The 139,377-nt window shown below is 38.7% G+C and overlaps 15 protein-coding genes across 21 annotated transcripts in view; 7 read left to right on the forward strand and 8 right to left on the reverse strand.

Annotated features, from left to right (window-relative positions):
- Positions 1 to 9,529: 9,529 nt before the first annotated feature.
- Positions 9,530 to 18,814, reverse strand: slc7a9 (solute carrier family 7 member 9). The gene is made up of 13 exons (XM_041037267.1): positions 18,695 to 18,814; positions 17,517 to 17,649; positions 16,054 to 16,201; positions 14,350 to 14,592; positions 13,525 to 13,650; positions 13,313 to 13,412; positions 12,128 to 12,172; positions 11,744 to 11,867; positions 11,376 to 11,479; positions 11,026 to 11,122; positions 10,704 to 10,853; positions 10,035 to 10,209; positions 9,530 to 9,867 (listed from the first exon to the last, which is right to left on the reverse strand). Exons 2-13 carry the CDS (start codon positions 17,631 to 17,633, stop codon positions 9,806 to 9,808), a joined length of 1,491 nt encoding a protein of 496 aa, XP_040893201.1. The 5' UTR covers positions 17,634 to 17,649; positions 18,695 to 18,814; the 3' UTR covers positions 9,530 to 9,805.
- Positions 18,815 to 21,090: 2,276 nt separating this feature from the next.
- Positions 21,091 to 23,005, forward strand: nudt19 (nudix (nucleoside diphosphate linked moiety X)-type motif 19). The gene is made up of 3 exons (XM_041033848.1): positions 21,091 to 21,978; positions 22,297 to 22,504; positions 22,644 to 23,005. The coding sequence occupies exons 1-3, from the start codon at positions 21,187 to 21,189 to the stop codon at positions 22,850 to 22,852; spliced, it is 1,209 nt and encodes a 402-aa protein (XP_040889782.1). The 5' UTR covers positions 21,091 to 21,186; the 3' UTR covers positions 22,853 to 23,005.
- Positions 23,006 to 29,003: 5,998 nt separating this feature from the next.
- Positions 29,004 to 29,744, reverse strand: LOC121184045 (regulator of G-protein signaling 9-binding protein). The gene has a single exon (XM_041041410.1). The coding sequence runs from the start codon at positions 29,742 to 29,744 to the stop codon at positions 29,004 to 29,006; it is 741 nt and encodes a 246-aa protein (XP_040897344.1).
- Positions 29,745 to 39,270: 9,526 nt separating this feature from the next.
- zdhhc7 (zinc finger DHHC-type palmitoyltransferase 7) lies at positions 39,271 to 51,547 on the forward strand. Its single transcript, XM_041041906.1, has 8 exons — positions 39,271 to 39,406; positions 40,697 to 40,795; positions 46,170 to 46,520; positions 47,920 to 48,044; positions 48,238 to 48,334; positions 49,118 to 49,199; positions 49,952 to 50,082; positions 50,406 to 51,547. The coding sequence occupies exons 3-8, from the start codon at positions 46,176 to 46,178 to the stop codon at positions 50,586 to 50,588; spliced, it is 963 nt and encodes a 320-aa protein (XP_040897840.1). The 5' UTR covers positions 39,271 to 39,406; positions 40,697 to 40,795; positions 46,170 to 46,175; the 3' UTR covers positions 50,589 to 51,547.
- Positions 51,548 to 54,625: 3,078 nt separating this feature from the next.
- LOC121180226 (telomeric repeat-binding factor 2-like) lies at positions 54,626 to 60,521 on the forward strand. Its single transcript, XM_041035487.1, has 13 exons — positions 54,626 to 54,782; positions 55,891 to 55,986; positions 56,292 to 56,419; positions 56,597 to 56,683; positions 56,766 to 56,906; positions 57,148 to 57,269; positions 57,634 to 58,173; positions 58,748 to 58,864; positions 59,052 to 59,174; positions 59,259 to 59,402; positions 59,733 to 59,815; positions 59,901 to 59,944; positions 60,165 to 60,521. The coding sequence occupies exons 1-13, from the start codon at positions 54,632 to 54,634 to the stop codon at positions 60,321 to 60,323; spliced, it is 1,935 nt and encodes a 644-aa protein (XP_040891421.1). The 5' UTR covers positions 54,626 to 54,631; the 3' UTR covers positions 60,324 to 60,521.
- A 1,031-nt stretch (positions 60,522 to 61,552) lies between these two features.
- LOC121178957 (telomeric repeat-binding factor 2-like) lies at positions 61,553 to 67,160 on the forward strand. Of its 2 annotated transcripts, none has more exons than XM_041033475.1 (10): positions 61,553 to 61,703; positions 62,372 to 62,467; positions 62,866 to 62,996; positions 63,248 to 63,334; positions 63,417 to 63,557; positions 63,659 to 63,783; positions 64,493 to 65,005; positions 66,251 to 66,330; positions 66,417 to 66,460; positions 66,795 to 67,160. In XM_041033475.1, exons 1-10 carry the CDS (start codon positions 61,553 to 61,555, stop codon positions 66,951 to 66,953), a joined length of 1,527 nt encoding a protein of 508 aa, XP_040889409.1. In that variant the 3' UTR covers positions 66,954 to 67,160. The 2 variants fall into 2 exon arrangements, with proteins under 2 accessions (XP_040889409.1, XP_040889418.1); XM_041033484.1 differs by having other exon boundaries at positions 61,560 to 61,707.
- Positions 67,148 to 69,546, reverse strand: nip7 (NIP7 nucleolar pre-rRNA processing protein). Its single transcript, XM_041033495.1, has 5 exons — positions 69,373 to 69,546; positions 69,171 to 69,257; positions 68,934 to 69,072; positions 67,763 to 67,903; positions 67,148 to 67,521 (listed from the first exon to the last, which is right to left on the reverse strand). Exons 1-5 carry the CDS (start codon positions 69,426 to 69,428, stop codon positions 67,402 to 67,404), a joined length of 543 nt encoding a protein of 180 aa, XP_040889429.1. The 5' UTR covers positions 69,429 to 69,546; the 3' UTR covers positions 67,148 to 67,401.
- cdc42se2 (CDC42 small effector 2) lies at positions 69,538 to 76,042 on the forward strand. 2 transcript variants are annotated; one of them, XM_041033508.1, is made up of 6 exons: positions 69,548 to 69,631; positions 70,911 to 70,986; positions 71,389 to 71,632; positions 72,272 to 72,373; positions 72,470 to 72,548; positions 73,719 to 76,042. In XM_041033508.1, the coding sequence occupies exons 3-5, from the start codon at positions 71,579 to 71,581 to the stop codon at positions 72,542 to 72,544; spliced, it is 231 nt and encodes a 76-aa protein (XP_040889442.1). In that variant the 5' UTR covers positions 69,548 to 69,631; positions 70,911 to 70,986; positions 71,389 to 71,578; the 3' UTR covers positions 72,545 to 72,548; positions 73,719 to 76,042. The 2 variants fall into 2 exon arrangements, with proteins under 2 accessions (XP_040889452.1, XP_040889442.1); XM_041033518.1 differs by lacking the exon at positions 70,911 to 70,986 and having other exon boundaries at positions 69,538 to 69,631.
- Positions 76,043 to 76,600: 558 nt separating this feature from the next.
- On the reverse strand, positions 76,601 to 83,503 carry LOC121181373 (interferon regulatory factor 2-like). Its single transcript, XM_041037313.1, has 7 exons — positions 83,348 to 83,503; positions 83,085 to 83,184; positions 80,008 to 80,187; positions 79,731 to 79,889; positions 79,581 to 79,633; positions 79,379 to 79,469; positions 76,601 to 77,744 (listed from the first exon to the last, which is right to left on the reverse strand). Exons 1-7 carry the CDS (start codon positions 83,435 to 83,437, stop codon positions 77,626 to 77,628), a joined length of 792 nt encoding a protein of 263 aa, XP_040893247.1. The 5' UTR covers positions 83,438 to 83,503; the 3' UTR covers positions 76,601 to 77,625.
- A 1,372-nt stretch (positions 83,504 to 84,875) lies between these two features.
- Positions 84,876 to 90,208, reverse strand: LOC121180554. The gene is made up of 10 exons (XM_041036065.1): positions 90,054 to 90,208; positions 89,893 to 89,963; positions 89,668 to 89,794; positions 89,262 to 89,410; positions 88,965 to 89,107; positions 88,703 to 88,865; positions 87,653 to 87,746; positions 87,433 to 87,511; positions 86,898 to 86,971; positions 84,876 to 86,796 (listed from the first exon to the last, which is right to left on the reverse strand). The coding sequence occupies exons 1-10, from the start codon at positions 90,065 to 90,067 to the stop codon at positions 85,788 to 85,790; spliced, it is 1,923 nt and encodes a 640-aa protein (XP_040891999.1). The 5' UTR covers positions 90,068 to 90,208; the 3' UTR covers positions 84,876 to 85,787.
- Positions 90,209 to 91,331: 1,123 nt separating this feature from the next.
- On the reverse strand, positions 91,332 to 95,739 carry LOC121180560. Its single transcript, XM_041036078.1, has 11 exons — positions 95,662 to 95,739; positions 95,492 to 95,565; positions 95,275 to 95,395; positions 95,005 to 95,153; positions 94,708 to 94,850; positions 94,434 to 94,608; positions 93,816 to 93,909; positions 93,618 to 93,696; positions 93,365 to 93,438; positions 92,829 to 93,183; positions 91,332 to 92,710 (listed from the first exon to the last, which is right to left on the reverse strand). Exons 1-11 carry the CDS (start codon positions 95,694 to 95,696, stop codon positions 92,645 to 92,647), a joined length of 1,365 nt encoding a protein of 454 aa, XP_040892012.1. The 5' UTR covers positions 95,697 to 95,739; the 3' UTR covers positions 91,332 to 92,644.
- Positions 95,740 to 96,723: 984 nt separating this feature from the next.
- Positions 96,724 to 99,600, forward strand: si:zfos-1056e6.1 (uncharacterized protein LOC107988029 homolog). Its single transcript, XM_041040703.1, has 9 exons — positions 96,724 to 96,850; positions 97,359 to 97,426; positions 97,552 to 97,599; positions 97,709 to 97,773; positions 97,894 to 97,931; positions 98,031 to 98,110; positions 98,657 to 98,719; positions 98,936 to 98,986; positions 99,267 to 99,600. Exons 1-9 carry the CDS (start codon positions 96,775 to 96,777, stop codon positions 99,318 to 99,320), a joined length of 543 nt encoding a protein of 180 aa, XP_040896637.1. The 5' UTR covers positions 96,724 to 96,774; the 3' UTR covers positions 99,321 to 99,600.
- Positions 99,601 to 100,008: 408 nt separating this feature from the next.
- On the forward strand, positions 100,009 to 105,423 carry ddias (DNA damage-induced apoptosis suppressor). Its single transcript, XM_041044813.1, has 5 exons — positions 100,009 to 100,385; positions 100,770 to 100,931; positions 101,513 to 101,621; positions 101,916 to 102,226; positions 102,624 to 105,423. The coding sequence occupies exons 1-5, from the start codon at positions 100,264 to 100,266 to the stop codon at positions 104,452 to 104,454; spliced, it is 2,535 nt and encodes an 844-aa protein (XP_040900747.1). The 5' UTR covers positions 100,009 to 100,263; the 3' UTR covers positions 104,455 to 105,423.
- A 9,959-nt stretch (positions 105,424 to 115,382) lies between these two features.
- Positions 115,383 to 118,863, reverse strand: si:ch1073-291c23.2 (uncharacterized protein LOC799862 homolog). Of its 2 annotated transcripts, XM_041044372.1 has the most exons (7): positions 118,722 to 118,863; positions 117,653 to 117,775; positions 117,366 to 117,482; positions 117,020 to 117,076; positions 116,604 to 116,768; positions 115,776 to 115,889; positions 115,383 to 115,598 (listed from the first exon to the last, which is right to left on the reverse strand). In XM_041044372.1, exons 2-7 carry the CDS (start codon positions 117,773 to 117,775, stop codon positions 115,551 to 115,553), a joined length of 624 nt encoding a protein of 207 aa, XP_040900306.1. In that variant the 5' UTR covers positions 118,722 to 118,863; the 3' UTR covers positions 115,383 to 115,550. The 2 variants fall into 2 exon arrangements, with proteins under 2 accessions (XP_040900306.1, XP_040900315.1); XM_041044381.1 differs by lacking the exon at positions 118,722 to 118,863 and having other exon boundaries at positions 117,653 to 117,794.
- A 20,067-nt stretch (positions 118,864 to 138,930) lies between these two features.
- lpin1a (lipin 1a) overlaps positions 138,931 to 139,377 on the reverse strand; it is an 18,438-nt gene continuing 17,991 nt past the window's right edge. For all 4 annotated transcript variants that reach the window (XM_041034760.1, XM_041034750.1, XM_041034740.1 and 1 more), the window contains one exon: positions 138,931 to 139,377. This exon is cut by the window's right edge and continues 1,633 nt beyond it. The gene's annotated coding sequence lies outside the window, so the exon portion shown is untranslated.

The following is a 139,377-nucleotide window of genomic DNA, read 5'->3' on the forward strand; positions in this document are numbered from 1 at the left end:
CATGACCTGAAGTTTAAAAGACTACTGAACCAGTTTTTATTCTCTTTGGCTTTAGGATGAAAGTGTCAGTCAGTAGGTCAGACTGTCCTCCAGTCTGTTTGTCCAACACTTTACAACACTCCACCATATAATAACCTTACAACTCTTGGATGACTTTGAAATGTGGCTATTGATCCACTGATCTAAATGGGATGAAGTCCAGCCAGTACAGGTGACTGCTGACATTTCATCCAGCACCAACACCACCAGATCAAGATTTCCACTTGTTCAACACACTTCATGACAGGATATAGCTAAAAGTAATGATCAAATTCTTCTCAGCATCAGTTGCGCTTTGAGATCAATGCTACCAGCTGGCTAACATGTAAAATGTTACATTCTCAATATCAATACTCAGCAACCAATAGGCCTTTCTCATTTTGACTCATCAAGCAGAGGAATAACCAATACAACCACTTCTGGCTGTGTTCAGTTCAGGTACATAGTTCCAGGGCATTACACATGCTGGCTCATTGACACAGCTTACTAGCACAACTCAATATAACAGAGGCATTAAAATTCCTGCTGTTAGTTGTTATCATGCATGTTAACTACAGGCCTTTTGATCTGCACGCTTATGTTAGCACATTATCAACAGTCCAACAGCTTGTGATATTATGTTTTTTTTTTTTTTTTTTATAGATCATTGGAAGAAAGAGGCTTGTTTTATTATTTTGTGCACTCTTTACAATCAGTCAATATCTCCCACCCACCTCTGAAGTATTTATTACAATTTACTTCACTTTTGAAGTGAAAATGTGAACTGGTTCTATCTCTATCAAACATTGCCTCTTGCATGCATATCTGTCCCAAAACTGAACATGCCAACAAGGTGTGTGTTGGAGGAAGAAACAAGGACTCTTTTGTCTTGTGTATCTCTACATAAATTATATCATTAACAGCATACAATCTTGCTGATTTTGAATTGTAGCAGTTTAGGTATTAATCAAAAAAGCTGATAAAAGTCAACACATTTTGGCTGCTATAAAGCTAACCCAACCCCAAGGAAAAAGTTATCTTGTGAGATGAATCACAATCCAAACTTTACTCCACTGAACTGGCCAGCAGTTTGTTTAGAAACCCAAGATTTAGTATTTTGCTGATATCACAAATGATCACAGCCTTAGATGTCTGGTCTGCAGCTTGGGAATCGGGTTGTTTCATGTTCCCACAAATATTGACAGCGCTGTCTACGACAACAGAAATAGCATCAATGAATTCTGTTTTTCACCTCAAAATGACTTTCAGAAGAATTCAGCACTTTACTTCAGAGCCAGGAGGTTTGGATTCCCCTCAGCAAGAACTGCCAAGAAGTAGCTTTTCTCTGCAGGGAAGGACAAGTGGGCCCTGGGTGGAATGAAGATAGATAGCTGATAGTTCATTAGCTAGTTAGGAACAGGGAGGGCTATACCACAGAGGATTGCAGAAGCTCTTTTTTCAGTGTTGCTAAGAGCCCAGGTTCCAGTGCAGGACCAAACAATGCTAGCAAAGCCTTAGTTGATATTTGCTACTCAGACTCAATCAAAGCAAACTTTTAGTCTTTTCTTTGTTGACATTCTGCCGCCTTAAGACATTTCTATTTCCAATGGGATATATTGTTTCAAATAAACAAATAACAATGGTAATTCAGTGTAGCAAACACAGCCATGGCAAGCCCCATTTTTGGCCCCGCAGTGGAAAAGTGGTTGTTGCTTCTCTCCCCACAGCCTGAGTCCAGCCTCGGGCTTGGTCGTCCTCTAGAGATTTGCTGAACACCACTTCAAAGACAGACCCCCTCTCCTTATATACCGTATAACCCCCCCCCCCCCCCCCCCCCGCAATAAACACAAGAACTTAAGGAATTAATTAGACACTGGATCAAACATGGGTTAGTAAATTCAGCTCACTGAAGATACCAGGAATAGTGTAATCACATGTTGAGCTCTATATCCTCTTGTCATGTGGGTTATCTTTGAAATGTACGTAGAAGCCTGTATTTCATATCAGATCCGGCATGACAGCTTACACTGGCTGTATCTTGACCCCTCTCTTAGTCACTGAGGGATATGGGGATAGCGATATTTTGCAGGCTTTGCTCCTCACATCGGGGGACAGCACCACAGCCCTGTAAAGAAATGCAAAGATCATTTTCCTTGATACAGCAATGCTCCTTGAAGGCTCGTTCTTTAAAGAGAGTTCCTGCCACGAGGGCAGTTCCCAAATTCATTTTCCCATGGCTCACGTCAAAGAAGCAGAGGTTCTGACAATCTGTGAAACGTCACATAATCGTGTTTATGTTATAGGTGAAAAGGTGGAGTAGTTTTATAGTACCTTCCATTTATGTTTGGGGTGATTCACTATGGTCTAATCAATATCCAAGATGTTACCTCTCCATCCTGCAGTCTCACAGCCCTTGCGTTGCCAGCATAATCACAGCCTGTACAGCACATGCTGATTACCAGGGATGGAGAGACTACTGGAGAATAGTACTCAAGTAAAAGTAATGTTACATGAAATAATTTTTACTGAAGTAGCAGTAAAATTACTGGTGTAAAAATGTACTCAGATAAAAGTACAAATTAAATCACTCAAAATGTACTCTAAGTAAACCCTGCTGCACAATATTTAAAAATATTTTTAAAAGGGAGTCGGGGTAAAAAGATTTTATATGGTGATAATAATAATATGTGGTGACACTGTTAAATTAAAGAACATCTCTAGGCTACTAGGCGTATATGCAAGCATATATGCATCTGTATATCAGCGCATATACTCCGTTCCCAAATGTGAACCTCACTGAAAGCAACCAATAAATTCCTGTCAGGTACTTTACAGCGTGTGCATACAACTGATAATTACAAATGTACACTCAGTTGGCAGTTTATTAGGTACACTGAGCTAAAACCAATGCACTATAATCCAACAGACCTGCAATAAATCCCCCTTTATGAAGGTCATAATGCTCAGTTTTTATTAAAATTGTTTGTGAGAGGTGTTGATTCAACTCTATGATAACTCTGGAGGATGTAGTGTGTGGTGCTGTTGAGCTGTATTGCACTATACACAATGATGTTATGTTACTTAGCCTACATTCACTGATTCAAATGAGGGGGGGGGGGGGGGGGGGTAATAGAAACACCTGAATACCATGGCAGGTGTCCACAGACTTTATGCAGCAAAGCCAAGCTGCATAAATCTGCTCTAAATCCAGCTTCTCTGCTTGTCATGTCTCAGTCCACTCAGCCCCTCTGTCTCCCTGCCTCCTCCAAGTTTTCAAACACTGACCTGAATGAGCTCTGCAGGCACAACAAAGATTATCAAAAAGAACAGAAAGGTGGTGCACACCTCACTGATGGTAAAAATGAAGGTAGAAGTCACAGCTGAAGCATCCATCCTCAACTTTTTAGCATCTAGCATTTAGTCAGACCCAACATGCACCTGTTGGTCATGCGACATGGCACCTGTGTTTGATTTGGGGCACTTGCAGTGGTCGCCAGGTGATACATTAAATCAGTGATTAATTAAGGTAGATGCAACCTTTTTTATCTATGCCAAGGTAATGCTAATCTTAACCACAGCTACATAATGACACCATCCTTCATTTTATTGCATAGTTAGACCCGGCCCAGGTGCGAACAACCCCCTCGCAACCCCCTGACCCATTCATTGGTCAACGAATGTAAACATGTGGAACACATATGTAGACCATGAGCTGAGATCAGCTCCTCTCTGAACACAGAGCTCTGCCCTCCAGCGGCCACAGACCATGATGCTGCAGACTCAGCAGCAGCTTCTCAGCTGCATGTGCAGGTTCTTCATCTTGTGACTTTTGCTTTTCCTCTGTAAGGATTTCAACTTTAAATGCAGCAAAGTAAAATCCTAGCGCTTAAAAAATGCTCAAGTAAGAATGAAATCACTGAAGACCGACTTTGTTATTCTAACTTAAGCTTCCACCCCTACCACTGACTACCCAGCTATACTTGCACACTCCCTGTGTTGATAAAGAGAGTTGATTCATGGCTGCTAACATGAGAGGCAGGCCCTCTACAACATGCTATAAATGGATTGTATGTGAAATCTATGTGAACACATTTGTCCATAAATGAGATTCTCTTATCTTTTAATGCCATTCCCAGATAGGTAGGCTGGCTGTTATTGACTGGAGAGGACAAGCAACATGTCATAGCTTGTAGATTTGCTACAAGCTGTCGGCAGGGGGGTACAAAGCAGGATTAATTTAGTGAACTAAGTGTGAAAACTACATTATTGACTTGAATAGATTGGCTATTTGGACAGGATATCTAATGGTGACTGATGACCAGGTTTTAGGGATATTTACTGATGTAATAACATAACAATCCTGCCAACTGGAAAAAAATGGAGAGGAAGACAGCTGATGTAGTCGGACTTATTCCATTATTCCAAGTTCAGCCTCTTGTATCATTCTCTTTACTGCATTTTTGCTATATGCTTGGCAATGTAGTGTAATGTATTGCATTTTTGTGTATTGAGTGAAATTATACTAAATGTTTTTTTTTTCATCAATGTGGCATGCCACACAAATACTCAGACAGATGACAGATGAGGAAACCTATCTTTGACAAGGAGCTGAGAGATCATGACTTGGCTGTGAAGCAGCAGTGTCTGTAGGCAATGTTTAGAATTACACACAGGCAGGATAAACATCAGAGAGGACCCTGCCAGGCAGCCAGTAAAAGCAGTTTGCACTCCTTCGTATGAGGCAAAATGCCCCCCCCCCACACATTAATTATTCCCTCTCAAACCACAAACAATGTCTTTCTTTACCTTTCTCTGCCTATGTACCTCTTTCTCTCTCCTTCTTTCACTCTTTTGCTCTTTCACATACACACAAATGCCAAGACACACCCCCACTGAGTGCAGAGTGTGTAGTGAAGCCACCCGTGCATCAGGCAGGGGAAGCCAGCATAACCAGCCTCCCTACCATCTCACTATCTGATGATCAAAGAGCCGCTAAACAGCCAGAAACTACAGCGGGTGCAGGAGTGGAGCATGCACAGCAACACAATTAGCAAGCAGCACTTTTTTATATGCTGAATTCCTCCCTTGATCCCTGACATTTTTCACACATATACAGAATCCTGCACATATACACATGCAAATGTGGTCAGTACAAATGAAGACAAACACGTAGATACATCCGCTTGTATTTAGCATTTTGTAAACACACACACTCACATACAGTATATGTAAAATAAGATTAGCTGTGCTTTCACCTGTGAGTGACTATGCGATGGCATCAGCCACTGATCTCTAAGTTGCTCAATTAAAGTTGGTGAAGAGCCTTAACAGGGCGAAGCAAAGGGAGGAGGAGAAAGATCAAAGGAAATACAGAGAAAACCCTGGCAGGACAAAGAGAGAGATAGAGAGGAAGAGTGTGTGTGAGAGGGTGTAGAGAGAGAGAGAGGATATGAGTGAGAGAAAGGCAGGGAAGAGGCTGACAAGGGGAATGCACTGAGAGAGATGGAGTGAGCAGAAAGAGAGACAGCGTGCGGCACGGCAAGAGAAACAGAGGGGATGGCAGCGTAAACAAAAAAGTCACCCAGATATTCAGGTTAATTAATTGTTTCTACATCACTAAGTAATGTAGGAGTCATCGCAGAAGTCATTTAATTGTTAAAGCCCCTTAAGCTGGCAGAGAAAACAGAGGTCGCCTCATGTCATTAACAATTTATCAGCAGCAGTATCCACCGCCTTGGGCTCAGCTCATCCACACCTGGAACTGGTTGAAACATGAATCAACCCAAAGAAATGCACATTTTTAAGATTAGTGAGCATGTTTGTCTTGCGTGTGAGACACAAAGGCAGCTCAAGATGTGAAATGGTTTGGATTTGAGTATAGTATACGACATTATCATAATAGAAATGTTGTAAAGCAGCAGTAAAGCTAAAGTAGATTAGAAAAACACCACCTCACCAAGGTTTAATCATTGTCTCAGTTCCAGTCTTGTGCAGTAAGACTATGTAAGTTTTGCAACATGGTAGAAAACATTCATCTTCTCCCAAACAAAAAATTTCATTCATAAACAATGAAATGCACCCTTGCTCAATTCAGTACACTTCTACAGCCATGACTTGGTCTGGTACGACCATTAGCTTACGCTGGCTAAATTTAGCCAGTGCAAGAAAACTTTAGATACGGCTGTGTAAGAGAAAGGCTGTCAAACAAACTTATTAATGAGATATTTGAGAGAACTGTCATTTGAATAAAAATTCAAAATGAAGAGCATTTTTTTTCATAATGTTTTTTTCACACTAAAGGTCTTGCCAAGACATTTCTGGGATCAGTGCCAGGTGGGGGTGATGCCTCAAATCTGGGGGACATGTCTGAGAAAAATGGATGTGGCTCCTCTACTGTAAAAGGATCACAGTGTGTGTGTGTGTGTGTGTGAAATGGCTGTGGCTCACTGCACCGCCACTGCTTATTCAAGTGTGCCCTCCAATGGAGGAAAACAGGTCATGTTGACAAAACAGACTCCTCTGCTGGATGTTAAAGTGATACTTGGCTCTTTTTCCCACCTGTATTTGGACTCTCCAAAAAATGTTATTTTTCACTCAGACTTAACTCTGCCCGCAGGTGCCAAAATCAGTGAACTGAGTGAATTTTCTAGAGCCACTTTACAGTTAGACTCTTGAAATCACAGGCACTTGTAACCATTGAGTGCAAAATAATATCAGGAAAAAATACACAGTGGCGCAAACAGTGCATAAGTCAAGTCAAATATCATGGATATAAACCTTGAGCAAGCCCTGGAAAAATTCAAATTGAAATCAGCAACCAAATACTTTACGCTCCCTGAAGTCTTGAAGCACTATTTCTGATAATCCAAAAACAATCAGAACAATCAAAGACTTCATTTGTAGCACATGTTCATTAGTGACACATTATAATACAGTTTTTGGAAAGGTCGCTGAATGATTGCGAGGTTCCAATCCAAGTGCTAATTCAGTAACTGATTGGAAAAGCGCAGTATAATGTGACGAAAATGATATGCAGATGAGTTCTCATCAGAGCTGTCTATCCATTAATGAGATGATATTTGAGTGTACTCTGTGTGTGTGTGTGTGTGTGTGTGTAGGCAAGGCTGCATGTATATGTACAGAATGTGTGTATGTTAGAGTGCAGCTTCACAGTCATCAGAAGATTTAGCATATTAATGTTTCAATCAATCTGGCACTGCACTACTGCAAAGTCTGATTAAGACATGCCCACAGTAAGGAATTAACAAACGGAAGCAACTGCATTTACAGCTTACGTGACCAATTCCTTAGCAAAGTTTAGAAATGAAGATATGCAGCTATGAGTTGAAGTTCAAGATAACAGCTTAATGCACAATGGTTTTTTTTTTTTAATGTTTTCCTTCCAGAAAGATCTGGGTGTGATTCTCTTCTGGGTGTGATTCTGTCCTTCCTCCCTTCAGGTGGTTCTGACCCCCAGGTTTGGAACCACTAGATTAAACTACCTAACTGCATCTACTGACAAACTGGCTCCAACTTGACCAACTGGCTCCAACTTGACCAACTATGAAGGTAAAAAGCATCTTAAACATTGTTGCATCAGTATTAGCAATCTATGTCCTGAATGATAATATATCAGCTGCTGGAGACATTTTACTGCAGAACTTTTACTTTTAATACTCAGAGTACATTTTGCTGTCAGCACTTCTACACTTTTTAAATGCAGGACTTGTAATGAAGTATTTTTTCTGTTGGACAGGTGACAAATGTCAAAGCAGTAAAACACAATTTGTATGCAGCTGATCTATTTAGCAGGCTTATATTCATGGCATTGAATTGAGCAGTGTACTGCCCACCACCCCATCAGCTGTAGGATAAATGATGCCTCATATTGTCAAGCACACTGAGTTATTCATGAAAATACATGCTTATATCCAACTGAACCACCACTCAAATCTCCCAGGGATCTAAGGGGGTGTGGGTGTAGTTCACTGAATATGAATAATTAAATTTCACCATTACAAATAAGTTGACTCATTCTGTGATGCCATCGAATCCCTGAACTCTACTGACACTGAATGGCGACACTGTCTTGCATCATCTCAAAAGCACCGACACTACATAAAGACAGAACTAAATTCTGAGTGGTTTTTTACTTTTTCTGCCCAGTACCCAAATGGAAAATGTTGTTTCTTTCATCCTGGGACCCAATGCCCATTAAAGTGTGATGAAACAGAATGTAACTGCTCATCTCTACTCAGTGCAAAATTTCAGAAACTCAAAAAAATTTTTAGGAGGAGAAGATATGATAGAAAAATCCTGAGCATTTGTGTTGTGTTACAGCAATGTGCAGTGAATCACAATCCCATCTTTGAGCCCATCAGTGCCGGGAGAGTCCTGCATTTTTGTCAACATTTGTTCAGTCTTCTTGTGGGACCTGTTGAGTTGATTCTGCAGGACAACAGCTTTCTTTACCACAAACACCACGCACATTTAAACAGAGCCAAACACGACAGGCTACACAACCGACATGCTGCTTCTTCAGACAGTTCCAGCGTAATTTGGCAGAAGTTAGTAAGCAGCTTCTCTGCAAATGTCCTCTCATTCAGTGCAGCCAATGCAAATTTGCTGGCACCTGCTGGAGAAAATCTTCACTTTTACACCAGGGGATCACACATAGGAAATCCTAGTTTGACTGTAGTTGGAAGCCTTAAGTGCCACTAGAGGGCAACAAAGACCAACCAACTATAAACTAGAGTAATGAACCAAAAATTCATCCAGAGGCTCTGTAAGCTCATTGTCCCTTTGCACGTTTGATATTTCTCACTAGTATGCATGCTGCCTGATTCACTATCACTTACCTAAAGTACCACCTATATATCTCATGATCACATGTCCAACATAGGACAGTATTTTTATGAGTTATACCCCATAAGAGATATTATTAACACTGTTTCTCAAAAAGATAAATTAGCAGTGAGACCAGGAGGACACAGTGGAAGTATTTGCTGGAATCACAAATTGTTTAATTCCCATGTCCACTTTATGCTCAACAAGATTAACACCTTTAATAAAAACCAGGTAACACAATGCAGCACTCTTCCAGTATATACCAGTGTGAAAGACAGGAGTGAGAGTGTTATTAAATAATGTGCAAACCTCATTAAAGAAAATAAACATGTTTCCACATTCTGTTGCATGACCTGCTGATCTTTCATGTCATTTCCTTAATGCATTTATAATGTGTACCATTTCCCTTTGATCAAGTGGAGATTCATGCATATCTAAATCCTCTAGCAGCTCTACATTAAGTGATCTTTGGCACAGTAAAAACTCTATTGCACATTGACTACATGAGGAAATGGTTAACATGATTGCTTAAGTGCTGGTTATATACATCATAAAAAAGTTGTGTATCTAAAAATAAAATTCTATCAAACATCATTTAGTCGTAGCCTAACTGTCACCACAGAAAAGTTTTTGTAAGCGATTTACTTCTTCATGTGGAGACAGACATTATGAGATTATGGTCAGTCTGACAGCAGACGTATTCCTGTGGGACACACTCTAGAAACGCAAATCCTCATTTTTTTCAGCCCTGAACCCAAATGACACATGATTTCATCTTACCTCGATACACGGTACATGCACTTTTACTTTTATCATGCAGCTATTAAACTGAATTGAGCTCTGATTTTTGACTCTGACCCTACTCCAGGTACCAAAACTAGGCCTGATGTGTTTCATGATCAGCAACAGAAGTTGTCCTGGTTGTCAGTTCCATCCGTTCTCATTCAGTTTTCTCAGGAGGAACCACTTCCATCAACAGCTGGACATGCATAGTAATGGGCCCTATGGAGGTCAAAGGTTATATCAGCACTGTTCAAGTGGGTTCACCATGAGGTCAGCACAACATCTTTTATTTCACATTATTTTCCATTTTATTTTCTATTGACGGTCAAGAGCCAATAACAATATTTCAATAACTTCAATTCTGAAAAAATGAAAAGTAAACTTACTCATGAGTTTACGTGCCCACTTGACCTTCCGGTGGACGAAAGGGTAGTAGAAGAGAAGTCCACTGAAGATGAAGATTGTACAGTAGAGGTACTCCAGCTCTGGCTTATCAATGATGGGGGCCAGGACTAAGTAGCAGGACACCACCACCATCAGGCCTGCTATGACAATCGGCACCTTCAAGTAATCACAGAGTTACACAGGATCAAGTGTTTACTTTTTACTTGTACTTCTGCCCTGTGATATAGAATACCAATTAAATTCCTCATGGTAATAGAAAGTATGCAAGATTATTGTCTGATAGTTGTAAGGTCATTTGGAGGAATATCATTATCATGTATTGTGGTTACGCCTAACAGTGATGATCAGGTTGCATTTGTCCAGCCGACAAGGCCAGTATTGTCTAGATTCATCATTTTAGTAAATGATATATTCACTGTTTCTTTACCAGTCAGTGATTGATGCTTATCGAGCAGCAATGAGTCAAAACTATTTCAGAAACAGCACCAGATGCTCTGTGATTTTTGTTAATGTGTGCACATTTAAAGAAGACATTTTCAAGTTAACGAATTCAGTAACTAGAACAAATATTGTCGTTGGGATAGAACAACACAAAAGAGGAATGTCCTCCAAGAACAGCAAAAAACTGTGCCTCCATCAGAAAGCCTCACCTTCACTGGTCTATGAAGCTCCTTCCTTGTGAAACGCATGACTATGAGAGCCAGTGCTGTCAGGCCATAAAACGCCCACTGGGCAAAGCTGAAGTAGTTAATGAGGGTGTTTATGTCTGCTGGGATAGTGTAGAGAATAGCCAAAATACCCTAAAACATAAAATATTAAGGTAAACCAAAAATCTGAACTGCTTTAAAGAGCAACAAACCTTACACAACGCAGTGAATGACCATGCAAAATTTTTAACTTTAAAAGAGTCAGATGGCAAAACCAAACTGAAAAATATACACTAATTATACTTCTTAAATATGCAGGACTCACGTTGAATAGGAGAGCAGGAGATGGAGTGTAGCGCTTTAAACTAATATAAGATAAGAATTTCACCATGTGACCCTCTCTGCCAGCTACATAGGCCAATCTGTGGGAAGAGAAAAATGGAAATTGAGTTTTGTGACACTGAGTATTCTTGTTGTACTGCACTTTCTTGTTTTTTTTTTGTTTTTTTTGTCTCTCCTGTCTGTCAAGTTTTTCCACTTCTAACACATTAATATTCTCACCTTCACTTTTCTTTCTCATGCACACAAATATACACACCATATGGCTTTACACACACAAAAATGTGTTCATTAGCATCTGTGTTTTATTTATAACATGCCAGTTCTCTCTTTTACCTGCCAGCGGTGAAGCAGCTTCCATTGGCAGAACCAAATGTGGAGAAGACAACAAAGAGAGGAACAACCCAAGACAGAGGGTAAAAGACTCTGTCTCCAAAAGTCTAAGGAGACACAAACAAATACTTCAGAAAAGACAAAGGGAGCAGAGTAAATGAACACTGATCAGTTTAGGCTACAATTCTGTGGAATAAATGACACATTTACACATGTGTGAAACAATGATTGTCTCATGTCAGGACAGTGCTCATTAATTTCTATTAATATTTAATTTAATACTACACTGACAAGTCAATATGAACTAATTTTAAAAGTCATCCGAGGCTCTTCACTTCCTTACAGCTATGGCAGCCTCCCATGCTCCTTACCACAGCAACAGCTGGAGACAACAGCAGTTCAGTGGGGGTCATAACAGTGAAGTAAGCAACATTGACCAACACATAGCACACAGAGACCAAGGGGATCCCAATGAGGATGGCCAGTGGCAAGTTCCTGAGAGTGAGTGACAAAAAAAAAAAATCCATTGATGAGCGAAATATGTTGTATATTGTGCAGATTTTAATGGGATATATGCTGTGACTGATACAAATTATCAATTCCAAAACTTGCATTTGTTCAATGTTGTGTTCTGACTTTGTATAATTTCATTTTAAAATCTCATATTATAAGTTCAGACTTGAATTGTGGGGCCCCTTAAAAATTACCACTTAAAAACTGCAGCATTTCAACAAGGAGTTGAGTTGAGTTCTTACCTGAATGGGTCCTTCAGTTCCTCTGTGATAAAATTCAGTTGATTCCTGGGAAAACAATGGAGTGAAAAAGTTACTCTGAACTGTAGCATACTGCTATCAAGAGCCAAGCCAAGTGGTGATGATATCATGATCATCTACAAACTGCATCTATTTAATCCCAGGCTTGTATCCCTCTGCAAACTCTAAAGGTTTGATCATCTCCTCTTCAGAGCAGAGAATCAATATTTGCATGTACTTGCTCAATCGCTCAGACAAGTCCAGTTTTAGTTGCGGTGCTGACCCTGTGTAAGGGATCACTGTAATCCAACCTCAGCATCTTCAGTGTTAATGACATGCTATTTTATATGGCCTTACTGGCACACAAAGTGTTATATCCTGGCACTTGCACCCCTGCTACAATCCTAATATGAGATAAAAATGAAAGTGTATCAATCAGGTAAGACCACCTTTTCAGGTCCCCTCAGAGAAAACGACTTTAGGTACAAAGAAATTAACTTCAGTCAGACAACAGGACTCTGCCTCACACTCTTGTGCCAGGAGGAAGATGGAGGAAAGCCAACTAAAAACTCCCAGCTGGTCACAGCCCAGGAGACACAACTATGGCTGGGGAAACCCCAGTGTTACAATGCAGATACAGACATAGACCTCGCTTATAACCCTTTCAGAAGAGAATATAACCCAAGAAGGTGAAAGGCTTCACCTCTCTAAAATAACACAGACATCTTTTACTGTGCAGGGACAGACTGAGTAAAGATAAAGACAAACATCCTTTTAGTGTAGCCAAACATGGGGAGACAGAGACCCATGCATCACCATGTATCTGGCCTTAAAAAACATGGTCTGAGAGATATAGCTCTCCTGGTTACGTTTTTCCGTAACTGCTCTATATGTGGAACATAGCCTATTCTGGAGATAACGACAGAGAAAAGGCAAGAGGCAAGAGAGCAGCTGAAAGATAGCCTCGTGTATTGTATCGTCGTATACCTTGTGGAAAGTAAAGAAGGGTGCCACTGCCACTGCCACATGAAAAAAAGCATTTAACTTGATGTTGAGTAGGGTCACAGTGCTCCTTATATCAAGTCAGTACAGCGGAAAAAGGCACTTCATTGCAGTACTTTATGGAGGAGTGAGGTCAATCCTATACATCCTGTTAAAGGGCAAAATGAAGAGAAGAGTAACAGTTACCATCCGTCATAAGCCCAGAGTCCGTTATAAAATGCAAGTCCGATTGCTCCAACAGACGATGATGTGCCAGTGAATGCATAAGAGAAATTCTCAGTGTGTCCTGGATAGGGACACACAATAACGCATGAATAAATTGTTATTATCAGATATTTAAAAAAAACTTTAAAAGCTGAGTTGTGCATCAAAGACACTGATAGTAAAAGAAAACCCACCTTGAGCCAACAGAACAATGCCAGCTACCACTATGACAAGAATAATGAAGAGTTTGGCTGCAGTGAAGAAGTTCTGCACGTAGCTCGCCAGTTTGACACTCAGACAGTTGACTATGGTGATTAACACTGAGAAGGAAAAAGAAATGTAATAATATGCATCACAACATTCTTACATGTGAAATCAATGGCATCTCTCTTGGAAGAATCATTACCCATTGCACTTCTATTACTTTTAAAATTTATAGTATTTGCATTGTTTATGTGCCTTGACGTGTTGTTTAATGTGCCTTGTTTCATGTTTTTGATTTGATTTGATTTGAATTTGAATAATAATGACTGAAGTGTTTATTATCACATCGCCCATATGGAAAAAACTGTTGAACATACAGTATAAGTTTCACTAGGTTAGCTTTGTCCTAATTTTAGATACATTTTTCTTCACATTTGTGCTTTGCAAAGTAAATTTTGAGTTTGTTTTTTTAGGTAACTCTGAACAATTTGTCAATGGTTTCAGGGGTAAACATTAAAATGATTAACTGGCTTTAAAGCCTTAAATACTGGTTTGCTGTTACTTTTCAGCACAACGTGTTCCTAATGCCATAGTGTCATATTTGACCATACTGTGCTGTAAATAACAATATCTGTTAAGCAGGTCATTCAGAAAGACGGTTTTTGAAGATTAACAGAAGCTTATTGACTTTTTCTTCACTGACACAGACTTCAGTGGCCAGTCTGGTTTTAATACAATCAATAACAGTGCCCGTTTTTGCATGTCCAGTTTAGTGATTTTAACCATTAACTTACAAGGATTAAAGTAAAACTTACATATAGCTGCTGCTGACAGACACTTGGTAACAACAAGAGGAGGAGTGCAGCCAGGGTAGAAAGGAGTGGAGGCGTATTCTGCAAAGCTCAGTGTAATAATGGCGAAGGAGGAGGGCTTCAATACCATGACAGTGGTCCAGGAGTAAAGGTAGGCTAAGAGGGAGCCAAAAGCCTCCATTAAATATGAATACTCTGCCCCTGATTTGGTAATCATGGTGCCAAGCTCAGCATAGCACAGCGCTCCTGTGTGGACACACATACAAACACACACAGAGAGACAGAGAGAAGGGGAGAGATGTAAAACAAGCCAATAGACGGTGTTTTCATCATTATTTTTCTGGTGAGAGGTTAAAAAAGAAAGTTTGGAACTGTCTCCTACCAAGGAACATTTGGTTTAAACAAACTCTCTGCCAAAGTCAAAGCCAGTCATTTTAAAATTTTAAATCCGTGTTAATAACATTATCCCCAAGCATAATAATGCAACCCCAATGACAGACAGTAGACTATAAGACTAAAGGTTACTAATGGTGAGAGTTTATGTGAGTTAGAATTATAACCAGTTTCATGCTTAGTTATTTTTATAAAAAAAGAAAATAAATTTGTTCAGTAGACTTTAGAAACAAAATGCCATAAATGATCCTTTTACAGAGGAGACATTTTCTTATTCTTTAAGATGATACCAGATCCAGTGTTTCCCATGGGATTTTATTGTCTAAGGATGGACAAGTCAGCATGGCAAAGCAACAGTGACCTGAAAACTAAGGGAAAATTCCATCCACCTTACTTGACATCAAGGCTTATAAAGAACTTAGTGCAAGGACAAATCACTGCAGCTCATAATTTTAATTACACAGAACTGTTTAGTGTGTTAACGATTATTACGCCACTGTTTGCCAAACTTGTAAACCGACCCTTTGTGCTGCTGATAAACTTTAACATTTACCGCCTTCAAAAAAAGGACAAAGTCTCATGTATCTAAATTCTGGGAAATTTAACACACTAACCCAGAATGTTTTTTTTTAAACAAAACTCCCAAAGTTCAGCTTTGCTATGTGCAAATCTTGGCATTTTTTCATTTAAAAAAAACTGCCACAACAGCATGACGTAATACATCTGTTGTTGCTACAGAAACACACTGGCTGAACAGTACAACAGACACTGAATTTACAACAGCAATCACACTCCCCCTTGTTAAAGCAATTCATTCTGTTGTTGACAGTTTATTGTGTCTCTTCTCTGCCCATTTTTAGTGACATCATTCTGTCCATAATGGCTCTTCAGTCAAAGTGTTACAAGGATGACTTACATCATGTTTACAAGGACAGAGAGCACTGAAAAGCAACACTAGCTGCTTGGTATGATAGACCTTCCTTCCTAGAGGGAGCAGCTATACGTGTACATGAAAGTAAGTTAGAATGAGGTTATGTTTTTGCTTTAGAATCAGGCAATTTATCCTATAAAAGCAATATTTTACAGAATAATCTCCTCTCTTTGACTGTGTCTTCTATAGTCATGTATTCATGCTGCTCCATGCTACTGGGAAACACCAAGTGCTCAAATTCCTGCAGTCCTACCCGACCTGGGCTTCCTACAGGAAAGGTGTTTGTATATGTTTTGTCCACTATCATTTTACATAGGTGAGGGTAAAAGAACATTAAACCCCTAAAACAACAGCACCACTCTGATGCTGAACGTCGTTCTCACCCAGAGTGGATAAAACACCACATGCAGTCCAGATGAGGAGGCAGGGTCCAACAGCTCCTGAGTACAACAGAACAGACTTGGGGGAAATGAAGATGCCGGAACCGATCATAGTCCCCACAATCAGACAGATGCCGCTCAGCAGACCAACCTGACGGAGCATACATAGAGGAAAAGTAAATATGTTATTTAAATACTCAGATAAAAATAAATAAAAGGCAAACTTAACTTTAGCAACAAGTAGATTGGAAGTTCATGTTGTCTGCTGCTGGATTGTAAGCAGACAATATTGTAAACACTTTAGTCGTAAGCCTTTGATAGGGCCAACAGGGTTGTGCTTTTCCCCCCTTATGGCCAGAAATCACTCAGTGCAGCTTTAAGTTTTTGTTGTTTGTTAGTTTTTCATTAACGTTGCACTGAGGCATAAATTTTATTCGGAGTAAAGTATGATATAGGCTACAGTGTTTTGATGCAGTCCAACACCTGAGGTCCTGTAACAGTTTGTTTTTAATCAATATAAGTAAATACCAATGCAAAAACTTTAAAGACACTACAATCACTACAACTATTTTTTTTAACTCCTCTTTAAATCCACTCTACTCCACCTTCCCAATTACTGATGTTTGGTTTATTTTTTTGTGTTGTAGCTGTGTGGCTGGTTTATGTTGTTCAGCTGATCCAGATCCTAGACTGAAATATCTCAACTACTATTGGATGGATGACTGTGAAAATTTGTAGAGACATTCATGGGCCCAACAGCTTTAATCTTAATGACTCTGGCGATCACTTAACTTTTCCTATATCAACAATAGGTCAACATTTGTCTTTGTCCAATGCTTTGATCTATGACAAAATACTTGCTAAACTAATGATGTCAGCCATGCTTTCTTTTTAGTCCTAATTAGCAAATGTTATCACATTAACATATTAAACTAATAAGGTGAATATGGTGAGCATTATACCTGCTGAGCACTGCAATGTGACCATGGTCACTGAAAGCGTGTTAGCATGGTGGTGTCTGCATTTAGCTCAAAGCACCACTGTGCATAACTATGGCCTCACAAACACAGTAGCAGTAACCATTTTTTTCCATCTCAACTAGCCAGATAAGTCAACATGAGTACTTCTTTGGTAAAGTGAGTTGGACATTGGGTAGTTCTAATTATTAATTGTTCAGAAAAATTGACAGAATAATCCTATTTTATCCACTGAAACAATTTTGGTGCCCCCTAAATTCATTCTAGAGTTTAGGGAGATTAGGGGGCTTGGACAGCACCACTGAGTGGATCACTGAGGAGTTAATAAGAAGAGATGGTTGTAGTGGCACAGACTGGTACTCAGTCCCAGCCCCCATTGCTGAAAAAAGTACAGATGATGGTGGGATCCAACTGTGTGAACATCTAACAAGAGGCGTTCTCAGGAACACTAAAGGAAAAGCAAACATAGACACACACACACACACTCACATCTTTTTGAAGCACAGTGGCCTTCACTGGCTGCTTGTCTGTAGTATGAGAGTCCACACTGTGGCCAGTGGAGCCATTCTGCGACTCCTTCCTCTTCCTAATGCTGTTTTCATCCATTTCTGTCTGCTGGCAGCTAACAACAACAACAACAAAACACACACACACAAATGCATGCACACATTTTATACCAGTTACATTAACTTTTACAAGTTGCACAGTTAAGTTAGCTTATCTAATCTAATCTTTATCTCTATCCAAGGTCATCACACAATGCTCAAGGTATGATAAGGTTTTCAGGGAAACACAGTGCTGTTTCCTCTCATCTAGCTAAACAATGAGGCTCACACAAGCAAAATTACTGAAAGTCCACCCCAAAACAAATTTATTTACATTCACAGTATTAGTACTGTGATCCTACTTCCTCTACAAGGCACTGAAGGAGATCTTCTACCCATATTCTGATTTTGCACAATGTTTCTTAAGGTTTCTAGACGATGACTAATTCACTGTGACACAGTGGTTCTGAGCCACAAGCCTAGCCACACCAAGGGACATCTTACAGCACTAAGTGTCAGTGGAAAGGGCTGACAGGTTTAGCCTTCCAGAGAGACTTTGCCTACTCAAAAGCAGCTAAACTTCTTTATTCTGGTTTAGGGTGGATTTTCCCTTTACTGTAAAAAGGACCACCATAAATTCCAAGAAGTCACGTACCTTGTATGAACCTTTGTTTGTGTGGAGATTTTAAGTCAGATTGCTGCAAATTTCAGTCAGTGCACATACCACAGGGCTATTTTTTGTAACATGTGATATCTCATTTTCTGATTTGATAAGAAAAAAGCCTTTGGCATGTTAGTACTAAAAGATGTATATCAGATAGATAGATAGATAGATAGATAGATAGATAGATAGATAGATAGATAGATAGATAGATAGATAGAATTGTGGGTAAGGCAAACATTGCAAAAGAGAGTAGGAGAGTAGGCTTGTTAATACCTAACAAACATGCCAACATTCTGTCTTGTTCACAGAGTGATTTTAAAAACAGAAAGTCCTGGATGTAATGAACAGCTAACCTGAATTTGACAGTTACAGATAGTTACTTTGTTAATGTGCTATTTGATACATGATAATAATTGAATAAATTAATAAATAAACATTTCAACAAATTTTTCACTTACATATGACTCGGACTAAGACCACCTCAGTGACGCTCCATGAACTTTGAATGGGTTTTTTTGTTGTTGTTTGTTTGTTTTGTTTTGGTTTTTTTTCTAATTTTTTGTCTTTTTTTCTCCAAACCAGGTATGGTGATATGAACTCTAAAGTGATACTGAACCAAGTTAAATGAAAGAAAGCAGCAGGAATGTCTGATGCAAATGAAAACCTGGGGCTCCCTGACATTGAGCACACTCCTCTGGTGGGAGGTTCCCATATCCGATTGGACCTCCTGGACAGCCCTAGATGAAAAGGGAGGTGGGTAAAGACAGGAAAAGAGAGCGAAGCAAAGATAGGTTAGTTTCTAGGCTAATGAAATCCAATGATCAGAGCTCAGGGCAGAGGTGTCCAGTTTACCCATTAGTAAGAGAAGAGGGGATTTGGGACTGTTTTGAACAACAGTCCTTGTGCAATATAAACAATATTTTCTTACTTTATAGATAATGTACAGGTGTAATGGCAGCTTGCAGTAAGAAAACCATGTTATACATTAATGCCACTACAAATTCTGTCATTAGCTTTTGAGACAGATCAGTTCATGTTCAGTTCAGAAACCCAACTAAGATGCTATTTGGGACTCACAAAGTTAAATGTGACTGATCCAATATGAGACATTTCAACATTCCATTAGTTTAGTTTTTTTTTTTTGTTTTTTGTTTTTTTAAACACAGTTTCAATTTTCAAAAGAAAACTCTGAAACACTTCCTCCTCTCTGAGTTTACCTAGCCTGACTTCCTTCACAATGCCTCTTTGATACAGACATATGACACCCCCGTATGTGTGTGCATGCACATTTGTGTGTGGATATGTTTGTGTAGTGCATTCCCCTTCAACTCTGCCCCTTCTTCTCCTCTATTTCCCCTGTTAGAGAAGTTGCATTTTAATCTGTGATGTTATTTTCTGAGCAGAAAGCATTGTCAGCAGATTTTATTACACATCCGTTTCCAACTTATTATTAGTAGTATGATATTTACACTATTTATAATACTGTAAAAGTAAACAAAGGTTCAGTGGGACATCTTCAACATAATAGGACATCCATGAACAGGCAAATGGCAACAAGCTGGTAGTTTCATTTTCTAACCCACTATTAATTTGTAACACTTGCTTCCTCTGGTGACTGCAGTTCCCTGAGGCACTTGCTGAAATAGTAATGTTTTCATGAAGCCTGTGAGAGAACTTGAACAGTTGCCGCAGACACAGTGGGCTGCAGACAGACAGCCTTGCCTGCTCATGGTAATCTGCTAACACAAGAACACATTTTCATATGAACTCAGTAACCCTGAGAACAAGAACTTATGACCAACAACAGAGTGCAAGTTTCAGACACATTCACTGGGGCTTAGGTTCGGACTAAGTGCATTTACAGCAACAAATTCAGTTTTGTAAGACTTAGTGCTTTCAGTGCTGCTTACTCATTTAAGAAGAAACTGTTCCTCCCAAATTAGGAAACTAATCTATGAGAGATTCTGTAAGTGTTTATTTAGTGTATAGTGATATTTCAGTTGTGTAATAAAAATAAATAAATAAAAATAAAGTATGCTTTATTTAACACAGGGACAACTTGCTATCATTGAAATATCAAACAGCCATTAACTCATTAAATCATGAACTTCCAGAAAACACAAAGAAGTACAGTTTCTCAAATTTTAATCAGTTTCATCAACTGATTTAGGAATGTGTATGTGCAAAATAACAAAATACAAATGATTCAAGGGATATTATGTTGAATTTTCCAATATACATCAAGATGGTAAAAAAAGAATAAAAGAAAAAAGGTATCATGTTCACATTGATAGGTACTTTGTTCAAAATATAGACTATACTCTTTGTATTGTTGTAACCCTTGTTAGTGAAAGAACTTTCACACCAAGGCAAAGATGCCTCACAGTAGATTGTAAAACAATTATTATATGTATTTGTTAATAGATGCTTTATTTTTATAATTAAATGTTTTAATCAGGTGCAGTTTATCAAACTTGTGCAATATTACAATGTATAATGTGTAACTACAATAAGATATGTTTTAGAAGTGCATTACAATAAATAAATAACAATAACCAAGTGTTTGCAAGTGTTATTGACCGGTATCTGATGCTACTCTGTTAACTCAATAGTTAGCTGCTGTAATTTTCTGGACTTCCTGATTCTTTTTTTTTCATCTGCAAAAAAAAAACAAACATATTTATTAGATCTTGAGGGAAAAAAATCATAAAATAAGTCAGTTCTATCAGAGACACGGTGAAAGAAAAGGAAGATTAAAAACTGTGTTTTTGGGGGGCACCTGTATGTCTGCAGGTCATCCAGCCTACAGGGGGCGATAGCACCTCGGGTTTGTCCCGGGTTTGTTTGGCGGTCACTTCCGCCACCAGAAATTTAACTTTCAGATGCACTGAGTGAAAATTATTATTATTATTATTGTTATTATTAGTACTGACACTCTCGGATTTTTAGAATGAACACCACTCTGAAGCACTGGAAGGAGGCGGCCACTCTCATTTTAACCGCAGGTCACAGGCTCGGGGCGGACGGTTTATCGTCGAGGACGCCGCTGACAGCCGCCACAGCGTCGCCGCTGGGCAGCAGCTATGGACGGTCACCCCTGCCGCACATGTCCTCCTTTGATTACGACGTTTTGCTGCTTAAACGAAGCAGTAAAAGCGGCTTCATGCCCAACGCGTATGTGTTTCCCGGCGGCATGGTGGACTCCTCGGACTTTTCCAGTGAATGGCTGGACATTTTCAAACCTTTCACGAACTCTCCCAATTTTGGTTTGAGACGTGTCAAGCAAGCCCCGGAGACCAGACCTCCGATATTCGCCACAGACCGACTGAAACTGGGCTCTCCTATCCCGGGGGAGGTCGCCTTCAGGATCTGCGCCGTGAGGGAGACGTTTGAGGAGTCTGGTGTGCTGCTGGTTGTGTCCAAACAGGAAGAGGAGAGTTTGTTGAAAAGCATAGAGGACAGATGTGCCGTTGACCGAGTGCTACATTATAATGCGAACGAGGACGACAGTGGTGAGCTCACCAAGTGGAGGGCTCTGGTCAACCAAAACCCCTCCAACTTCATCAAGATGTGCAGAGAGTTGCAGGTGTTGCCCAACATCTGGGCTTTGCACGAGTGGGGAAACTGGCTGACCCCCGCGGCCCGATACGGTGTGAAGAGGTTTGACACAGCTTTCTTCATCTGCTGCCTGCAGGAGACACCGCACACGCTCCAAGATGAGAAGGAGATAGTGCGGTTTCAGGTGATACGGGAGTCAAGTCAGTCTATTTACTGAAGCGTCAGATGGAGACCTAAGTGTTTTACAGAGATTTGTTTGGAGAAGACATTTAAACACGTAGAGATGAAAATAAATAGGCACAAATTAAAGCAAATAAATAAATAGTAAATAGCTTCCACCTATGTCGGTATATAATTTAATCTATTAAAAATCTGAATACTCTGTTTTCATCGTGGATCGGTTAAACGAAAATTGTTCTGTCTACCAAACTAAAAGGGGAAAAAAACCCACACTTGTACAGTTGTAAAACACTGCTCCTCTCTGTGTGTGTGTGTGTTTCAGTGGTCCACGCCGTCAGAGATCCTGCAGAGCTACCAGGCAAAGGAGTTGTGGATCGCCCCTCCACAGTTCTATGAGCTCAGCCGCATGTGTCGCTTCCCCTCTGTGAATGACCTCCACAACTTCGCCAGCCAGCGAGCCACAGAGGGTTGTGAGCGGTGGCTGCCTGTTGTTGTCTTAAAAGATGAACACCACATATCACTGCTCCCAGGTGCTGATTGTGTGTTTCATCTAATCCACATCAAATGAGATTTTGTGTACGTGATGAATGACTGTGAGGTGGGGTTATTAACTCCATTAGACATTATTTTAATGAGTCTGTCTGGTGTTTCCTCTTCCACTCCTTCCAGGTGACGGACTTTACCCTTCAGGACAGACTCAAGCGGATACAAGCACAGACCATCAGCGGGAAGATGCTCAGGATGATTCTTCACTGCACCGCATGGTGATCACGAATCCATATAATACATCTCTACAAATCACCATCACGCCCAAGTACAACCACCTGCTGCCAGTTGTCAAGCCAGCCTCGTCACATGACTCAACCAGTCAGCTTTGAGTTCATTCTAATAATTATATTATTATACATTTTTATTTACAGCGGCAATCTGAAGTGCACCTTATGATTTCATTTGACTGTGCTCTTTTGTTTTCTCAGGTTTTTTTGGTCAGTTTTGTCATGTCACTGATAAACTTTGATTTGTATTAATGACTTGTTAAGTTTCTGTGCTTCTTTCTTTTTCCCTCCATTGGCTTCCTCACTTGCTTATTTTTATTATTATATTACTTATATTTTTTTGTACACACAATAATAGATGCGTGTGTGTGCAGAATACAGAATAGAACAACATAGTAAATTTATGTTGTTATGCTGTACACCGTGTGCTTCAGGGTCTGTTCAGCTAAGATCTACATACTCTGAACACTTTTTCACTTGAGTAACAGAACAACATGGAAATATATTTTATAGCCCTAGTGATTGTACACGAGAGTATTGAGAATATAAGAAAACAAATTGCCTCCATAGAATATATATCAAATTATTATTCAGTATTATAAATGTATTATTTTAAATGTATAAATATGTTGCAGGTGTTTTCATATTTGTCTCACTACACGGGTACATTTTGGATTGTTTTTTTTATGTGTTTATTTGATATAAGCTGCTGGAAAATTCAGGGTCTCCATTCCCACACCTTTGAGCTGAAGAATGAAAACCCTGAATTCTTAGAATCCTATCAAAGATGTTGACATTGTGTCACAACAGAAACGTGTCAAAATGATCTGCTCAATCACTGTCTTCCAGGATATAATGAAGTCATGGTGTCCTCTGTAAAATTACAGAACATGTGTACACTCCCAAGGATAATCCCAGTAGATTATCCTTATTTTGAAGAGGACATTTTTGAATCTCTCCATTCAGAAGTTGCCTATTTTCAGGCCCAGGGAGATGTGCTTCTAACTAGAGATCAGAATGGAAGAACAGTAACTGAACCTGATATCATTGACCCACAAGTGAGCAACCATGTGTTCGGTCAGTCTCCCCTGTTTACCAATTCAACCATCACTATTAGTACATTCACTGTGAGACAACAGTCCTGAGTATGAGCTGTACTCACCTGAGTATAACCATCGCAGCATCAGGAAGTTTCAATGTGGCAGTAAATGCTCTAAAAGAGCATTAAAAAAGAGCAGAAAATTTCATGATGAGCACCCGATAGAAAATCCTACCTCCTTGTCAATCTCTGCCCCTCCCACACTTGCATACTCATATTTTACACAGGATTTCTGCTCTTAGATTTTGCCCATATATTCATTTCTGGCTTGGTTCACCTAGAATTTTAGTGTAAGCTGCCAGATTTTGTTTGATTAAAGAATTTTAAATATGAAAGTTAAATCTGTCTTTGTTGTGTATTGTGTCAAAGTTGTTGTGAGGGCTCCCAAAATTTCTCCCCCACCCCCACATCTATACTAAAAAGAAAATAACTACATAACCATTTTTATTTTGACCAAATTCAGCTTGTATCCATAGAAACAGGCTGACTACCAAATATATCAAAGGGATTTAGAGACAACACCTGCAGCTAATAGGTGATGTGTGTGTGTGTGTGTGTTATGGTGGTCCCTCTCAACAGGAGTGCATATGTCAGTGGTGGAGGCTCTACAGGGCTTTTACCCTCTCTCCTTTGGGTGTCTTCCTTGCTCACAGCAGCGTCCATGGCAAATTAATGACTCATAAGAAATAATCTCTGTCAAATGGGTTGTACCCTGTGTCTGCCATTTATAAATCAATTTATTATTAAACGCATCAGTTTATTCATTATTAATTTGATCTTTTCACTATAGCTGTCTCAAACTGCTTTAAGGTGATTTGTGCTACATCTTCGTCTGATGGTCTGTGATTTACATGAGAAAACACATAGTGAACGAACAGATCGGGCAAAATTATGGATCTGAAAGGTGCCTGATAAATTTTCAGATCTGATTTCACAAAGCATGCTAGTAACTGATGCAATATCTATGCACCGTCACACTGATCACTGTAGATCAATAGTGCTCATAAGATCTGATTGTTTTTTTCAGTATCTTGGCTTCTGTCTGCTTCCGGTTGGTAGAATGCACTGATAAATCGTCTGTGTTGATCTTAAGTGTTAAACTCTAAATTTCTTGTCACTACAGATGTTATGCTAATTCAAGGGCTGCTGAGATGAGCAAAATTAGCGGGAAGAAGCTGAATCAGAAAAAGGTGTATGGACAGCTATTTAAAATAATAATTCCTTCAGATACAATAGGGCTCTCGCACATTATATGCTCGGGCCCTAAAAAAGACAAATACAGAGTAGAGATTGAATCTTTTGATTCTGGACGTGTCTGCACCATAAAAAAAAACACCATACCCTTAAGTCACTCTGACGTTGTTGAAGCATTTTCTCCTAAAATGATGAGGCACACTTACTTTGACACATTTTATCTGTTAGCATGAGAAAACATACTGAGGTTATGTCCTCTGTCTGCTGTCCACACACCACATCTCCTTCTGCCTCAGAGTGCTGTGTGTGCGCGCGTGTGTGTGTGTGTGGGATGGTGGTGTCAGAAAGCGGGTGAGTTGAAATAACACTGCTCAATCTTCTGTGCTGTTTGCGGTGGAGAGTCCGCTGAGGGTTTCTATGGCAACCCACAGCCTTGGAAACCCACTATCTTCGTCCAGATGAGGTGATGATGCAGCGGTCTGTCTCTGCCAAGTGTGTTGCTCGCCCCTCAGTGAACCAGTCTGCTTAGTTTTTTTTGTTTCCAAGCGACAGAGTGAAGCTAATAAATGACTGTAACACATAAGCTCAAATAAAACGCCTCCAAACAACTGTAGAGAAAAGAAGATTTACTCACCTGTAAAGGGTAAATTTTTATACCTAATGAAGCACATACTCTAAAACTTTAATGCTGTGGCTATTTTGAGAAGCAGCTTGCATAACAGAGATTGCAACAAAATCATTTCAGCATGCCCAGTCTGCATGTTGCATTGAAATAGTATTTTTGCTTGAGCAACCGTGGGGGACAAATTTTAAAAGCGCAGTGTTTCAGGAGGCTTTATCTCATCCACTATTTCTGTCTCCTCCCTTTCTTCCCCATGTTTAATTAATCACCTTGATATTTTTGTATCTTTGGATGACAATGTAAGTCTGTTGTGAATTTCAAGAGGTTCCTGACTCACTGTTAACAGAGTTTAGTGCCTCTGTGAAATGACAACAAGGACAAACAAGATGTCAGAAAGCCTACTGCAAATCGGGTGTGAGAGCGTAGCATGCCACTGATTTTCCTGCATCAAAAGTCCTGCCAAAAAAAATCCTCTCGGCTCTGCAGCCTCAGCGCTTTTAAAAGTCGAGTTATCTTATTACGGTGCTCTATTAATGTTTTTCCACAAGTTTCAAACCACAAGAGGTTGAGAAGAGACAGACAGACAGGAAGGAGAGATAAAGCACAGTGGAAAAACAGAAGAAGGCATTTAAGTAGTCTGCTGAATAAACATTTAATGTCCCAAGTGACTGCTATCTTAATCTGCAATTTGAATATTTTATACTTGCCAGATTTTTTATATATCCAAAAATTTTTATTTTGTTGCAGTGAATCCATTACTCCCACAAGGCATCAGGCCTCTGCTTTCTAGAAGGGTAGCTGTAATTAAATTTGATCCTGTGAGATTTCCACATACTTCCATGGCCGGCAACTAAGACTGAACATTCTTTAAATGCCAGGGGTCTATTTACCGAATAACCTCCTCAAGAATGGGGTTGGTGATCATTAGAGTCAGTTTACAGCTCATTTGATGTGTAGCTATTGAGCTGCAAGCGATTACAACAGACTCTTCATTAGAAGTCACAGTAATTAATAAAGTAATAATTTAAAAAAAAAATGTAATTTGTAAAATGATGATGATGAGTTGCTGATGTGTTCCAGCAACTGTGCTGCAGATCATTAGAGATATGGGTTTACTTCTCCTGAGGTCCCTCTGTTTAGCTGCCCTAACAGAGGAGACACAGAATCCTTACAGACTCTGCATAAGAACATCCCAGCACTGATAATTAAAAAACTACTGACAAAAGTATTGATTTACGGCCTATATCTTTCATATACAACTTGTTGTCAATTAGCCTTTTAAATCAACCCCTATCATATAATAGTTTTATTCATTTAACTGTGGATTAATTATCTCAATTTCATTTTGGAAAACTCAAATACAATCTATTTTGTGACCTGTAAGACTCACAAAGAAATTTGTTTCAAATGAGTAATTTTTATCATTATCATTATTATTATTATCATGTGCATGTGAGCTTTACTGTCCACTTGAAGTCAGTCTAAAACGAAATGTATTTATCTACCCACTGAAAGTGCATCTTGATTTTAGACAAACATTTTCATTAATTTCATTTTCAAGGAAACCGTGATCACCCATTGCACAAGATTTGTTCAGTTAAATACCAAAGGCAGTCTCTCTCATCTCTTCACATTTACATTTATGTGAGCTGTCAGCCAGTCTTTGGTCTTTGAGAGCATCTGATGGGGATTTCTCACTAGAAATTGTTTTTGAGTTGGCCCCCGGACTGATCTGTATTAGTTGTTCTGGACCCCTCTGAGTTAATGCGTGGTAAAGGATAACTACACCTCACCCTTACCCAACAGCCATGTAGGGTAGAGGCTTTGGCTTTGACAGCCAAGAGCCTTCAGTTTACCTATGGACCATTCCAGAAATACCTTCAAAGACTCTTACAACTAAAACCATTAGGGAGTTAAAGAACCTATGTTAGCCTCCCTTCCATTTTAAATCGAACGCTATTTTGACCCTAGGGTGGTTACGTCTAAGATTATAATCCCCTACTTAAAATACCTCTATGCACATCTGATATATATGGCTCTAGCTTTGCAGTCTTTACAAACTGGGCTAAAACCATAAGCTTTAACTCAAAACAAATATTCCAAAGCCTCACACACAATAGAAAAAGCCTTTCAATTCTCGCATGGTGATTATTTGTGTAAAATAAAAACTGCTTCAGCATTGTCCTGTATAGCACCTGCAGAACTATTTCTTCAAACTACAAGCACATTCTCGAGTGTGTTTCAAAATTTTATTATAATAAATATACTTGATTGTATGTACATTATCTGACACAGCAATAGACTGTATGTACAAACCCTCTATTCATATGCTGCAATGTATACATTCAACACTGTTTGCAAGAAAAACCCTGTAAAGGAACATGAACAGGCTTACAGTGAATGGGTGCATGATTAAAAGACTGTGGATGTCTCTTGTAGGTCCCAAGGCCCTCATGTAGCACATATGTGATTAGATGCAATGAAGTAAGATGCAGGCCTACTACAATCTGGCTATAAAGATTTTGTGGTGTATTAAAACTGTGCTAACAGGAGTGTAGAAGAAGTGCAGATCTGTTCACATCCAACCTGTGTGATGTGAAGAGCAAAGGTTAACTGTAACACTGGTTCTATTAGTTTTAACATGACCTCTAATTCTCTGACTTGATGGTGATCCCCCCGGCTCCTTCCAACACATCTGACGTTGCTGGATTGAAATCATAAATTTAAAGCATCAATCAGCAGAACATCGAGGGGAATACTTAACAGTAGGCTACATTTACGCTTGAGCTTTTCCACTAATCCACTTGGATTACGTGTTGTTTGTATCATCCTGATGGCCAGACACTGTCACGTAATTTTATGTCTTTTTTCTTTCCCCACCTCCTCCAAAAAAAAAAACAAACAAACAAAAAAAAACCCCCAAAAAACCCCACCACCCCTTGGCCCCTTAAAATACTTTTTGTTTTGTGAGTGTGTGTGTGTGTGTGTGTGTGTGTGTGTGTGTGTGTGTGTGTGTGTGTGTGTGTGTGTGTGTGTGTGTGCGTGTGCGTGTGTGTGTATCGTCCATTCTCAGTCTCTCCCAGTGACACACACTGGCTATGTTGTTCTAGCCTACATTTTATCTAGTGCAACTCCTCAACTCCACCGAATACATTCACAAACCCGAAAAAGATTAATAACTTGTCCATGATTTTCCAGCCCCTCAAACTCACGAAAACAAAACAAAACAAAAAAAAAAAAAGCTCGTTCTCTCTCATGTGGAGCTGCTGGCTCTTACCCACGGTGACTCTTCCGTGGGGCAGCTTCGCAGGGATGTCCATCAGCCTGGGCGCTGCAGTTCAGGACATGTTGACGACCAAATATCCTAGAACTACAGCGACAGTAACGATGACAAAGAATCCAACCACGGCGCAGATCGACGCAAAACCAGCATCCCTGTTGCCTCCACTTTCTTCTTCTTTCGGCTCCTCTTCGCAGATGGAGATGACACCCACGGAGGAATTTCCCACGCTCATGTTGGACTTGAGTTCCGCTCCTGCCTCCTGCTTCGCCTCGACGGCCCACGGCGCCACCTGCACCTTCATCTCCATTTCCTCCATCATCTGGCTCACCTGGGTGATCTCGGACTGCAGGTCCCTGAGGTCCGCCGTGTCGATGTTGCTGTCCGCCTCGTACTTCATGTTCTGCACGCTCATAGCCCGGGACGCCACGCCGGTGGTGCTCCCGGTCATCCCGGTCTGGATGAGGTGTCTCGTCGGCACCTTGAGGGGGAAATCCTGTCCTATCTCCAGGGACCTTTTCATGTCCACCTCCAGGAGCTCCATACTGCTCGAGAAAAGCACCCATAGGCGCTCGTACTCGGCCCGGTCCTCTTTGCTGATGGTCTTGTCTTTGAGCAGAGAGGTCAGTTTAGTCCTGTTGGCCACAGCCAGCTCCTGGGCCTTTTTGCGGGTCCTCTTCAGCTCCTCCCGCAGGTTCTGCGAGTCCGAGGTGCTTCCCAGGGCGATGACCAAATGCCTGTAGCAGGCGGTCACTTTGTTCAAAGCGTCCAGCATTGTTTTGCACTCCTCTTTCCCCATGACTGGTTAGAAAAAATAACCAGAATCCTCGTTAAAATTATGAAATAATAAACAAAAGAGGCTTGAGGAGAAACGGCGAGCGGTTAGTAACGATGCTTCAGACGTTGTCCTTAGTTCAGTTTCCACGGGAGCACATCCCGAGCCCTACAAATCCCCTCAACGCACTAGTCAGAGCAAATTCCTCTCTATCCATGCTGCTTCCTGTCTGCAAGCAGGCACAGAGAGCGGCTTAGAAATTAATGCGTCCGTAAATGGCTTTAGGCTTCGTTTGCGCTTCAGCACTCGAGATCAAACGGCGCCGGAGCACCTCTCCTGCAGGACGGATGCGAATGGATGTGAAGCAATCCAACCTTCTGCTTTTCTTTTTCTTTTTTTCTTAGGAGATTGCAATTCAGATTCAGCTACAGGTGTCAAAACATCGGCCCAAGTGCTGTCTGTGTGGTGAAAAAGGTGCCTCTCTCTCGCCAGCAGCAGCTTAAAATAACTCCGTAAATGTTGAAAGATGCTGGGCGGCTGGGAAAATGGAGATCTTCATTCAGAGTTAAAAAAGAAGAAGGGAAAAAATGACTCAGAACGTCCAATAACTGAGAGCCAAAGCAGCCATTGTGTTTTTAGTTTAGGGTTACTGTATCTCTATGGGGAGCTGTCCACTTCAGCACCCAATTGATGATGTTTAAATACCAGTAAGCGCCTTCTGTGTGGTCACATGTGCACACAAAACATTCAGCGACAGGCGGAGAGGCAGGCAGGGAAACAAAAGCAACTCCCCATCCCATTGGTTTGTTCGCGCAGTGAACGCGTCTTGTCATTGGCTACTCGGTCCCCAATGTGGGCGGGGTCGCGATGCCTATCAGCGGTGATGTCAAATCACAGAGCCCCTAACCTTTCTACCGCTATCTGCCATTTGTCATCACAATCTCTTCCATGTGTTGACAGCGGAAGCAAGTGAAGCAATGGCCGAAGATCTTAACTAGGCTGATGTGATTTTGAGATTCAGGTCTGCAGAAGCAACTGCTGTCAGTGCTCAGCTGTCAGTGCAGTGTGGGATTTACCCTTTTATTTACTTGATTTTATTTGTAGTGTAGAAAATGGACAATAACAGCAATAACAGTGTAAAACGTTTGTATTTGTGGCTAATCACATATTAATTTCTCTTTAGGCTTTTTAATCTCCGTTTTTTTTTTTTACATAGTTGCACACCTTGCAGCCAATTCAACACACACGTGGCCTGCACACAGTTTACAGCCAGGGAGCAGGGAGGATGCCAGTTGTTGCACACAGTATTGGTTGGATAATGTGTTGTTTACCTAGTTGACTCCTGCTGTGTTGAGAGGTGAGAGGCAGATAGGGCTGTGTGGTGTTTGCCTCGTTTGCTCTTTTTGCATTATTGAAGCTGATGGGGCCTAATGATCCAGCTACTGCAGTGTAAAGCTAATGGACTGAAGTGCAGAGGATGCCTGAGGAACTGGGTGGAGAGGTTCATTGTTTGTTTTTGCCTTAAATGGCATCTGCTCTGACATTCAGTTTTTTTTTATTATTCCATTTATTCCTAGTTTGAAAAAAAAAAAACAGTTTCACTCACTCACTGAAACGTCATGTATATCCCTCAGTTGTGTGCATCATTACCTATGGGTTAACATCTACTGCAACTCCCCATTTCACAAGGTGAGTGTAATCTTACTATATGTGTCTCTGCTCCACTTGTACTGTAAACACCATATATTTGAACTGCAGGCAATGATTACAGTGATGTCTGACTAGTGACAAATATCTGAGTCACATGTTTTGTTAAGATCTTGGCAAATGGATCTTCTTTCCTTTAAAGAGGTTTCCATGGCAACCTCTCACCTCTTGGCAAGCACTCTTCAGTTATTTCTCCACAAGGTATTCAATTACTGATGGTGCAGAAAATTATCAGCAGTCATTTTCATCATCTTTCGTGTTGTAGTTTCACAGCTAAGCTGTTCACAGACAAATTCATGAGAGACAGTTGGATTAATTGCAAGAACATTGTGAATGGTTCGATGTGACCTGAGGGCTTTTAGCTAATTTCTTGTTTGTTTCATAGTGTAGATGATTCTGTTTTGAAATCAGCTGATGTTAATTTTATGGGTCAAGCCAAACTTAAAAGAAAATAAATAAATAAATCAAAAAATAATTGAATCATCAATTTATTTACGATCTTTGCATGTTACGTAGTGTGATGTATTTTGTCATAAAAAATTAAAATGTGGAAAATCAGTCAAAGTGCGTGAGACAAACAAGATCCAAGGCCTGGTGACAAGAAACTTTGGAATTCGTGTCTTTTCAATCTCGACTTTATCACCTTTACGTGGAAGTGCTGACAGTGTAAAGGCAGAATTGCAGGATTACACAATAAAATTGGCTGCGGTGCCTGTCCGCATTCCTATAATAAGACTGCTAATAAGCTGGTCTGTTAGATTCAAGTGTTAGGATGAGGCACACATGCTGTGTACTGATTGCTCTGAGAGTGAACACATCATGGAAAACTCAATGTGATTCCTGTGCAAGAGGCTCTGTGGTTCGCTGTTACACAGTGGAGAAAAACAAGAGAGGGAGGACTTCCAGATGTTATTATTCTAAGAAAATGTCATTAGTTTTTGAGAAAAAAAAAGAGGTGCTGCTAGGTGTTGGTTCGTTATCCAAATTGAGGGTTATATTGGGCTGTTTAAATAAAATTGACTTGACCTGGCTATGTGTAATACAAAATTAGGGTAGAAGTTTGCCCAACCATCAGTGGGCAGGTTAAGTCAGTCATGTGAGAGGTATGGTACGGTAAATTGAATGTGGGAGTCCTTGGATGGCAGACTGTGTTGACATGATATCATGTCAACACATGATATGGGAGGAGATCACATTTTAAAGTGTGGAGCCCCGAGCTCACTGAGCAGAGCTGATTATTAACCTTCAACCCTGTGGACACATATTGTGTCAAAACATTTTTTTTTTCATAAAATGTAACCTAGCTTATAGTTTATGATACCAAACACTGTCCTGGAATAAGAATATAGCTTGGCTGAGGGAAATCATGATACGACCAAGAGCTTGGAATTAAAACAAAAGAGGAGCAAAAACATCCCCAGATTCAAGAAGTTAAGATGAAGAGGAAACTAAAGGAGAGGAAAAATAACTTAGTATGGGGTGGGGTCGACAACTGATGCTATGAAATGATCTACAAAGGCTATAATCCAGATTAACAGGTTCCTAAAGGTCCTGGGATTAGCAATATAATGCCCACTAATGTATCTTTTAATGGAGGTGGTCATCTCTCTCTCAGGCATTTTCATCGTATGGAATCAATGGTTTTAGGCATGAAATAGAACACGCTGGAACTCACTGCATTTCATCAGATAACAGTCCAAAGGCTGAACAGACATAAAGATGTTTTCCCTCAAAGTGCAATAATGCCCCAAGCAAACACATTAGAAAACCCTTGAATAACCACTGCCAGCCCTGTTGATAATCCCAGTGAAAAGCTCCTGCACTGACTCCACTTTCCTCTAACGTTCATGTATGCTTTCAAGATAATACCCACACTAAGTTTTGTGTTGTTGCAATCACCAAGATGTTCTGCTAGTAATAAACGTCTGTATGGAAATATATCGGTTTTACAATATTCAGTAAAAAGACACATAGGATTTCTTTCACCTGTAACACAATCTCCATTGACCACCACTGGAGAAAGAGTACATATTGGACATACTGAGCACAGTGTAGAGGAGAAAATTCCTGTTTGCTCTGATGTTGCATACTGGTGTTGATATCATCACATTGAGCATCATACTGGTTCACAGATAATTTAACAAGACTAGAGTAAATTTGGTTGCTTCACCCTAACAACCCAGACAACAGTGATGTTACTCTGACAAAAATAAATCTGAGCCCAGTGTTCGCTTGATGGATTATTCAGTAGTCAGACCTAACATGCTTGTATTTTGGTGTGTAACACCCAAAAGAAATCATCACAAACTCAAGGGAGACCATACAAACTCTTCTTTGAAAGCACCCGTTCAGCCTGAATGAGGTTCAAGTCCAGGATCTTCTTGCAGTGAGCCAGTCAGCAGTAACCACAAACCACTGATCCACTGTGTGGTCAAAATATCATCTCCTAAAATCACCGCTCAATTTGACGCCTCCAAGTTTGACATCTTACTAAGTGATGCCCACATCAGCTGATAAAGTGTCCAGAATAGAAACAGCAGTCTGTGTGGCCCTAATCTTACATGATCACGAAAAGCTGACTTGATGTCTTGTTGCTAGTGTAGAAAAAATCCCTTAAAAGCCAAAGATTACTTGGCTGGGCCCCAGATTTAGATTTGGAAACGTGTTGCAGCTTATTTTAAGTGGTTTGGGACGGTTAGCAGAGAGACAGGCGGATGAGGGAGCCCAGAGATGGAGGCTGTCTGTGGAAGTACGAGGAAGATTCAGTCAGTTAGAAACAGAGCACTGGGGAGAGGGAGAGAGAGAGAGAGAGAGAGAGAGGGAGAGGGAGAGAGAGGGAGAGAACCAGAGAAAGAGGAAGTCTGTCTTTGTTGAATTATTGATGGACCTCATCCACTATGTGGTCTCTTACACGGCCCAGCATGCAGCAGTGGGGTGAACCGTGAGTCACGCCTCAACTCCACGAAGGCCCAGACTGAAGAGGATCACCACTCAACCTTGACTTCAAACACACACACACACACACACAAAATAATGCTCCTCTCTCGACTCCCTGTGAAAAGGAAAGCTAAGCTTACCTTAAAAGCCCTCATATAAACTCTGTATTGATTGTGGAAAATGTGATGCAGCACTCAGGAAGGGTGATATGTGAGTATCTGTGTGTGTGTGTGTGTATGTGTATTTATGAAAAAAAAGAGAGAGAAAGAAACAACATAGATTTCCTCAGCTAGAAGTGATGATGAATGGGCTGGCTCTAAAGCATGAACTTCTTTTTTTTTTTTTTAAAGCAGAGTAAGTTTCTCTGGTGTGCTGCAGTATATAGTACGCTTTCCATGCTAAACTGAGATGAGCCAGAAGGATCCGTGGCATCTGCTGTGTCAAGGCTTAGCTCTAATCCTGTCACATCGAGGTAAACTCCAGAGAACCCGAGGGACCTCTGGCAAAAGGGAATATGGTTGGGGAATAACATGAGCATAACACCATAACAGGCTAAGACACATACCATATCATTTTGGTTGTTGCTGGATTGAATTAACCTCATAACATTTATCTGATATCAGACTTTCTGTCGCCCACTTGTCTCTCTCCACTTCACAGTCTCTAATAAAGACATGTTAAAATGTATACAGTCTGCCGTCTGCCCAGCTTGTCACTCTGTGTGTGTGTGTGTGTGTGTGTGTGTGTGTGTGTGTGTGTGTGTGTGTGTGTGTGTGTGTGTGTGTGAAGGAGGTACTTGTTTGTCTGCTGGCTCCTCTCACCAAAGCTTTAATGTAATCCATTGTACCTGTCCCTGTCTGCACAAAACAGATCACTGCAGTGAAAGGAGGAAACAATGTGTGGATTAAAAAGATGCACCAGGCTTTCAAAAGACATTCAACTCCACCACACTGTAAGAGCTCTCTGTAGTCAATAAGAGAGATGCATTAGTGACCTTGAACAATACTGAGCTGAGCTGTTATCTGTTACATTTTTGTGATGCTCATTTCTCTCCAGCCAGGTGTTTTGAAGGAGAGATAATGCCGTGGAGGAGCCGGGGGAGGTCTTGGCCCTTGTTTCTTTCACTCTTGCACTTTTAGAGAAGCCAACAGATTTCCCTTCTCAGAAAATCCCCTCTAAAAGGTTTCTACTTTGGATTTGTGTGGGTGAAGGTGGATGTAGCAGAGATAAGCCTGTGCAAGGTTAGAGGCCATTCCATCATGGCCTGGGTCTATGACAGGTCTGCTCTGATTTTCTGTTAGCCCACTATCACTCAGTTATGTTTACGTGTCTGAAGGAGAGTTTGAATGCATACATTTTTCTTTGGATGTTTACAGTGTAGACAGATGGTTGTGTACAGTCACCCCAGTGAGATCAGTTGTGTGGAGAGTGCATTAGTAGAATTAGGCCTTAAAGACATGGGGTCACGTGATGTTTGAACTCAGTGCCACTGACAATTACAACCATACAGATTTATAAATATCATATGCTGCAATGCCTTTATAAATAGAGGGAAGAAGACAATGAATCATCTTCATCCTCAATCTGAAGGTTTTTTGGTTTTTCGACAATCATGATTAGACTGACATATTATTCAAGTCACCTAAAGGATCGCCAAAGCTACTTTAGGAACTGTAAGATATCATAATGTGAAATCTATTCAACAGATTTACCAATGCTAATTTAATGCAATCTTTTTAAGATTAGCTAAATCAAGTTCTGTTATCCCATATAATACAGTACTTACATCCTATGACTGCATATATGAGCATACATGTCACCCAACTATAACTATTCCCATTTCTCTTCTTCTCTCTTTCTTTACCACAGACAGATTGATGCCAGGTAACATAATTTAAATAATAATAATTAAAAAAACCCAAGCAGATTCTCTAGAGATGCTTCTCTCATTATGAATTAATGAAGACTTTTCTGTTTTCTCTCTCCCTCTAAGATATTTCCCTCAAGTCTCAACACCCTGCTCCACACTTTGATGGCTCTCAAAGCAGCTCAGGCCTGGATGTTTGTCTTTGCACAGAATACAGTTTGGCTTTGGAGTGGAAAGATGTGCAAGCAATGAAATCGTGATTTTTAAGGGAATAGTTTGACAGTTTGGGAAATACACTTAATCACTTTTTTTCCTGTGAGTTACTGGAGAAAATTAACAACACTTTCTCATCTCTGTGCAGTAAACAGAAAGCTAACAAAAGTTTGCGTAGCTTAGCATAAAGACAGGAAACAGGGGGATATAGCTTGTCTGGCTCTGTCTGAAGATAACAGATCTGCCTACCACCACCTCTAAAGCTCACTAATTAACATATTCTATCAAGACTTCAGGAAGTCTCAAATCTCATCCAGCCAAGAAATAACTACTCACACAACCCACTGTAAAAACCACTGTGCTGTTTTTACGCTTTCTTTTTTGTACGGGTTAAAAAAACAACCTCCAGTGTCTTAATTGTTCAAATGTAAAGGTGTTCTTAGATGGAGATGTTGCCTTCAGACAGAGTCAGGCTAGCCTTTTCTCCCCATTTCCACTTGTTGTGCTAAGTTTAGCTAATTGGCTGCTAGCTTCACACCTGACAGACAAATATGAGAGCGATGTCTTACCTCCTAACTTTCGTCAAGAAAGCAAATAAACATATTTGCCACAATTTTGAATTGTTGCTTTAGGAAAACACTGGTGATTATTTTCCAGTTTTCCTTCATATTGTTCAATTTTATGACTTTAACTTGACAGCGTCTGCTAACTGCTTGTATTGTCCCTGAACATTATACTGTATATGGTGTTATACCATCTCTGTACGTACGAATAAATAGCTGTTTTTTTCTGTAAGACTATCCTAAATTATTCTGATGAGTGTTAAACCATACACAAAGGTAAATTACATCCTGTAAAGATGAAGTGTTTTGCAGGGGTGTTAATAAGTGAGGCCATGCTAATACACTCTTTAAACACTCATTACATCTTAATCTATCATTCTGATTTATCTGGGAAACTGCCAATAAGTGAGACAGCCCAGCTGTGGCTTTGTTCCCAAGCCAAATGAAAATAAAGCAGGCTCCATCGCCAGACAGGTTTCTGTGCTAACACTGGTCTGAGGTTGTCTTGTCCTGTCATGAACCCTCCTTTTCGCTTTCGTTTTGCTTGTGTTTTTCTTTCTCTCTCAGTCTCCAAATGTATTTTCCTCTCATCCTCTCTGATGTAAGCGAAGCCCCACATCTTCCTTCCTCCTTTCATTCCTCACACACACACACACACACTCACAGACCAACAGGAGCACACACACAAAAACATGCACACTGTCAAGGGGACCAGCTACAGTCGCATCGCATACTCGCTCCAAACCACTCTACTCTCCACTCCACTTTGCTTCACTTCATTTCACTCCAAAAACCCAGCGTGTCAGCAAAGGGTGGTGGAGGGGACTGCGCCAAAATAATAATGCACATGGGAACCCAAGGCCCCCGGCAGCAGATATTATTTGTTACATGAGCACTTAGCATTCATTATTTAAGCGGATACAAGACTCCTGATTACATCAAGAGTTAAAATCAAATAGCCCCCTGTTACTCTCAGATGCTCTTCGCAGTCTCTAATGCCTTTTGGGATTCGTCCAAGTAGGAGATGTTTGGGGGTGATGTATATCAGGTGGGGATGGCCTTTAAGAGGACACAGCAGACAGTTTACATGTTGCCACGGTGGTTGCTCCTTTGGCAGTCAGTCAGATGCTCATCTAGCCATAATGGAGAGAGAGAGAGAAGTAGTTCTGGAAATGGAAAGGGCTTCAGTCCCCTGATTCAGCCTTTAAGCTGCTTTAGAGGATTGCTGGGTATTTTTTCTCTCCCTCCCTCTAAAACAGACAGCTGATATTGGCTCTGAACCAGAACAGGAGAGGGCAGAAGCCCTGAGCTTTCACTGCGCAGCTGCAGACACAGGGCAGGGAAGGGCCAAGCTGCTTTGTCTTGGCTTTATAATCCACTCTTGAGAGAGACACGTGACAGCAGAGACTGCTGCCAGGAAGGTCCTGCTGCTCCCTGCTGGGGACATGCTACTACAAGAGGGCATCTGTCCCCAGGAGACCATAAGAAACCCTGTCCAGGCCAAGCTAAATATTTCAATGAGTCAGACCGTGTGTTTTTCTCCAGCTGTCAATCCAACAAGTACCTGTTGTGACATCGGTGACTGGACCAGAGGTGTAACACACTTGAATGTTTTAGTTTCATAGAGAGCAGGACAGTAACAGTTTTCCGCTTTGTTGAGTTCCTCGTGCATGGATTTGGGTGAAGTTCAAGGCTGTGGTCGCTGTAGCACTGTCAAGAAGAGTTCACTGGGTTTGGGCTTTTGAGAGAGACTGGGTTCAGATAAGGCAAACCAGAGGACTGTAATATATTCATCCACTTTCTATACCTGCTTGTTCCTCTTTAGTTTGAGTCGCTGGAACAGTTCAAGTACAGGGAAGTATTCATACCACCATCATGTGAGAGAAATGAAACTCAAAGAGAGTTCTAATCACTTGTTTTTATACCATGTGGAAATGAATGAGAATGAATGGCTGATTGGAAAGGTGAAAAAAATATATATCCAGAAACCCTAACCTGTAAGACATACATTTGAAAGTTCGAGGGAATAATTTAAGAAGTTACCTTTTATAATTCCAACAAATAGTGTAGACTTGTGCTGAATTTAGACAATAGCACCCGCGAGTGGAGAACTGAGATTAACGCAGTATAATGGGTGTAATTCTCTGACAAACCACACCGTGGCGCTGTTTAACCAACTATTATTCTGTTCGGACATTTGCGAATGGTGCCGGAGAAACCCGAAGAGAAACCCCGGAAGCTCCGTCGTTACGGGTCGCTATCTGTTTGAGTGATGTGTTGCTGCCGCTGCTGCTGCTGCTGCTGCGGGTACGGCTACGTTGAAGCTGGAGTTTGACTCAAACGGGGCATCACAATGTATTAAGAAGACGTCACCAGCAGGAGAAATTGGGAATATTAAGGTATGTAGTTTAGCTGTCACTCGGGATGCTCAGCTTTTCCACTCGTCGCTCGCATACAGTGTTAGCTTGCTAACCCTGCTAGCTTCCGTCAGTGGCTAGTTAGCAAGCGAGATTTACCAGCCAGTCCGGTTGCATGTGAAGTGTCAGGCTAGCAAGCTGCTGTGCCCGGTGTGTGCTCAGCTGCAGTCACGACCTTTACAGTTATCCCTGAAGCTAAGGGGACACCCAGGTCAGTGCTTACAGCTTCCTGTCGGTCAGGCATAGATTCACTAATACGGAGCATCAACACAGATGGCGGATGATAAATGAGAAGGTGGTGATTTGTGGGCTCGTCGATGCGAGGACGCGTCCTAATCTCAGTCACATCTCGCTAACTAATCTGTCGAGGTGCTTCAGTATGTGGTATGTCTGGTTGGATTTAAGGTTGGACAGCCTTTAATACACTTGATCTCTCCTCACTCACAAAACACGTGAAAATATCAGTAACGATTCAGTGTAGTATCCTACCACAGACCATCATGGATGTTGCTGTTGGTATTAGCATCGACCAGTGTGTTTAGTTTGGCTTCAGAAAGGTGGGAGACAGTCACAGTGGTATTTAAGAACAATCTGGAGGTGGTAGATTTTGTTTGTCAGTATATGTCAGTAGTTGCTGCACGTTCGTGTTACTGCTGCTGTTTGGCCGTTTGCACCTCAGCTACACTGAGGTGGTCAAAACAGTGTGGACAGGTCTGAATTACAACCTCAGAGTCAAGTCAGTAGAAAAAAATCTGAGATCACACTACAGACTACTGGCAGAAAATACTTGCAGTGTCACCACATGGCCATGAATAGCGGGCATGATGGGTGTGTTTCCTAGGAGTGAAAAGAGAACACCACACATCCTCATAGAACCAAACAGGAAGCAAGCATTATGCAAAATATAGCAACGTGTAGTAACTGTTGAGTTTATACATTTCCAATTTATTAAATGTACCTGACTTACCTAAAGATCAGTGCAATGTAATACAGCTGCCGTGCTATGCATCCTTAGTTGTTGGTTCAGCTGTAGTTTGTGATCTTTAACTGTATTGCTATTTATTTAGAGATGTTTCTAATATTTTGTCTGCATTCATAAAATGAATGAAAATGGTTTCTGCAGTCAGTAAACAATGTAACTGTCATGAAAACAGAGCTGTAATAGGCGGCTTTGTTTTTAGTTATTTGTACCTAATGAACTGGCAGTTTAGTGTACGCGAGTTAATCTGAAGTAGTCAAGATTTAACACGTTTTTGTGTCTGTTATTTTCAGGGGGCATCTTACATGACAGTCTACATATGTATTTCATCCTCGATGCTGATCCAGGAGGTATACATCACAGCATGCTATTGTGAAGAGGAAACCTATTAGGTAGGTTGCATCTTTTGTTCCAGTGTTTTCAGAGCAAACAGAGAAAGCAGCTAACCTCGTGTCATCTGTTTAACTTTTGTGCAAAAGCTGGAAGAGTGGCATTCCTCCTGGGAGGCTCTGAGTAGTGAGCAGACTTAAAGTCAGCAAACAGAGACCAGTTACTTGATGAGTCATTTGCAACTCATTTGAACATCTTGAAATTTCTCATCTATAATTTTTTTGTTTGAAAACGAACCTGCCACCTTAAATGCTAATGGTTTATTTACGCTTAAAAACACAATGAAAGAATTGAAAAGGCAAAACTGCCATCAGTCACCAGAAATGGAAAACAAGTCTTCAAAGATTTATGAAAGGGGTGTTGAATAACTTGAGTGAGGACATCAATGTCAGTTTTGACAAATAGCCACTTCAGGTGTGGGACAAATGTTTCATTGAGTAAGGACCTTATGGAATTTGATACAGAGGTTTTTATTTGGTATTATTAGGTGGGATCTTTTTACAGAGGAGGACATAAAAATAACACACGACTTATTAAGTTGTGTCAGTATTTCCACCCAAGGGTGGTTTTTATTTTTTGTGCTTATTCTTCATAATGTTCGTATGAAGAATAAGAACCCTCTTCTTTTCAAGAAGAATTAGCCATTAAGCTGTTACTGGCAATTTGGAAATGTGGCAGTGAAACATAAAATCACTCAGTAAATCACAACCCAGTTCTCAGGCTTTCACTTTTGTTTTATCTTATTGCTTTTTTTTTTGACAGTACACGCTAGTACTGGTTGCTATGACTTATGACTTATGTGATGACTCTGTGATCTGAGCCCGATGACGCTGCGGTGACTTCTGGTTTTGTATGTCAGAGAGGAGAAGTAAAGATAAGGAGAGGGACCAGTGGCTCTTGTGTTGTGCCCTCTGAATGGGAAGGGCAGACAGCTGGACAAGCAGCTGGTGTGGCTTTAATGGACCTGCCTTTCATTGACCACAGAGAAATCAATATACCCTAAACTTGCCAAGAGCGATTGTCTGCCCTCTTAAGAACAATGCTATTTTTATTTATTTATTTATTGTTTCAAAAACAGCATGGCATCAGATGTTGGTGGTGTCAAGTAAACAACACTGTGTGTAACTGAATACACTTGTTAAAAGTCCTATTAACACAGGCGCCCTTTGTCAGACACACAAAAAGCTTCTGGAAATAGCTTTGCTCTTTTCAGGTCCCATTTTTCTGGACGTTACCACAATAATTCTTTACATTTTTATTTAGTAGACTTCATTACAGACTGGAGATAGACAGGAGGTAGGGTTTTGTCCTGGAACTTAAGTCAAAAAATGCTTTCTAGCATTGTGCAGCATTGCTCTTCAGATTCCACTGGCATCAACTTTGTGAACATCAGACTTCAATATAACTTCATCCTGACACACGTAAGACTGGCGGTGTTCTTGTGCACTTGCCATGACTTGTTCCCCACACAGCTCTCGATGATTGTTACTGATTGAGCCTCTTGTCTTGTCTCCAGTATTTCCCAACGAACAAAGATCAAGAATGGGGTTTTTTTTCCTGTCATTGCAACATTCTGCTCGGATTAATTTTAATGATTAGGATATTTACATATATAATGTGTGCTTCATAAATTAATAGCAGAGAATAACGTTATAGCAGTATAACGTTTATAACCTTATAGCAGTAAACTTATAATTAAATAGCATATTTTTAAATTTCTCTGGAGTGTTTTCATGTGGCTCACACACAGCATAGTATTATGCCACTGAGTAATGCAGTGTGGAAGCAGGGTGGGACTCACCAAATGCTATGTCCTAATAAGAATAAGAGGAGGGCAGTGTTTTTCTCTGTCCTTATACCAGTCCTGAGTCCCCACTGAAAGACAAGGTTTGCTTCCAAAAATGTGAGCTTTATAAAATCATCATTCTAACATATGAAGTAGTTTATCTCTAGAAGGGTTTTATTTTGCTAGGCAGGTATGGTAGCCTGATATACTTATATATATATAAAGAAAACAATAATATCAGGTGTCTAATAAAGAAAATGAAATGAAAAAAATGAGTGACATGAAATTAAAAAAAATTCCAGTAATATAGCTTTTTAAAAATCTAGTAACTATTTTGCAAAACTGTGTGTCAGTTTTTCAGATGAGAATTCAACTTTAAAAATACTGCAGTCCTTATCTGCAACACGTCCACATAAATTCCCATCAGCCCCTCCTGGGTATGGGTGTCAGTGAATGTGTTTTCACTCTGTTCAACTGAACACGACGTGCCATTGAGAGGGAATCTCTTTGGCACCAGATTCAAGTTTTCCTGAAACGCCGACCCAGCCGTGACCTCTAGAAATGTTGCTAACAAAAAAATTCCATCAATTGTTTAATCTTATTACAAACGCACACAGATGCAGAGAGTCTGGACTCAGACATTAAAATATTAAGCTTGCATAATTTGTATTAACTGTCGTCCATTTTGTTTTGTTTTGTTTTATTTTGTATAGGCTTTTGCCACTCTGTGTGAAATATTTGTTTCTGTATCAAATAAGTTTTAATTCAAAGCCACTCTCCCTCTGTCTTAGAGCATTCATGCAGCGTAGTCTCAGGGAAGTAATGTGGATTTAAATATCACTAACAGTGATATATCCTGGGACACTTCACACTGGTGTGACACCTGCAACGACAGACATGTACAGGGTTTCTGCAGGGTTCAACCGAGTTTAAGTTAAAAGTAGCTTAAAACCTGTTTCACCATCATACCAAACAAAGTATGAAAATATGTAAGAAAACAAACCTGTAGGGATGATATTGATTATAAAATCAGGTTTTAGTGCTTCCCAATAGTATATAACAGTAGTTCCTAGTGATATAATTAATTAAATGAAGACTGTATAACAAGAAATTTTTTTGAAGTATTCCTCTATTACTTTGAACCAGCTACCATGAAATTACTGTGTAGCCTGAACAGGAAGACATTTTCTGTGGTTTGGGGTTTTAAGCTCCTCAGGCCAAAACCAGCTCATCCCCTCTTTTGGCATTTCAATTTTGAAAGCCATTTCAGTGACACCCACTGACATGGAAAGTTTTTGGATGCAAGCAGAAACAAACAGCAGCGCAGTGTTTAGAAAGCAAGCCTGGTCGGCCAGTCAGCTGAAGACTGACAGCTTAGCTCTGCACCACCCATCTCACAGGAAATGTCTCATTTGATTCAAATGCTTAGCAAAAGGAAGGAGTCATTTTCTTCAACGCACTACAGCAGAGTTCACCAGAGCACTACATCAGCAAATGAAATGAAGCACGTCTACCATACAACATAGGTCAGGTTTGTAGCTTAGTAATGATTAAACAATATAATGGCTGATAAGGTGTCAAAGTGTGTTAAACAGCACTCTTCAATGGAGGGTTGTTCAGCCAGTCACAAATGGGGAGACAACACGTGCATAACAAGTTTTTGTCTTTCCTGTGTGAGATGGTGACCGACTTCAAAAATCTTACTATGTCAATACAGTATCTATTTAGTAATACCTTTTTTCAGTTGCATGCCTTGTCACCCTGTACTGTTAGATACACTGAACCAAACAAATTCTTTAGTCATTAAGGAAAAGCATTGAAACTGATTTAAATACTGCCATGAATCAGACACAGCTGAAATTCTGAGATTCTGAGATATGGGACGACATGTCCTGCATTCTCAGATCGTTGGCCTAGTCTGACATGCGGAGTGCTCTGGACCAGGTTTTCATTAAGGATATCTCTGTACTTTGCACCGCTCAGCTTTCCCTCAACCCTGACCAATCTCTCTGCCCCTGCTGCTGAATAACACCCCCACAGCTTCATCGTTGGGATGTTAGAGGGCAGGTGATGAGCAGTGTCTGTTTTCCTCCAGACATAACACTCAGAATCGAGGCCAAACAGTTCAATCTTTGTTTCAACAGACCAGAGAATCTTGTTTCTCACAGTCTGAGAGCCCCTTAGGTTTTTTTTTGTTTTTTTTTTGCAAACTGCACGTGCCTTTCACTCAGGAGAGGCTCCCATCTGGCCACTCTGCCATAACAAGCCCAGATGGGTGGAGTGCTGCAGTGATGGTTGTCCTTCTGGAAGTTTCTCCTTCCTTCACACAGGATCTCTGGAGCTCAGCCAGAGTGACCATCGGGTTCTCTGTCACCTCTCTTACCAAGGCCCTTCTCCCTCTGATTGCTCAGTTTGGCTGGGCGGCCAGCCCCAGGAAGAGTCCCAGTTGTTCCAAACTTCTTCCATTTAAGAAAAATGGAGGCCACTGTTCTCTTGGGAACCTTCAATGCAGCAGAATTTTTTTGTGGCCTTCCTCAGATATGTTGCTCGACACAATCCTGTCTCTGAGCTCTGCAGGCAGTTCCTTTAACTTCATGGCTTTGTTTTTGCTCTGATATGCACATTCAGCTGTGAGACCTTGTGTGTCCAATCAGTTGGATTTACCAGAGGTGAACTCCAATCAAAGTATAGAAACATCTCAAAGATAATAAAGGGAAACTGTAGGCACCTGAGCTAAATGTAAAGTGTCATATCAAAGGGTCTGAATACTTATGTCAGGTTTTCCTTTTAAATAGATTTGCATACATTTCTAAAATTCTTTTTCCACGTTGTCTTTATGGGGTATTGAGTGTCATTTGATGAGGGAATTAATTTAAACTATTTTAGCATAAGGCTACAACATAACAAAGTCTGAAAGAAGCGACAGGGCCTGAATACTTTCTGAATGCACCCATTTTGATAGAGCCTTGTTTTATTGCTTTGCTTTGTCTCAGTGAGTCACAGTGAAGCCTGCCAGCAGCAGGTAACTGGGTCTACAGATTATTATTAGCCTGTATTCCTCATGCACATGTACCTCAGCTGCCGGATCAGTTTCCTTAAGGGACCGGGGCATCCATTGATTTATCTCAAAGCCACGGACATGGTCTCTCGGGCTGGTCCTGAATGTTCTCTTGTGACCTTGACATGAAAACAGAAGACGAAACCTCCAATGACTCATGTCTGTTGTAAGAACAGCTGCATGGCTCAAAGGGCACGGAGCTGGAGGAGTTGAGTCCAAGGTCGAACCACCCTTCTTTATACCTTTTCTTTGCCCCACTGCAGGGCAGTGCAAGGATGGTGATGTTAGTTGTCTGTACAACGCTTTGGTCTGAGCAAGATGTCTGACGAGTTTCATCACAGTCCTTTTGCTTTAATTCTCTTAATAGCTGTTGTGTTAAATGTCCATCCGTGTACCTTTGTGGCTACAACAGTAGTTGTAAAAACAGTGTGTAATTATGGAAATAATTATTGTATATTTTTACTTTTTTATTGTTGGGAGACAGAGACAGAATCGCTCAGTTCAATTTCCCCTATGTCCCCTCTATTTTTAGGGCAGGATGCAGTCTTCAAACCACCGACTGCGAGATATGGAGCAGCACCACCCGCTGCTGTCGGCAGGTGCAGATGTCGAGACAGGGAGCCTGGCAGCCGGAGTGATGGTTGGGAGTCCCCACGCGGGCCACACCGCAGGGAACCGCACACTGTGGTTCATTCAGGACAGCTGTGGTATGGTGTGTGCAACCATGACCTGGTTCCTGGTGCTGTACGCTGAATTCGTGGTGAACTTTGTCATGCTGCTGCCCGCCAAGAGCTTCTGGTACTCGCTCCTAAATGGGGCCACCTTCAACTCTCTGGCTGTGCTTGCATTGGCCTCACATCTTCGCACCATGTTGACTGACCCGGTAAGGATGTTAAAGAGAGTAAGAGTAGAGCAAACATGGTTGACTTAGAGAGGTTTTTTTTTGTTTCCAAAACAAATACCACAACACAATAAAGGGACTCCATAAACATGAATGCTGTATTTGTAATTAAAATAAACTTTTGGCATTTTGTGTCATCATCTCACATCAATACAAATTTATTGACATGCAATCTGAGTACTTTTATAGATAGACACTTTTTGACAGTGCTTGTTGCAGCACAAGCAGGAAGCACAGACACTTGTAGACACTCGCTGATATAATCTGGGACACTGAGCTGAGGGGCAGTGTGTGAGGGAACGCTGTGTGAGAAAGCTGTGCAGAGCAGCTTACTGAACTGTCTGAGTCTGAGTGTCGTCTGCCACAACAATTTAATTTGCTAATCTGTTAATAGTATTGGGAGTTTTCAGCCAAATATTCCCATTAAATTAAACACCCCAGGATCAAAGTCAGGAACTCTTGGACCTTTTGTATAAGGGTCTCATAATAACTATTGTTTCCATACCCGTCAGAAATGTTTTTAAAAATTTTAGTCAAACAATTTCATTAGTGAAACCTTTTCTCCTCAAAGTTCTGTAAAATCGATGCTGTTTCTTCCATCAGCAGCAGCTTTTTATTTCTCTTGTATGATGTGACACCATGTGATATTTCCAAGCAATCGATGATTTGGTGCATTTGGCACAGTCAAAACTAAGTGCCCCAGGGATTACTCCGCATTGTTACTGATACTTTATGACTAGTCTTGTTGAATTCATGCCACAGGGGGTTTTAGGTCAAATACTGTTAGTGCTGCTGCAGCAACATTGACTCATACTGACTCAGAGAAACTAGATGTCTGATGACAGCTCTGCTGGTGCTTCCTAACCCAACACCCCAGCCTTAACAATTGCTCCATTTAAAGGCCCAAAATAGTACACAGAAGGTTGTGCAGCACTGTGCTAAACTAGGGTTTTTACTAAGTATTGAAGTTCTGAAGTTTATTTGTGTCTTTCATTTTAAGTGGTGGTTTGGTCAGTTGTGATCTACTTAAGTAATGGCTATATTGTAGGTTGCCAGACCAAAGAGATTGCTTAAGTTAAAACATATTGTTTCCCTACATTGTGTCAGTGTGAAGAAATAACCAGTCGAGTCAGTGTTTCCTGAAAATTTGGTTAAAATCAAACATCCAGACCTTCTTAACTTTCAAAGACCAATATTTATTGGACACGTAGTGAGTGTTTTAAGTCTTCACAAGCCTAGAAACTTAAAAAGCTAATGCAAAAATGTGTGTATGCAGTTAAATTGCGGCATGCAGAAAAACACACAGCTTGATTTCTCTAAGCCCATGACATAACGCATTTATTTGTAACTGACAGCATTGGTCTTTGACTGCCTGTCACAGGGTGCAGTTCCTAAGGGCAATGCAACCAAGGAGTACATGGAGAGCTTGCAGCTGAAGCCTGGTGAGGTCATCTACAAGTGCCCAAAGTGCTGCAGTATCAAGCCAGAGAGGGCACACCACTGCAGGTCTGTAAAGCTGCTGTGGGCAGTTTTGCACAGAATTAAATTGTGAAATGCTCCTCCACCACACCTTGTAGCATCCAGAATGTGTTTTTAAAAAAAACATCTATATATACACATATGCAGCAGTATAGTTAGATGGCAGTAGCATTAGCAGTCAGTGTGTCATGTATTAACATCTGCTCTCTCCTGCCTGCAGTATTTGTAAAAGATGCATCCGCAAGATGGATCACCACTGTCCCTGGGTCAATAACTGTGTGGGAGAAAAGAATCAGAGATTCTTTGTTCTTTTCACTGTAAGTACACAGACGTACTCATGGACTAGTCTGCTGAATTTTAACAAGGGAGTGTTGTTAGGATTAGAAATTCATTTCACATGCAGTAATTAATTTAAATCACTAAATGTTCATTATTTATTTATTTATATTTAAAAATAGCATTTGTTTTGAGTCTCATGTACTAGTAAACATTCTTTTAATTGTACAGTTACGTAAATTGCGTCAGACTGGAGGGAAAAAATTTCCAAATTGCTATCCCATGTTGAAAATCATCTCAGTTGCTTGTGTATGATGAAATAACCAGTTGAGGTTCATAACTCAGCAGTGATGCAGTGCACAGCAGACACAGGTCTACGTTAAATGTATTTTTTTTTTTTTGCCATTTACAGCTCTTCTGACAACATCAGCACTTTTTTATGGCTTCATATGCTGACAGGAACTTTTTAGGTGACAGAAACATATATCCATCATGTATGGCTGAGCAGTGCAAGGTCACCTGCACGATTAAACTTTTAGTCTGCTCTCCTTTCAGACTGCCAAAAATAGAGAAGTTAACAGTAAAAATATACATACATACATACATACATACATACATATGTTGCCTGAAATTATAGCTTTTAGAAAAAGTAACTGCAAGTCAAAGGGCTTTAAAGCTCAGCTGCAAACATGAAAGGGAAAAGGCTGCATTACCACAGTATATGCAAACTGACCTGGTGGGATCAGTGGTATGGCTCATCCTTTTTGCCTTTTCTCCATCAGTTTTCCTCACTATCTGCCCCTTTTCTGATCTACTCTCTGCAGATGTACATAGCCTTGATTTCTGCCCATGCCCTGGGCCTCAGTGGAATGCACTTTTTCACCTGTATTAAAGTCCAGTGGAACGGTAAGGCCTCTCTGTCTTCCAGCATCAACTATAACATGAGTTTGAGTGAAAAATACAAACACAGAATGTGACAGAGTCAGAAACACACCTATTTATATAAGTGATTGAAGCTGCTTGAGAGACAGAGCAGAGTGGGGGAAAAAAAGAGATCGTAATCCTGTTGTAAGAACAGCTGCTCTGTACATGTCATTGGAGTTGGAGCAGTGCAATCATCACAGAGCTGCCATTGATCTTTTCCTTGCTCCTTTGAGGTTCTCTCTGTAGGAATGAACCAGAAAATGAAGACGATATTTCAGTGTCAGAACTCCAACTTCTGCTGCCCTCTACAGGACGATATTCTGAATGAGCAAAGTGTACACATCTACCTATATATAGCAATTTTTTCTAAACAATCGAGTATTCCAGGATACAATTACAGGTGCAAAATGGCAGTCAAATTTACACCAGAGCTCATAATTAGTTGCCAACCTTCTTTGTATATAGATTTCATTTTCTAGCTAGTTAGATTTGGGTAATAGCTCTGGGTAGGATGCATTAGAGTTACTATGTGCACATTTTAGAGTATCAGCTTGCATAACTTCACTATTTCAATTTGTCTATTTTGGCTCTTAGGACCTTAAAGGGGAGGAATGTAAGCCTTTGGAATATGTCTTCTTCAAGATGCCCTGTTAATTTAGTTGGTGTTCCATCTGAAATTACAGTTGTTTAGTGCAAAATAAAAAAAACCTTGCTTCCTCTCTTTCTGTGACCAGAGTGCAGCGACTTCTCTCCAGGGGTGTCTGTGCTACTCCTGATCTTCCTCTGTCTCGAAGCCATCCTCTTCCTCACTTTCACAGCCGTAATGTTTGGTACGCAGATCCACTCCATCTGCAATGACGAGACGGTCAGTATCCAATACACCACACAAGCTTTGTTCCACTCAGCAAGTTGTGTGTGTGGCAGTGAGGGTCACTGTAAGATGAGGGTGTGTAAAAAATATAAGACAAAGGAACCGGAGTCTTGATTAATGCCTTTGGCTCTTGAAGGATATATAATATGTAGTTAGTTTAATCCAATACTTTGTTTTCTCAAATGAGGAAACAGTATCAACAAAGTGAGACAAACAAAGTGAGGTTTACTCTCAGGTTTCTTACCAAGCCGGTGAGCCCAAGCAAACGTGTAACTTGAGGAGTCTTTCATTTATGGACGGGTTTGAATGTCTTGCAGGAGATTGAACGTCTTAAAAACGAGAAGCCCACGTGGGAGCGTCGCATGAGATGGGACGGAATGAAAGCTGTGTTTGGGGGTCCGCCCTCTCTGCTATGGTGCAATCCGTTCACAGGCCTGCGTCTGCGGCGCCTGTTGCTGTTGACCCACGGTCGCCGCAGCGGGTCTGAGTTTTCTGTCTGAGAGCAGGGCAGACTGATGCAGCTCACCAACACTTGACCGTCTCTAAAGCAAGACTTCCTGTATGCCCTCCTTGGCAGGGACAAAGGTGGACCTCTGCTCCCTGAGCCTGTCGTTCAGGTGTGGGTGACACGGGGACTGGCTGCCCCAGTGGGGACCCCAGTGCATCAATCAGCCACCACTGAAAGTTTGTATTCTCACTCGTACATGCTGATGTAGACCCAACATCTTTGGTCTGCACGAGTATGCTGAATAACTGGAAATTTGTCTTTAACATGAGCAGTTGTTTGGTTTGTTTGTGTTTTTAAGTAAAGCATGCAGTATGTAACTCAAGTGAGTCATTTATCCCTCGTGAGAATCACCCAAGGTGCTGTTTGGACTCAACTAATGCACCATCAGTTCACGACTTCAGCAGTTTGTTTTCTCTGCTGCGCACATGAGATTCAAGATTAGTGTTTGAAATCTTTTTTTTTTTTTTTTTTGAGGGGAGATGAGCAACATATCTTTCATCATCACTGGACCCAGACAAGTGAATCTAAATGGGGAAATGCTTGAAACTGTTGTGCTGGAAACCAGACAAGGGAATCACAGTGGAGGACAAGCACTGTTCACATGGCTCTTGAGAAAAAGCCTGGATAGGGAGCACAGTGGACATCAGAAATGGAACTGTGCTGCCTTGATTTGCATGTATGACAGCTCAATCAGTCGGCATCTCAGCCAGAAAATGAGGCTTTCACTATCTTCAAATGAATGAACAGGCTACTGTGAACACAAGCCTCATTCTTATTCAAGAGGACTGAGTGGCTTTTCCTATCTGTTCGTCTCTTTTGTTGTGATTTTCTTGCCTTGGGCTGAAATTGTTCATTCTTTAGGTAACTCAAACCAGTATAAATTAATTTGTCCTGTTTTTTTAAAAAAAAAAAAAAGAAAAAGAAAAAACTTTTAATTTTCATCACCCTGACCACTCCTCAACAGCTGACCATAATGACTCACTGGAGATGACTGCTGTTATTCTGAATTTTCATTTGGGGGGAAAAAAAAATCTCACAGTTTTGTGTCAGTCATAAGTGGGTGTTCATGAATTTGCAATTGCACCACTCCTACATGCTGCTCCACGTCTCATTCTCGACAACCCATCAGTGGCCCACAGACCACCAATAAGCCTCCCTGTGTTTTCATAATGAAGTGATTCAGGTTGAACAACTTGGCTGCTGGAAAGACCGAATGTTATTAAGTTCAAATTGTTTTTCTCACACAGTTTTTCTCTGTGTGGGAAAACTGGAGGCTACTTCTGTGTATAGTAGAAATCCATATGCAAAAACAGTTGGATAAGACTTCATAGCATTTAAACCATGGAAAACAACCTTACAAACTCCCCGAGACAGAGCCAAGTCTCAGACGTGCCGGCTTTGCATGCTCCTTGGCCACCAAGTGGTACAACGTTTTGAAAAGGAGAATTTAAAATACTAGTACAACCTCCTCTGGCTCGTTGTGAGCTCATTCTGATCTACAGAGCCAAGCTCTATTGTGCAGCCAGCCTGTGGAATTGTAAAGGAACTGCTTTGCTGAAAGAGGCTGAGGTACTAGGCTCATTATACAAGCTTTAATACTGAACAAAGTCTCGGGGAGCTCAGCAGATGCTTGCGAGGCCTTTCCTACTTCACTCCAGAAATGTCAGGCCTCTAACATCTAGTGGCAGAACAGATACTTTCCCAGTGTTATTAGAACACTACTCCATGCCTTTAAAATCATTCAGTCAAGTGAATTTATCAGTTTGAAAGATTTTGTTATTATTGCCATATTTATGAACGTGTTTCCTCACTTTGTGACAACTATGTCTCCTATTTTTACTCTGCATAAGTAATGGGCCTGTATGCACTGGATGAATGTGGCTTTTTGAATCTAGAGTTCGAGATTTAAAGTCAAGCCCTGGCTGGTAGTGTTGTCAAATCTAGATTCTCAAAGTCTCATTTTTTTTATTTTTTTATTTTTTTTTTTGGCGTGCTGGACAATATACTGCTGTTTGTTCTCATCTGTGGTTGTCAAGAGAAGGAACTCTGTCTCCACTGTTTACACTAAATGATGATATCTGATGCTCTCTGGCTACGATGTTTTAAGACACATGCTGTCATTAGAATGTAAAACTTATCTATTTTGGGACTAAGGGACACAGCACTTAAAGCTAACTCATATCAGGGTAATTTATTAATGCTGGCCTCTTATTTCTCATTTTATTCTGCTAGACTGCGTCACCTCAGCAACAACTTCCTGGTTCAGTGCTGGGAGAATATCACTCTTATTTCATTCTCACTGTACTTTTTTAATGTATGAGTAGCAAAGTGAAAACAAGTCAAGTTAAGCCAAACACATGGCGTGTCCATAAAAATCATAGGCATAAGACAGATTGTATTGTATTGTAAGACTTTTCAGAAAACAACAGGAAAATTTGTACTGTTTAGTTTTGCAGATGCACAAATATCGTACTAATCAAGCAACAGCCTTTGTTTAAAAAAATAGTTGCAGGTATTAGTGATAAAATGATATCTGGAGCCAACGAGAGGCCTAGAATCCAATAAACACAAAATACCGTTAGAGTACAAGTAAATATCTGAAGCAGGACTTGAGCTAACAGTATGCAGGACTAATACACTGCTAAACTTTATATTGTACTTGTAGCAGAATATCAGAGCTAATCATGGATTCACAAATCTTATGCATTGACTGGTATAAATATATATGACTATTTCACAATAAGATCCTGCTTCATGACCAAACTCAGAAGCTGTAATCATAATGTCTTAAATTGGGATTCTGTTACAGGGTATGTAGGTTTACATTCAGCAATAGAATCAACGAATGATGATTTTTAAAGGTTTATACCGGTAAATGTATTTTGAGCCTTTCTCCCCTTTCTGCTGTATGACCATGGAAAACAACAATCAGCGTGGAGAGAGAATTGTATGATGTGCAAACCAATATAACACTATTCTGTCAAAGGTTTTTCTCACACTAATTGGGGATTTGTGCAGAAAATCAAAGATAAAGAGTGTTTTGTGATGTATAGTATTGATTCTTAGCAGGCTGGATGTTTAATCACAGATTTACCGATAACATTGCCATGAAAAGTTGAGAAAGGTTTTATTTCCTACTCTCCCAAGAGAACATTTCTTCAAGAACAAAACTCCTTCAGCTTTATAAGCAAATTATAAAGGTTACTATTAACAATATATAAATGGAATGTTTTATTCGAACTTTTTTTTTAAAATTAATGTGTCATAATCTTATACTGTCTTCTATCTTTAATGTCATTCTTTTGCATAATAAACTTGATTAAATTAAAGTCAAATTGTGACTGATTTGTCAGTAACAACGCAATTACTTTCTTTCTACTCATGTGCTTTGTGCTGCGGAGTAGATGTCAGATTGGTGAGTTAGATAAGTTGGATGGGCTTGCCATAGATCTTTGTATCGCTTTAAACTGAGATACCACAAGATGCGGAAGAGATTAACTGAAACTGGGGAACTGGAGAAAACGGCTGCTGCAGGATCAAAGAAACAAAATCCACTGGTTGTGAGTTTTTCATGTCAGCCTGCTGACAAAATGCAGGAATCCCTCTCTGCACCTCCCCCAGGAAACAGACAGACACAGACATGTTAATGAGTGGGTTGTGTGAAATATCACAAAAAGTGTGTGAAAATATAAACAATCAATTCAACACCAGAGAGCTGAAGTGAAAACATGAAGTGTTTGTGAGCATATTACAGCACTTTGCCAGTCTGCACAGTTGGCAGTGGTTAGTGGACGAATCTTACCAGATACCAAAAACCTGCCAGATATAAATAATAATATAAATCAAGTTAAACTTCAGCACAAAGTAGAAATAAACAACCGAAACCTTTGAAAAGAAATTATTTTAAAAAGTCACAGTATTAGCGACACTCCCTTCCGCCCAGTGGGTGGCAGTATAATGTTTTCTTCTGCTGCTGTCCCCGCCTTCACCGAGAAAGCCTGAGCGTCCTGTCGCTTCCGCTGACTTGTTGTGAGTATGGCGGCAACGGAAACTGTAAACAGTCAGCAGACTGATTACGAGAGTATCGTCAACCGCTGGTTAGTGGATTATTATTTCTTTCTGGCTGTGGATGCGTTTAAAAAGGAGCGATACGATGACTTCTGTGGTATCAGAGATGTACTTAACAGTAAGTAAATAACTGCCTTCACCTTGTTTAACTAGCTCCTGTGTTCGACCAACTTTGGCGTTACAGGACTGTTTTATTTACTTTCAGCTTACTGTCTTAAAAAGTGTCTCTTACCTGTTCTGAATTGTGCTTTATGTCCTTCTTGTCACCGACAGTGTTACTGTTTTTGAGGTAGCATGCATTGGGTCGGACTAAGTGGACACAGCCTGGCCGTAGAAACAGGCCGTTACAGGGAGGCCAGGCTGTGTCCCCTGTCACTTTGTCCTCAAAGAGAGGCTGAGACAGAATCTCACTTATGTACAGAATTAGCTGCAAAATATGTTGACTGTTGTTATACACGAAGACAAACAAGGGGAGTAGTAAATGTTTACGTGATTACCACAGACTGATTATTTATATAACTGCCCATGTTATTCTATGTCCTTCCATACATTTTGAACAGCTTTTCTGTCCTCTCTGGCTCTGAGCTGAGTTGAATTGTTACTGAATGCTTTTTATCACATCGTATTTGATATGATAATTGATATTTGCGTATTGTTGTATAGTAATTGCTAATCATCTGTCAAAGTTAACACTTTATTGTACTGCTTTGGCAATATAGGTGTCTGATCTGTCATGCCAATAAAGCTAATTTGAATTTTAATAACAGATTAAAACAAAGTATGGTGAAACTCTATGGTTGTGCTTTATTAGGGAAGCTTTATCATGTTTGTTAATAGTATGCAATTTGTGTATTACGCTTGCAACATAGCAAGAGCTGACCCTAAAGTTACATTTAATTTTAATGGTATTCAGTTTTGCAGACTAACAACAAGACTTTCAAAGGAGATATCATCGGACTGGATCCTTAAACATTTCGTGTAGCCTAGACTTTTTCATAATACACAGTATGTAGTCATGTGAACATTTAATTAATGAACACTTTAGGGGAGGGACATTCACCAAGGACCTCCCAGGTCCATGGTGAGTTGATCCTGGATCTTCTGTGAAGAAATTGATCGAAATGAAGACCATAGCGTGTGGAGCCAGTTATGAATGTAAATAATTTACTTCTGTTTGAACATGAATTGTACGAGAAATGACAGACTTATTCATTGTCTTATTGCAGGTGTCTTGCCCCGCCCTTTGCAGTCCACCGATGTCCTGCCAACAAAGATTCTGGTACTACAGTTTCTCTCCAGGATAAATGAGGGTGAACGTCTTGGTGAGATCAGTGTTAATTCTGTCACTGTGGCACATCAGCTCAGTAACAATGTGTATTTTTGGGAGTTTAATTTAGCTGCATCTCTGTACCATTTTTTATCTGCGCATAGAAGAAAACAATAAGATAGGCCCATGGCAAAATGTAGAAATGTAAGCGTAATATTTAAGCCTGAGCACCTGAAAAATTTGAAAATTCACAATGACACAGATGAGTTTTGTTTGACCCATGTAAGTTATATCACATACAAAAATACTTAGACCAAGTATGGTGAGAAAATATAAGCATTGCTTTGTCTTTGCCTACAGACGTGTACTTTGAGTCTGACCAGTCGATAACTCCTCTGGAATCAGCTTTAAAGTTGCTGGAGAAGATGAGCCAGGGCTGCAATATTCCACAGGACTATGATAATGTATGCACTTCAGTTAGAGAGATGGTCAGTATTTCTCTTATTTTATTTTATTTAAATTCATGTTCTGCACTGGTTCAGCTGCTACATTCACTTTATACAAAGGCATCCAAATACCCTTCCTTGATAAATCAAAAGCTACACCGTGTGTGTGTATGTGTTTGCTTTCACAAAGATTTCATTCAACAATTTTTTTTTTTTTAGATGGTGGGGATTTTAATTAAGAACAATGAATTTGCCAAAGCAAAAGAGGTGCTGAACAAATACTTTCCCAAACCAATGGTTGGCAAGGTGAGTTCAGCTACTAAGTGAACATCATGTGTGCATATCATGTTTTTCACATTACTGAGCTTCTGTTTTCTCTGTGCCCTAGAAAGCTGTGTTCATGGGTCTGATCAGTAAAAAGAGTAAAATGCACAAAGTCATTGAGCAAGTCGACTTCCGCCAGTTCAGGGAAGAGATGTTGGCCTTTTGCCAGAGGCTCTGCCCAGTTGGTGTTCCCTTTCTGCACAAGGTATGTGGGTGTGTATTAATCATAAGATAAAGGTTCATTGGATTGAAACACTGGGTTTTTTTGTGAGCTTTCTTAATGTCTAAAGTTTCCTTAAGACTTTCGTGAATTCAATAAGAAACCCTTGCCTGTGATGACTTCAGCATTTACTCAGCCAATACACAGATATGACATTGTGATTTACTGGTTAAGTACATATCTTTATATTTATTTGTTTTGTTTCTGATTTGTGTATGCATCCTAGGCTGCACAACAGCTTAATGAAAAACTAACAGAGCAAGACAACAAGGCAGCGACACCTGATGAGCAAGAGGAACCTGGCCCATCCTGTAGCCTACAAATAAACACCGCCCTGTTTGTTCCATGGTAGGTGCTTTCTCCCTCTCTGCTCATTGTTACTTTTAAAACACAAAATTGCCAGATAAGACTGGCTAATTCACATAATGTCATACATCACACTTGGTCTCTACTAGTGTCATAACTGGGATGCATCACCGTGGCTGTAGAAGGGCCACTGTGATGTTTTCAAATCTGACACAAACATTTACGCTGTGTTGTGTTTCCAGATCTTTTCTCCACTTCCTCTCTCTGCCATGTCTGCCATCACTGGAAAAGATTACAACAAACAACAATAATTTCCCAAAAATAATCCTTCTGTTTTTTTGGGCCTAAATAACTATCTATCCATCTATCTATACGTTCTTTTTCTTGTCTCTATCATATCTTCCAGTCAACATACAACTATCCAGAGAACCAGGCTGGAGGCAGCCTACCAGGCTTTGGCCGCAGGTTCACACGAAAGAACATTTGCTCAGCTTGAGGAAGAGGTGGAGAGAGAGGAGCAGGTGGTAAATGAAGACCTTTCCCTGCGCCTCTCACCTTCTCCCAGGAGGGACTCCAATGAGGACTCAGAGCAAGACGGGCTGTTTCAGAGAGACTCGGGCAGCCCGATGGAGGCTTCCCCAGCAGACCAACCACCACAAACAGATGCGGCCTGTCAAACACAGGCAGGTTCACTCTCAAAGACACCCTCAGTGCAGAGGAACAGGCGGATTTACACTGTGGCACGACTGGTGGTCGAACCGGACAGTCAGACGAGCTCGCAGTGCTCAGCGGCTTCTCAGGAGCTGGAGACTGAAGCCAGAGCAGAAGACCCACCGCAGGCACCGACTGTATCCAGTAAACAAGACCCACAGAGCCCACTAACAGACAGTGAGGTTACCAAACCCTCACGGAAGCACCGCAAACGAACCAGCAAAAAAGGCAGCAGGTAAACAAAGAAACAAAAAAGAAAAAAACACATTTTAGGGGATGCTCTGATCATCAGTGGCAGACAGAATAATATGTCTCCATCACACAGACCTGATCTTGTGTAGCCTCATAATTAGTCGTGACAGTTTTGACTCTAGTGGCATCTCAAGATGTAGCTATGTTGGCAGTATCTTTGTGCCACTATTGTCTGAGGACTTTAGGCTGAGCATGTTACAATCTACCAGATAGTTTTCCCATGTGCAAGGTGTCTCAAAGTACAACTACATGTCATGATATGTGCACTCAAAATAATGTCAGCTCTGAAATAAATAAGTAGTATGATGGCAGAATTCATTAAGATTTTGTAGTAGTAAGCTTTTCAGGAATCAATATTATCGGTATCGTGTCACTTGATTCTATTGATAGTGGATTTTTCCAATCGTATGTTCCAAGCACAAACAGTAATTTATTTTTTACGTAGATTCTAATGATGCAGATTGTGTATTTCTATGGACAAATATATTTGTCAATAGAGATGTGGTCCTGTGTTCCTCAGTGAGAGTATGGCACTAAAACACTGCTTTGTCATGCAGAGCCTCAACTAGTTTGGCAGAGTTGTCAACAGACAGTGAGGAGGACCCTCCTGACTCTGTGGCCAACAGGCACATTTGTGTGGGAAAACAGCGTAACCAGACCAAGAGATCACTCAGGTAAGTTCAAATGCACAAGATCACCTCACACAGGACTAACTGCCATAAAATTCGTTAACTTAACTACCTTGACATTTTGAAAACACAGCTATTGAATTTAACTAATTTAAGACGATGATCAGTTTTGTTGAAACAGATCTTTCTTGTTCTGGATTATTTTTGACTTGACTCAACTCTCTTCATGCAGAAACTCCACCAAGTCAAAACAGTTGTCATCAGACTGTGAGGAAGACCCACAGGAGTCCTCGACCTCCTTCAGAACCCCAGTGCGGAGAACTCAGAAACAACTGACCAGCGATCCTCCCAGCAAGCAAGTCCAAATACAGTTCCATTCATTAAATTATCAGTATGTTAGTTTATGATTCAGAGATTGACAGCAACTTCATTTATACAGTGATCCAGGTAGTGCGGATGATGTCCGTGTCATAGACTCTTCGATGGACAGCTCGCCCAGTCTGGCCTCTCACCCACCCGTCCCTCAGACAAGCTCCACTCCACATAGGGACTCTGCTCAGGACAAAATTTCTCATTCAAAATGGTTAGTGAAGATTACATCAGCAGCTTTTGTGAAAAAAGGATTGACTCACTTGTTGTGAATGAATCCTAGCTTACTGTAAAAAATAAATGTTTGAAAAGAATGAGGAAAACAGTTTAAAAAGTAAAAAAAAATAAAAAAATTAATTAGTCACCTTTTTCCAAATTCACATAATTGAGGTATGTGCTTGTGTCCCTCCTGGCACTGATTTTGGTGTCTAAACACCACACAAAAGCGACATATTTTAAATTGATTAACTGGAACGAAATGAATGGATGACAGTTATTGATCAGGCTGCTAAACAGCTAAAATAAACCCTGCTCTTATTCACAGGAAACAACTGTACAATAATGCAAAGGAGAGCAAGGAAAGATGGAGCGATGAGGAGTCATATTTCACCTCCAGAAAGAAAAGCGGTAATTTTCCATCACATATCTTCTTCACATTCATTCTGTCTAAATCTGGCTGCTAATGCTGTAAAATATTTTGTTTTTCCCAAAGGATCGAATGAGAGCACCATTTCAAATTCAGGCCCCAGTAAGAGGGTAAGCATACCAAGACATGCATTTGTAATGTTACAGATTTTTTTTGTTTTGTTTTTTTTTTTGTCCACTCTAGTGTTCAAAAAGTTGATGTGTTGCAGCCGGCCTGCTTCTGAAGTTACTTAAGTTACCATGACAAAAATAAAACAAAGCGCTGTTACTTCTTTTGGACATGTGTGTCACATCAGCAAAAAGGCAACCACGTGTTTCTGTTGTGTTGCAGAAGTGGACTGAAAGTGAGACGCAGAAGTTGAAAGAAGGGGTCAAAGAATTTGGAGAGGGGAACTGGAGTAAGATAAAGGCATATTACGCCTTCAGTGGTCGAACAAATGTCAACCTCAAGGACAGATGGAGAACACTGAAGAAGTTAAACATGGTCTGAGCAGGTTCAGGTCATGTTCAAGTGGAGTGCAATGGACTTCACTTTCTTTGATGAAATTTTGTTTTCAGAGGAATATGGGTTATTCCTCTACTTCAGAGGTATTTTTTCTAATGTTTTCTACATCAATAATGTTAGTATTGTATGTATTGTAAAGGTTCATAGGACTTTCTAGTTCAATAAATTTTCAGGGCTCAATTTGGAAGATTAGTTGTCTCTTTGTTATAAAAGCCGCAATGGTGTCGGGAATGCGAGACTGTAGACTGCGGATTAGCGGTATCCCAGACTGAGTCAGTACAGGTGAATTTTAGGGATATCACTGGGTTTGAAAGTTGTAAATAAAAGGGGGGATGGCACAGTTCATTTGCTGCGGCATCTTCATGTGACTGTCTTCATTCCCAAGGAATGAACTAATGAAAATAATTTATTGGTGAACAAAGTTTAATCTGTTTGGCAGAGTATGATGCAAAGATACCCTGATTTAACCTTAGTATATACGGTATTATTAACTAATGGATGCATTCAGTTCAGGGGTGAAATTGTTAGATGAAATAGCACTGAAGGCCACACCTCGGCACTTCTAAAACCTCAGTGAGGTGTATGCTCTTGTGTGAAGCGTATTGGCCATCGTATGCTTGCTCTCAAGTTTCAATCATGTGAGCAGTACAGCATTGTAGTTAGAAGACATGTTATGAAGTGGGATGTGGAGTATCACAAAAAAGTACACGAAAATATAAACATGGGCAACAAATTCATGTAATGAAAACATACAGTGTTTAAGAGGATGTTACAGGAACATGAGAGTGCATATGAGAGCTGGCAGTGTGAACAAAACTTGCTTAGAAATAAAAACTTTCTAGACAAAATCAAGTTAGAAGTCATCAAAAAGGAGAAATAAACACCCAAAACCGCAGAGAAAATAAGAAGTCCTAGTACTAACATGGGTGGCAGCATAATGTTTTCTTCTGGTGTGAGATCTGCCGATTAATTCAGAAAGGACTTAGTTTAGATTTAAGTGTATTTTAGTCCCTGAATGTGGACTCTCAGCCAGAACGGGGGTTACAGACAGAGCACACACCACAGAGAGAGGGAGAGAGAGAGAGAGAGAGAGAGAGAGAGAGCAGCTGCTACAGAGACAACAAGCTGGAAAGGTGAGAAAATGGGTGACGGCAGGAAACGCCTTCACCGTGAAAACCTGAGCCCCCTCCCGCTTCCGCTGACGTGCTGTGAGTATGGCGCCAAAAGCAACTGTAAACCTGCTCCAGACTGATTACGAGAGTATCGTCAACCGCTGGTTAGTGGATTATTATTTGTTTCTGGCTGTGGAGGCGTTTAAAAAGGAGCGATACGATGACTTCCGTGGTATCGGAGATGTACTTAACAGTAAGTAAATAACTGCCTTCACTTTGTTTAACTAGCTCCAACCTTGGCGTTACAGGACTGTGTTATTTACTTTAACCGTATTGTCTTAAAACGTGTCTGTTGCCTGAGTTGTGCTTCATGTCACCGGTAGTGTTGTTGACTTGGATGTAGCATGCATTAGGACTAACAACTTTCCATGTTGTTTAAGTTGTCAAACAACCGGTTAAAACTAATCTGGGCGAAACTCCTTTTGCTTTATTTATGGGATTTTTTTTTATCGTGTTCTTTGATGGTATGGTATTTGTGTATTAAGTCTGCGAGCTACAGACGGTGACAAATTAAAGGAAAAACCTGAAAAATGAGTGGAGAAACTGGATGCAACACCCCCATCCACAGGGCAAGTGGGGTCACTGAACGGTTTCATGAGTATGAAAATGATGTGAATCATATGCTATGGCCTTCACACCAGATCTAAACCCAGTTGAACACCCATGACAGATTGGACTGTTGTGTGAGACAGCGCTGTCCACCACCGTAATCAAAACACCAGATGAGGGATGAATGGTGTTCATCCCTCCAGAGAGTTATCTATCAATGCCAAGTACTATGACACTTTCTGTTGGTTTTTCCTTGTAATTTCTGTAAATGTGTTAATTATTTACTGCTGACTCAACATCATCTTATTGCAGGTGTCTTGGCCCGCCCTTTGCAGTCTACCGATGTCCTGCCAACAAAGATTCTGGTACTACAGTTTCTCTCCAGGATAAAGGAGGGTGAAAGTCTTGGTGAGATCAATGTTAATTCTCTCATTGTGGCACATCAGCTCAGTAACAATGTGTATTTTGGGGAATTTAATTTAGCTGGATCTCTGTACCATTTTCTATCTGTGCATAGTATCCAACATTAAGATATACCCCATACCAAAAATGTGTAATATTTACTTCCCTCCCAGTAAATAACCTCCCAGGGTGTGTACACGTAAAAGACAGTTTGATTCAGCCTAGTAGGGTACTGCCACATTTTCAGTGCAGCACGAGTTAAGAGCGCCTGATAATATTGGAAATTTCACAGTGACACAGTTGAGTTTTGTTCCATCCATGTAAGTTATGTCTCACACACAAAAACACTTAGACCAACCAAGTATGGTGAGAAAATATAAGCATTGCTTTGTCTTTGCCTACAGACGTGTACTTTGAGTCTGACCAGTCGATAACTCCTCTGGAATCAGCTTTAAAGTTGCTGGAGAAGATGAGCCAGGGCTGCAATATTCCACAGCAGGACTATGAGAATGTATGCACTTCAGTTAGAGAGATGGTCAGTATTTCTCTTATTTTATTTTATTTTATTTTATTTTATTTTATTTTATTTTATTTTATTTTATTTTTTCTCAAACATTCATGTTCTGCACTGGTTCAAGTGTTAAATCTCCTTTATGAAAAAAGGCAAACAAGTACTCTTCCTTGTTAAATCAAAAGCTGCAGTTTAAATTATGATTCTAGTGCTGCACCCTGCGTGTGTGTGTTTGCTTTCACAAAGTTTGATCAATTTTTTTCCTCTGTCTTTAGATGGTGGGGATTTTCATTAAGAACAATGAATTTGCCAAAGCAAAAGAGGTGCTGATCAAATACTTTCCCAAACCAATGGTTGGCAAGGTGAGTTCAGCTACTAAGTGAACATCATGTGTGCATATCATGTTTTTCACATTACTGAGCTTCTGTTTTCTCTGTGCCCTAGAAAGCTGTGTTCATGGGTCTGATCAGTAAGAAGAGTAAAATGCACAAAGTCATTGAGAAAATCGACTTCCGCCAGTTCAGGGAAGAGATGTTGGCCTTTTGCCAGAGGCTCTGCCCAGTTGGTGTTCCCTTTCTGCACAAGGTATGTGGGTGTGTATTAAGCACAAGATGTGGGCTCATTGGATTGGATTGATTAGTTTAATACACATCTTATTTTGCGTATCTGATTTGTCTGTGTTCCAGGCTGCACAACAGCATATTGATAAAAGACTTACAGAGCAAGACGACAAGGCAGCAGCACCTGATGAGCAAATGAAACCTGACCCATCCTATTATCCACAAATAAACACCACCCTGTTTGCACCATAGTATGTGCTCTCTCCCTCTCCATTTATTTGAGTGCATTTCAAAGAAGCTCATCTTGACTGTTAAAATACAAAATTGCTGAAGCAGTTTGGCTAATTCGTTTAACATCATTGGCCACACTCTGTTTCTGCTGGGATGCATCATAGCAGTGGTTAAAGGGCCTCTTCACAGTTTTAAAATATGACACAAACATGTCCACTTCGGTTTGTGTTTCCAGATTCAGAGCAGCAGCTTGGAAATGGCTTGGAAGTGACTCTTGGTTAACATGCATTCTTATTGTGCTGCATTTCAGTCGCTGTTGTCTGACAACAGAGAAGCATGTTAATGGAACAACTTTATTGGGAATTCAGCTGTATTAAAATACTGTACACATGAGCACACTGAGTTGGGGTTAAGCAAACAGATAAAGGGCTGAGACTATCACTTCTCAATCAGGCTATAGCTACTTTCCATTGAAAGTGGGTGTTTACAGCAGTTCCACAACAGTTTTCAACTATGTCCTCAACCTCAGCACATTGACCATAAATGGTATAGCCATATGTTGGGTTTTGTCCTAGTCTTGTCTGGCATCACCAAGTCAAAATCAAAATCATCAAATCATTTGTCTGTCATTACTGGAAAAGCATAGAATAAACAACGATAACTCCTCTGATTTTTGGAGCCTAAATATCCTGCTCAAGTTCTTTTTCTTGTCTCCATCTTATTTTTCAGTAAACATACAACTATCCAGAGAACCAGGCTGGAGGCATCCTACAAGACCTTGGCTGCAGGTTCACACAAAAGAACATTTGCTCAGCTTCAGGAAGAGGTGGAGGGAGAGGACCAGGCGGTAATTGCAGACTTTTCCCTGCGCCTCTCACCTTCTCCCAAGAGGGACTCCAATGAGGACTCGGAGCAAGACAGCCTGTTTCAGAGAGACTTGGGCAGCCCGATGGAGGCTTCCCCAGCTGACCTCACAGGCAGGTTCACTCTCAAACACACCCTCAGTGCAGAGGACAACAGGCGGGATTACATTGTGAGACGACTGGTGGTCGAACCGGACAGTCAGACGAGCTCGCAGTGCTCAGCGGCTTCTCAGGAGCTGGAGACTGAAGCCAGAGCAGAAGACCCACCACAGACACCGACTGTATCCAGTAAACAAGACCCACAGAGCCCACTAACAGACAGTGAGGTTACCAAACCCTCACGGAATCACCACAAACGAACCAGCAAAAGTTGCACCTGGTAATTTTTACACCTGCCCTTGTATAGTATATATCCTTATGAATAGGTTGCCTGTGGTCTTGTATTCCTCAATGAGAGTATGGCACTAAAACACTGCTTTGTCATGCAGAGCCTCACAGGAGGACCCTCCTGGCTTTGTGGCCAACAGGGACATTTGTGTGGGAAAACAGCATAACCAATCCAACAGTTCACTCAGCATGGCAGTCCAAATGTACAGTGTCACCTCACATTGGGCTGCCATAAAATTTGTTACCATGTTGAAATGTTGAACCATGTTAGCGTAATGTAAGAACAGTAGTATCAGTTTGTCGAAACAGCTTATGTCAGTTACAAGTTTAAGGAATAGCATGGTCTGTATGGACCACTGATGGCTCTTTAAATAGACTGTTCAAATCCAGAACCCTTTACCACAAAGCCCCTTTTACAAATTCCCTCTGATGTGTTATATACTGATCAAACTCAAGTTTTGAAACCTCAGCTAAAGGAATAACATAAACAAAAGATCCAGTATTTACATACAGATTTTGTTTTTGAAAAATGCCAAATGAAATACGTGACTGAATAATAAGAGGTTGTCTGTTCCAAAGTTTAGTATTAAAGACAGTAAATGCTGTCTTCCTTCTAATCTGGGATCGAGGGACATCAAGTAAGCATCATTTAGCAGGCCTGAAAGACCTTAAACTGCTATATTGACACATTGCTTTCAAAAGTTTACCAAGATATGTGATGTTTGGTTGTATCAAGATTTTCAGTTTATTCTAAACACCAGTGGTAGTCAATGAGAAATCCCAACATTGTGCTACTTAAACTCACTGTAAGCTAAGTTTAAACTAGGTAGCTTAACGCATCTGTCTTGTTTCTTTAGTTAGTTCAGATCTCTCCTTTTCTGGATAATGAATGGATTGACTCATTTGTTGTGAATGAATCCTAGCTTACCGTTAAAAGAGAGAAATGTATTGAAGGTATTGATTTTGGTGTCTAAACACCTCACAAAAGCTACATATTTTAATGACTTACCTATAAAAGATTATTCACTGGAAAGAGATGAATGAAGTTTCTTACCAGCTTCACTACAAACCTCCCAAAACACACACCAGAATGCCCCCCAGCAGAGTTAAGTAACTCTGTAAAATTATTTAAGATGTAGCTGGAGCTACTGTTTGTTTCTCTTTCACTGCTGTTTATCAGTGACCATTATTGATCAGGCTTCCAAACAATAAAAATAAACCCTGCTCTTGTTCACAGCAAACTGTACAATAATGCAAAGGAGAGCAAGGAAATATGGAGCTTTGAGGAGTCATATTTCACCTCCAGAAAGAGCAGCGGTAAATTTTCCATCACATATCTTCTTCACATTCATTCTGTCTAAATCTGGCTGCCAATGCTGTAAAATATTTTGTTTTTCCCAAAGGATCGAATGAGAGCACCATTTCAAATTCAGGCCGCAGGAGGAGGGTAAGCATACCAAGACATGCATTTGTAATGTAACAGATTTTTTTGTGGTGCATCAGGTGCTGACAGAAAGTTTAAAAATCGATATCTTGAGAGTTAACTACATTGACAAGGTGTTTTGTAGAAATATCAAACCTGAACCACAGTCATTCAGCAAACATTGATGTAAAAAGGATAACCTGGATTTGCTCCACTCTAGTGTTCAAAAAGTTGATGTGTTGCAGCCGGCCTGCTTCTTAAGTTACCATGACAAAAATAAAACAAAGCGCTGTTACTTCTTTTGGACATGTGTGTCACATCATCAAAAAGGTAACCACGTGTTTCTGTTGTGTTGCAGAAGTGGACTGAAAGTGAGACACAGAAGTTGAAAGAAGGGGTCAAAAAATTTGGAGAGGGGAACTGGAGTAAGATAAAGGCATATTACATCTTAAGTGATCGAACAAATGTGAACCTCAAGGACAGATGGAGAACACTGAAGAAGTTAAACATGGTCTGAGCGGGTTCAAGACAAGTTCAACTGGAGTACAATGGACTTCACTTTCTTTGATGAAATTTTGTTTTCCGAGGAATATGGGTTTTTCCTACACTTCAGAGGTATTTTTTTTCTAATGTTTCTACATTAATCATGTTAGTATTGTAAGAAAGTATTGTAAAATTTAAGTTCATATAAGAAGGCAACTTGGAAATAAATACAAAGACATTATGGATTTATTTGAAAGATGACATTTACAAAAGAAAATCACAAAAAAACATTCTGCTTCATTTTAACAAGATTTGACTCAAAGTCATAGTGGAACATTAAGAGGCTCTGTGACAAAGGAATCCTGTAGACTGCAGATTAGCGGCATCCCAAAGTGAGTCAGTACAGGTGACTTTTACTGACTTACTGGGTTTGAAAGTTGTAAAGAAATGGGGGAATTGACAGTTCATTTGCTGCTGCATCTTTATGTTAATGTGTCTTCATTCCTAATGAACTCTCCCACATCAGCCTGGTGGAACACTACAATGGACATGGGGTCCACTCGCCGGCACTCTTGTGTAGACTTGGCTGCAACTCCAAAACCCTGAGACATAATTGGTGAACAAGAACAAGAACAATTCAACATCTATTTATGAGTATGATCCAAAGATACCCTGATTTAGCCATAGCAGATACACTATTGTTAACTTAATGATTGTTTACAGGATGGGTGGATGCATTCAGTTCAGGGGTGAAATTAGAGGAAATAGCACTGAAGGCCACACCTCTGCACTTCTAACATCTCGTGTTAAGCGTGTTTGCCATCACGTTTCAGCATAACTTACCAGGGGCACATCAGCCATGGAGTAGACCACAACTCCCTGGTACTGCATAGTGTTCTCAGTGATTCTCCCAAGCCCAGATTTTAGCACGTGGTTCCCATAGAGGAAAGACTGCTCAGCTCCAGGCTTCACCCACACCTTAAACTGAAGGCATGACGGGAAGCTCCAAGTTATTCATACATGCATGAGTATACCTAAGTTAATCTTAGTGGCAGAGATTAAATATTTGTGTGCAAACATTAGTTACTGCCCAGTAAATTCTCAACACAAATCTTTGTAACTGAAGGCAGGCATCCAGAAGAGCCTAACAAAGATACACATACATACAGTACATCGACATCACACTGAAGTAGGAGTGTCACTATCTCTAATGTTTGTTATGTAATTATTATAGTCAATACTAGAATGAATATTGCAATTCTTGGTGTAAATGTGTGTGTATGCAGGTGTAAACACCAGGGAGCTGTCTGATGGAACAGGATAAAAGCTTCTGGTTGCTCAGTAAAACTTGGACCAGCTGTTTTTACTTCAGTCAGTGAAATGTTCAATATTTAAAGGGCTTTCTGGGCTTCAGATGACAAAGTTACACATAGCTTACTTAATTAATCCTGCCTCCTGAGGGCCCATGTGCAGATGTGTATCTGATTTAGCAACCTAGTTACAGAAACTGTAGCTTGGGTAAACAAGCTTACACTCATGATGTTAAAGAAAGAACAAACACTGACTAATATAACTAAAGTAGCTGTTTGAACATGCAATATGATTTCAGTTGTGGCCAATACTTTCAAAAATTGCAAGTGCCAGCAATTATAAACTAAAAACGTGGCTAATGATGTGCCACTCTTCAGTACCTTGAGCTCAGGAAACTGTGATGGGCTTTTTTTCTGACATTTGACAGACCAAACAACAAATTAATTCATTAAGTCAGATTAATTGATAATGAAAATAACTGCTACTTTCAGCCCTAGTGTTAAATGATCCAGTGGTGCAGCTGTCTTTGCCTTGCCATGAATTCAAACTGTCACTTCACTACATACTTGTGCTGCCTCAGTACCTTTCTCCTCATTGCACCTCTTACTCCAGCCTTCACTGGCAGAAGCTAAGGAGAGAGGATGGTTTGCAAATGATGGAAGCAAATACACAAATAATACAAATTAGATGCACCCATAGTCACCTTCGCATAGGGCGCCAGAAAATCCAGAGCTGTGATGTGCAGGCGGAACTTGTTGGTCTTTGTGAACTTTCCAAAACACGTTCCCACTGACACGAGCTTGTCCCGGGAAATGTTTGTGGCCAACTTAAGAATTTTCTCACTGTGGAAAACAAGAAAACGATTACACGATACGTAACCTGCTCGATGTTAAAGTGTTAGCAGATAAGACAACATTTATGTTCGTTTATCTTGGATTACCTCATGTAGTACACGCGATCATTGTGCAGCCTGAAACAATAGGTACCGTCAGGTCGGTCCACTAATAGTTTTATGTTTTCACCAATGCTGTTGTAGAGAAAAGACACGGATCACACACACGCTAACAAGCAAGACTGCTAGTCATTTTTGGTCTAATTTGAATCTCAACAGGAAAGCAAAAATGTCCTCCATGATCACTTACTATTTCGACAGTTTCTCAAACATTGTTTTCGTCTCTTCCTCAGTTAATGGCCTCATCTTGAGTATTTTAAACACGTTTATCGGCGAATAACTGTTTCGTGTAGGTAACGTGAAAACGTGGGTCAACACGGAAGCGGTCACGCTGTAGAGCGGAAGTCGGTAGACGTAATCAGCGAGCGCAGTTCCTGGTTTTTTCATTCTTTAGCTTTCAGTCGATCGTTGGTGTTTTTCCTTTACTCCGGCTACCCGGCTGCCATCCGGTAAGTTACCTCACTTGAAAATACAATAACTCTCGGAAATAGGTTTACTGTGTTGCTGGTAAACAGCGAACGCAAACATTCGTTTGTTTTATATGTCGTTTTTGTTGAGCTTTCAGGTCAGACTTTCGGAAACGGGCTCGGTTAGCCTGGTTAGCTAGCTGTCAGTGGAAAAAACACGGAGCTGCTGCCGTTAGCGCGCTAGTGAACGTTAGCATGCGAGCTAATTCCGTTAGCAGCTGATAATGCTAACGCTGATTTGCTGCAGGCAACGACGCCGCTCTACTAAAGCTATTCAATTTAAATCAATTCTGACACGCCGGGGTGTCAACGCTGATGTGGGCCCAGTTGTGAATTGAGCTCGGGCTCGGACTCGCCGTGTGAAGAGAAAGTGTGTTTGCCGCAGCGGTGCGAAGTTACATAACGCCCATTTGTTTGTAAATACCGATTACAGCCGTTTAATCCGAGATCAGAGTCAGAGTAGGTGATCCTTTTAGGGATTTCAACAGTCATTAAAATCAACATGAAGCACCTCTGCTGTGATTCTCTGCCACCTGATAATATGATTCACCTGCACTGAGTGCACAGTGACAGTTCAATGTCAGCGATGTGTGCCTTCAGCTGCAGAGCCAGAGTTACAAATTAGGAAATCTACTATGTCAGCGAGCTCTTTGCGTTTGGCAGATCATTTGATCCTCCTGTCACCTCCTGTCTGACAGCCAGAATAGCTGGGGAAATTAAAAAAAAAAAAAAGCCTGATCCTGGTTTTTGTCTGATTCTGCCATTCCCAGAGATGACTCATATCGTATCACGCTCATGTTTAATTTATACTCCGAAAGTTTGAAATGAGTCTAATAAATGTAACTGCAGCGCCTACAGTCTCCTGTTGTACGCACTGTTTATTTGTGTCCTCCTAGTGGGACACGGTATATTAACACGCACATCTTTAATATAAAAAGTGTCATCTTAGTCCGCCTACAGTATAGGGTATGTGGCAGTCATGTAGTAGCACTACAGGCGATTTCAGTCATTTTGTCAGATGATGCTCCAGACTTTCTCTTCCTGTTCTATTGATGGAAAAAAAGTGTCAAGAATATTTCAGCTCCATGGTGATATTAATCAAATTGGATAACTCATCAAGCCTACGGTGCGAACAACAGCATATTGAAAAAGTGAAATGCTGGCTGGTTATAATCAAATACTCTACTTTACGTGGGAAAGTTACCCACAAAAGAAAAAGTGAAACATAATAATCACCTGGACTCCCTTTCTGTGATATTAGGTGACTTCTCAGGATCCCACACTGAAACACACACACTGCCCCAGTTTCTCTATTTTGAGATTTCACTTCAAGACCTGTAAGTTTCAGTTTATTTACATTATATGTAAATGCAGCAGATGGGTGTAACTGCAGTTAGTTTGGAAACAAGTCGTCTGACTTTTAAGCCAGTCTGAAAAAGCTGAGTGAAATCAGTCATAAAATTATACTTTAACACTGAGTGAGATAATACAAAAATGTAACGCTACAAACATTGTAAAATTGTAGTAGTAGGAGAACTGTATGTACACCATTGTCCCTTTCTCTAGAGACGCATGTTTGACCTCATTGGCTATGGAACCAGTGCTGCCCATAAGTTGCAAATCCAAACAAAACAGAAATGTACATATAGTGGATACGCATGACCATAATGGCTGATTTGATAAAATATGCCAACATTTAATCAAGTTTTTTTTCCCCTACAATTTCCATGTGTGGACAGGAGTGTGCTGCCCTGTGTTGGGAAAACAGATCTTGTGCCAACGGTTCCCCCCAGAGAAGCCAGTGGCGTGCGTATGTCATCAGTTTCCTGCGTGTGCTTGTGGGTCTGGTAACACAGAACAGGAAGACAGACGCGCAGAGACGTCTGAACTAAGAGAGGAAACTGCTGTGGCTTCTTCATCAGCCTCAGAATGACTGAGTTCTGGGTTTGTTTCAGCTGCTGCATTGCAGAGCAGCCACAACCTGTGAGTATGAAATTAGCTTGGAAGACAAATTGGTTTACTCAGTTTTTTTCTCAGTTTTTTTTTTTCCTTAAATGCATGTGCCTTGTTAAAAGTGGAAATTGGTATGACTGAGCTGAGCTTGACCAAACATCTTCCATTTTACTCAAGTTGTGGTAATGGTGAATATACTTTATATTTACTTTAAATGTTGTTCTTGGACAGTTTCTTTTTTAAAGGATGTATTATATTTTTGTCATATCTGAGAAAATATATGTAATACACCCTCTTGTGATTGTAGATTAAATACAAAAGCGGCAGGGCCTCCAGGTAACTACATCCCAATGTCTGGTCCAGTAAGGTTCATTTCTGTGACAGTGAACAACCAGTGGTTGTACCACATTGTCACATTGCAGTCAGCCAGTCTGACCACTAACAGACAATTTAAATCACAAACATCGACCTCTGCCTTAGTTTGTGCTCCACAGCACAGGTCTGCTGCTTGTGAAACACAGTTTCAGAAAGTAAACAGGAGAAAAATGACTAAGTTCTGTTTCAGCTTATTTTTAGTTCTTCTCCACTGACACTGATTAGTAATATCTCCTTAAATATATTTAGGCTAAAAAAACAAAAACGTTAATGTCTAATGGTACCCTTTTTCAGAAACGGCGGCGACGGATCGATCGCTCCATGATCGGAGAGCCAACAAACTTTGTTCACACCACACACGTAGGCTCGGGGGACATGGGCCTGGGATTGGCATCAGTAGGTTTTTGGTCCTCTCTTCAGAATATGTCACCAGCAGAGTGCAGCTGTGACTGGTTCTCAGTTAACTAACATTTCAACCTTGATGTTTTGTAGGTGGATCTTGTTCAGGCCCAGATGAAATCTAAAGGGGGCTACGCGCATGGAGGGTCTGAAGGTTCTCAGTTATAACAAGGTGAGAGACACTGTTTCATCCCTTTGTGGAACTGATATTCAGCCACAGAATTTTCACTACCTCATACAGGCTGCACTCAGGCATGTTTTATGCAAATCGCTATTTGTGACTTGTAAAAGGTCAACTTTGTTTTTTCTACTTTCAAAGGGATTCAGTTACTTGTAGATTTTACATGTAAAAACTGGGTTTATGCAAAACAAAACAAAAAAATCTCTTGCAATATTTAACAGAGCTGTGCAGTGTTCTTGATAAACACTGATAAGCAACCACCACCAACATGAAAGAATAAAACGAGCAATTTTCCTGTTTCCCACTCTGTAATGTAGGTCACTCGAGTTTTTTAATAAGGAATCACGACCTACATAAATATAATGTAGGCTTTGTGAAGTTCTTGCCTTTGGCCTCTGGTTTCAACTCTTCACTGGTGAGACAGAACATAAATATGGAAATTTATAGACTCTCCAGTTAGTAACTTGACTCCACCCATTATGTGTCATAGCAAATAATGGCAAATCATGCTGAAACACAACTGCAAGCTTGATTTGTGTGGCTTTGAAAAGAAGCTGGTGAAATACCACACAGCACACATTTGTACTGTGATGTACAGTATATAGTCATGGTTTCTTAGGGGAATTCATCCCTGCATGAAAGAACGTATGTCCTCTTTCCTCTTGATTAGCTTTGCTGTGCTGATAATTACTTCCATTTTCCTTGTGACAGTGACTCAGCTGTCAGTAAAATGAGTGTTTTTTTTTTCCTTTGAAAGTTTTGCTTTTTTTTTTTAGCAGTGGCTTGGTTTGGGCAGTGTTATAACTTTGCACTGACCTCAGTGCAACTGGTTAACAGTTAATGTTGCACTGAGTATTTATTTCTAACCTCCCGCTGGCTGCTTTCGTGGTTACTTTCACCTTTTCATTTCATATCCTGTTACTGTACGTGTGCCTGAAACAGATTGAGACCAGCAATATCAAATGTGTTTTGGTGCCAACTAAGGAAACCAGTTTGTGACTAAATCTGTGGGGTAAACCACAAAAATGACAAATCAATTCTTCACCAAATTTAAACCACCCAGGTTGAGATTTGACGGTAAAGTTGTGTGTGATTTCCACCCCCACCACCCCCCCATCATCAGCAACACTTTTAATCTTAACTTTTGTTCCCCCCCCACAGCCCTTCACAGTCTTGTGGAAACTACTGTCGTTGATATGAGGAAGCGTTTTCAAAAAGCAGTTCTGTCTGTAATGGACACAGGACCAAAAGATGAAACTACTGCTTTTCCATAATGTTGTATATATTTTTATTTTCCATTCTTTTTTTTTTTGTTTTTTTTAAATGAAAGCACTGCTATCCATTTGCTGCCATACTGTTGCACTGTAAAGAGTAACTGTTAAGAGTAGATAAGAGGGTTTAGAGAGCTCATTAGTCTCAGTCAGATGTATGCTTGTGTGTATGCATGAGGAAAATATTTTCAAAAATATTTGCTGTAGTAGCCCATTTGGATGCCTGTATTTATTATCTGATTTGTAAACGGACCTCATGGTGGCTGGGCCACGCTGGAGATGTGGAACATTCAGATTCCTTCTTTACTCTCAGAGGTTTATCAAAGGACAGGTAGCAGGTAGCAAGGCAAAAAGTGACAAGTTCATTGTTTTACTCTGAAAAATACTCACGGTTCTCTGAGTTGCTTTCAGGGTTGAAGATTGCTGTTTTGTAATAAACTTGAAATGAGTAGAGTACACTGGACCATACATTGTACACTCACACTTGCTTAGAAATTTCGCATTGATTTCAACTGTTTTTTTTTTAAATATATATATTCATTTAGATTGAACCATATAGAATTTTAATAAACTATGGACTTCCTAATCTGTCTTCTGAAGTCATGTTCATTATTTGTTTTACTAGTGTAATTTGTAGCTTAGTGCTTTCAAAAAGATTCATATTTTTATATGCATTTTTTTTTCTTTTCAGAGCTTGTAGATAAAGAGATAAACTTGGGAAGTAACCAAATTACCACTGCAAACACTGTCACAAATGTGGGTCAGGTTTTGATACAGTCATTTACCTACTATATGTCCATCATATCCCACCTGATTAGCTGTAACTGCTGTTCCTTTTGGCCTGGACAGTTAGTGTTACATAACGTGTCTGGTCATGACTTCTTGGACGAAAATCATTTTTCACTTCTTGTTTGTTCTTGTTCCTCTGCTGGTCTGAATAGTTGCACGTTTTTTTTTTTTTTGACAACTCAGATGCTGGTTAGCTTTAAGTTGACAGAGGCTCTTAAATGGCATTTATTTGAATCTGGCCCACCTCTGCGGTAGTGTTTGTGATTCCATTGCTTCAGTATTAAAAGATATTTTCATGTCATGTCAACATTATTTTGTCAAAAACATTTGTCATGAAACATTGATAAAAAAAATTCATCTGACCCACTATGAACATTCAGTTAAGTTATTCCCAGTTTTTCTATTTGTGCAAATGTTTACCCACCTTTTTCAAGCAGATAGGATTTTTTTTTAAATACACGTTTCTTCTGTTTGCGGATAAAGAAATGCAGCTCTTAATTCCAGATTCCTTTGGTTATCAAATGCACCATTACCACTGGTACATCTGTCGTTTCCTAGTATTATCATATTTCTGAACCAGACTCCATTGAAAATATCATTAAATCAGAAAGGTCTAAAGTGTCAAGCAAACCAGCGGACCTCGATCAATACATGTGATTGTCTGTCCTCCACGTGCATCCTATGATTGTATTATGAAGTCGAACAAAAGTCTGTGTAAATTGGTGTTAAATTAGTGCTATTGTAAACTATTCGTGATACGAGAATGAAATCTTTGGTGTTGGTACCCGACAACGTAAAATATCAGATAATAAAAAAAAAGACACCTCATTTATTTAGTCACATTTGTAATATCTTATCATTTATAGCCTTAAAATTGCTGGTAACCACTTTCCCAATTTTCACTGACAGATTTAATAATGTGGTTCATCAGGCTAACACACTCTCACAGAGATCTAATGTTTTTGTTTAAATGTTTCTGTAGTAATTCCTGTGTAGAAAGAGATCCACACGTGTGTAGACTAGTTTGTGTTTTGTTTTTTCCAGCTCCAGGTTAAATGCTGTAGTATTATATGTGCAGACATACTGGGATTGCAGTATATTATGTGACCAGCAGGCTGTGTTGGTGGACTGGTTGAATGTGACTTTAAAAACTTTGTTTCCTTTTGGGATTCCTGTCACAGGACTTTTATGATGATAATACTGTAAATACGTAACATAAAAGTAATAGCTTCATGGTTTATATGTATTCAGGGTAATACATATTCTTTCCTGTATAACATTACAGGGAAGGTAAGGTTGCAGCAGTGTTTTTTTTTTTTCCTGAGGATCTGCCTGATAATGTAGTTCCCACTTTGAGGGACATTCATCTGTCTGCATTTTTCAGAATAAACACTGAGAAATAAATGTTATCTGTTAACGTTTCAACGACTGTGTGCTCCGTGTTTTCCACTTCAGGCCAAAACCCCACATGTATGGGGTGAGAGAGATGGCTGAGCTCATTGTGGAGAAAAGCACGAATCATTTTAACTCTAAAAATACAAAAGGACTCTTGCAAATAAGTCTCTTTTTTAAGTGAAAGTACCAGTACAGCAATGTAAATATACTCCACTACTAATGAAAGTACTGTATTCAAAGTCCTACATAGGCTAAAGTTGTTCTTAAAGTGTTAAAAGTGAAAGTAACCGTTCTGCTCTTGTGTATATATATAAATGATAATGACATTATTAGATGACTAATACTGTTTCTGTTCACGGGTATCAGTGTGTATGTTTACTGTTGTAGCTGGTTGAGTCAGAGCATGTTTTACCTCAATCTGAGCAGTCATGAGGTGATTAATAGGAGAACAAAGAAAAAAAAAAAACGCCGGCATAATTAAAGGCTTGCATTACATTCAGGTGAGCCAGTATTTCTGGAACAGCGCTGTGACACTTCAAAGCAACAGAGGCCCTGACTAGTGTTATTATTTGCACCTGTGCTTCTGCTTTGACAAGTCAAAAATGTATGTCTATAAAAACAACATGTAAAGTACAGGCACAAATCACGGGCGGGACTGTGAGTTAAATGTACGTGTAGCTGTATTTATTTGGTACTTCACATGCATTTCTTTTTACAGCTACAGGATAAGTCAGACACATTTAATTATGGTAAAGCCCTACTGAGAAATGGTATTTTATCCAGATACTTTTCTGCAGCAATATTTGCAAAAATAACATGTCAAGCACACACAGCAAATATATATTTATATGTAGAGAGAGAAGGTAATGTCCTTTAATAATTTTTACATTTTGTTAATGCAGGATTATTTAAAAAAAAAAATACAAAACTAGAAACATGTACAATATCACACAAAACAAACTACCATCAGCACCATCAGCTGCCTCAAAAAAATTAAAAGTACCAGGAGTACAATGGAGAAAGTCTTTAAAACTGAAAAAAAACAACAAGGATACAAAGATAAAGGAATTACACACATACTTTATATATGGACAAAAATACATTGCAATTTAAGTCAGCTTAGAGCTCCACTCATCAACAAACCTACAAACTGTAGAGCCACATGTCCCGCCTCCGTATTGTGCACTTTATTTTACTGTGTTGGCTCCAGTAAAACTAAAATAATATATAATAGTCGGGCAATAACTGATCCTGCACTGAAGCGAAATGATATCTGTTTACTCTGTTAGCTGTGGTGTGAGCTTGGTGTCAGTTCAGTGAGTTTGAGGCACTGAACCACAGCGAACCCAAATGATGATGACAGAGGTAAAGCTTGGCTTGGAACAGGATCTTCATCTCAGCATACTCAGCAGCAAAATAGGAGAGGGTGACCGACCGACTGACTGACAGAGCAATATATCTGTCCACTCGCCCTCTCTTGTTTCTCTTTTTCAGTGGTCAGCTCAGCAGAGAGACAGCAGGAGGAAAACAGCTGAGGGTTAGCAAGGAAGCACAACCTTAGATCAAATATGCGATGAACACAAATGGTAGGAGGACGAGCCAGTGGTGCACAGCTACGGCAACAGTGTTTGCTGATGTGTGGACCAATCAGAGAGTTCCTTGATGTAGTTTTGACCAAAGAGATCACTGTAGTTTTCTGGGTGCAGAGAGTATGGGTTATCATCACCAGCACCTGTAGAAGCAGAAAGCAACATTTACACACACGTACAAAAGACGGAAACAGGGTCACAACTGCAGCATGAGATTATTCACACACATAAACATTTGTCCTACATGTCTAATATGTCTTTTGCAGTTTGGTCAGCTAAGAAATATGATGTTACTCACAACAAAATCCACATTCTTTTCCTACTTTCCTGATGTGAGATTTAAAATGCCCAAATAAAAACAAATCAAACAATGAAATAAATAAAGTAAAATACAAAATGCATAGTAATATATATTTCCTTGTTTAGGTATGCATTTACTGTGACACTATTAAATGAAAAATGTGTTGAAAAGGACATTTATTTTGCCTTTTCTCTTTAATAACCGAATTAGTTGTTTTTTACTGTGACATTAATTTTCCATGCCACATTAAAATCACAACAACAAAGAAAACAAATTGAGAAAGTGTATTGCAATTTAGTGTTGTCTAAGACAGGAAAGCACAAACCTGCTGTTACTAAATGAAAAGTCTTTAGTTTTTATGACGAGGTGAGGAAACTTTTTTTTGTTGAGATGGAAAAACATCATCTGTTGCAAAATGATAATGACAAACATTAAAGACACAATGATTGAATAATTACCATTCCACGCGTGCTTTTCATTTGATTATGACAGTAAATGCACATCTAAAACGGAAACAGGTCCGACAACGTGTTGTATTTCACTTAATTTGTTTTTATTTAGGTATTTTAAATCTCCCATGTTTGCAATTTTTAAAATTTAACTAAAAGAAAAGCCTGAGATATCACACTGACATAAGTATTCAGACCCTTTGCTGTGAGACTTGAAATTAAGCTCAGGTGCCTCCCATTTCTCTTCATCATCTTCAAGATGTTTCGACACCTTGATTAGAGTCCACCTGTAGTAAATTCAATTGTTTGGATAGCATTTGGAAAGGCACACAGCTGTCAATATAAGACCTCACTGCTGACAGAGTATATCAGAGTGAATACCGAGCCATGAGGTCGAGGGAACTGCCTGCAGAGCTTAGAGACAGGATTGTGTCGAGTGACAGAGGAAGGCTACATAAAAATTCTGCTGCATTGAAGGTTTCCAAGAGAACAGTGGCCTCCATTATTCTTAAATGGAAGAAGTTTGGAACAACTGGGACTCTTCCTGGGGCTGGCCGCCCAGCCAAACTGAGCAATCAGAGGGAGAAGGGCCTTGGTAAGAGAGGTGACAGAGAACCCGATGGTCACTCTGGCCGAGCTCCAGAGGTCCTGTGTGAAGGAAGGAAAAACTTCCAGAAGGACAACCATCACTGCAGCACTCCACCCATCTGGATTTCTTATGGCAGAGTGGCCAGACGGGAGCCTCTCCTCAGCGAAAGACACAAGAGTTTGCAAAAAAAAAAAGCACTTAAGGGACTTAAGGGACTGTGAGAAACAAGATTCTCTGGTCTGATTAAACACAGATTGAACTGTTTGGCCTTGATTCTAAGCATCATGGAGGAAACTAGACATTGCTCATCCTCTGCCCAATACCATCCCAGGTCAGGGTTGGGGGGAAAGCTGAAAATGAACTTAAAAATGAAAATGTGAAAAGAAATGAAGGGGTCTGAGAACTATCTCAATGCACAGTATATGTGTAGTGCCTTACAGTGCCAGTGATCCCACAGCGTATGTGTCCTCCACCTTCTCTGCTCCGGAGTTTGGTTCCAGAGGTCAGTGTTGCTTAAGTGGTCCATCAGCTAGGGCAGACAAAAACAGGATAAACCACATGACATTCGGTGAGACAAATAAAACTGACTGCATTTAGTCGTTTAGTCAGTAGTAAGGTCAGTAAGGCGAAGGTCTGATACCTTAAACACAGCCTCATTCTGTTCCTGTTCCTCTGGTTTGGCCTCCCACATCCCTGCACAACAACAACAACATTAACAACAAGCTAGAAGGGCAATGTCTTCCACAACATCAACACTTTGAATCAACATCCACAATGAGAAACCTCTCACCATATGTCTGAGTGCTGCTAAATACATCCTCTGCAGGGATCTCCACCTTCTGTGGCATGTCTGAAATAGGTCTTGTTGTTGTGGGTTGCCAAGTGTGCATGGTGTATGTATCATCACCTAAACTCGCCTGTCTTTCTCTGGGCCTGCTGAACCGCAGCCCTGGGGGGACAGGGAGACAGGACAGGACAGCACTGTCACTGCAAGAGGTCTCTGAGAGTATTGTACATTAAAACATTTAATTTTGAAGGGATACATACATTTTATGTGCATGTCCTACCTCTCCTGCGTCTGTGCGTCTGCGTGCTGGGCAGCATCCTGTAGACTCTGTAGGCATTGCTGCCTCTCTTCCTGCTGTGCTCCCGCAGCTCACAGATGTCAGGCAGAGAATTCAAGGCACAGCGGAAATTCGCTTTCCATGTCTTGGGATCTGGCTTGTCTTTGCCTGGACGGTACCGTCCTGACGTGAACAAGCATTGAGACAAATATATATATAAATATATAATATATATAATATATAAAAAACGAAATTTTCAATTTTCAAACTTGCATGAACAGTTAATTCAGGAATTCATGAATGTTATCAGTAAATAGAAGCATCTATCTTATCTGTTTTTGTTTTGTTATCCCCTTTTTTGTCAAGTCACCACAGGACTAATGAGACTTGTCTAATTTTATATTTCACATATAATAATTATTCATTAGTGCATGATTCAGGTTTACTGAGTTATCTGGATAACTTGGCTGATACATCTTCAGAACAGGCCTGTTTACACGAGTCCATGTTCCGGTTTTGCTGAGGTTCTGTGTTTTCCGTGTTTTTCCAGATAACTTAGTAAACCTGCTTCTGTGAACAGCCCCCAGTTCTAAATACATAGATCAATCTTCCTCAGCACAAAATATAAACTGATTTGGTTGTATAAATAATCAGCATCCAACAGCACATTTCTGGAGAGTAATTCACAGAGGTGGAGAAATCAGCAAAGTAGTTTTCTTTTGAAGAATGAATGTATGGATGGATGGGTACACATGCTCGTTTGAATTCTTTTGAAAGCCTGATAATCGACTACTACAATTACATAATAAAGAAAAAATCCTTTGTAGGCTAGGGTAGGGGTTTATAATTGTAAACATTAAGAATTATTAGATACTTGCATATTATCTTAAATTAATTAAACAGTGTGTGATAAAGAATTTATGACCTGTTTGTACTCCTGAACAGCAGGTTTAAAGCAATTTAAGCATGAGTTCAAAACTACTAATGGCAAATGATTAAATGTAACTAAGACGTTATGCAGTGTGAAGCATTCATCAATTGTTTACATACCAGTTGCGAATGCTTCACAACGAAGAGTTATATGTTAACGAAAACAATTAACACTTAAAAATGTCCTTATGTCTGTGTATGACTACACTATTGGGTGTTACAGCATGTTAGAAATCATTTATGAATTGTTTGGTGTTTATAAGCTAAGCATTATGTATAAAATATATAATGAGACCAGAACTATATCGGCATCATTGATGTCAGGATTTATACAATTTTTATCTTCAGATATCACTGCAACAACTTTGACTGTGCTGCTACCTTCAAAAAAAAAGCAGACCATTTATCATTAACTGTACAGCCAAATGACTTCACCCACTGGGCAGAGTCCTTTCTCATATTTAGCAGCATAGTGGGATTTGGACCTGAGCCAGTCCTCTGAGCATGATCGCCAGTCTCAGAGAAAAAAAGTCACTGGAGCTTAAAAGGATCCACTATGGATCATTTACTGCACACAAGGGCTAACGAGAAAAAAAAAAGAAGCACAGGTAGCAGCAGCTATAGTAGACACACACTGCAACCTCCCACTGTCATTAATGACTTGACTCTTGACTTTTGTTTCAAAGACCTTATAAATTTGTGACAACTTCACTTTTGAATAACTACATTGGCGACTGTTACATGTTCTGGGCATTGTAATAATAATAATAAGCATCATTATTATTATTTTTTAAATCAGATAAATTTTGCTCTGTCCTGTTGAACTTTGACAGAAATATGATCACCCTGTACATTCACAGCTATTCAACTTGAGCTTTCCCATGTGATGTGATGCCGCTACAGTTACAAACCATGACTTTCCCAAGACAGAAATGCATGAGGGGTTTCACACGTGTGTGCGCATGCGTGCAGGTGTGTGTGTGTGTGTGTATACATATGGCATCTATACACAAGTTGTTATATAATAACAAAGTTGTAATAATATAATATAATATAATATTTCTTTTCTATTATAGTATATTATTATGGAAATTGGAATTATGTATGTTTCTCTTTCTTATCCTGTGGACTCTTAACACAAAGTAATACATAAATATGCAAAATCAAGCACTCATTATCTGATTACAATAAGCAGGTAATCAACCTGACACGTATTACTTTTCTAAAATGTTTTGGTTACCATGAGAAGATGCCAGATAAATGAAGTGAAAGGATTACTGTAAATTATTTGTACTTGATTATTTATTTAGTTTTACAGGTCTTGTGAACATATAAAATGTGTAAAATGTAAATACATATCTGGGTAGCAACTGGTTAGGAAAGTTTGTAAACACACCGGTGTTATCTATAGTCGCTGTGCCATTCTCATCACTTAGCTGGAAACTAGGATGATGCCAGGAATGTGGTAAATCTAGATAGACATGGGCTCAACAGTACAACGATGCCTGCTCTTCACTGGAAACATCTCTGCCAAGGAGGAAGCAGGTGTGCAGGCAAGTCACATCAGGATGGGTGAGCAATTTCCAAAATATACATTTTAACTTTAGATGACATTTGGAAACTATTTATCCTCCAAAAAGTATGTAAATTCAAGTAATGATACGCTATACTGAGTATTATTCTTGTGACCAAAGACGAAGACCTAAGATGGATTTTTGCTTTAGTGAAGTCATCTAGTAAAACCAGTTGTTTTTTTTTTTGTTTTTTTTTTTGTATAATCTGAAGTTTCTGTTTTACATATGTGAATGCTTTACAGTGGAACACAGTTAAATACACGGAACACTGATTAATAAATTTGGGACACTGTGCTATATTTTGACATGATAAAAATACTCTCATTTGTATCTTGATGTTGATTTTAAGTAAATTGCCCAGCTGTGGTGCTGAGGCTCTGACCCCAGCAGTGCATTCTGTTAGTTGTTTGTAATAAGAGATCTGTGGATTTATTCATACATTCAAAGCATCAAAGCATCAAATCACCTGCATGCAAGCTGTCAGGCAAAGTACCTTGGTCTGACCTTAGTCAATATAAAAGATAGATAAGAAAAAAGTCTGGGAAAACACAAGTGTATTTAATGGGGGGCTCCTACCAGTGTGCATGGCCCAACTCCTGAAGAGTGTAGCATCTCGGTCAATACTCCAGCCATGACGAGCGGCATGTGTCCATGGGATTTGGAAGATTCGTGCTGACTATCGAAAAAAGTACAATAAGGTAGCATTAGACATGTTACATTCTTGTGTGTATTTTCTGATTCGTGCTTTATAACAAAATTGTTTGCATCCAGATGTATTATGCATGAGTATCTTGAAGTGTGTGTGTGTGTAGGGATGAGTGTGAGACAGAGAGGTCTACCTGGTCCAGCCAGCTGACCCCTGGATACCTCCCAGACTGAATCTGCTCCTCCAGCCATGGCCTCAGCCTCAGCCGGCCTGGTTGCTGCATGCTGCAATCCAAGTGTCAGGTGTGCGTGCTAAAAGGTGTTCGGTATAGATGTGTCAACAGCTACACAGGAATTTCAGCAGTAACAGAAAATTTCTTAGGAGCTCAGATTAAATCAGAGGTTACTCTGGGACACCCTTGCTCCTCCCCCCGATTCTTCCAATCAAAGAGCTTACAGTTAAGACAGTGCCTCCAATTACATTTTTCAATGCTTAAGTGGGTCCTCCAATTACAGGAAATACTGTAAGTACAGTATATTCTCCTCATGAGCGAGACTCAGGTAGATTATGATAGGAGATAAGAATTGTGAAAGTCCTTTCAGAGGTTTTGTACATATCTACAGACTGTAGAAACTGTAGATTCACCACTATAAGCGCTTGTTCAGTTGTACAGTTCTTCAAAATCAAACTTGTGGTCAGTGTGCAATATATGAGTTTGTTGCACTTAATGGCATGGCATACAATGGTCACCCGCTGGGTTTAACCTAGTGCTTGTTTTACTCATGGCTCTGTGTGAAGTTACCGTGGCAGCAGTGAGGCGATGTGTTTACTTAGGACCACCAGGGGGAAGCAGAGTTAATACTATGTGTGACAGATGAGCTGTTTCACATGCAACTGCACCTTTAGCTCCAAGCTTTTATACAAGAATGGCTACCTTTAAACCCCCAACAGTGTTCATCAGTGTTAACTTAACTTAACTTAAACTTAACTTCACATCCTCAACACATCGTACAGTGCAATGTTACATACAGTGCTGAGTTGCATTATCAGATCAGCATTTGAAATGATTACATGTGGCATTTAACTATACTGTATACTACTTGCATGCATGCATGCGGGCATTACTCACTATATATATGACTGTCAACCACCGTACAATACTGTCTTTATATTAGTGGCAATGATAGAATTCTGCATATGTACATGAGAGTCTATAATAAAGTGACACTTTATTTATTACACTTACACTTTATTACACAAAATGTGTATTGATGTAAAATCAATTGATGAATTCAAGCATAAGATTTTATAATTTAAATTATATCATATGATGATGTGATTTAATTTAATCCCAATTTAATTTAACCCCATCATGGGCCCTTCCAAATTAATGAAACTTTTTAGTATCACTATTTACACTTTTGAAATATTCTTTCTCAAAAAATGTCCTGCCCAATTTCAACAGAGAATATGTCAAATTAAGGAAGGGCATTATTGGTAGCCTTTTTATGCAATCTTTCACAAGTTCCTACCAACAGCGCTGTGAGCCGTTTTTAAATATGACCTGGCATTTTTGTGCTTGTGATAACACACAACCACAACAACATACAACTGCTACATACTTCTCACTGTGTCTAGCCATGTAAGATGCCTTCTGTCATAACAGTGCAGTTGAAGTAAATGAAAATTGCTTGTTCTGCAGTTTAAAAACTCAGCAGCAATGGCAAAAACAAAAACAGCTCAGGACAATGTGAGGAACTTTTATTGGAAGCCTTAATAGTAACATTTAATACTGGCTCACACTCACACTGTTTCATTCTATAATACAGTGAAATAGGTTTGTTTTAAGTCACACGTATTAGCTGTGATGATGATAATTGTCTACTGTGTGACAGTAGAGAGTGCTTCTATTGAAGTGCTGTAGCAGTTCCAGAGAAGAGCTATGAGGAAGTAATTTCAGCGTATCAGCTGACTGCTCTGGCTTGTTGTGACACAACTGTTGGTGCTCAAATAAAAAGATTCAAATATTCTACCAAAAATGGCTCTTCAGTTAACTTAAACATCACAGAAGTCTTACATGGGCTTGATACATTCCAAACAAACTTCAGAAAGTGTGGTTCAACAGCATTTCACATGTGCATTCATCGTGAGCTATGTACATTTAAATTTGAAAAACAGAGGACATTAGTTACCATGTGGGTTACAGATACATGAGTTGACAGCATTTGTAGCAAGCATACTCAAAACAACTGCCTTTCATTACTGACAGAAATTGTACAGGAAGGTTTTTTTGTTGTGTACAAACTTTAAGGATGTTTTTACATCAAAACTAAACATACAATCTAAAAACTGTGCACAGTTCCAAAGTATTCACAAATGACTTAAGTTGCAAAAGTGTGCTTTCTTTGAAGCAAAGCAAAAAAAATAAATAAATAAAAAAATAAAATAAATATCTACATCCTTTAAAAAAGTCACATCACTGCTGAGAAAACATTTACTCAAGGTCCATTTACTGACTATTCTGGAGCTTTCAGTCATATCACTTGATCATAAACAGCAGATGTCAACAGTGCTTACTATCTAAAGATGCGGAAAATAATAATGGAAAAACATGAATGCATAAAGACTCAGCCCTACACACTTTGATAGCCACTGTCTGTGATTACTGCCATAGGCTGGTCAGCACAGATCAAAGACAGGAGAGGTGTTTGGAGCTCAGGGAGACACTGGCCACCCTGGACACTGTTAATGATGTCTGGAATCACTGGAGGGATGTTGGTGAATGACTTCTCTGGATACTTGTCCAGATGTTCCTCTCTCTCCCCGCTTCTCTGCTCAGAAAACAAAACATCGGGCTGCCCCACTACATTTTGAAATGCCTGGTAGTCGTCATCCACTTGAGGAAAGCCATGTGAAAAAGCAGGCAAGCGGCCATAGCAGGGATTTTCATCACATACGATGGCCTCTTCACTTTTTCCATTTGGCTTCGTCGTGCCACAGGCGCAATCATCGGAACTCTCACACCCAGACTCAGCTCTGTACACAGGATCGCATGACACAACCATGTTGGAGTCATTGGAGGTGGAGGACAAACTGGAGTCTTCGACGTATGAGAATCTCCCAGAATCTGCATTGCACTGCTGATACGACATATCTGTTGGCATGAGAGATGATGCCACTGGTGGCAAATCAAGAACGGGACAAGTTGGTACCAGCTGGTCAAGACAGGTCACTATGTCACCCTCACTAGGATGGTATGCAGAGTCACAAACCATGTCAGGCTGGGTCTGGACTTCAGAGCTGTCCATCAGGTTCTGATCTGGGTGGCGGAGAATGTGGATGGAATAGGTTTTATTGTCAAAGTCTGATGATCCAGAACTCGTGTCATTGGCTCTGACACTAAAAGGATTGAAGGGAGCGGAGAATAAACCACTGTCTTTGCTTGATTCAGTAAGCAGACTGGTGGTCATAGGAGATATCGGGCTGATACCGGGGAAGGCTTTACCCAGGGCATCCTGAACAGTGGCTATAATGTCATGTGGCTCTGTGTTAGCATAACTGAGACAAGAGGAGCCGGTGCTTATTCCACTGCTTTGTTCAGGGCTCTTACTAATTTCACTGTCTGCCATGGACTCCGTCGACCTGAATACAGAGAAGCTGGGTTATATACAATGCAGACATAATCACACAGAAAGCCTTAAGGAAATCCTGTATTGTTGATGCACTGATGTAGCCATACTCACGATCCTTTGACGTCATCTCGAATAAGGTACTCAATACTGACTTTGCAGATGAGGAGTTTCTCAGGCTTCAAGGCCTGGAACAAGACAGATAATCAGAATCAAAACAACATATCTGAAAATTTTCATTTAAAGGAGTCATGTATGTCCACTTTACAATGGATTCTACAATGACTACTGGACAGTGCCCAACATGACATCTTTAAATAGATTTCTTTGTGTTTTTGAAAGTATCAGGAAAGGTTCAGAGTTGTCACCCTCGTGATTTGCAATCCGTCATGGCTGGGCGGCATCCATGGTTACCATGGTTACATAGCTACAATAGTAGCTAGTAGTTAATGGACCCTGCTGCTAACCATGAAAATGACTAAACAGAACAGTAAGTGCAGATGCTGATGATAAATAGTATGAGTTCATGAAAATTGTCGGGATCACAGTGTTAATGTTTAAGTTTAACTAAGTAAAAGATTTAGATGCAACAATCGAAGCTGCAAGTTTCTGATTTCTGACATCGAGTTTACATCACTGGGTGACTCACCTCTTGTTTCTTTGGAAGCATATTAAGAAGTTTTGGACTTGGAATTTTGACAACTTTGTCCCAACACTTTGTCTTCAACCTAAAATCAAATGTGCAAAAATAATGACACACATGACACATAAACACAACACACAGGAGTTATGCCATTTAAGAGAAAAGCCTTACGCACAATTCCCAAACAGAGAAACATGTCAGTCAGTCTTTCATCTGCATGACTTACTTGATACAACAGTAAGATATAGCACTGGTAAATAGGACTGCAGCAGCACTGAGGCTGATGATGATAGCCAAGAGCAGGGGATAATTCGAGGCACCTGGGAAGACACATGCATGAAGTTTACAAATCACTCTATTTTCGTTTAGATGATATACAAACGAGAGAGATTGTAGAGAGAAGTACCTGGTACTTCCTGGTTCCTGGAACCAGGCTCATATTATGTGACAGCTAGTGTTACTATCCAACACATTTAAATATAAAGATGTTGGCATCACCAGTTCTTTAAACAGTCATTTAAAGTGGCTCATGATTAAATATTTATTTTGATTTGAAGGACCCACACGTAATGGCTTTGAATCACGAGAACAAGACAACAGAACTGGTCATCAACTCTCCCTGTTCGAAAATGTTTGCTAATTTTTGGTTTCTCACACTTCACTGCTATGGATAAGGAGGTGGGGTGTGACACAACAATAACATCAGTCTATTGGATGTATATTCTTTATGACACTGTGAGATAATGCTAATATACAGCTGATATAGCTACTCTGCAGCTGTTTAGCAGTTTGACAGTAATTCTTCTTCCTGTGACAGATGTTTAATAGTCATGCTCACAATAAATTGCACTCTGTTCTTCAAAATTCTGATGTGAATTTCAATACAGTAAATAACTCAAAATAATCTGATTACTCTCTAAGACCTCCCCAATTTTGTTTTAATTTTGAGGTTTGCAGGGCTCTTAAATTTCAAATAATGGGTCAGATGCACGTTTTGTTTCACATAGCCCTCCTGTGATTGAACTTTGACACAACAGACCCATCCTCTGGTTCAGCTTTAATATTTGTCTCCTTGGTTTTGTGACTCCTTTTCTATCAGTAAAAGGACATCCAGCCCTTCTCACTAGCTTTTAATCAATAAAACACAGTATTTCCTTGTTCTACGAATATGTCTGTGGCTTGACCAACACTAATATCATGATACAGATGATACATACTGTACATGTACGGTATACAGCATTGGAAGTGACAAAAGGACCATAAAGATGAAACTTACGAGTTGTGAATTCCCACTCGTTGCTACTGTCACTGAACTTGCCACTCCAATCAGTGTAGCTCTTCACACTGACCACATATGTTGTGCTTGGCTCCAGATTGTGACGAGAAATTTCATGGAATTTCAGTCCATTAATGGTAGCTGGTTTGACAAATTCAGAGACCTGGTATGGAGAAACAAGAAATCAAATGCTCATGCCTATGTCTACATCTCCAGGACAAATGACCTCAGTGTGGTTCCGTGTCTGTGACATTGCTCCTACCATTTCTGTGTCTCCTTTTTTATGGTACGTCACATTAGCTTCCAAGTCATTACCAAAGAAACCCATTGTGTTTGTCTTCCACGAGACTCGAAAACTACCGTTGACATCTTCCACTGAGATGATTGTTGGGGTTTTGGGTTTTACTGTAGAGGAATGGAGATAAGAACAGGTAAGAGGAAAGAACCTTAATCAGCCTCCATCCTGTGTTGCATTAATTCACTGTTACTCTGGCTTTGGATCCATCTGTTTCTAGCAGCTGCAGATTTGAGGACTTCTATTCAAAAAAAGACAACTTACTGCTTTCACTGATGTTGACAATCTTGGACTCCATTCTTTGGCCTTCTTTCCAAACCACTGCTGTAGAAGACTCCCCTGGAACAAGTATCATTTGGACAGAGCAGCAACACTGTCCACTATCACACTGACTGGGAGTACAATGCTTCATCCTGTGAAATAAGACAACAATACACAACATGCTCTGAATATATTGAGTATTTGATTCTGTCGGTTTATATATTACATATAAAACATTGAAACACAACAACTGAATCGACTGTTTTGATAAAAAAAAAAAAAAAGATCATTGTTATAATGCTGTTTGATTTCACAACCGAAGCTAACCTTAAAAAGTGCAGTTTTAACGCTGTAAATTCACTGCCACAGTGGTGGAACACATACTAACTAAAATAAAAAAAAAGCTCACCCATATCCGTCGTTGCTCAGAAGGGTCAAATTGTATTCAGGGCAGTTTTGTGCTTGAAACTGGCAAAACATCTGTTTATCAAAGTCGTTGGTACAGTCAAGACTGGAGCTTGTTTCATCACTAACACCTGCACGAAACGAGACAGTAAAGGAAGAAACTGATAGTGAGACTGAGTTACTGCAGAAGTAGACTTTTTAAAACTGTCTACATGTTCACTTTACGAACCAGCGACAGCAATAAGAGTCGCAGTATTCCCCAAAATCAGCAGGATGATACACGTCCTACTGCGAACAAGCCTGAAAGAAAACACAACAGCAGCTGTTTTCCTTCCTTTGACGAACTGGATGATATAAATAACACAGACTGTCTCCAAGAATCTACTTTACCTGTTTATCTCCATTACTGAAACGATTTATTCCGCTAGTTCCCTTTGATACGCCCGAGTTTTAAGGCAATGTTAACATAGTTTGCTGCGAGATAACACTTCAGTACTGGTCTCTCAGACTTCCTGATCTGGAAAGCTGTTTCGGGAAATGTTGCGCCATCAGTTCATGGGAACTGCGTCCCACTCCCATTTACTCACAAAAACCTGAAGGTGGCAATATACGCACGTAATCCGACAGCTGATATTGGGAAATACTAAACGCAACAACCTAAATATCAAAATAAAAAAATATTATAAATTGGGCTAATGAATTTGTTTTTATTTTAAACGTGGTGGAGGAGTCCACATTTGTGCACAGTCTGCGTCAAGAACCGTAAGTTTCCATGCTGTTTTGCGCTGCGGCGCATTACTGAGGACAGTTAACATCAGCAGCACCTCCATGAAAGCACACTGGCTTTTCTTCTGCGGTTTTACAACACGTAGACAATAATTATTTTTGAAAATCCTCAACCGGATGACGCAGGAAAAAAGTTGAAAATATAAACAGTGACTCTTCATAAACAATATCTGACAAGCATTTATCCAGTTTTCACTGTTGGTCAAACAGATAGAAATAATGAAATTTAAATAAGTGTGTCTCTCTCTCGCTCTGTGTGTGTGTGTGTGTGTGTGTGTGTGTGTGTGTGTGTGTGTGTGTGTGTGTGTGTGAATAAATTTTACTCCCCTTATTACTGTAATCCTTCAATTATTATTTACACGTCGAACATAATTTGGTTATGACATTGTAAATACAAAGATCAATCAACACAATATGTTCATGTCATTTATGTTTATTGTAATTAAACGTACATGATCCATATTCTGTGTATAACAAGTGCACTGAATACATGAAGTCACTGTGACAGTGCTGCCACAGTATTTCATGTGTTCCGTTCATGTGTACTGGTTCTTCACCGTAGCCTTTATGTATCTATTGGACCTGCTCTGTCCTTATCTCTGTCTTTATAAAAAGTTGAAAATATAAACAGTGACTCTTCATAAACAATATCTGTCAAGCATTTATCCAGTTTTCATTGTTGGTCAAACAGATAGAAATAATGAAATTTAAATAAGTGTGTGTGTGTGTGTGTGTGTGTGTGTGTGTGTGTGCGTGTGTGCGTGTGCGCGTGTGTGAATAAATTTTACTCCCCTTATTACTCTAATCCTTCAATTATTATTTACACATTGAACATAATTTGGATATGACATTGTAAATACAAAGATCAATCAACACAATATGTTCATGTCATTTATGTTTATTGTAAAATGTACATGATCCATATTCTGTGTATAACAAGCTCACTGAATACATGAATTACTGTGGCATCACTGACAGGCTGTATTCATTTCAGACCACCAGGTGGAGGCAGAGTTACAGTAATATATGACACGTGTGGCCTTAACTTTTGAAGCTCTTTAGAGGAAATTATCAGTTCATTCACCAATGCCAGGATGTCTTGGTAAATGGGTGAACATCCTGTTAACAGTGTTCACAGCAACACTTTTGTGAAATGCACTTTTTGGAGAAGAGGTGCATTTCACAAAAGATCTTTATGTTGCAAGAGCTGTTCTGCTGACATGCAACGGGTTACATACAAATACACCAGGCACAATCATTTCCAGTGCTCAGCTCTGTCTGATAGCTTAACTATGTACTAAACTGCATGTTTGCCAATACAAAATTGAGATACTAGTGTAATCTCACTACTTGTTATACACATTTAACACAATTTATGCATTTACAAGCAATAAAAAATATGCTGAATGTAAGATTTTTTGTATTGATGGCCAAAGAATTAAGAAAAAAAAAAAACAGTGTTATGAACTCAGAAGCAATGTGTCTCTCCATGTGAAATGCCCCTGCTACTTAGGCTGATTAACAAACTTTAATGTTGACAAATTGAACTTTCTACAAAGGACATATTCTCGAAGAACATCATTTGTTGAACTTTTTCTCTGAATACCTCTATTTCTCCACATGCACTGAAAAATGAGCTTCCTCTGAGGAACACTCATTATCTATGCTTAGAGAGGTGTATGTGTCATTCTGGTGCTGACACAGATGTTTCAAGTTGGTGTGTATTTCTGTGTAAACGGGCCATAGGGTTCAGAGAAGAGATGCCTAATTCTACAATTCTGACCAGGAGCTCCACAGGACTGTTGAAAGCTCAGTACTGAAAGCTGGAGTCAGAGTCCTCTAGTTGCTACATCAGTTTTAGAGGGTTTAAAATGAAACAAACGTTGAGAATGATTTCTCTGGTTATTTGTCTACATGTTCTTCTCTCTCCCCACTTCTCTGCTCAGGAAACAAAACATCAGGCTGCCCCACTACATTTTGAAATGCCTGGTAGTTGTTATCCACTCCATGAAAGCTGTGTAAACCAGCAGGCAAGCGGCCGTAGCAGGGATTTTCATCACATACAATGGCCTCTTCACTTTTTCCATATGGCTCTGTAGCACCACTGACCCAATCATCGAAACACTCACATCCAGCCTCAACTCTGGACACAGGATCACATGATCCAACTGTGTTGGAGTCACTAGAGGTAGAGGCTAAACTGGAGTCCTCAGCATAAGAAAATCTCCCAGAATCTGGATTGCACTGTCGCCATGACATATCTGTTGGAATAAGAGATGAAGCCACTGATGATAAATTAGGAAGTGGACAAGCTGGTACCTGCTGGTCAGGACAGGTCACCATGTCACCCTCAATAGGCTGGTATGCAGAGTCACCAACCATGTCAGCCTGGGTCTGGACTTCAGAGCTGTCTGTCATTTTCTGATGTGGGTAGCTGGGAATGCGAATGAAATAGCTCATGTTTTCAAAGTCAGTGGATCCAGGATCATTGTTTGAACTTGGATTGTAGGGAGCGGAGAATAAACCACTCGCTTCGTTTGACTCTCTAAGCTGATTGGTGGTCACTGATGTTACTGGCCTGAGCAGTGGGAAGGCTTTACCAAGGGCATCCTGAACACCAGCCTTGATGTCAACAGGTTTTGTATTAGTATGTGTGTGAGAAGAAGAGCCAGCACTGATTCCACTGCTTTGCTGAGGGCTCCCAGTGTTAGTGTCTGTCAGTGACCCCGCTGACCTGAATACAGTGAAACAAACATGCCATTTAAAACAACGACTTAGATAATGAATCAATATGATCAACCCCATGTATAGATGGTTGCTGAATCCTTTAAAGCAAAAGCAAACAATGACACCAGCATACACACAAAAAACATAAATGTCTCTTATTTGCGATGCACCACTACAGCCATACTAACCATGGTTTAGTGTTATTTAAAACAGCAGAATCAGTGGAGATAGATGAGAGGCTGATTTCTGGCAACTTTAAGATCTGCAACAAAAAGGATGAAGACAGTTAAAAATCTCCAGGCCTGAAATGTTTTAGTTAAATGAACCAATTTAAAAAAAAAAACATAATAATATAATAGTATAACAACGTTATATTTCATATGTCATTGCAATTTTTTTTTTTTTTTTTTGACCAACATCAAGTTTCACTGGGTGTCTTACCTGTTCTTCACCTGGGCGCATGTCAAAAAGTTTTGGATTCGGACATATGGCCACTGTATCCAAACACTTTGCTTTGAAGCTAAAATTAAGCGAACAAATAAATCCACAGACATACATCTACGCTGCAATACATGGATAATTACAGTATTGAACGGAAACAGTTTTATGGTATTTCACTAACATGGAAGCATTACTTACCTGTTGTAACAGCCAAATGCAGCACTAGTGATGATGACTGCAGCAAAACTCAAGCTGACAATGACAACCAAGTGCCAGATGTGAGGGGAGGCAGCTGTAAAAAATTAAATAAATAATAAAATAAAAGATTTGTTTTCCTTTTTTTTTTTTTTTTACAACTTTTCATTTACCTACAATTTTAATTCATTTTTATTTAACAGAAGATGTACATTGACACAGTGTACTGAATACCTTATTTTGCTTTGAGATCTAGTGTCAGATCCATTTGACAATCAAAACGGATGTCAGAAAAAGGTCATATATGGATACTACAATTTTTACTGAGGTTTATTGAACAACAAACTGTATATGGAAAAGTGGGCGCAGCCGTGAATTGAAGAAAGATCTAAAAGATTCTCAGGGTGCATAGGAAATTCCAGCCAAGATAATGGTCATTACTTTGCAGTGACCATATCCGTGTTTAGAATATACAGAGAAATTTAAAATCACCTGGAAGAAAACATGAATGCTCTTAGTTCAGGACAAAGACTGAAGGATAAACATAGTGTTCAAGAATGTCCTAATGTCTTTGTGAAAAACAGTAGCAAAATGTTTGTTGAGCAGAACTGTGGACACCACCTTCTTTCTTACGAGTTGTGAATTCCCACTCGTTGCTACTGTCACTGAACTTGCCACTCCGATCAGTGTAGCTCTTCACGCTGACCACATATCTTGTGCTTGGCTCCAAATTGTGACGAGAAATTTCATGGAATTTCAGTCCATTAATGGTAGCTGGTTTGACAAACTCAGAGACCTGGTATGGAGAAACAAGAAATCAAATGCTCATGCCTATGTCTACATCTCCAGGACAAATAACCTCAGTGTGGTTCTGTGTCTGTGAAATTGCTCCTACCATTTCTGTGTCTCCTTTTTTATGGTACGTCACATTAACTTTCAAGTCATCACCAAAGACACCCATTGTATTTGTCTTCCACGAGACTCGAAAACTACCATTGACATCTTCCACTGAGATGATTGTTGGGGTTTTGGGCTTTACTGTAGAGGAATGGAGATAAGAACAGGTAAGAGGAAAGAACCTTAATCAGCCTCCATCCTGTGTTGCATCAATTCACTGTTACTGTGGTTTTGGATCCATCTGTTTCTAGCAGCTGCAGATTTTCGGACTTCTATTCAAAAAAAGACAACTTACTGCTTTCTCTGATGTTGATGATCTTGGACTCCATTCTTTGGCCTTCTTTCAAAACCACTGCTGTAAAAGACTCCCCTAAAACAAGTGTCATTTGGACAGAGCAGCAACACTGTCCACTGTCACACTGATTGGGAGTACAATGCTTCATCCTGTGAAATAAGACAACAATACACAACATGCTCTTAATATGTCGCATCTATATTTCTGGCTTCTGGCGTCTTTGATGTAACATATCAATCAATACACTGACTGAAAAAAGCAACGACTCACCCATGTCCGTCATTGCTCTGGAGAGTCAAGTTGTATAAGGAGCAATTCTGTGCTTCAAAGTAACAACACATATGATTCTCAAGGTCGTTGGTGCAGTCAAGATTGGAAAATGTTTTACTTTCTGCATGAGACAGACATTAATACACAAGCCATGAGAAGGAACGTTATTACATCGCCTGATCGAAAGCTGAGTCCGAATCCAATGAACTGTACGCACCAGAGAGAGGTAACGCAGTAGATATGATTCCCATAAGAGAAAGCGGGATCAAGCACATCCAGTTACAAGGTCGCCTGAAACCAAACATGTTCGTTATTTTCTTCAGTACAATGCTGTAAACCGGGACACAAAGAGAGAATTAAAAATAATAATAATACATTTTAAATGACCTATTTAACTCCATTTTCTTCGGAAACAACATCATTCAGACTCGACGCTTTTCCTGGGAAAATATGCGTCTTTTTGAAGTTTGCTGCGAGTATATGACTAACTTCCTGATTCTAGTGTGTGTCATCACAAGGGAAGTCAATTTAAGAAGAAACGAAGAATAAAAAAACACATAAAGCGCGAAAGTAATTTCACTGATTGCAGTAATAAATATGAACAGCCTTTCTTCTTTTTCCCATACTGCTCAAACAGTGCACAGGGTCACTTTGGTCATTCTGTTTATAGTATTTATTATTATTTTCCTCTAATAAGTATTTTTTTCTTGGAGTCTTGTCTGTATATTCTGAGCGCCTGTACCTTATTGTATCTGCTCTTTGCTGCTGTAACGGTGTAATTTCCCCATTGCGGGACTATTAAAGGTTTATCTTATCTTATCTTATCTTATCTTATCTTATCTTATCTTATCTTATCTTATCTTATCTCTGTTCAAAAGGTGTCACAAAATAAAAAAAAACACATAAGATAAAATGAGGATATATGGTAAAAACCATAAATGAAAAGAAAGGGAGAAGTTCTGCGTATTTGGTCCATTGGTTTTCTGTGGAGATGTGACAAGCACCAACATGTTTCCACTGCTTTCAGGGATATGTCAGGTATAAGGTTTTTCTTTTTTCAGTAACGTTCACTTTCGTTTTGTGAATTTTTGGTTTCAAATGCCTGGCTGTTCATTTAAAAATCTGTAGCATTTGTCCACCTTTTGATGTACACACAGTGTTCCTCCACTGGTGTAATTTAATGCTGAGAGGGTCCCATCCAGGAAGATAGCGGAACTTATTCTCAAAATACCATAGTACTAAGTATTCGCAGCAAAACATATTTGAATTATCAAAAATAAACGCCCTATTTAAACACGTACTGAATGTACTACATTTATTGTGTGTACACTATTTTGTACAGTTAATGTTGCATGTCCCGCTGAAGCTTATAAAGCTTATGGACACAATTAATGGCCAAGTTGGTGAGCAGCTTGATTTAGGACGCTTTATTTTGAAAGTTCCTGGCCGGATGTAGCAGGTACCCTCGTGTCTAACCACTGCTGCTGAGCTGAGTTTAAAATGTCTAACGCCAGTTTTGATAAATCACCACGGGTATCAAAGGTCTGGATCGCTCTGAGGCGGCTTGACAAACACGGTTTGTAGATTTTCTGTATTTTATTTTAGTTTTTTTTCTTTCGGCTTTACGATTAGTGATTAATTATTTTTCAGCCACTGACGTCTCGCTCTCTGCGTCCGTGCCCATGGCAACAAGCCACTTAAACCCCGTTGAAGGCTAAATGGAGATTGTGCCCTCGTCTTTTACTGAGGCCATGGAAATAAATAAACCCAGCGTATACACGTTATTCATAACTGTGCATGGCGTTTTTTCTATGTGCTATGGCGAATGAATAGGCAGGTGTGACTGCTAACTATCCGTGAGGGGTTAAAGAGGACACAGCAACAGCTGCATTTGACTGCTGAGTGTTATGCCTGAATCATCTCAAATGTTGTAAAGTGGTTTGTGGTTGTAACTATTGCCCCCCTCTCAAGAAAAAATGTGAAAATTCTTAATAATTTATCAATAAAGACATTAGTTACCACCCTATTTAACGACATGTTAGACAGTGGTAGCACCTCATGTTGTGTGTGTGTGTGTGTTGCAGATGACAGAGTGGTGGCTCTTCGAGAAGTGTCCATTCCCCCAGCGGCTGATGTCCCCACGGTCATTCAGGTTTGCAAGTGGTCCACCTGTTGCTTGTATTTTTGTACATGCACAGTATGTAATTAGCCAAAATGTACTGAGTTTGAACGATCAGTGCAATGTTTATTTAGATTTCACATTGCTTCTCTTTTCAGATCATCACCACTACCTTTGGACTCAATTCTTCTGATGTAATATTCAAGGTACAACAAAAATATTGTTAAAAAAGAAAGAAAAATATGTTGTAGGTTGTAGCTGAAACTATTGATATGGGGTTAGAGATGCATAACTTCTGCTTTCATCTGTGTGCAGATAAGGAATCACCGTGGCTGCCTGATCCCTCTGAGCAGCTCCATCTCTGCTAACAGCAAGCACATGTAAGGAGTTTTGACTTTTGGCATTTAGTTCTATATTTCAATGCATCTATTCAGTGGGTACTTGGATAATTTACTAAGCACTAAGCCATGTTAACTGGTGACATATATTTTTCACCACAGGCCTTATGTGCTTGAGGTAGCCAAGATCTTTCAGCATGGTAAGAGCAGATTCAACTTCTGATCTCTTTGACAGTGTTTTCTTAAATTTTCTACACATTTTTGATGATTATAATTACTTTTATTTTTTTTGTTTCCAGTGCATCCAAAGCCCAGAACCATTCCCATGACTGTGATCAACAAGAGCATGAAGACCAGGCTACAGACCATTGACAGGAGGGTATGGCACAGGATAAATAACTGCTAGTGGTTTGGCATAGTGGCATGGTATGAGTGATTCACACTAACCAATACAGTACAGTACTGGTGCATTTATTCCCTGCCCACAGTAAAATTAGTAATTAATTCATGTTTAACTCCAGTTCTCCTAAAACAATTGATCAAAATAGCAGTTTAATTTATTTTGTATCAACAAGGAAATGATTGAATGCAGAAAAATACAGCTGAGAAAAATTTTCTCACATAAGGTGGAACTTTGTCAAGTGAGAAATTAACCATGTGTTGATGATTTTGCGGTGTTCAAAGTTTTTGAGATACAATATCTTGATTTGACTTCATCCAGTACATAAGGAAAGTGAATCTGGATACATGAAAAATAAATGCACCATACAGACCATCCATTGCCATAATGTAAATATATTCACTTCAGTTTTCACTGTGTACTATTTCTTCGTGCCATTTTCATTTTGTCTGGACCATAAAGCTTTTTTTTACTATTATATCCTGCCAGTAAATTAATCTTTGAGATTCCCATGTTTTATAACAGATTCAGAGACTGGAGGACCTTCTGCCTCAGATCAAACTCAGGCACAATGAAAAGCTTGGCCAGGTATTTGAACTTTCCTTTTACAGCAGTGGACACAATGTTGCACATTGCACAGCCATGCTAATGAGTGTAACCTTGGCCGGTTACATATGATAATATTTACTTATTTTCTTTACGTGACAATTTGAACGGGATAGTTGGTGTAATGATTAAACAGGTATTTTACATTCATATACATTTCTACATCCACCTCACCATGGCCTCTCTGTCCTGTCTCAGGAGATTGAATGTCTCAACCAGAAGCTGAGGTTTCTTCAAAGGAGAATGCAGGTGAGACAGTCTGATTAAACATAATAAGCATGCAACAGTGCAGTTACGATTCTTAAGTTAATTCAGAGTTCAGGGCTTTTTGCTTAGCCTCCGTATCTGTTATGGGAATAAGCATATCTTCCTACTGTCCAAGAACTTTGCTTATAAAACTGGCAGCACTTTTATTTCTTTTTTATTTTAATTTGTAAGGAATGTTTTCAAGTATTCTCCAAGTCTCTACATTGTCTCTGCAATTATATTTCAGTTTCATGTTTGCATACATGGTCATGCTCTGTTGCAGGTTGCAGATTCTCACAGCTGGAAGGGGTTCCTGACCAGAGCCCCTCTGTGGTAAACCAGCAGCCTTTTTTTTTTTTTTTTTTGAAAAAAAAAAAAAAGTATTTTCAGTAAATTAACTGTTATCTATCTGTTATCTATCTATCCATGTATTTTTTCTGGCTGAAAATGTAGTGAGAACTTCAGTGTGTCAAATCTGTATAACTGAGGAACAACATATTTGGTATGCTTTTGTGTTGGGCCTCTGGCAGCCTACCTTTCATCAACAGATTGACAAATGACCAGCTGTGACCTGTGATGTTCCCTTATGTTGTTTGTACCATGAAATGAAAGAAATAAAGGAGAGAAACAGATATGTTTTTTTTTCTTTTTTACATTTACATACTACATATTATGCCACAGACTAATTCTGAGTAGAAGAGTGACAACATTTTTTGAGAGAACAAAATGGTGAATTGATCTATTGCAACATAACTGCCCAAGCAGAATACACTGATAACTGATGTCATACCCTACCAGGCACTTTATTAGGAAAACCATACTAATACAGCACGGGGCCTCCCTTTCCTCTTAAAACAGACTCAGTTTTATTTATTTATTTATTTATTTTTTGTGGAAAGGCTTCCTCAAGATCTTGAAAACATTTGCCGATTTACTGATCCACAGCACAGACTCTATGATCCACATCCAGTAGGTGGCGGTAACGCACCTATAAGCTGACTCGTCAACCGCCAGCGAATCAAAACTAAAGAAGAAGTACAAAGTGTAAACAGCTGAGGAGACGTTAGGGTTTATCTTTCTTTGTATTTCATTTTTTAAACTTTTTTTCTTTTACATTATTACATTTTACATGTAATAATGTTTTGGTTCTGAAGTTGTTGCTTTTATAGTGAAGTTAAAATAACACTCGTGTCTTTCGCGAGAAGTCTCAGTTAGCCCAATGTTAGCCTGCTAGCTGCAGTCCAGTGTCTGTACCTCAGATGAAGCTCTGTGCAGGCTAAATGTCTGTTAGACGGGCTCTGGTGGAGTGTGTTGTGTTGTCTGTGCAAGACGCCTGTGTGTTTTATCCCTGCTGTAAAGGCTGCTTCTCAAGGATCGATGTTGAGCGGCAGGACGCGACGAGGTAAAAACACAACCAGCCCAAAAGACTAATTTTATTTCTCGTCTGAGGAGGAAACAGTGGGTCCGTAACTTCACTGTGACTAAACATCCAAGAAACTTGTCTAAGTTTTTGAGAATTAATTTTCCTTCTTTATTATGTCTCTCTGCCAAGGGCATATATTGTAGCTGTGTAAAAGTTATATCTGAACAAGCTAAAAACCGAAAGTGAACCAGTTATGCCACTGGTGTATGTTACACCTATAAAAATGCAAAACCTTTACCTGTAATGCAGATTAACTTTGTATAACTACTTCCTGTACACTTACACATGTACACAGTCATCTGTGTATGTCTGTGTACATACAGACATACACAGTCATCTGTATTCTCTGTCTACCTATCACAGATGCAGATGCTCCAAATGTGGTTACAGCTGTCTGAGGGAACAGGTTGATTACAGGTATCGTCTCTCACTGAAAGTGACACGGGACAGATGCATATTTGGAATAACAGTATTTGGAGCCTGCTTGAACCCGTTCTTTGGCATCCATGCCAGTGGATTACAGAGGTAAGCAGAGGATTTTTAAAGCAAAGAAATTTAAAGGTATCTTAAACACCCTCAGCTCCGCAGGCAGTTCCTGTTGCATAGTTGAACCACTTACTGAACATCGTGCATACACAAGTCTGGTTTTTAAGAGCTTACCAGTTAAGTCTCAGGGTATGTTGCTCCATACATACAGTAGAATGAGATGGACCAGGTCTGGAAAAATTGTTAAACAGAGATAATATGAGAAGTTTACTTAGTAAATGGTGGCCTAAACAGCAGTGATACTCATTAAATAGTTCCTCTGTTTTTTTTGGGGGGGGGGTTTGTACCAGAAGGTTTTTTTTTTTTATCTCAGAAAACTGTACTTTTTATTACGTTACTACAAGTTTTTGTTTCAGCTAAGATGACCTGTATGTGTCGTAAAACACAGTGGCAAATGCTTTGTCACAGGAAATACATTTACAAATACTCTTACAGTTAACTGTACTTTACCAGCATTTAATGAGGCACATCTGACAAGTACAACTTGTGATTAGAGTTTGCTCTTTTTGCCAGTTAAGTGAAAAGCAGTGTGCATTTTTTTTGTGTTTGTAATTTTGTAGGTTGGTGGAGAACTTTGATGGACCAGTGGGAGCAGCAACCAGAACGACACTGTTGGCAAAAGCTGTCAAGGACTGTTTCCTTGGCAGACATTTCATTTTTGGTATAAAGGTATAGTTTATGCAATATATGTATCAATACTGAAAGTGTTTTTTACTGTTAGATTGATGACTGACAGTGGATAGTGGATTACATTTCTATGAAATCCCAGAGGACAGTGGTGAATCCTCAGTATCTTAAAATTTATGGAAAATCCATTGATTACTTGATTCATTTTTTTTAATCAATTCGATCCTAATCAGTGTATTTGTGTATTTAAATTAGATAATACTGAGTATTTGAACTAGGGCTGCAACTAATGATTATTTCCATTCTCAACCGTCCTTGTCCTCTTGTGTCCTTAAGGTAACTGGAGCCAAAAGTGGGCTTTGTTTTGAAGGACCTGTTGTGAATGGTTCCAGCAGTAAAGATACAGTCCAGTTTATCGCCAGTCAGATGATTCTCCCCAAAGCTGCAGGCCTGGGAGGCTGCACAGTGGTCAGCTATTATCGACTCCTTCTTCAGAAAGCTGCGGAGTATGAGCAGGGATCCACTGATCCCAGCAATACCAGACCCCCAGAAACAACCCTGCTCCTGATTCCTCACCATTCTCCAGCCAGCAGCTTCAATAATTCCACATTTTCTGCCTCACGCCTTTTTTCCCAGTCACTGCTAAGGTAATGCAATTAAGGAGCTAATGCTAACTATTGTTTTCTATCAGATAAAGCAAATTAGTCATGAATGGAAGTTTGTGAGATCGATGTAGGAAATTTGAAATCAAACTAACTGTGCCTCAGAAAGTTTTTTCTCACTTGAAAGTGTCCTTTGGAGAAAGAAAATACAAATATGAGGCACTGAAATTTCAAACCATAAACGTAAAGATGTTAAAGCTGGAGATGAGGCTGTCTCACCATGGACAGTCCAGCACATCTGCTCTCACATCGTGTCTATGTTCTAAAACAATGCTAGTTTTACATGCCTTTTATCATTATATTTCACATCTTCTTTTTCAAAATTTTCTTACTTTTGTGGCATTTCTTGACCTTTTCCTTTGTCTTGTTTTTGTCATTCTAGATCGCAGGACCAAGACTGCACCCTTAGTCCGACCCCTCCATGGCAGCAATCACTAGGACTAGTTACTTCATCAGCAGAGCAGGAGGAAGGCTGCAATACACAGGGCGTTGGAGATGGGAACAGCCAGCAGACAGACAATAACAAAACACCGCATCGTGTACAGAGAGGCTTCCTGGAGAATCATAAAGCCACAGAGGAAAGAACTCTGTCACCTGTTCTTTCTTTAGAGCGCAGTTGTTATAATAGTCCATCGTTTGCCAAATACCCATACACCTCTTTTAACACGCCCATCTTGAACACTTGGCTCAGTCCCTCCCAGCCTGAGCACAGAAGGGATTCACCACTCAGCTGTAAGACAGAGAGGTTTCCTACCAGACAGCTCTCCCAAACATTTTTGTCAAGCTCCTTGGCTTGGGAGGATTTGCCTTTCTCTGAGAGTCTTACAGAGTTTGTGGTTGAGGAACACAAAGATTTTCACATTGCTAGCAAAGCTGAGCCACATGAAAATGTGCAAAATCAGAAAGAAATGGTAAGAAACAACCTGGAAATTAGATCACAAGGCAAGAATTCGTCAATTGAATCAACGTCTGTTTTTCACAGTAACTCACAGACAGCAGAAAGCTACGCGCGGATGTTACTGGATGTCACTAATACACCGGCAGCGAACAGTGGAGGTGACAGACATAATTTATCTGACCAGGTATGCAAGAACTCTGTTGTATGTGTAAACAGGAGTCAAGCCAAAAGCGTTTGTTTCCGTCAGGAGGACGAGGAGGCTAGTTCTCTGTCTTTTGAAAACAAAGAAGAAGAGCACCTTGAAGGCGATACCTACAATTGTTCAGCCGACCTATTCGGTAGCTCGCTCATGAGCGACATGAACACAAAGACTCTCAGCGTGGATGCAGAAACTGTCAGGACGGCCACAGAAGCTTGCCCACTGCATTACAATCAGCACCTTAGGAGTGAAAATGCTAATGTTGCATATTCAACACCAAACAAACCAAAACTGAAAACTAATAAATGCATTAACAGAGACAGTCTAATTCCACTAGGCACACAGGAGCTTGACTTTATCCCTCCCTCTCAGTCCACCCCAATTGTAAAGCGAGCTGTTTTGTCAGGGTCACCTGCCTCCTCATACCCCTCCTTGACAGTAGGTGAATTCATCTTACAAGAAGACAGTCAAGATTTGTGTGCTTTTTACAGTAATCTGCCTGAAGTGGACAGTAGGAAGACAGCCAGCATCACCTCTTCCCTTTGTAGACTGAACGCTGTCAGTACTGACCAGCTGTCTGACTGTGGCAGAGAGTCTGCAAAAGAAAATATGATGTGGGACATAAAATCCAGCAGACGCAACCACAGGTTTACCCCAAAAAGGCGGTTCTGGAAACCAAACAAGCATAAAAACCATCTGCTGGCTCAGCAGCACCTGAGGGTCCAGAGAGGGGCAGAAAGGGTTAATCACAAACGTGACTCAAGTGTTTGCGATGTGACTGTTTGTGATTATGAAGACAGTGACATAATTGTTCTTCCCACTCCTGTTGCTAAAACACAACTAAATGTGAAGGTCAGAAGAAGAAGGCAGACTGATAACAGCAGCAGTGATTTGGTTTCTACGTGGAAAGAGCAGCACGAAGTTAATTGCAAAGGATATCTGTTGGCTCATCATCCATCATCTCTCACATCATCACAGAGAGGTCTGGAACAAGCAGGAAGTTGTGACAGTGACATGGTTGACGAAAGGAGTCTGGATGGATCTAAAGGTTACGTCCTTGATGAGGAGAACCAGGCGTGTGATTGGTCTAGAGATCTTTTCTCTGACTCAGCCTGAGAGCTCCTCTAGCCAATAGACTGTATAAATTGATTCAATAAGATTTTTAAAAAAAATGTATTTCAGGCTGGCGACCAAAGTTATGATAGACCTACTTTTGTGTTGAAAAAGTAGTACCACTGCTACCACTTCTACTGTCGCTGGTACTCCCAGTTCTATGCAGAAGGATCCAAGAATAGGGCACATATGTTAAACACTAAAGACAGGAGAGAGGCTGTTGAAAGGCACTACAGGAGGAGCCTTATTGACCGACCCTCAGCTGAATGTAATGTACTGTACCCTTCCACAGATTTAAACACCCCTACTGATTGGTGGGTTCAGCTGTGTCACGAACAGCCATCACTAAAAAATGCACAAAATCAATCATGAAGTCATGCAATCGCCACTGACAGAAATTCACAGTAGAATAGTTTGTACTAAGGATTTCAGCGCCCTGCTTCAACTAACCCTTGTGGAAAACCTTCCCAGAATAGTAATTGTTCTTACAGGAGCAAACTTGGGCCAACTGCTTATTTATTACTTGCCCATGGATTTTGCAACTAATGTAGCTTTAATGTTTGGATGTCCGCATAGTTTTGGAGATTTATTTTGAAAGGAAGAATCTCCTGCACATGATTCCATTTTAAGCAAATGAGACATTTACTGGAAATATCTCAGTAATCATGATCTTCATCAGATAAACTTTTAAACATTCAGGTGTGTAATATTTCCCTTGTCTGAGGTATTCGGACCGTACCATGTAGGATGTACCTGTGACACCTTAGTAACTGTGTTCTGAGCAGCTGTCTGCTGGTGTACACTCACTGCTCTACCCTCATAACTTGCATCATTGACTTATGACCTTGTGTGTGATCAGTTCTGTATTAAATGGATGTTACAGTGAAAGGATGGTGTGCGTATAATTGGGTTGGTATCTGATAATTTTACTACTGCTGCAACACTTAAGTGCCGCTGTAATTTAAAAATTAAAATTCTTGACAGACTTTCTTTCTCTCTGTAATATTAAAGCCTTTTTTTTTAATGATATTTGACAGTAGGAAGGAGAATGATTTGGATTAAAGGCCTCCAGCTGGATTTCAACCAGGGATATTTTAATTTCAGTGTATCACACACTCTGAAACTCTTGAATGCTCTCCAGTCTAATTTGATTCTGCTCCCTGGTACTTCTGTTGGCAGCAGAGTCCTTAAGCCTACTGTTCTGCTGCTACTGTGTGTGTGTTTTTGTAGGGGTCAGTGTGTACAATGTGTACAGTGTGTACAAGAGAGGGGGCAAGAGGAAGGTGATGCATGTGTAAAAATGGAACTGGGACAAGAAGTAAACAGCTGGAACCTTGTATGCGTTGCAGAGGCAGGGTCGGTATGTAGTCAGCTGGGCATGGCATGATGTGTGTGTCTGTGTTCCTGTATGGGTGTTACGGCATCTTCTTTATTTGAAGTGCCACATGCTCCTTTTTTTTAGTACAGGAACTCAGGCCACAGATCTTGGAATAATCATTGGGTACACATGAAAACCATTTACTGAGGGCTTGGAGCCAGAAAGGCTAAAAACTGTTAGGATGTGTTTTTTCGCCACACTACTGAAGCAGCGTGGCTGTAGGGATTGCCATGTTGGTCAGTCGGTCCATTCCTTAAAATATCTCTATGATTGCATGATGGATTTACATGAAGTTTTGTGCACACACTGATGACTGGTGATCCCCTGACTTTCCTCCAGCTCTGCTTGCAGGGAACTGTCTCAGCAACTGTTGGATGGACTACCATGCGTTAGGGATGGGACTCAAGAACCGGCTCCAAATGGTCCAATCCATTGCAGTGGTACGTCTCAGAGCTTATCAGTTATTATATCGATCATTTTTTTCTGACAGTTGCGCATTGGAACAGAGCGATGACAAACTCATGCTCATCGTCGCTTCGTTTCATGGAGAAAGATGACGATAGTGCTAGTTGTGTCTTTAAAATGGTCATTTCAATGGAGTAATTTTAATGGTAATTTCATTATCAGATCAAAATTTTGGTTTGTCCATTATTTTGATGTGTTGTGATGTGGCTGTATTTGTGAATTTTCTTCACAGTTACAGCCTCACAGAGTGGTTAGCATGGCTGCAGACTCTTGTCTCATCTGTACGTCATCCAGCTGTTACAGCTGTGACAGACACCTGTTCCTGAAACAAGGAAAAGAACAGGATGCACTTGTACAAAATTGTACATGCCTTTGTGGTGTGTTTTTGAAGTGCCTCTTCTGCCAGAGGGATGCTGAATCCACTTTGTGTGTGTAAATAAAAATGTACAGGAAGGCAGTACAGAACGTTAGCTATGGGAGTACTCAACAGCTCAACAAAAGTGTCCCTGTGGTAGCTGTTTGAGTGCTACGTCACACTGGCATGCAGCTGCCTGATGTAGTGCAGTTGTTTTCGTGTGTGTGTGTTTGTGCGTGCCAGGGAATTTTGGCAAGCGTTGCTTCAGTAATAAACATAGCAAATATAACCCGGAGAGTCATTAAATATAACCACAAGTGTCAGTTTCATGCACTTTGGAGAACAAAGTGCAATCTTATTAAACCTCCATAGCCGTTTGGGCTTTTTAAGATTTGAATATAAAGTCTGGCCTGATGGTGGCGCTAAAGGAAAATACCCACATCTTACCTTTTTGTTTGACCTTGCAGGAATTTCTTCAAATTTGGCACAAATGTTCACTTGAACTCAACATAAGAAGGAACTGAAAACATTTTAATGGTCAAAGGTCACTGTGACCCCACGTCCGTCTCATTCTTGTGAAAGCAATACATTAGGAATTCCTTGGGGAAATTTCATAACATCTGGCACAAATGTCCATTTGGACTCAACGATGAACTGGTTAGAATTTGGTAGTCAAAGGTCAAAGGTCATTGTGACCTCACAAAACACATTTTTAGCCATAACTCAAGAATTCATTCATGACAAAATACACTTAACACCTTTTATTAAATTCCTTCAAAGTCTTCACTAAATATATCACATGACTCTGGACAGACATGGATGTAAAAAGCAACTTGACTCGTTGGCAGAGGCATCACAACCGCGAGGCGGTAATTCCAGTTTGAAATTGGCCCCGGGCCTTTGGATGTTTCATGAATACAGTCTCGGAACGTGATGTGTTTCCAAAAGCTGCAGCTGTGTGTGTGCCAAGGGAGACACTCTCTGTACACAACCAGTACAGTACGTGAGCTATGTCACCAAGCACCCAGTGAATGGAAACACTCAAAACCAAGGTGTCCAGCACAACTGTGCTACTCTATGTGTCCTCATTTCTTAAATTATAACATAATTTCTTTCAGTATTACTGTGCATGGTGGTGAATTTGAATTTTCATATTTAATTTTTAATACTTTTTTAAATTTTTTTTGTGTGGTTTGCCTTTTTGACAGCGACAGGAAATGTGGAGAGAGAGAGGGCTATGGTCATTAGGTAGCTGGGATGTGTTACTAATTTGCGTTACTTTTTAATATTCTTATTTACACTCTGGCACCTTGTGCATACACTGAAAGCACTATGTTAAATATAAAAATGATAACCCTATAACACGGTGTATTTTTTTTTAAAAACCTGACATTTTTTTATCTCTCTCTCTATATATATAAATATATATTCACATTTGTATATCCAGTTTGTATATACATTTTCTAAATACATACATATTTATATACATATTTTACATACTTTTAGATGGCACCAAAATTACGTTTGCAATAAGTTATTATTAACTTGTGGTTAGTGCCACAAGACTCATTTTAAATGGTTCACTATGTGATGGTGTGAATTGCAGTAGTATTTCCATTGCACAGTTGCCAGGGAAAATGTACTACTGCCCTGTGGAGAGCTAGAGGGTTAGCTGTAAGATTAGAGTGCTGTGGAGATGAAAAAGCATGACAAGCACATGGTGTGGAAGGGTGGAGAAATGGCTTAGTATGGAGTTGTCAACAAAGCGTCAGCTAGGGGGCCGGTTCTTGCTCCTGACACCGAAGAAGCTTCCTAGTGTAAAATTAAAGCAGATAGAAATGTTCACAGATTTCCTCTTATGCGCGTCCACAGTGTCTTGTGTATAATTGCAACAGTGCAGTGGAAAACTGTTGTGAGGACTTAAAGTTGACAAATAAGAAAATGAATGCTTTAATAACAGATCCAGTTTGATATTTAGTTCACCCCTAAACTCCACAACTTAAGATTCAGTAAGCTCCCTAAGAGAATTTGGTTGGTATCCTAAGTATGAGTGACAGGCTCTTTTGTGTGGTCATTTTATTCTTCATAATGACAACTTTAGTGCATATTTGTGTCGTTGAAAAAAAAAAGACTTCCCTGATACCACCTTCTTTTGATGTGAATAGAAATGGCGGATCTATTTACTACAGTTCTGTGGTCTCCTGTTGGTTCTCTGTGGGCTGGACTCAGTCCCCCTCCATAACAGGCCATGGAGATCTGACGTTAGATGCCAGCGCTCCTTATAAGCACCTGTCCCTTTGCGTCATGCCATGCTCCCAATATGAAAAGCGTGTGATTGTTTTCCGAATGAGACAGTGTGCGTAGATAGTATACTGGGACTATATAGCCTTCATGGAGGTTCTTCTCTCCATTCAACTTCAAGCTAGACCTGGTAAGACTCTGCACACAGGGAGCTCCGCACTGCACATCACAGGATAGAGGGGGTTTGTTGCTCCTCTCCCAAAACAACATGGAGGTAAGAGAATATTTATTTCTAAGTGATTTATATGTTCAAGCAGTCTACTGCTATAGAGATAGTGATATATATCAGTAACGTTACTGTCACTGATATATTAGAATAACTGCTCATTGTTGAGGTCATGGCTTTTTACTTTTGTTCTTTGTAGTAGCTGACTGTACGTATTGAAAAATATGCACATTGAAAATATACATTTATTGTCCTGTTGAAGTACTTAAACTACAAAATAGTTTTTGAAAACTGGTGAGCCTTGCAAGTGAATGTTTCTACATGATTCTAAATGTGTGTAGCATAAGAGAGAGGACTTCTTGTGCATGTAGGCTCTTGGGGTTTATTTGGCTTTGTTGTAGTTTTTCTTTTTAACTTCTATTCTTGTGTTGAGTCTTGTTGTCTAAGCAGAAATTACTATTGAAAGAGTTCTGTACTCTCCAGGCGTCACACTGTGCCCAGGACCTTAGTAGCCACACAGCATCACTGTTGACAGGGCTGAACCTCCAGAGAGAACAGGCTCAGTTCTGTGACTGTGTGGTCAGACAGAGACAGAGCCCAGGTCAGCTCTACCCTGCACACAGGTGAGCAACATAAATCGGTTTTATTGCTGCAAACAACCACCCCCATGTGCACATATTGAATAAATATTAGAAAGTTGTGTTCATATTGACAGTTGTGTGTCTTATATGTTGTTCATGTTGCAGCATCACAGTATAGTTGGTCTTTATTCCTACAGGTGTGTCCTGGCAGCTTCCAGTCCAGTGCTGGCATCTATCTTGTCCTCTGCTGGAGTCCTGGTAGAACTGCAGGCACCATGTCTGTCTGGTTCTGTGCTGGCACTTCTTCTGGACTACATTTATACAGGGACTTTGCCATACACTCATACCCAGCAATGTTATTACAGTCTGCTCACTGCCGCCCACTACCTGCAGATGGATGAACTGCAGGAGGCTCTCAGGGCTTGGCAACAGGCCGAGGTGACAGATGCAGATAAAACAAACGCTTCCACTGGAACAGAGAATGAGCCATGTAAAGACATTGTCAACACTCATAGTAAAACTGTGAACTCCTGCAGTAAGTATCTACCTTTAATGTGCGGCACTGATGTGTTTCGAAGATGTGAAGAAAATGACACTTGCAGTGTACAAAGTGATGCAAGTTCACTGGAGAGAGCGGATCATCAGTATTCAGTCAATGCAGAAACATGTGATGAAGCTCAGATGCATTCAGCCAGGACAGATTCCTGTTTAAAAGCCGGAGAAATGGATCTATGTGGAGCTAGTGACATACATGATGCAAACTGCTGTAGTAGAAAAGATGTAAGCACTTTAAGCAATGGAAGTGCTGGTTGTAGCATATCTGAGAACTGCAGGGAAAAGACAGGTAGCTGCAGACAAGTAACTTATCTGACATCTCGAGATTTGATTCAAAATATCCCTTGCACCGCTGAAGTCCATGGAGTGTCTAAAGTGGACAAAGAGGTTCAAAAGGATCAGTTTCATTCACCTGGCACTGTAAAACCAGAAACTTGGCAGAACAGCACAGAAGAGGAGCTAGTGAGGACAGTCGAGGACAGGAGGAACTCGTCCTCGTCCTCGTCTCCACATCCGTGCTGTGGGGCTGTGCCTGTCATCCGTCACAGCAGTAGAACAGCTATGTTCCAGCTGGCAGAAGTGTCAACAATGCCTCTTTATCATCCAGTATCCCAGGCTTCAGGCAACTCCAGCAGGGCCCCTGTCTCACTATCAGCAAGCACAGACAGTGACAGCATTGTTGAAGGTATTACTACTAAACACAAATATTACAATGAGGTACAGAATCAGGATTACAGAAACAATAAAGACCACACTGGAGAACAGAGCTGGGATTACCAGAATAGTACAGATCAATGTGCAATACAGGATTGTTACAAATCCAGCACAGATCAATCTGACATGCTAGAACAAGATTACAACAGCAGCAATGAAGGTAATTTTATGAAACAGAATGATGAACATATGGACAACGGATTATCCCACATTACAGGTCATAATGGCCACCGTGCTCATTGTGATTCATTTCAGAGCGAGAATCACAGAAAACATGATTCGGTGCCACAGAATAATGTTTGCAGAAATTTCATCAGGAGATTAAAGTATAAAACTGACCTCAGCTTTGATGATAACGATTTGCCCTCCAAACATCAGCGACTGGATTGGTCTGATTGTCACATTGTCTCTAAGTCAGCTGCAGCAGAGGAGCTCTCTCAACATCAGAGAGCTGGAGTTTCACTTCCTGTGGAGGACTCAGACATGAGAAGTGACTCTCACTGTGAACATTTGAATCCCGACGGAGACAGAAAGGCAGATTGGCACCCAAAACTGCACGAAGCTGAGACAAGAACTCAAGACACTGCCTCTAGCCGGCATGGACATGACTTAGACAACAAATACACAACTATGGAAGACAAAAGTCCCAGTGCAGATGTTTCTCTGCCTAACTCCACCACACCTGAATCAAGCTTGGATCGTGTCACTGGTGGTGTCTTTGCCTTTGAACGCCAAACATCTCTGGATCTTGACAAGGTCCCTTACACTGAAATCCCACAGCCACACTTAACTTATACCAGGCCTTTGGACAGCAACATATCTGATCCCATACATAGTGTTGTGGGACAGTCATACCATGGACATCTTCATTATCACTGCTTACCCCAGGAGGACACACACTTATTGCACAGAGACTCTAATCATGAACACTCCCAGTCCAGCCCCCCTGTTTATTCAGACCACTCCAGTGATGAGGAGGAAGATGGGACCTTTGCCAGTTCAGGTCACAGTTCTCTGAGGCAGCACTTTGTTGCAGGGTCAACAGACCAGGTTCTGCTGCTGGACATTAGCGCCAAACCAGCTGAGTTGCTTGTGTTCTACAAACACAGATCCAAAGAAGAAGACGATGAAGAAGAAGAAGAAGAGAAAGGCATTGCATTCTGTAAAAATGATATATTTGGGACTGGGGTCAACAATGAAGCAACATCTGCAGCAGAGGTTGACAAGAGAACAATTAGAGCTCAGATAAAATTTGGGGCTGAGAGTTTTGATGTTGATGAGAATAAATCTTCCGCTGGAGATACAAATGTTGAGGAAAGAAAGTCTGCTCATAAAGACCAAATCATGCCAGGGGCTAATGTCACACATAAAGCTGGGGTCGTGGAGGAGGTTTCCAACTCAAAAGAGGGTGACAACCAGAGCAGTACCTTGACAGACTGTTCACAAGGCCCTGTACAAGCCTCCATGTCATCTACCTTGTCTGCCTGCATGCCTTCTACCCTTTCAGCCAGCAGGCCAACAGATATATCAGCTCATCTGTCAACTCCTCTTCACCACCCTTTCCAGTGTTCTCTTTGTGACCGTTCCTTCAGTCAGCGAGGCTCTCTGAATAGACATGTGCGGAGCCACTTTGGCGTACGGCCCTTCCCCTGCCCCTGTTGCCCCATGACCTTTTCACGCCAGTACCGTGTCACAGAGCACATGCGTGTTCACCAGCGGTGTACACTGGGGAATGACTTCCACAAGCCCCCTGCCTCTTAAAGTTGAGACAATGGGGAAACATCACAAAAGTGAAATGTATGGTTCCTGTCACTGAAGGATGTTATTATTCAAAGTTTTGATTTGTTTCCAGTAGCTCAGGATAATAATTTTCTTGTATTTCGCAAACACATTTAAGACAGAAGATGATTAGGGCATTTTTGAGATTAAATTCTGAGATTACTCTGAGAATCCATGGGCGTCTTCACCCTCCAGAGGCCAGCAATGGGACTTAATCCTGATGAGGCTGCAGCGCAATAAGAATTGGCCATTCCAAATTAGGAGAAAAAGAGGAGAGAGGCAGAAAAATAAAATAGTGTAATCAAGATTTTTATGTTAAGACATGAATACCTTTTTATCTGAATGGGGTTGCTCAAAGCGATGACCCCAGAGCAAATTATCACCCAACTCTTCCCCCAGATCTTTGTCTTTCAGCGCTTTGTTTTGGTTTTACAGCTTGCAACTTTACTGCTTAGGTTTGCTCTCACATATGTTTTCAGCAAGAAGTGGCATAAAATTTGGTATATAACCAGAGATATACATACATATATGGATTTGCAGACATGCTCTCATTTTAAACAATGCTATTTCTTCTCACTTTAGCATGTTAGCACAATGTTGGTAGCTTTTTTTTTTTTTTTTTTCCCAAATTTACATTTTGGCTCCATTCCGTTCAGTACTATAGAGTTGCTCTACTCGAAAGGCACTACAGTATAATTAATCACTGACAGTTGCAAATCATAACTTTTCCACATTTGAGAACAACAGCAAAGATGATGTTACTGTCATGGACTGTCGAGGTAATGTGAATATTCTTGGCACTTGCATTGTCAGCAGGACTCAGTGTGACTCAGTAAACCCAGCAACCCCAGTAACAGAGAACAGATATAGATAAATCAATATCCATCCATCCATCCATCCATTTTCTATACCGCTTGATCCACCAGGGTCGCAGGGGGGGATTAATTATGTATTGAATTACCTACGTCTGTATTGCTCTTGAGTATACACAGTACATCTTAAACAGTTACAAGGATGTTGTAAAACAGTTGCTTTTCACGTCATTTATTTGTCTCGTATTCTTGTATTCCCTGCTAAGACTGTGTAGGAGGTTAAATGTCAAACTCTGTTCTCCTAAAGTGCTGTTAATGGCAAATGTAACTATGAATTGATGAAAACAATTTTAACAGCATTTCCATTCCTTTATTTATGCATGTCATTGTTCTCCTGTGTTCATGTGGTGTGTAATCAGTTTTTTGTTGATTTTTCTTCTCTTGGCTACATTTTGGTTACAATCACATGAACTTCAAATGTGTTTGTATTTTTGATTTGTGTTATTCTGTACTCAAAGTGAAAATGTGAAATTGGCCTTTTTTTCTGATGTTATGACAGGGTTAAATATTTAAAAAAAATATCAGTACTAGAAATTGTTTCTTCGAAAGGCCCTTTTGTACAAATTGTCAGACAGATGTGTTCTAAATTGTGTCCCTGTTTTCCCTAGATTTCACTGAAAATACTTTTTGCAAACTTATGTAGACACTTGCACAGGATGTAAACACACTTAAGGATTTGAAAAACATCACACTCCCTGTTCTCTCTATGACATTTATTTGTGATCTGTCTCACATGCTGTCCTTCATAAGTGAGGATATTATATTTGGGTGTCACAGTGTTTAGCATTTAATGGAATTGCTACTGAAACAAGAGCTGACAGAATAAAAAAAAACATTTAAGTGTCAAGGGCAGCCATGATGTGTGCATGTTCTGCCAAAACTTGCCAAATGTCTTATGTAAGGGACTGGAGGGTGGAAAAGGATCACATTATTCTCTGTTCAACACTTCAGGCAGTAAAAATATAACCAACCATAAACAGTTCACCAGAGGTGGCATGTTTATGTTTGGACTTGTTGACATTATATTTTCACATTTTCATGCTCCAGATGTTCCCTCTCTGTTGTTTTAGTTAAAAAAAAAGCCCTCTACTTATAAAGTGTTCCAGAATGAACATGGCTGCATGTTTCTGTTTGTTAATAATTCTGTTTAAGATGTTGGAAAATCCTTAATAAATGTTTTCTAATGAGTTTATAAGCCATTAGCACGTTTGCAACTCTTCTGGAATTATCAATGTTAATGTGTCATTAATGGTTAATAATTTATAACATACATTGAACACCTGCAGTTATGTTAATACGTTGTTCATTGTGAATTCTGTTATGCTGTGCAAGACTTAAGCATTAACACTAGCCAGAGAGAAAGTTGCCTCATTGATGGCTTACTACTGATCTATCAAGCATTAGTAAATGACCTATAAACAGTTATAAAGCCATTAGAAACAAGCTTTACAAAATAATTATAGACAGATGTTGCCGTATTAAAATTTGGTACCTATCTCTGTAGCAAACACCCTTATCCCAGTTTAAGCCTGCCCTTGACGGATTACTTTTCTACACAAGTTTTGTTGAATTATCTCAGAAGGACATTGGCTTCACCCAGACCTTTGTCCTGTGGTGCAGTAAAGCAAACATAATGTGGAAATAGGTCAGTCAGCGCCAGGCAACACGGTAAGCAGTCGATGCCATCATCCTGTTGATTGTGGTGGCAAACGTTCAAAAGAAGGATTTATAGTCATATATCACAGAAATACCACAAGGCAACACGTCATACACATATATAATCTGTATTGTATTTTATACAATGATCACAACATGCTAATGAGAACTGGTTAATAATTAGGAGTCAGGTAACATGAGAAATACTTTTCAGTATGCTTCATATTTCTTCTCTCTGCTCAGTTTGTCCACACTTCAGACCTTTGTCTTGTGCTCGTCATTCAACTGGAGTTTCAGTTGGCGCAGTAGTCATCACTACAATGGCCTAAAGAGAAGAGAAAGAAGAGCACTCTAACGCTTGACTTAACTGGTTCTAAGTCATGCTGCAACTTTAAGTTTTTCAAATATTGTGAGAATATTGTGGTCTCTTAGCAAGTGGGACATGCACATCCTTCTGTAATGAGTGTGCAAAGGATTTTTTTAAATTTTAGGTCGTTTTTACCTGGCTCTTTGTGGAACGCAGGGCAGCCCCAGCAAGTGCTGACATTACAATGAAAATAATTGCACCAGCAAAACTGTAGAATAGAAAGATCCCTTCTATAGCCACTCCCATGGCCTGGACAAACACACATATATACATATCTCAGATACACTGTATGACAAAAACATTTAATAAAATATAACTGACTTTCATGAAATTTTGTGTATCAATCAACTTTTAGGAGAATTGATTTTACACTGTCACAATGACATTGTGAAATAATCCAAACATTTAATCACTATTTTAAAGTTATGGTGAATTGTTTTGGTTTTCCCAGTCAGCTTCTTAGTTCATTTTTTTAATTCAATTCAAGCAATTTTTATTTAAATGTTTTCTCTAAAGTACAAAGCACAAAGATTTTTCCCTACTGTCACATTTTATCTTCAAGTAGGACACATTCTATTAAGTATAGAAAACAGTGTAAGAAATATTAAATGTGTTTATTGGAGTATGTGTGAATACCAGTTCACACTTTTATATGCTGGACAAGTGCTATGACCCAAAAATAAATTAAACGTGTAATACGCTATGTAAACTGTGTCAGTCCTCAAGTATCACAAATCCCGAAAGCTGACCATTTGAAGCTGAAGTTTTCATTTCATACCAATTTATCATACCATTTATCATACAATATACCATTTTATATCAAGCTGTGACACAAACTGTTTTTCATTTATCTAGATTGTTCTACACCATATCTCAAAACCTTAGATTTGCAGTAAAGATTAGAATGGGAACCACCACAAAAAAAAACCCCAAATACAACCTAATAATTAAAATAATAATCACCTCAAAGATTGATGACCATTTTGCTTCCTCAGTTTCTGTATTATGGTCTTCAAAATAATCATAGTTCCTGTAGTTGTGGGCATGTATTATATCGGGCAGGATGTGCAAGATAGTCCAGAACGCCCCCAGTATCGCCACGATAGTGAGAGCCAGCGATAAGGTGACCTACGTATCGACAGAACCAGAGAGAGATGAGGCACAAACATACAGAAACACATGTTGGTAACAGTTCATGCAGCCCTGCAAACAATTCACTTAACTAAATTATACTGAATTGGTCAATAGAAATAAAGGGATTGATTTTCACCTTAATAAAGAGTGGTATTTTCTAATCAGCTGTTTTAGCTGCTTTGCTCTCTTGATTCTTCTTAGAAAACTTGCCGGTATTGCTTCGGAAATATTAAAATAGCTCTTACTGTTTTCTTGGTCGGGTTGTGCTCTGTCAGAATATACAGAATCCCACATATGATGAACTGTGAGAGGAGGAGGAGGAAGAGGAGAAAAGCTGTTTTATTATCCATCCCTTTGTTTTGGGATACCACGATAATGCATTAGATTGCATTTTGTAAACAGGACTGTTGTTGATGCTTAACTACTGAAGTGACTTAAAATTATTGTCAGCCCTCAATCAAATCCTGCACAAATTTGAAGTATTTGTGGTGGTGTGGTGGTTAATAAATTGACTGTTTATAGGATAAATAGCTGAGTAAAATTCAGACTCCACACGCTACTGATTAATGGTCCTCTTGTCGAGCTACCAACCAGTGTTCCCAGCAGGAAGCCAGGTGGGATGGCTGTCCATAATTGATGACCAGGGGTTTCTCCTGAGACTGCGATGGACATGATAAAGAAGGACATACCCAAGACCAGAGTAATGACCTGAGAGAAAATCAAAAACAATCTAACGTGACCTCTTCATTTCTTCTTTATTCAGATTTTTTTTAGTTGTGGATTTAAATTATTCTCAAATTCGTGAACTAGGAAGTTATTGTGGAACATCGTGATCAAATAAATAATAATTTGAGCGTGTGTGTGTGTGTGTGTCTCACGCCAATAATCTTGGGCTGCCCTTTCATGAAGCGGTGCAAAGGTTTGCTGCCGCCCACTGTGGTGCTTTGAGGACTTGCATCATTCCCACCTGACCCACTCGCAGTGTACAGCTCAGCAGACATCTTATAGACAAACACACACACAAACTGAAAACATTAACATGGACTATGACGCGTATTATAGTATATAGTTTGATGTCTTAGTATTAGCTGTCTGCTTCTTAATGGGACAACATGACTGTACATATGTATACATATTAAACAACACTGTGCCCGCTCCTTCATGCAGATGTACTTCCTCTTTGGCAACAAAAATCTGTACAGTGATTTAATTTGGTTGTATCTCAGCTGTGACTGTGAAACTTTTAGCACAATTTTTGTGCTAAAAGTTTTACAGTATACACTATGGCATCAGGATATTTTTTTCTGTGTGATACGTTTTACTCGACAATGTCAACATCAGAAGAGTAGGCTACTCACATGTTCTCAATTTAAAAAGCGTTCAACAACTACAGCTCCCATGAAGCTCTGACTGGATCTCAATGGCTGTAGCTCATGGGATATGATGTCGTTTAAATATATCCGTTATTTTCAACGTTTAAAACATGGTGTTAAAATGTAACTATCTAGTACAGCAGTGGATACGCATTTATATTAGAACATGGACAAAATACCACTTGTACACAGTTTGAGCTTGAGAAAAGACTCTTAATGTGAAAACCCACGGAGAAGTTACGCTACAGGCCAGTTAGGAAACAGGTTTAGAAGAAGCCTCTGCATGTCAGATACGCTTTATCGCCATCTAATCCTGATGCTGACATCTTGCAAAACTGATAATCGTGTGCTGAGTAAGTGCCAAACGTTTCTCTCAAAATCAAAATCATTTTTTTCCGCCAATCGGCATTAAGCTGAAGTTTTAGTGTTAAGCCAAACATTAGGAATTTCTGTCTACGAATCAAAGAGCAGTGTAAAGTGGACAAGATTATTCTTTAAGTGTCACATCCCAAAACAAAGATGTTAGAAAAAATTTAAATAATAAATAAATAAATAAATAAATAAGCAGCCAGACCTTGTGCAGCTGTGCGGTCGGTACTGTAGTGCAGCCTTAGCTCATGTAATGACTCGCGTCACGTCCACATCTGGAGCAGCGTAACACCGAGGGGCGGTTTGTGAACGACCGGGTTTATTTTGAGCTGGTTACGAGCGGTCATTTGAATCACTGATCATTATTATTTGTAGATGAATTTCCTTTACTGGTCATGGAGAGAAATGAAGAAGGAATGGTAACCTTGTAAAAAAATGCACTTAGGTTTTGTTTGGAACTACTTCTAGCAGAATGGGAGGAGGTGAATTGACTCTAATGAACCATCATTTTGGAGGATATAGTTTGTGGTGCTCTTGAACTACTCTGCACTCTACAGAGACGTGTTTCTGAAATTAAGCCTACCCTCATTTGTAAAAAAAAAAAACAAACCTAAATAAATAAATAAATAAACAGCTGGACAAAATATCATAAACTAGAAACTACTAGATCATATTGTTTATTAGCAGCTCACTGAAGCTGTCTGCAAACCTATCTTACTGAATGAGGACAACAAAGAATTAACAACATGCTCGATTCTTGTTTTAATAGTGCAAAATGGTCGACTCCTAAAAGAGAGTCAAGCCTTCCTTCATTCCAGCAAAAACACAGGGGAGGGGTGCGTGTGTGTGTGTATGTGTGTGGTGTGGAGTAGCCCATTGCACATGGGGTTACAAAGGGGGCAGGGCTGAAATAGAGAAGTAGAAGGAATGTGAAGAAGAAGTCTATGAGGGAGATGAAAGTAAAGAGAGACCACATTTCCTGTTTTTCCAAAGCGGACACAATGTGTGCTTTTGTGTTTCCTCATTCATGAAACAGAATTGAGATTTATAACAAAAAATGCAGGGAAACAAAAAGTGTACGGGAAGGATAAGGTGGCGAAGGGAGACAGCAGAAACAGAAGGAAAGGGGGGTGGGCTTAATTAAAAAGATGACTTTTTAAAATATGAAACAGCTGCGAGAGATTAAATGTTTCCTTTCTTCCATCATGTTCTGATCAAGGCAAAGCAAGGAGTTGCCTTGCCTTGATCAGAACTTTATTACAGGACATGTAACAACCAAGGGTGGAGTTGTAGGTTTCAGAGGTGAGGATCACTTCCGCATTCAAAAAGCTGCAGTTCCTCGGCTGCCGCTGGGGACTGGCTCCAGAAGTAAGCAATTCTCCATTGACCCCCATGTTAAAATAGCCAACATTAAAGCCTAAAAAAACATGTAATTTACACGCTGTTACTTTTTTGTGTTTTTGGGATCTATTGATCAGGGGCGGGCTGTTTATTTTAGTAAGACCTCAGAACGTCACAAAAAATGTCATACGGCCGTAAGGTGTCAAAATATGCCAAAAAAAGTCATATTTTAGTAAGACCTCAAAATGTCATAAAAAACGTCATACGGCCACAAGGCGTCATAAAGTGACAGAAAAAAAGTCAAATTTTTGTAAGATCTCAAAATGTCACAAAAAACGTCATACGGCCGTAAGGTGTCAAAAAATGCCAAAAAAAGTCAAATTTTTGTAAGACCTCAAAATGTCATAAAAAACGTCATACTATAGTAAGGCGTCAAAAAATGCCAAAAAAGTCAATTTTTTGTAAGACCTCAAAATGTCATAAAAAACGTCATACTATAGTAAGGCATCAAAAAATGCAAAAAAAAGTCAAATTTTTGTGAGACCTCAAAATGTCATAAAAAAGGTCATACTATAGTAAGGCGTCAAAAAATGCCAAAAAAAGTCAAATTTTTGTGAGACCTCAAAATGTCATAAAAAACGTCATACTATAGTAAGGCGTCAAAAAATGCCAAAAAAGCCAAAAAAAGTCAAATTTTTTTAAGACCTCAAAATGTCATAAAAAACGTCGTACTATAGTAAGGCGTCAAAAAATGCCAAAAAAAGTCAAATTTTTTTAAGACCTCAAAATGTCACAAAAAACGTCATAGTATAGTAAGGCGTCAAAAAATGCCAATAAAAAGTCAAATTTTTTTAAGACCTCAAAATGTCATAAAAAACGTCGTACTATAGTAAGGCGTCAAAAAATGCCAAAAAAAGTCAAATTTTTTTAAGACCTCAAAATGTCACAAAAAACGTCATAGTATAGTAAGGCGTCAAAAAATGCCAATAAAAAGTCAAATTTTTGTAAGACCTCAAAATGTCATAAAAAACGTCATACTATAGTAAGGCGTCAAAAAATGCCAAAAAAAGTCAAATATTTGTAAGACCTCAAAATGTCATAAAAAAGGTCATACTATAGTAAGGCGTCAAAAAATGCCAATAAAAGTCAAATTTTTTTAAGACCTCAAAATGTCATAAAAAAGGTCATGTGGCCGTAAGGCGTCAAAAAATGCCAAAAAAAGTCAAATTTTTTTAAGACCTCAAAATGTCATAAAAAACGTCATAGTATAGTAAGGTGTTTTTTTCGGCCAAAAAAAGTCAACATTTTTTTTGACCTCAAAATGTCATAAAAAACGTCATAGTATAGTAAGGCGTCAAAATCGGCCAAAAAAAGTCACAGTTTTTTTTTACCTCAAAATGTCATAAAAAAACGTCAGAGTATTGTAAGGCGTTTTTTTCGGCCAAAAAAAGTCACATTTTTTTTTGACCTCAAAATGTCACAAAAAACGTCATAGTATAGTAAGGCGTTTTTTTCGGCCAAAAAAAGTCAAAATTTTTTTTGACCTCAAAATGTCATAAAAAACGTCATAGTATAGTAAGGCGCCAAAAAATGCCCAAAAAAGTCAAATTTTTTTTTACCTCAAAATGTCAAAAAAAACGTCATAGTATAGTAAGGCGTCAAAATTGGCCAAAAAAGTCACAATTTTTTTTACCTCAAAATGTCATAAAAAAACGTCAGAGTATATTAAAACGTTTTTTTCGGCCAAAAAAAGTCAAAAATTTTTTTGACCTCAAAATGTCATAAAAAAGTCATAGTATAGTAAGGCGTCAAAAAATGCCCAAAAAAGTCAAGTTTTTTTTGACCTCAAAATGTCAAAAAAAAAACGTCATAGTATAGTAAGGCGTCAAAATTGGCCAAAAAAAGTCACAATTTTTTTTACCTCAAAAAGTCATAAAAAAACGTCAGAGTATATTAAGTCGTTTTTTTTCGGCCAAAAAAATTCAAAAAATTTTTTGACCTCAAAATGTCACAAAAAACGTCATAGTATAGTAAGGTGTTTTTTTCGGCCAAAAAAAGTCACAATTTTTTTTGACCTCAAAATGTCATAAAAAACGTCATAGTATAGTAAGGCGTCAAAAAATGCCAAAAAAAGTCAAATTTTTTAAGACCTCAAAATGTCATAAAAAAGGTCATATGGCCGTAAGGCGTCAAAAAATGCCAAAAAAAAGTCAAATTTTTTTAAGACCTCAAAATGTCATAAAAAACGTCATAGTATAGTAAGGCGTAAAAATCGGCCAAAAAAAGTAAAAAATTTTTTTGACCTTAAAATGTCATAAAAAACGTCAGAGTATAACAAACCGTTTTTTTCGGCCAAAAAAAGTAAGAAAATTTTTTTGACCTCAAAATGTCACAAAAAACGTCATAGTATAGTAAGGCATCAAAATCGGCCAAAAAAAGTCAAAATTTTTTTTGACCTCAAAATGTCATAAAAAACGTCATAGTATAGTAAGGCATCAAAATCGGCCAAAAAAAGTCAAAATTTTTTTTGACCTCAAAATGTCATAAAAAACGTCATACGGCTGTAAGGCATCAAAAAATGCCAAAAAAAGTCAAATTTTTGTAAGACCTCAAAATGTCATAAAAAACGCAATACTATAGTAAGGCGTCAAAAAATGCCAAAAAAAATCAAATTTTTTTAAGACCTCAAAATGTCATAAAAAAGGTCATATGGCCGTAAGGCGTCAAAAAATGCTAAAAAAAAAGTCAAATTTTTTTAAGACATTAAAATGTCATAAAAAACGTCATAGTATAGTAAAGCGTCAAAATCGGCCAAAAAAAGTCAAAAAATTTTTTGACCTCAAAATGTCATAAAAAACGTCATAGTATAGTAAGGCGTCAAAAAATGCCAAAAAAAGTCAACATTTTTTTTCACCTCAAAATGTCATAAAAAACGTCACACGGCCGTAAGGCGTCAAAAAATGCCAAAAAAAGTCAATTTTTTTTTTCACATCAAAATGTCAAAAAAAATGTCATACTATAGTAAGGCGTCAAAAAATGCCAAAAAAAGTCACATTTTTGGAAGACCTCAAAATGTCATAAAAAACATCATACAGGGGTAAGGCGTAAAAAAATGCCAAAAAAGTCACATTTTTGGAAGACCTCAAAATGTCATAAAAAAGGTCATACTATAGTAAGGCGTCAAAAAATGCCAAAAAAAGTCAAATTTTTTTAAGACCTCAAAATGTCATAAAAAACGTCATACAGGGGTAAGGCGTCAAAACATGCCCAAAAAAGTCACATTTTTGGAAGACCTCAAAATGTCATAAAAAACATCATACAGCCATAAGGCGTAAAAAAATGCCAAAAAAGTCACATTTTTGTAAGACCTCAAAATGTCATAAAAAACGTCATACAGGGGTAAGGCGTCAAAAAATGCCAAAAAAAGTCACATTTTTGGAAGACCTCAAAATGTCATAAAAAACGTCATAGTATAGTAAGGCGTCAAAATCGGCCAAAAAAAGTCACAATTTTTTTTTTACCTCAAAATGTCATAAAAAACGTCATACTATAGTAAGGCGTCAAAAAATGCCAAAAAAAGTCAAAATTTTTTTTGACCTCAAAATGTCAAAAAAAACGTCATAGTATAGTAAGGCGTCAAAATTGGCCAAAAAAAGTCAAATTTTTTTTTACCTCAAAATGTCATAAAAAAACGTCAGAGTATAGTAAGGTGTTTTTTTCGGCCAAAAAAAGTCGCAATTTTTTTTGACCTCAAAATGTCATAAAAAACGTCATAGTATAGTAAGGCGTCAAAATTGGCCAAAAAGAGTCAAATTTTTTTTTACCTCAAAATGTCATAAAAAAACGTCAGAGTATAGTAAGGCGTTTTTTTCGGCCAAAAAAAGTCAAAAATTTTTTTGACCTCAAAATGTCATAAAAAACATCATAGTATAGTAAGGCGTTTTTTTCGGCCAAAAAAAGTCAAAATTTTTTTTGACCTCAAAATGTCATAAAAAACATCATACGGCTGTAAGGCTTCAAAAAATGCCAAAAAAAGTCAAATTTTTGTAAGACCTCAAAATGTCATAAAAAACGTCATACAGGGGTAAGGCGTCAAAAAATGCCAAAAAAAGTCACATTTTTGGAAGACCTCAAAATGTCATTAAAAACGTCATAGTATAGTAAGGTTTTTTTTTCGGCCAAAAAAAGTCACAATTTTTTTTTACCTCAAAATGGCATAAAAAACGTCATAGTATAGTAAGGCGTTTTTTTCGGCCAAAAAAAGTCACAATTTTTTTTAACCTCAAAATGTCATAAAAAAATGTCAGAGTATAGTAAGGCGTTTTTTTCGGCCAAAAAAAGTCAAATTTTTTTTTGACCTCAAAATGTCACAAAAAACGTCATAGTATAGTAAGGCGTTTTTTTCGGCCAAAAAAAGTCAAAATTTTTTTTGACCTCAAAGTGTCATAAAAAACGTCATAGTATAGTAAGGCGTCAAAAAATGCCAAAAAAAGTCAACATTTTTTTTTACCTCAAAATGTCATAAAAAACGTCATACAGGGGTAAGGCGTCAAAAAATGCCAAAAAAAGTCAAATTTTTGTTAGACCTCAAAATGTCATAAAAACATTATATTATAGTAAGGCGTCAAAATCGGCCAAAAAAAGTCACAATTTTTTTTTACCTCAAAATGTCATAAAAAACGTTATATTATAGTAAGGCGTCAAAATCGGCCAAAAAAAGTCACAATTTTTTTTTACCTCAAAATGTCATAAAAAACGTTACATTATAGTAAGGCGTCAAAATCGGCCAAAAAAAGTTAAAAAAATTTTTCACCTCAAAATGTCAAAAAAAACGTCATACGGCCGTAAGGCGTCAAAAAATGCCAAAAAAAGTCACATTTTTGTAAGACCTCAAAATGTCATCAAAAACGTCATACAGGGGTAAGGCGTCAAAAAATGCCAAAAAAAAGTCACATTTTTGGAAGACCTCAAAATGTCATAAAAAACGTCATAGTATAGTAAGGTGTTTTTTTCGGCCAAAAAAAGTCGCAATTTTTTTTGACCTCAAAATGTCATAAAAAACGTCATAGTATAGTAAGGCGTCAAAACCGGCCAAAAAAAGTCACAATTTTTTTAACCTCAAAATGTCATAAAAAAACGTCAGAGTATAGTAAGGCTTTTTTTTCGGCCAAAAAAAGTCAAAAAATTTTTTGACCTCAAAATGTCATAAAAAACGTCATACGGCTGTAAGGCGTCAAAAAATGCCAAAAAAAGTCAAATTTTTGTAAGACCTCAAAATGTCATAAAAAAGGTCATACAGAGGTAAGGCGTCAAAAAATGCCAAAAAAAGTCACATTTTTTTAAGACCTCAAAATGTCATAAAAAACGTCATAGTATAGTAAGGCGTCAAAAAATGCCAAAAAAAGTCAACATTTTTTTTGACCTCAAAATGTCATAAAAAACGGCATACTATAGTAAGGCGTCAAAAAATGCCAAAAAAAGTCAAATTTTTTTTTTCACCTCAAAATGTCAAAAAAAATGTCACACGGCCGTAAGGCGTCAAAAAATGCCAAAAAAAGTCACATTTTTTTAAGACCTCAAAATTTCATAAAAATGTTCATATGGCCGTAAGGCGTCAAAAAATGCCAAAAAAAGTCCAAATTTTTTAAGACCTCAAAATGTCATAAAAAACGTCATACTATAGTAAGGCGTCAAAAAATGCCAAAAAAAGTCAAAATTTTGTAAGACCTTAAAATGTCATAAAAAACGTCATAGTATAGTAAGGTGTCAAAAAATGCCAAAAAATGTCAAATTTTTTTAAGACCTCAAAATGTCATAAAAAGCGTCATACGGCCGTAAGGCGTCAAAATCGGCCAAAAAAAGTCACAATTTTTTTTGACCTCAAAATGTCATAAAAAACATCATAGTATAGTAAGGCGTCAAAATCGGCCAAAAAAAGTCAAAAATTTTTTTGACCTCAAAATGTCATAAAAAACGTCATAGTATAGTAAGGCGTCAAAAAATGCCAAAAAAAGTCAACATTTTTTTTGACCTCAAAATGTCATAAAAAACGTCATATGGTTGTAAGGCTTCAAAAAATGCCAAAAAAAGTCAAATTTTTTTTTCACCTCAAAATTAAAAAAAAAAAACGTCATATGGCCGTAAGGCGTCAAAAAATGCCAAAAAAAGTCAAAAAAATGTTTTACCTCAAAATGTCAAAAAAAACGTCATAGTATAGTAAGTCATAAAAATCGGCCAAAAAAAGTCAACATTTTTTTTTACCTCAAAATGTCATAAAAAACATCATACGGCTGTAAGGCGTCAAAAAATGCCAAAAAAAGTTAAAAATTTTTTTTGACCTCAAAATGTCATAAAAAACGTCATACGGCTGTAAGGCGTCAAAAAATGCCAAAAAAAGTCAAATTTTTGTAAGACCTCAAAATGTCAAAAAAAACGTCATACTATAGTAAGGCGTCAAAAAATGCCAATAAAAGTCAAATTTTTTTAAGACCTCAAAATGTCATAAAAAAGGTCATGTGGCCGTAAGGCGTCAAAAAATGCCAAAAAAAAGTCAAATTTTTTTAAGACCTCAAAATGTCATAAAAAACGTCATAGTATAGTAAGGTGTTTTTTTCGGCCAAAAAAAGTCAACATTTTTTTTGACCTCAAAATGTCATAAAAAACGTCATAGTATAGTAAGGCGTCAAAATCGGCCAAAAAAAGTCACAGTTTTTTTTTACCTCAAAATGTCATAAAAAAACGTCAGAGTATTGTAAGGCGTTTTTTTCGGCCAAAAAAAGTCACATTTTTTTTTGACCTCAAAATGTCACAAAAAACGTCATAGTATAGTAAGGCGTTTTTTTCGGCCAAAAAAAGTCAAAATTTTTTTTGACCTCAAAATGTCACAAAAAAACGTCATAGTATAGTAAGGCGTCAAAATCGGCCAAAAAAAGTCAAATTTCTTTTTGACCTCAAAATGTCATAAAAAACATCATAGTATAGTAAGCCGTTTTTTTCGGCCAAAAAAAGTCAAAATTTTTTTTGACCTCAAAATGTCACAAAAAACGTCATAGTATAGTAAGGCGTAAAAATCGGCCAAAAAAGTCAAAAAAATTTTTAACCTCAAAATGTCATAAAAAACGTCATACAGGGGTAAGGCGTCAAAAAATGCCAAAAAAGTCACATTTTTGTAAGACCTCAAAATGTCATAAAAAACGTCATACTATAGTAAGGCGTCAAAAAATGCCAAAAAAAGTCAAATTTTTGTAAGACCTCAAAAAGTCATAAAAAACGTCATACGGCCGTAAGGCATCAAAAAATGCCAAAAAAAAGTAAAATTTTTGTGAGACCTCAAAATGTCATAAAAAAGGTCATACTATAGTAAGGCGTCAAAAAATGCCAAAAAAAGTCAAATTTTTTTAAGACCTCAAAATGTCATAAAAAACGTCATACAGGGGTAAGGCGTCAAAACATGCCCAAAAAAGTCACATTTTTGGAAGACCTCAAAATGTCATAAAAAACATCATACAGCCATAAGGCGTAAAAAAAATGCCAAAAAAGTCACATTTTTGTAAGACCTCAAAATGTCATAAAAAACGTCATACAGGGGTAAGGCGTCAAAAAATGCCAAAAAAAGTCACATTTTTTTTTACCTCAAAATGTCATAAAAAACGTCATACTATAGTAAGGCGTCAAAAAATGCCAAAAAAAGTCAAAATTTTTTTTGACCTCAAAATGTCAAAAAAAACGTCATAGTATAGTAAGGCGTCAAAATTGGCCAAAAAAAGTCAAATTTTTTTTTACCTCAAAATGTCATAAAAAAACGTCAGAGTATAGTAAGGTGTTTTTTTTCGGCCAAAAAAAGTCGCAATTTTTTTTGACCTCAAAATGTCATAAAAAACGTCATAGTATAGTAAGGCGTCAAAATTGGCCAAAAAAAGTCAAATTTTTTTTACCTCAAAATGTCATAAAAAAACGTCAGAGTATAGTAAGGCGTTTTTTTCGGCCAAAAAAAGTCAAAAATTTTTTTGACCTCAAAATGTCATAAAAAACATCATAGTATAGTAAGGCGTTTTTTTCGGCCAAAAAAAGTCAAAATTTTTGTTGACCTCAAAATGTCATAAAAAACATCATACGGCTGTAAGGCTTCAAAAAATGCCAAAAAAAGTCAAATTTTTGTAAGACCTCAAAATGTCATAAAAAACGTCATACAGGGGTAAGGCGTCAAAAAATGCCAAAAAAAGTCACATTTTTGGAAGACCTCAAAATGTCATAAAAAACGTCATAGTATAGTAAGGTTTTTTTTTTCGGCCAAAAAAAGTCACAATTTTTTTTTACCTCAAAATGGCATAAAAAACGTCATAGTATAGTAAGGCGTTTTTTTCGGCCAAAAAAAGTCACAATTTTTTTTAACCTCAAAATGTCATAAAAAAATGTCAGAGTATAGTAAGGCGTTTTTTTCGGCCAAAAAAAGTCAAATTTTTTTTTGACCTCAAAATGTCACAAAAAACGTCATAGTATAGTAAGGCGTTTTTTTCGGCCAAAAAAAGTCAAAAAATTTTTTGACCTCAAAATGTCATAAAAAACGTCATAGTATAGTAAGGCGTCAAAATCGGCCAAAAAAAGTCAACATTTTTTTTTACCTCAAAATGTCATAAAAAACGTCATACAGGGGTAAGGCGTCAAAAAATGCCAAAAAAAGTCAAATTTTTGTTAGACCTCAAAATGTCATAAAAAACGTTATATTATAGTAAGGCGTCAAAATCGGCCAAAAAAAGTCACAATTTTTTTTGACCTCAAAATGTCATAAAAAACATCATAGTATAGTAAGGCGTCAAAATCGGCCAAAAAAAGTCAAAAATTTTTTTGACCTCAAAATGTCATAAAAAACGTCATAGTATAGTAAGGCGTCAAAAAATGCCAAAAAAAGTCAACATTTTTTTTGACCTCAAAATGTCATAAAAAACGTCATATGGTTGTAAGGCTTCAAAAAATGCCAAAAAAAGTCAAATTTTTTTTTCACCTCAAAATTTAAAAAAAAAACGTCATATGGCCGTAAGGCGTCAAAAAATGCCAAAAAAAGTCAAAAAAATTTTTTACCTCAAAATGTCAAAAAAAACGTCATAGTATAGTAAGTCATAAAAATCGGCCAAAAAAAGTCAACATTTTTTTTGACCTCAAAATGTCATAAAAAACATCATACGGCTGTAAGGCGTCAAAAAATGCCAAAAAAAGTTAAAAAATTTTTTTGACCTCAAAATGTCATAAAAAACGTCATACGGCTGTAAGGCGTCAAAAAATGCCAAAAAAAGTCAAATTTTTGTAAGACCTCAAAATGTCAAAAAAAACGTCATAGTATAGTAAGGCGTTTTTTTCGGCCAAAAAAGATCACAATTTTTTTTTACCTCAAAATGTCATAAAAAACGTCATAGTATAGTAAGGCGTCAAAATCGGCCAAAAAAAGTCAAATTTCTTTTTGACCTCAAAATGTCATAAAAAACATCATAGTATAGTAAGGCCTTTTTTTCGGCCAAAAAAAGTCAAAATTTTTTTTGACCTCAAAATGTCATAAAAAACGTCAGAGTATAGTAAGGCGTCAAAAAATTCCAAAAAAAGTCACAATTTTTTTTTCCTCAAAATGTCATAAAAAACGTCATAGTATAGTAAGGCGTCAAAAAATGCCAAAAAAAGTCAACATTTTTTTTTACCTCAAAATGTCATAAAAAACGTCATACGGCTGTAAGGCGTCAAAAAAAGTCACATTTTTTTTTCACCTCAAAATGTCAAAAAAAAGTCATAGTATAGTAAGGCGTCAAAAAATGCCAAAAAAAAGTCACATTTTTGGAAGACCTCAAAATGTCATAAAAAAACATCATACAGCCATAAGGCGTAAAAAAATGCCAAAAAAAGTCAAATTTTTGTAAGACCTCAAAATGACATAAAAAACTTCATACGGCCGTAAGGCGTCAAAAAATGCCAAAAAAAGTCACATTTTTTTAAGACCTCAGAATGTCACAAAAAACGTCATACTATAGTAAGGCGTCAAAAAATGCCAAAAAAAGTAACATTTTTGTAAGACCTCAAAATGTCACAAAAAACGTCATACTATAGTAAGGCGTCAAAAAATGCCAAAAAAAGTCAATTTTTTTAAGACCTCAAAATGTCATAAAAAATGTCATACGGCCGTAAGGCGTCAAAAAATGCCAAAAAAAGTCCAATTTTTTTAAGACCTCAAAATGTCACAAAAAACGTCATACTATAGTAAGGCGTCAAAAAATGCCAAAAAAATTAATTTTTTTAAGACCTCAAAATGTCATAAAAAACGTCATACTATAGTAAGGCATCAAAAAATGTCAAAAAAAAGTCCAATTTTTGTAAGACCTCAAAATGTCATAAAAAACGTCATACCATAGTAAGGCGTCAAAAAATGCCAAAAAAAGTCAATTTTTTTTTTTGACCTCAAAATGTCATAAAAAACATCATAGTATAGTAAGGCGTCAAAATCGGCCAAAAAAAGTCACAATTTTTTTTCACCTCAAAATGTCACAAAAAACGTCATAGTATAGTAAGGCATTTTTTTCGGCCAAAAAAAGTCAAAAAATTTTTTGACCTCAAAATGTCACAAAAAACGTCATAGTATAGTAAGGCATTTTTTTCGGCCAAAAAAAGTCAAAGAATTTTTTGACCTCAAAATGTCATAAAAAACGTCATAGTATAGTAAGGCGTCAAAAAATGCCAAAAAAAGTCAACATTTTTTTTGACCTCAAAATGTCATAAAAAAACACCATACGGATGTAAGGCGTCAAAAAATGCCAAAAAAAGTCAAAATTTTTTTTCACCTGAAAATGTCAAAAAAAATGTCATACGGCCGTAAGGCGTCAAAAAATGCCAAAAAAGTCACATTTTTGGAAGACCTCAAAATGTCAAAAAACGTCATACAGGGGTAAGGCGTCAAAAAATGCCAAAAAAAGTCAAATTTTTTTAAGACCTCAATATGTCACAAAAAACGTCATACTATAGGAAGGCGTCAAAAAAATGCCAATAAAAAGTCAAATATTTGTAAGACCTCAAAATGTCATAAAAAACGTCATACTATAGTAAGGCGTCAAAAAATGCCAAAAAAGTCCAATTTTTGTAAGACCTCAAAATGTCATAAAAAACGTCATAGTATAGTAAGGTGTCAAAAAATGCCAAAAAATGTCAAATTTTTGTAAGACCTCAAAATGTCATAAAAAACGTCATAGTATAGTAAGGCGTCAAAATCGGCCAAAAAAAGTCAAAAAATTTTTTGACCTCAAAATGTCATAAAAAACATCATAGTATAGTAAGGCGTCAAAAAATGCCAAAAAAAGTCAAAAAAATTTTTTACCTCAAAATGTCAAAAAAAACGTCATAGTATAGTAAGGCGTAAAAATCGGCCAAAAAAAGTCAAAATTTTTTTTGACGTTAAAATGTCATAAAAAACGTCAGAGTATAACAAGCCGTTTTTTTCGGCCAAAAAAAGTCAAACAATTTTTTGACCTCAAAATGTCACAAAAAAACGTCATAGTATAGTAAGGCGTCAAAATCGGCCAAAAAAAGTCAAATTTCTTTTTGACCTCAAAATGTCATAAAAAACATCATAGTATAGTAAGGCCTTTTTTTCGGCCAAAAAAAGTCAAAATTTTTTTTGACCTCAAAATGTCATAAAAAACGTCATAGTATAGTAAGGCGTCAAAAAATTCCAAAAAAAGTCAAAAAATTTTTTGACCTCAAAATGTCATAAAAAACGTCATACGGCTGTAAGGCGTCAAAAAATGCCAAAAAAAGTCAAATTTTTTTTCACCTCAAAATGTCAAAAAAAACGTCATAGTATAGTAAGGCGTCAAAATCGGCCAAAAAAAGTGAAATTTCTTTTTGACCTCAAAATGTCATAAAAAACGTCAGAGTATAGTAAGGCGTCAAAAAATTCCAAAAAAAGTCAAATTTTTTTTTGACCTCAAAATGTCACAAAAACGTCATAGTATAGTAAGGCGTCAAAATCGGCCAAAAAAAGTCAAAAATTTTTTTGACCTCAAAATGTCATAAAAAACGTCATAGTATAGTAAGGCGTCAAAAAATGCCAAAAAAAGTCAACATTTTTTTTGACCTCAAAATGTCATAAAAAACGTCATACGGCTGTAAGGCGTCAAAAAATGCCAAAAAAAGTCACATTTTTTTTTCACCTCAAAATGTCAAAAAAAAGTCATAGTATAGTAAGGCGTCAAAAAATGCCAAAAAAAAGTCACATTTTTGGAAGACCTCAAAATGTCATAAAAAACATCATACAGCCATAAGGCGTAAAAAAATGCCAAAAAAAGTCAAATTTTTGTAAGACCTCAAAATGACATAAAAAACTTCATACGGCCGTAAGGCGTAAAAAAATGACAAAAAAAGTCACATTTTTTTAAGACCTCAGAATGTCACAAAAAACGTCATACTATAGTAAGGCGTCAAAAAATGCCAAAAAAAGTCACATTTTTGTAAGACCTCAAAATGTCACAAAAAACGTCATACTATAGTAAGGCGTCAAAAAATGCCAAAAAAAGTCCAATTTTTTTAAGACCTCAAAATGTCACAAAAAACGTCATACTATAGTAAGGCGTCAAAAAATGCCAAAAAAATTAATTTTTTTAAGACCTCAAAATGTCATAAAAAACGTCATACTATAGTAAGGCGTCAAAAAATGTCAAAAAAAGTCCAATTTTTGTAAGACCTCAAAATGTCATAAAAAACGTCATACCATAGTAAGGCGTCAAAAAATGCCAAAAAAAGTCAATTTTTTTTTTTACCTCAAAATGTCATAAAAAACATCATAGTATAGTAAGGCGTCAAAATCGGCCAAAAAAAGTCAAAAATTTTTTTGACCTCAAAATGTCACAAAAAACGTCATAGTATAGTAAGGCATTTTTTTCGGCCAAAAAAAGTCAAAAATTTTTTTGACCTCAAAATGTCATAAAAAACGTCATAGTATAGTAAGGCGTCAAAAAATGCCAAAAAAAGTCAACATTTTTTTCGACCTCAAAATGTCATAAAAAAACACCATACGGATGTAAGGCGTCAAAAAATGCCAAAAAAAGTCAAAATTTTTTTTCACCTCAAAATGTCAAAAAAACGTCATACGGCCGTAAGGCGTCAAAAAATGCCAAAAAAGTCCAATTTTTGTAAGATCTCAAAATGTCATAAAAAACGTCATACAGGGGTAAGGCGTCAAAAAATGCCAAAAAAGTCACATTTTTGGAAGACCTCAAAATGTCATAAAAAACGTCATACTATAGTAAGGCGTAAAAAAATGCCAAAAAAAGTCAAATTTTTTTAAGACCTCAAAATGTCATAAAAAACGTCATACAGGGGTAAGGCGTCAAAAAAATGCCCAAAAAAGTCACATTTTTGGAAGACCTCAAAATGTCATAAAAAACATCATACAGCCATAAGGCGTAAAAAAATGCCAAAAAAAGTCACATTTTTGTAAGACCTCAAAATTTCATAAAAAACGTCATAGTATAGTAAGGCGTCAAAAAATGCCAAAAAAAGTCAAATTTTTTTAAGACCTCAAAATGTCATAAAAAACATCATACGGCCGTAAGGCGTAAAAAAATGCCAAAAAAGTCACATTTCTGTAAGACCTCAAAATGTCATAAAAAACGTCATACAGGGGTAAGGCGTCAAAAAATGCCAAAAAAAGTCACATTTTTGTAAGACCTCAAAATGTCACAAAAAATGTCATACGGCCGTAAGGCGTCAAAAAATGCCAAAAAAAGTCAAATTTTTTTAAGACCTCAAAATGTCATAAAAAAGTTCATATGGCCGTAAGGCGTCAAAAAATGCCAAAAAAAGTCAAATTTTTGTAAGACCTCAAAATGTCATAAAAAACGTCATACTATAGTAAGGCGTCAAAAAATGCCAAAAAAAGTCAAAATTTTTTTTGACCTCAAAATGTCATAAAAAACGTCATAGTATAGTAAGGCGTCAAAAAATGCCAAAAAAAGTCAAATTTTTTTTTGACCTCAAAATGTCAAAAAAAACGTCATACGGCTGTAAGGCGTCAAAAAATGCCAAAAAAAGTCAACATTTTTTTTCACCTCAAAATGTCAAAAAAAACGTCATAGTATATTAAGGCGTCAAAAAATGCCAAAAAAAGTCACTTTTTTTTTTGATGTCAAAAAGTCATAAAAAACGTCATAGTATAGTAAGGCGTCAAAATCGGCCAAAAAAAGTCAAAAATTTTTTTGACCTCAAAATGTCATAAAAAACGTCATAGTATAGTAAGGCGTTTTTTTTCGGCCAAAAAAAGTCAAAATTTTTTTTGACCTCAAAATGTCATAAAAAACGTCATACGGCTGCAAGGCGTCAAAAAATGCCAAAAAAAGTCAAATTTTTGTAAGACCTCAAAATGTCATAAAAAACATCATACGGCCGTAAGGCGTAAAAAAATGCCAAAAAAGTCACATTTTTGTAAGACCTCAAAATGTCATAAAAAACGTCATACAGGGGTAAGGCGTCAAAAAATGCCAAAAAAAGTCACATTTTTGTAAGACCTCAAAATGTCACAAAAAATGTCATACGGCCGTAAGGCGTCAAAAAATGCCAAAAAAAGTCAAATTTTTTTAAGACCTCAAAATGTCATAAAAAAGTTCATATGGCCGTAAGGCGTCAAAAAATGCCAAAAAAAGTCAAATTTTTGTAAGACCTCAAAATGTCATAAAAAACGTCATACTATAGTAAGGCGTCAAAAAATGCCAAAAAAAGTCAAATTTTTGTAAGACCTTAAAATGTCATAAAAAACGTCATAGTATAGTAAGGCGTCAAAAAATGTCAAATTTTTGTAAGACCTCAAAATGTCATAAAAAACGTCATACGGCCGTAAGGCGTCAAAAAATGCCAAAAAAAGTCAAATTTTTGTAAGACCTCAAAATGTCACAATAAACGTCATAGTATAGTAAGGCGTCAAAAAATGCCAAAAAAAGTCAAATTTTTTTAAGATCTCAAAATGTCAAAAAAAACGTCATAGTATAGTAAGGCGTCAAAATCTGCCAAAAAAAGTCAAACATTTTTTTGACCTCAAAATGTCATAAAAAACGTCATAGTATAGTAAGGCGTTTTTTTCGGCCAAAAAAAGTCAAAATTTTTTTTGACCTCAAAATGTCATAAAAAACGTCATACGGCTGTAAGGCGTCAAAAAATGCCAAAAAAAGTCAAATTTTTGTAAGACCTCAAAATGTCAAAAAAAACGTCATAGTATAGGAAGGCGTTTTTTTCGGCCAAAAAAGATCACAATTTTTTTTTACCTCAAAATGTCATAAAAAACGTCATAGTATAGTAAGGCGTCAAAAAATGCCAAAAAAAGTCAACATTTTTTTTGACCTCAAAATGTCATAAAAAACGTCATACGGTTGTAAGGCTTCAAAAAATGCCAAAAAAAGTCAAATTTTTTTTTCACCTCAAAATTTAAAAAAAAAACGTCATACAGCCGTAAGGCGTCAAAAAATGCCAAAAAAAGTCAAATTTTTTTAAGACCTCAAAATGTCACAAAAAACGTCATACTATAGGAAGGCGTCAAAAAATGCCAATAAAAAGTCAAATTTTTGTAAGACCTCAAAATGTCAAAAAAAAAACGTCATACTATAGCAAGGCGTCAAAAAATGCCAAAAAAAGTCAAATATTTGTAAGACCTCAAAATGTCATAAAAAACGTCATACTATAGTAAGGCGTCAAAAAATGCCAAAAAAAGTCCAATTTTTGTAAGACCTCAAAATGTCATAAAAAAACGTCATACTATAGTAAGGAATCAAAAAATGCCAAAAAAAGTCAACATTTTTTTTCACCTCAAAATGTCAAAAAAAACGTCATAGTATAGTAAGGCGTCAAAAAATGCCAAAAAAAAGTCACTTTTTTTTTTGACGTCAAAAAGTCATAAAAAACGTTATACTATAGTAAGGCGTTTTTTTCGGCCAAAAAAAGTCAACATTTTTTTTGACCTCAAAATGTCATAAAAAACGTCATAGTATAGTAAGGCGTCAAAATCGGCCAAAAAAAGTCAAAAATTTTTTTGACCTCAAAATGTAATAAAAAACGTCATACGGCTGTAAGGCGTCAAAAAATGCCAAAAAAGTCAACATTTTTTTTCACCTCAAAATGTCAAAAAAAACGTCATAGTATAGTAAGGCGTCAAAAAATGCCAAAAAAAAGTCACTTTTTTTTTTTGACGTCAAAGAGTCATAAAAAACGTTATACTATAGTAAGGCGTTTTTTTCGGCCAAAAAAAGTCAACATTTTTTTTGACCTCAAAATGTCATAAAAAACGTCATAGTATAGTAAGGCGTCAAAATCGGCCAAAAAAAGTCAAAATTTTTTTTGACCTCAAAATGTCATAAAAAACGTCATAGTATAGTAAGGCGTTTTTTTCGGCCAAAAAAAATCACAATTTTTTTTTACCTCAAAATGTCATACAAAACATCATAGTATAGTAAGGCGTCAAAATCGGCCACAAAAAGTCACAATTTTTTTTTACCTCAAAATGTCATAAAAAACGTCATAGTATAGTAAGGCGTCAAAAAATGCCAAAAAAAGTCAACATTTTTTTTGACCTCAAAATGTCAGAAAAAACGTCATACGGCTGTAAGGCGTCAAAAAATGCCAAAAAAAGTCAAATTTTTTTTCACCTCAAAATGTTAAAAAAAATGTCATACGGCCGTAAGGCGTCAAAAAATGCCAAAAAAAGTCAAATTTTTGTTAGACCTCAAAATGTCAAAAAACGTCATACAGGGGTAAGGCGTCAAAAAATGCCAAAAAAAAGTCACATTTTTGTAAGACCTCAAAATGTCATAAAAAACGTCATACTATAGTAAGGCGTCAAAAAGTGCCAAAAAAGTCAAATTTTTTTAAGACCTCAAAATGTCATAAAAAACATCATACAGCCATAAGGCGTAAAAAAATGCCAAAAAAAGTCACATTTTTGGAAGACCTCAAAATGTCATAAAAAAATCATACTATAGTAAGGCGTCAAAAAATGCCAAAAAAAGTCAAATTTTTGTAAGACCTCAAAATGTCATAAAAAACGTCATACTATAGTAAGGCATCAAAAAATGCCAAAAAAGTCAAATTTGTTTAAGACCTCAAAATGTCATAAAAAACATCATACAGCCATAAGGCGTAAAAAAATGCCAAAAAAAGTCACATTTTTGGAAGACCTCAAAATGTCATAAAAAACGTCATACCATAGTAAGGCGTCAAAAAATGCCAAAAAAAGTCAAATTTTTGTAAGACCTCAAAATGTCATCGAAAACGTCATACAGCCGTAAGGCGTCAAAAAATGCCAAAAAAAAGTCAAATTTTTGTTAGACCTCAAAATGTCATAAAAAACGTCATAGTATAGTAAGGCGTCAAAAAAAGTCAAATTTTTGTAAGACCTCAAAATGTCATAAAAAACGTCATAGTATAGTAAGGCGTCAAAAAAAGTCAAATTTTTGTAAGACCTCAAAATGTCATAAAAAACTCAAATAACACTAAAACAGTTTTGGTACAAAAAAATTCACCCGCTTAAAATTTTGGTCCATTCAAAAACATCAGTGGCAAGGGGTCGGTTGGTTTGGGAGTTGAATAGAACCATAAATACAGTGGTGAAGAAACCTTTATCAGGATATTACTCAACGTTATTTCCGTTCAGCTAGGGCTTTGTGTCTGAGGTGAAAGGAAGAAAGTAAGTAAGAAAACAGCAAAGAAACAAGCATTGTGTCACCAGAGTTAACAGGACATGTAACAACAATGTAGCAATCAAATTTGAGTTTATTGAAAAATGTGTCCAATGCACAGATTCAAAACTACTTGTTGTTAACAATAGCTTGCACTGCACACTGCTTGGTAGGCTGCTGCTTAGTGCCCAAAAACATGACCTTTACACAGGACAGCAAACTGGATCAACATTCATGTCAACACAGAGACAGACTGGATAACTAGTCAAGACCTTTAATAGATCTTTCACAGAAAGAATTAGGTGATAATCATCAAAAAGATGATTTACTCTTAAAAATTTTGGGAGTATTATGTTAATTAAGAAGAAAACAAAAACTTCTCTTACTTTTGACTTCCATATTTCATCAAGCAGATCGTATGATTGGGAGATATTTATACAGTAATTATAAATCAAGTGACACTGACCTCATACAGATCAAGGAGATCAGTGCTTCTGGCCTGATTAATTACTAAGTAAGTAAGTAAACTCCAATATGTCAAATTACAGTTTTATCTCATAACTGTGGGGAGATTATCCTAAAATTATGACATAGGGAAGCCAAATTGTTTTATCCTTGTTCCTTTTTAAAAAAAAAGCAATATCTTCCCATACAAATATCAGGTGACAATACAGTCGTCATTACATCCACGTGAATATGCAGCTTTACATTACAACATGCATCTTTTCCTCTTACACAAATAACAGGATTCCTCAAAGGCTAATGAACATCATTCAGTTAGAGGTTAATACCTGATTAGTTTTTCTTTAGGCAAAGTCAGTCACAGTACAGCACCAGACACATCTAACCTACATACAAACAGTATAACAGGCTCAGTCACAATCAATCAGAGGTTTTGTTAACAGTATTCAGGCATTTTGATCTCACTTTTTTCAATATAGGATACAATAATATGAGAGTACAGCTATCTTTGTTAAATTCTAACTAAAATCTGGTGAATTACTTTGAGATTTAGTATTTTTTTCAGATGATTAAAAATTATGAGGGAAGTGCAAACAGACACTTTTTTTTCTTTTTCTTTGAAACTGTCAGCCATTCAAGCTATTTTCAGCTACCCCCTCTTACTGCAACATAAACAGAGGAGGTTTTATATGGCCTGATGATGCTCTATGTTGCAAAAAGTGCAAGTAGTTGGCACTTCATGCAACTAGCCATCTTGATGCCCACATGATAAACCAGTGGCAAAAAATGAAACAAAGTGACGGTGGATTAACATCTGACTTTATATCACAAAAAAGACAGTTAATCAATCTATTGGCTTTCCTAAAATACTGCATATTCATCTATTGCTTTAGTGGTCACATGGTGAATCTGTCACCTCTTAGCAGAACAGGTGGCAGCTGGTTTAATAGTGAGAGATTTATAGTAACGGATACAAGTGCATTTGAATGAGCACCAGTAACAAAGTATTTTAGAGAATATTTCAGCTTAAAAAAGTTCACTTCATATAGTCAAAAAATTAGCATCACTCATTATTTACAGTGGTTTCCCCTATTTTAAGTTGTGCATGTAGTAAAAAAACAGGCAGGCCTCCATCTCCCATAAATGCATTACAATAAATGTTATTTGATGAACGGATGAAAACATAAATGCCTGATTAAAGAAAGAAATATATACAAAAATATATATATCAATGTGTTTGAGAAGAGAAAACTTCACAGCATCTAAATATTCTGCATTTAATTTCCCACTACAGGTCAGATTAGTGCTGTACATTAAAGTATACTGATCTGTGCAGTGACAACATAACTGAAAATATATGACCATATCCTG

The sequence above is a fragment of the Toxotes jaculatrix genome, chromosome 1 (assembly GCF_017976425.1).
Source record: "Toxotes jaculatrix isolate fToxJac2 chromosome 1, fToxJac2.pri, whole genome shotgun sequence".
In the NCBI taxonomy this organism is placed as follows: domain Eukaryota; kingdom Metazoa; phylum Chordata; class Actinopteri; family Toxotidae; genus Toxotes; species Toxotes jaculatrix.

Bases quoted from the DNA above. Each gene is read 5' to 3' on its own strand.
- slc7a9 (XM_041037267.1), bottom strand. From the start codon at position 17,633: ATGGATGAAAACAGCATTAGGAAGAGGAAGGAGTCGCAGAATGGCTCC. The intron at 16,202-17,516 runs GTGAGTGTGTGT...ATGCTCCGTCAG, and splicing joins CCACTGTGCTTCAAAAAGAT to GTTGGTCTGCTGAGCGGCAT. The intron at 11,480-11,743 runs GTAAGGAGCATG...GTGTCTCCTTAG, and splicing joins TGTCTCCAGCTGTTGCTGTG to ACTTTTGGAGACAGAGTCTT.
- nudt19 (XM_041033848.1), top strand. From the start codon at position 21,187: ATGAACACCACTCTGAAGCACTGGAAGGAGGCGGCCACTCTCATTTTA. The intron at 21,979-22,296 runs GTGATACGGGAG...TGTGTGTTTCAG, and splicing joins AGGAGATAGTGCGGTTTCAG to TGGTCCACGCCGTCAGAGAT. The intron at 22,505-22,643 runs GTGCTGATTGTG...CACTCCTTCCAG, and splicing joins CCACATATCACTGCTCCCAG to GTGACGGACTTTACCCTTCA.
- LOC121184045 (XM_041041410.1), bottom strand. From the start codon at position 29,744: ATGGGGAAAGAGGAGTGCAAAACAATGCTGGACGCTTTGAACAAAGTG.
- zdhhc7 (XM_041041906.1), top strand. From the start codon at position 46,176: ATGCAGTCTTCAAACCACCGACTGCGAGATATGGAGCAGCACCACCCG. The intron at 48,335-49,117 runs GTAAGTACACAG...TACTCTCTGCAG, and splicing joins GATTCTTTGTTCTTTTCACT to ATGTACATAGCCTTGATTTC. The intron at 49,200-49,951 runs GTAAGGCCTCTC...TTCTGTGACCAG, and splicing joins TATTAAAGTCCAGTGGAACG to AGTGCAGCGACTTCTCTCCA.
- LOC121180226 (XM_041035487.1), top strand. From the start codon at position 54,632: ATGGCGGCAACGGAAACTGTAAACAGTCAGCAGACTGATTACGAGAGT. The intron at 56,420-56,596 runs GTCAGTATTTCT...TTTTTTTTTTAG, and splicing joins GCACTTCAGTTAGAGAGATG to ATGGTGGGGATTTTAATTAA. The intron at 59,403-59,732 runs GTTAGTGAAGAT...TCTTATTCACAG, and splicing joins AAAATTTCTCATTCAAAATG to GAAACAACTGTACAATAATG.
- LOC121178957 (XM_041033475.1), top strand. From the start codon at position 61,553: ATGGCGCCAAAAGCAACTGTAAACCTGCTCCAGACTGATTACGAGAGT. The intron at 61,704-62,371 runs GTAAGTAAATAA...ATCTTATTGCAG, and splicing joins TATCGGAGATGTACTTAACA to GTGTCTTGGCCCGCCCTTTG. The intron at 62,997-63,247 runs GTCAGTATTTCT...CTCTGTCTTTAG, and splicing joins GCACTTCAGTTAGAGAGATG to ATGGTGGGGATTTTCATTAA.
- nip7 (XM_041033495.1), bottom strand. From the start codon at position 69,428: ATGAGGCCATTAACTGAGGAAGAGACGAAAACAATGTTTGAGAAACTG. The intron at 69,073-69,170 runs GTAATCCAAGAT...TGTTTTCCACAG, and splicing joins GATCGCGTGTACTACATGAG to TGAGAAAATTCTTAAGTTGG. The intron at 67,904-68,933 runs GTGACTATGGGT...TCATGCCTTCAG, and splicing joins TTCTGGCGCCCTATGCGAAG to TTTAAGGTGTGGGTGAAGCC.
- cdc42se2 (XM_041033518.1), top strand. From the start codon at position 71,579: ATGACTGAGTTCTGGGTTTGTTTCAGCTGCTGCATTGCAGAGCAGCCA. The intron at 71,633-72,271 runs GTGAGTATGAAA...ACCCTTTTTCAG, and splicing joins TTGCAGAGCAGCCACAACCT to AAACGGCGGCGACGGATCGA. The intron at 72,374-72,469 runs GTAGGTTTTTGG...GATGTTTTGTAG, and splicing joins TGGGCCTGGGATTGGCATCA to GTGGATCTTGTTCAGGCCCA.
- LOC121181373 (XM_041037313.1), bottom strand. From the start codon at position 83,437: ATGCAGCAACCAGGCCGGCTGAGGCTGAGGCCATGGCTGGAGGAGCAG. The intron at 83,185-83,347 runs GTAGACCTCTCT...TTTTTTCGATAG, and splicing joins GGGTCAGCTGGCTGGACCAG to TCAGCACGAATCTTCCAAAT. The intron at 79,890-80,007 runs GTAGGACATGCA...CTGTCCCCCCAG, and splicing joins GACGCACAGACGCAGGAGAG to GGCTGCGGTTCAGCAGGCCC.
- LOC121180554 (XM_041036065.1), bottom strand. The intron at 89,795-89,892 runs GTTCGTAAAGTG...CGTTTCGTGCAG, and splicing joins GACTCTTATTGCTGTCGCTG to GTGTTAGTGATGAAACAAGC. The intron at 87,747-88,702 runs GTAAGTTTCATC...GTGTCTTCCCAG, and splicing joins CGAGTGGGAATTCACAACTC to GTGCCTCGAATTATCCCCTG.
- LOC121180560 (XM_041036078.1), bottom strand. From the start codon at position 95,696: ATGATGTTGTTTCCGAAGAAAATGGAGTTAAATAG. The intron at 94,851-95,004 runs GTAAGTTGTCTT...ATTCCTCTACAG, and splicing joins CATCAACATCAGAGAAAGCA to TAAAGCCCAAAACCCCAACA. The intron at 93,439-93,617 runs GTAAGACACCCA...TTTTTGTTGCAG, and splicing joins TGCGCCCAGGTGAAGAACAG to ATCTTAAAGTTGCCAGAAAT.
- si:zfos-1056e6.1 (XM_041040703.1), top strand. From the start codon at position 96,775: ATGTCTAACGCCAGTTTTGATAAATCACCACGGGTATCAAAGGTCTGG. The intron at 97,427-97,551 runs GTTTGCAAGTGG...TTCTCTTTTCAG, and splicing joins ATGTCCCCACGGTCATTCAG to ATCATCACCACTACCTTTGG. The intron at 97,774-97,893 runs GTAAGGAGTTTT...TTTTCACCACAG, and splicing joins TCTGCTAACAGCAAGCACAT to GCCTTATGTGCTTGAGGTAG.
- ddias (XM_041044813.1), top strand. From the start codon at position 100,264: ATGTCTGTTAGACGGGCTCTGGTGGAGTGTGTTGTGTTGTCTGTGCAA. The intron at 100,386-100,769 runs GTAAAAACACAA...TACCTATCACAG, and splicing joins GAGCGGCAGGACGCGACGAG to ATGCAGATGCTCCAAATGTG. The intron at 102,227-102,623 runs GTAATGCAATTA...TTGTCATTCTAG, and splicing joins TTTTCCCAGTCACTGCTAAG to ATCGCAGGACCAAGACTGCA.
- si:ch1073-291c23.2 (XM_041044372.1), bottom strand. From the start codon at position 117,775: ATGTCTGCTGAGCTGTACACTGCGAGTGGGTCAGGTGGGAATGATGCA. The intron at 115,890-116,603 runs GTGATTATTATT...GTGTTTGTCCAG, and splicing joins AATGGTCATCAATCTTTGAG to GCCATGGGAGTGGCTATAGA. The intron at 115,599-115,775 runs GTAAAAACGACC...TCTTCTCTTTAG, and splicing joins TGCGTTCCACAAAGAGCCAG to GCCATTGTAGTGATGACTAC.